The sequence below is a fragment of the Athene noctua genome, chromosome Z (genome assembly GCF_965140245.1).
Source record: "Athene noctua chromosome Z, bAthNoc1.hap1.1, whole genome shotgun sequence".
Taxonomy (NCBI): Eukaryota; Metazoa; Chordata; class Aves; order Strigiformes; family Strigidae; genus Athene; species Athene noctua.
The window spans coordinates 22,396,801-22,518,696 of NC_134077.1; the positions used below are offsets into that span (position 1 = coordinate 22,396,801).

Here is a 121,896-nt window from a genome sequence, read left to right on the forward strand (position 1 = left end):
AAGTCACAAGGCAACCTTAAGTGACGCAAACCTTATAAGTGAACATTCTTATTTTTGTCAGTTATGTTTTAAATACAGATCTCTTCCATTCAAAAATATTTCATTTTCCTTTAATTATTTTTTAATTTATTTTTTCTCTTAATAGTGGTTTCATTTTTAATTTTCTGCTGATACTAGAAGATTATGCTTTGTTGGCTGGAAAATGCATTCTATCAATTTGTGAGATTGGTCATACTTGGGCATAAATGTCTTGAGCATATTCCCTGAAAAACAGCAATTTTCATTTACTGTGAAACAAGGCATAGAAGTAAGTAATTTTGACAGCTGAATGTTAGAAATTGTTTCATTATTGATATTTGCACTCCATTTTAGTATATGGCTAATGAATGTAAAAGATACCACATGAAAGTAAATGAATATTTCTCAAATTTTCTCTGCAGATTGCCAAGTTTACTTGAACTGTTCTTATTCACGTCTGTTATACAAAAAAGTCAGTGAGCAATACCAGCTAAACCAGACACACCTGAAGATGCATTATTAATAAATTTCAGGGATTTTCCTGTGAAAGATGCATAACAAGAACCTTGAACTGTCAGGAAGATAAGTATCTTCAATTTGAGTGCACCTTTCCTATCTAGCTTCTTTCATGTCTTTTTCCAATATACATAGCCATTATATTTGTCATAATAAAAACGTATATAAAATTTAGCTAGGCACCTAACTGTGGAAATAGACAACTAATAGGTTTTTCAAAGGAAATGGGAGTATAAATACCCTATATTGTTTTAATCTTCAGATACCTTAATGTGCCCAAATGATAGCCTAAAATTTTATGTGTGTGCCCATGTTTAGGCACTTAAGTCATCCTTTAGTTCCTAGCTAAAGCCAAGTTTAGAAAACTTACCCAGCTGAAAAACTAAAACAACATGAAACATTAGTGAACAGAAACCCTTCTCCCTGAGCAGCTTTACATACCAGGCTCTCTTGTTTAACCATACATGGCACCATCTTGGCAGTCATCCCCACTCATAATAAAATTTCCTGGACAAAGTGTAGCTAAACTAAGAAATGCGAAGTCAGAGAACACAGACTGTACACAGTAACTCACAACTTCCCATTGCTCAAAGATCCTCATTCTCATTTTTGGTCAACAAAATCCATAGCTATGTTTTAGTGCAAATGTCATCCATTCTTTAAAAGTGTTGAAACTGGCAACTGAATTGCCTCCACTAGCCTGTGAGTCATCTTTGATTTTTAGCTTGCAATTAGTTTGAGACCATTTTTGTTTTCACTCCCTGCCTCTTCTAATTTTCTCATACTGAACTGGTAAAAAAAAAAAAAAAAAGAAAAGAAAAAACCCCAAAACGAACAAGCAAACAAATAAAGGCTTTCTTACATCAGGGTTATATTTAAAGGAGTTATTTCCTCTCAGCTTCATCATACCATACTTCTAGGCATTCTGCTTAAAGTCTGAATTCCTTTCTGCATTCTGGAAAATCTTACTCAGTTTCTTGTTTACTGACTGTTTTCTGAAAGTTTTCCCCATATCATTAACTTCTTACAGGCTAAGCATCCCTAGATTTCTTTATGCTATGTCTTTCATCTTCACAAACACTCTCATCCAGTTTTACTGTGCTGGATATTCTCTACTACCAGATTTAGACCATTACTTGCAAGATGCTTGCAAGTAATGCTTGTGGATCTCTCAGCAGCACCACGTTGAAGTTCTCACCTTTAGCTATTTACCACAATTGCTTGTACACAACCTTTAGAGACAGCATCAGAAGAAGCCCCCATGCACATACCTATAGCATGTTTACAACATAGGTACAACATACAGTGCTACTGTGTGTACTCACAGCAATCTCATTCTCTTCTCAGAAATAGACTGTTGCTCTCCTTTCTGGACCTACTGCTGTTTCAGTTGCATTTTATGGAACCTCAGAAACCACATTCAGTTCTCAGTCAACAGAAGAGTCACCTCTTTATGATCAAATCTCCATTATGCACTGTCAATTACTCTTTATCCCTGCTATATAGGATTTCCAAATACTGCCTAGCACATGGCCCTCACAAAAAGTCTGTTCTTCATTTTAAAGAGCTAACCTCATAGAGAATACATTTATTTCATTTTCTATCTTGTAGCATGAGGTCTTCAACCACTAGTAACATGACATACACTTTGTCTAGCTTTCACCTCACTCTTCAGCCTGTGGTGTGAGATCTAGCCGCCTTCAAGGCCAGGTTCCTGCATGAAATGAGGAAATTTACCAAGGATGTATTTCAGACATTTTGTATCAAGGAACAAGTTAGGGGTACAGTAACATCAAAACTTAAGTTGAAGCACCTAGGTAGTCCTTGTAAAGAAGGAGAAATTAGAGATGATTCTACCAAGCAAATTCTGTCAGTCCTTTTTTCTGTTCAGTCCATTTTAAGTATAGAAGGCAGTAGAAGAAAAAAAAAAAATTAGTCCTTGTCCTGGTTCAGCTAGGATAGGGTTAAGTTTCCCCAGCAGAGAAGGGGGAAGGGCTCTCCATCAGGGTTATTCATACCATGCTGGCGTCAGGTCCAGGCACAGGAGCACGGGAACTTTTTCCTTTGTGGCTTTGGTGAAGGGGAGCACGAGAGCGAGCTGTCTGTAACCATTGCGGTATTTCTCTGTATATCTTCTTTCTTGTTTACTGTTATTACTATTTATCGCTGTTATAATTGCTACTGCTGTTGTTCAGATTGTTTATCACACTGTTGCATTAAATTTCTTCTTCTTTTAACCCGGGGTTTGTGCCTCACTGCCAGCCCGACCGGCTGAGGGTGGGGGAGGGGCGAGGGGCAATGGCAACGGCAATGTGATCTCTGATCCCAGCAGGACTTAAACCAACACAGTCCTGAGAGCACTTGAGTGACTTCAGAAGCTTCTTCATACCAGGTGAAGAAATCATGCACAGATAAAAAAATGTATAGAATGCCCAGAATAGCACAGTCCCTGCCAAATCCTTTTTTTTATGAAGATGACTGCACTGAACACCAGTGCATTTATCAGGACCTTGAAGACCTTGAGCTCTTCTTTTGCCAGGCAGCAAAACCAATGTTTGACAATTTTGAGGACAAACTCTCAAGAGGAGTACCCACACCCCCCACTGAGACCTGAGTCTAACGCATTTAAATGCTATGAAGTTGTCTTACAAATAGTCACCCTTTTACAGAATCACAGAATTATCTAGGTTGAAAAAGACCTTGAAGATCACCCAGTCCAACCATTAACCTAACACTGACAGTTCCCAACTACACCATATGCCTCAGCGCTATGTCAGCCCAACTCTTAAACACCTCCAGGGATGGGGACTCCACCACCTCCCTGGGCAGCCCATTCCAACACCTAACAACCCCTTCTGGAAAGAAATGCTTCCTAATATCCAGCCTAAACCTTCCCTGGTGCCACTTGAGGCCATTACCTCTTGTCCTATCACTTGTTACTTGGTTCAAAGAGACTCATCCCCAGCTCTCTGCACCCTCCTTTCAGGGAGCTGTAGAGGGCGATGAGGTCTCCCCTCAGCCTCCTCTTCTCCAGACTAAACACCCCCAGTTCCCTCAGCCGCTCCCCGTACGACCTGTGCTCCAGACCCTGCACCAGCTCCGTTGCCCTTCTCTGGACACGCTCGAGTCATTCAATGTCCTTTTTGGAGTGAGTGGCCCAAAACTGAACACAGGAATCGAGGGGCGGCCTCCCCAGTGCCGAGTACAGGGGTCAGATCCCTTCCCTGTCCCTGCTGGCCACGCTATTGCTGACACAAGCCAGGATGCCATTGGCCTTCTTGGCCACCTGGGCACACTGCTGGCTCCTGTTCAGCCAACTGTCAATCAACACCCCCAGGTCCCTCTCTGACTGGCAGCTCTCCAGCCACTCCTCCCCAAGCCTGTAGCGCTGCTGGGGGTTGTTGTGGCCCAAGGGCAGCCCCCGGCATTTGCCCTTAGTGAAACTCCTCCAGTTGGCCTCAGCCCATGGCTCCAGCCTGTCCAGGTCTCTCTGCAGAGCCTCCCCACCCTCGAGCAGATCAACACTCCCACCCAACCTGGTGTCATCTGCAAACTGACTGAGGGTGCACTCGATCCCCTCGTCCAGATCATCAATGAAGATGTTAAACAGGAGTGGCCCCAAAACCGAGCCCTGGGGGACACCACTCGTGACTGGCCGCCAACCGGATTTAACTCCGTTCACCACAACTCTCTGGGCCTGGCCATCCAGCCAGTTTTTTACCCAGCAAAGCGTGTGCCCATCCAAGCCAGGAGCAGCCAGTTTTGCCCGGAGAATGCTGAGGGAAACGGTGTCAAAGGCCTCACTAAAGTCAAGGTAGACAACATCCACAGCCTTTCCCTCATCCCATAAGCAGGTCACCCTGTCATAGAAGGAGATCAGGTTTGTCAAGCAGGACCTGTCTTTCATAAACCCGCTGACTGGGCCTGATCATCTGGTTGTCCCTCATGTGCTGTGTGATGATACTCAGGATGAGCTGCTCCATCAGCTTCCCGGGCACCAAAGTCAAGCTGACAGGCCTGTAATTTCCCAGATCATCCTTCCAACCCTTCTTATATATGAGTGTCACATTGGCCAATTTCCAATCTGTCAGGACCTCCCAACAGATTTGTTGCAAACATTAGCACCAAGTAACCTGACAAACTATAACATCCATCTCAAACAAGTTTCCCTCAAGCCAAGGGCTCTTGTATTTTTCAGAAATATGCCATTAATAAAAAAAGGCAAATATGTTGTTCTCTCTGTGGCATATCTCTTTTACCCAAAGCATCAGCCTCAGTTAGTGAGAGAAAGAATGTCTCAGCTGGACCCTGGAGAAAAGAGGGAAACTGCCTAACTTTCTTGAAGTAGACAAGAATAAAATTGAAAAAAAAAAAAAAAAAAAAAAGAAAACCACAACCAGGATCAACATTGCTACCTGTAGCTGAAAATCTTTAAGATGCAGTTACACGTATTTACAAAATGTAGTACTGAGAATTAATTCACAAAGACACCCTGTATAAAAACTTAAAATTAGTTTCTGCCCTGATGGAATCTGCCACCCAAAGGAAAATGCTCCTTAATTCTCACTTCTGCCTGACCCTGTTTTCATTTCTACAGATGCTTTTGCTGTGAAATAAATGCCAGCTGAGATAGTTTCACCTTCAAGAGGACTCATAGGAAGCAATAAGAGTTGCACTGGAGCACAACACTACAGACCTCTTCACTGCATCCTGTGGGATGCAATACTTTAAAGTATTTATCCTTCTTCAAAGAATTTAATAAAAATAGTTTTAGGCCTACCTCTGGCACAGGCTAAAGAAGGATACTTTCCTGAATATGTAAAGTTTAGGACTGGAAGGGATGAGGGATGAAAAGGAAGAACGATTCCAATTATCATCACAGCCTGAATTGTGAGTGCCTGTTTAATAGTGTTATCCTAGTCAACCTGTTCAGAAAAATTACTTCATTATTCTCCTTCATCCCTGTCCAAATCTTATTAGGTGATGAGGTCAAGTTCTGATTTCCAATAAGGGAATAATTATTTGCAATTTGTCAAAAACCTCAAATATCTTTAAAATAAGGATTTTTAAGACTTTGTCAAACACCTTGACAAAAAATGCAAGGAAATAGTGGAGAGTGCAGCAGAGGACCAGTAAGATTGTGAATGGACTGGAGCATCCCACATAGAAAGAAAAGCTGAAAGAGGTGGGAATGTTCAGCCTGGAGAGCCTGTTCAGCTCTTCCCAGTGTTATCCAGTGACAGGAGAAGAGGCAATGGGCACAAACTGAAACACCAGTGGTTCCTTGTGAAGACTGTGCCGAGGGAAGTTGTGGAGTCTCCATCCTTGGACATACTCTGAAACCCTCAGGAAGTGGTCCTGAGCAACTTGCTCTAGGAGACCCTGCCTGAGCAGGGGGCGTTGCACAAGATGACCTCCAGAGGTCTCTGCCAGCCTCAACCTTTTTGTGATCCCTGGGGCTTTCCCAACAGAGACCACAGGTTAGTCCTCACATGACAGCCCTCAGAGAAGCAGAATCCAAGTGCTCCATTAGCAACGAGGATGTCACCAGGGTTCCCCACCTGCCCTGATGTACTGTCCCATTGCTGGGTCTGTGCACTTTCAGGCAGCAGCTTCTCACCATCGGACCTGACCTGAGGTTAAACCGTCCCCACAAGGCCATGACAAGATGGCCAACATCCTCTGAAGCACGGGTTTTCCTGCTTTGGGTCATCTGCCATCCTCACTTGGACAGCGGCGGGTAGGCAGCCCCAGAGAGCCCCGTGACACCTCTGGGGAGTGTCTGCAATGGCATCAACCTCACTGCTCTTGAGCAGCCACAGGCTCTGCCCTGCCACATTTGTCCCAGACCTCCGGCGGGTACGCACACACCGTGCACAATCTGTGACAGGGCTCTGGACCTACACTGCGAGTGCTGCTTTTAGGCAGAGCCTTGGCTGTCCAGGGCTGCCGAGTCCCACATGGTGGCTGTGGGTGCTAGGAGGGTGGCAGAACCATTGGCACCACTGATGTCCCCAGCCAGCTCTTGTGCCTTCCCTGACGGCCTCCTGCAGGTATCCTGTGCTAGCTCGAGTCATGTTGGCTCTCTGGGGAGGAGCAGAATGGCAGATGGGTGTGGAGGCAACCCTCACGGCTGGCTGGCCACTTTCCAGTCCGGAAGGAGACCCTCGGGGAGGCCCCTACCTCCCATTTCCAACCGCCCTCTCAGGCTTTGTTTGTTTTTGCGCTCCTGGCACCAGGAAAACTCAGGCACTTTGCACCTCTCTTTTGGTGGGACATGACGCTGGGTGCCAAGGAGGCTCGGGAGCAGAGCAGCTCTGCTGCCATGGCCAGCACAAGGCAGGGGCAGTGGGCAGGACAGTGGGAGGCAGCAGCAGGTGGCCCACGCCCCCTCTGCCTGGGCAAGGTGGACAACACAGCCTATGTCGACACCTGCTGCCACCACTTTTGCTTCATCTGCTTCTGGCAGTGGGGTGCCATGAGAGGTGCCTGCTCGCTCTGCAGGCAGCCTTTCCACCATGTCCTGTTCACAGTGAGGGTAGATGACAGCTACCGAGTACGTGGTTGGCTTGTCTGCCTGTCGGCAGGGGACGGCGGCCTGGGAGCAGATGTGCTGCAGATCCCCACAGCAGCACTACCCCCTGCACTGGGGGCCCACCAACACTGGCCCCACTGCTGGGAGGAGGAGACCTGCAGGGAGGGACCAAGCGGCACAGGGCGACGCAGCTCCAGGGCCCTGCAACACCTCCACCCGGCCGGCTGCACCACCTGTCCTCCACAGCAGCAGAGCGCATTGAGCGCACGGAGCGCTCCGAAAGGAGGCTCCAGGAAACCTCTGGACACCTTCAAGCACTGGCACAGGTCTGTCCAAGCCCTCTGACCATCAGCCAGACTGCGGCTCCTGGACACCCGCTAGTCCAGGTGCCAGGACAGCCCTGCCCTGTTGGGTCCTCCTGAGAAACCTGCTCGGCCTCACCCTGCCTGAGCAGGGGAGGGGAGCAAGAAGACCTCCAGAGGACCCTGCCAAGATACTCCATTCTGGGATTAGGGTTTTAAAGTAAAACTCTTTCCAGCTTGACAAAGCAGGTGCCAACGCTGGTCAGAAATACTTTATTTCAAAGAAGGAACATTTGATCAAGCTGTCCCCAAGAGGCAATAGGTTTCCAGACAAGACAGCACCTCTGTATACTTTGGGCTTCAGCTGAAAGGGATCACTGCGCCCTACGGCGATTTTACCAAGATGGAGAGAAGCAATCCCATCTATTCTCGCAACGGTACCACACTAAGCCTTCTGAGACAGGCTAGCAGGCAGAGAAGTGGTATTACCAAGCCCACTGCTTCCTTCCCCATCCAGTGGGACCCATCCCATTTTCCCCCACCATGGGGCCTTCTCTGAGACAGCCATGAGAGCCTCACATCTGTCCACAAGTCCCTAAACTGCATTCCCTCGCAACATTGGGGCACCCCCAGATGCTCTTGCCCCACATCCTGCAAGGACTCTCCCAGCCCTGCAGGCAGTGTCCCTGCGCAGTCAGCAAGACCCTCAGGCAGCGCTTTTGCAGGTGAGCCCTCTCAGCTCTGAAAAAAAAGGCCCTGGGCGTTCTGGAGGACACCCTCTCACTTGAACATGAGCCACTAACCTGCCCTTGCTGAAAGGAGGCTCATGGACTGGAGCACCCACTATAGGAGGAGGGCAGGCTGAGAGATCTGGGACTGCTCAGCCTGGAGAGGAGGTTCACGGGAGGATCTCATCTAGGTGTACAAATACATGAAGGGAGGATGCAGAGGGGATGCTATTCCCAGTGGTACCCAGTGGCAGAACAAGAGGCAATGGACACAATCTGAAACATGTGTGGTTCCTTCTGAGCATCAGAAAGCACTTCATTACTGTGACGATGATTGCACACAGGCACAGATGGCCCAGAGAGGTTGTGAAGGCTATTCTTCTGAGGAGAACATCAGCCATCTAAGCACGAAAGCAATCCTATTTGTTTATTGTGACAGCACTTCAGCAAGCCCTCTGAGACACTTTGGCAGTGGGAGAAGTATCACATAAAAAAAAAAAAAAAAATATCCTGCAAAATGTTCTGGCAAAATACAGCTGGGGCACGAGAGTGCCAAGAATTTATGGTTTAACTCATAAGCTTTGGAGGAGGCTACCTGATGATATGAGGCATTCCTGCAGGCCATTGATTTGCTCCAAACCACTGAGTTCTTTTCATGAAAAAGACATCTGGAAAGACCATGGTGCTCAGTAAAGGCTTTAATGTGATTTTCTTTTTTACTATAGAGCAGATTTTTACTATAGAGCAGATATAGATTCTAAATGCCTGTAACTTTTAATGTAATTACATAAAGAATTTTTTCATATATTTACATTACCTACTACTGTACAAGAGTTTTATTCTCATTCCTACTTTTAGATCCCTATTCTTTTGCATAGTCAAACATCTAGACAAAAGGTGCATTGAGATTAATCTGAAAGTTGGAAATGCCAACTTCTGTGCAATACACAAACATTCAATAAAGGAAGAAGAACGCAAGTAAAGAAGAAACTAGGGTAGGCAGTACTCACACTCCACCATAGGTAAACATCCAAGTATTTACCACTGCATTCTTCTCAATATGGCAATGTGTATTTTTATTATAGAAATACACATGAAGATCTGCAGGGCTTTTATTTTTTTGTCAACTAAAAGCAAGTGTGTTCCTTCTACAGGTACATGCCTTAATGAAAATAACCTTTAATCTGCAAACGGTTTGGGAATAAACGGTTATATGTTCTTTTCCTTTCCTGTTTGCTCCAGATTTTGCTGGGCCGAGTCAAGACCCCCTGTTAGTTGCTGTAATTCACCTTGTTTATTTTGTAGACATAACGCTGTTCTCAGGACAGTGTGTTTGTGTTAACTGTGTGAGCCCAGAGGCACTTCTGTTTTTTCAAATTTAGTTCTAAATGAATTTTCAAACTTTTGTGTTTTCACAGCCTGAGAGATTTTTGTGTTCCTTATGTGAAAGAGGGACAAGTATTTTAGGGGAAAATCATCTGGAAAAATATTTTTCCACCAAAAGTTTTCTATCCTGGGCAAACAGAGTACGACAGGCACTTTCACATGTTGCTTGACTTAAATGGTAGAAATATTTTGGTAATAGAAAAATAGTGAAAGAAACTAAATGAAATGTTCAGAAATACTACAGGAGCTACCTGACCAGACATGGTCCTGAGCACCCTACTCTAAGTGACCCTGCTTTGAGCAAGGGATTGGTCTAAATGAGCTCCAGAGTTGCCATCCAGCCTCATCTACTCTACTCTAGGTACAGAATATGATACATTTTTTCTCCAATTTTAAGTTGCACATACAACTTTATAATGTCATATGCACTGTTCAGTTGTTCAACAAAACAGACATTCTCTTAAGCAGCTGAACGAACTCTATGCACTTTAAAATATATATAGGATTTCAGCAGCTCTGGTGTACATTTCAACAGGAAGATTCATTCCTGAGTTGTCTTTGGAAAGGAGAGACTGGATCTATGGAACTATCTTTGTAAATCTGATTTAATTTAACCAGACTATCTACACAGTTTCCTTTGACCATCCACTTGGTATTGAAGCAGGAAATGGAAAGTATTATCTTGGATTTTTCTTAGTGTTTTTTTAACAGGACTAATTCAGATTTCAAACTAATGATACTTAACATTTACATAATTTATATAACACAATCATTTACATGCCATTTGCAGAACTGCCTTAAAAAATTTTCTGTGAAAAATTAAAGCCATAAAACTGAATTTAAAACTTCCGTTTCCTCTGTAAAGCTTGTGCAAAGCTTTTAAAAATGCTTTTCAATTCAAATGAGTTGGAAAAAAAAGGTTTTAGTTTACCTTGTCTAGCAAATGATAAAAACAACATTTACATTTAAAATAATAATAATTTGCTCTCTAAAACAGCTTTATATTGCAGGTAAAAATTTCTGGCTGTACAGAATCTGCCCTATACATATCAAAAACATATTTCCTAAGTAACAGAATAAAACCAGATGAATATGTAGCAGAGGGGAATGCTAAGCCTGATTTGGAAATCCTTTAGAAATTCAGGGTCCAGATGGTCAGCTGCATCTCCAGCAGGGCTAATGCTGGTATGTAGATATGCTTTGTCAGACAACAACAAACGTAGGCATGTTCTGGTTTAGGGGCAACTGTGTAAGCCAGCTCCCAGCTACAGGAGGAAGCAAGGCAGCAAATACTGCCACAGCTGCCATGGTTCATGGCTGTGAAGCTGGCCGTCATCTAGCCTAGCCCCATTGTGTCTTTGAGCAGCACCAGGAGCTCCCCTTCCCCACTGCTCTCTGAAGAGACCAACACCTGTCTCGTCATCATTACAGATACAACCACAAAGGGCTCCTGGGGTAAGGACTGCTAACCATCCTCCAGCAAACTCCTTTACTCTTCTTCTCACATTAACCTATTTTCAGCCGTTGATAAATTTTTCCAAACTTCATTTGTTTAGAGTGAAATTTCTCTTAACAGATGTTTACTTCAATCTGAATTTTTGGGACACAGGTTAGCCAGAGAGTGAATATGGAAAAGGCAATGAAATGAAAATTTGAAGAAATGAAGCACATCAGGAATGTGCTTTCAGCTATCCCTACAAATGCTCCTAAATAATAAAAACTCTGAGAGGAAGAGAAAAAAAAAAAAATCATCTGACACATGCACTACAGGGACCAAGTTCTGCAGCTGAGTTTTCTGAAGACTTGGATCAACTGGTTATATTCTGTCCTGTCTCAACTCCTGTAGGCATCACATCTCTGTTTTGCTTGAGTATGCAGAGACTGAAAAGGATAAACAGTTGCCATGTCTACAGCTGGAGAGTCATAGTGGACTGACATCCCAAATGCAGAGCAAGTATGGGTTCCCTTAACCTCCATGACTCTCCTCACTATTACAAGACTGATTTTGATTTTACATCAGGCTAATACTAAGGCATAAGCAAAGCAACCATGATAATATCATAGGGAGTGAAAGTATCTGCATAGAAAAGGAAAAGACTGAGACAGACAGTTTAACAGGTTGGGAAAAACAGAGGAAAGTAAGTAGGAACAGGAATCAACATGGCTAGTTAGCTAGGAAGGGGAAAAGCTACTACAGACTGACACAGGAGACGCTGCCAAAGGTCAGGACTGGATTGGTGTACAGGAAGGAAAGACATATGGAGAGACACAGAGACAACTATAACCACCAGATTATAATCATAGAATCTCAGAATGGTTTGGGTTGGAAGGGACCTTAACGATCATCTAGTTCCAACCCCTGCCCTGGGCAGGGACACCTTCCACTAGACCACGTTGCTCAAAGCCCCGTCCAGCCTGGCCTTGGACACCGCCAGGGAGGGGGCAGCCACAGCTGCTCTGGGCAGCCTGTTCCAGTGTCTCACCACCCTCACAGGAAAGTACTTATTCCTTAGATCTAAAAAATCTACCCTCTTTCAGTTTAAAAACATTGCTGTTTGTCCTGTCATTATAGGCTCTGGTAAAAAGTCTCTGTCTTCCTTTTAAGCCACCTTTTTATATTGAAAGGCCACAATAAGGTCTCCGCAGAGCCTTCTCTTCTCCAGGCTGAACAATAATCCCTCAGAAAACCTGAAAATTAACCCAGAATTCCAGTGTCCCTAAAAGGGGCTGCCCCGATGCAGTAAACACATCTGAAACTGCTGCCCACATGCATTCCGTTTCCCTTACTGAATCATCTGCACAGGAGTAACTGGCAGCACTAGTCCTAAAGTTTTGCTACAGTTTCATGTTTTCTATGACCTGCATTTTGAGATCCAAATCAAAATCTGTGGGGACCAGCTGCACAACGCTGATTTATATTTCTGCTTTCTTCAAATCTAGTGCCATGTAAAGTCTTGCCACAGAACTGGATCCATTTGAATTTATGGGTTTTAGAATTATGAAGGTAAAATGTAATTTCATGACTGGATTATTATAAATGCTTTTAGCACTGTGTTGTTTTAAAATAGGTTATTTGCAATACGATTATTTATATGGTCTTATATGTTATTTCACTGAATTTTATTAATAAAAGTGTAATGGAATTCCAAAATTACTGTTTGAGCTGATCACTTACAAATCTGAATTACGAGAAAATGAGTCTAAGTAGCAACCAGGGAAAAAACAGGAATAATAATAAAACCAATAAATTACTATAAATTGTCATTCCATGGTAATTACATGATTTGCCTCTCAATTTAGCTGTTCTTTAATTAAGTCATTAGTGAATATATGATCATCACAGAGTAGAGCACACTTTAAAATATTTAATGTGTGTGTGTCAGCAAGACTTTAAACACAAAGTGGCACCTGTAGATTTCAATTGTTCAGTAGTAGCTTTACAGTTAGATCCATTTCACCTGGTTATTTATCAAGGGGGGTTTGTGTGTGAATGTGTATTTATAGTTTCGCAGCCTGTCTGTTCGTGAATTAACACTCTCAAGCAAAAACATTTTTTCAGATTTCCTAAGGAATTGATCCAGATTTCAGAATCTTAATTTTATGTGCATATCAACCAGTTCCCTGAAGCAAGATTATTATTTTTTTTTTTTTCAGTGCAGGGAAGGATAACTTTAGTTTAACTTCTTGTATGCTTTAAAATGTTTTGTGCTGTTTCTTTGTCCTATCGTGGTATACTGTAATTGTAAACACATTGATGAGCTCAGATATAGCTTCTCATGGCAAAGCCTCAATTCAGTGTTTTTAACTCAAAGTTTTCTTAAAGTCATTTTGAACAAAACTCCCAGAGCACTTGCAAGCAAGGCAACTGAAGGAGGAAAGAGGGTTGTTCTGGAGCCACAGCCCTGGGGTCACTCAGGTTAGCTGTTGACTGTTCCCAAAGCCATTGCAGCCCATGCGTACATATCCCTGTATAAAGGACACAGATAGCGTCCCTGGCCGTATACATCCTGTGGGAGGTATAGCACAGACAGACCCTGCTCTGAGGGGAGGAATTCCTCTTACCTGTAGGGTTTTCTTCAGGGAGCTGCCCTTCACTAGGCAACCAGAGGGCCCTTGGCTGGGGAGGACCTGCCTTCCCGAGCAAGCAAAGAGCGGGTCAGGAAGCTCGTCAGCCCGTGTAGGAAGCAGCCTGAGAAGTTACCCAGATAAGAGACAATGCGGTAGCACAACGAGTAAACACAATGGATAGATCTGTACTCCTGAAAGCCAAACAAAACATGGCTGGGGTGCAAGCTTGAACCCTGGACCACTGATCCCCCACAGGAACTGTAAACATATTTCTTGGCACCGTACTGTCTGTGCCAGCTAGCATGTGGGAAAAATGTATGCTAGCTGGCACAGTCTTGAAGGGTAGCACATTATGAGGAATGTTACCAGTAGAAGAACAGACAAGGTTTCACTAGGATTGTCTCCCTTCACCTTCCACTGACCTAATCCAGCTTTTTATCTTTAAATACTCCCACCATGTCAGACTCTAGACCATACTGAATATATGACATTTCATACTATGAAAATTTCACCCGCAGGAAATTTTCTGCAAGAAAGTATAATTTCAACATCATTTTAGATATTTTCCAGCAGGGAGGTGGGGTTGAGGGGGGCAGAGAGATAAATAAATACATAAATGAAGCCTGAACTGGTTTAGAGCCATGGGACCCAGAGCTGCATAACATGGATGAGTACATAGCCTCAGGTTCATAATGAACATCATCCCTGCATTATTAAGGATTCCAACACTGCAGTCTTGCAAATGGCTACCAGTTTGGGAAAAAAAAAAATCACAACAACAGACTTTGCTTACAATCAGGCACGTACAGTTATAAATTTTAGCGGTCAACTTGCAGCAAATTGTGATCAGGAAAGATCAGGCCCCATTACACTGATGTAACTCTTTTCTAGTGTTATATTTTTGTGGATTTTAAATGCTATCTTTCATCATTCCTCTTGCACATAAAAATTACTAGAAGACTGCCATTTGATCAGTTCTTATTGCACTTTTTGGGGACCATAAGCATTGTGACTATCTCTTCCCATGGGTTATCCTATACATCAGTATTCCCACAGCTAGGTACATGACATAGCAATTCAATCTGAATGTTTGAATAAAGAGCCTCAGTGTTATTTCTGTGAGAAGGTTCAGGAAATGGCTGTAATGACTGGGATTTATGTTCTCAAACTTTGTTTTGTCATCAGGAGTAGCTGTCTTCATCCAAAATAAACTTGAACAGATTATTCAGAGCAACAGATGTTTTTCAAACAGAGAGATTTATGTTTAAATAGTAATTAAAAAAAATAAAAACAAAAACAAAACCCACATAACGTCAATTAGCAGGACATTAGATAGATGTTCCTATATCTTTTAATTAAATGCACAGCATATTGATAACTGGTCTTTTCAGGTCTAGCTAGTGGTTTCATTTATTTTATACACACATGCTGTGCTATATGTACTATATGGGAATCTATTATAAAAGTTAGCGATTAATAGCTTCCCCTGTCTTCATAATTAAATACTTGATAGGAAACATCCATACGGAGGTAACAGAGGCAAATTACAGATTTTATATCCCTGAATTCCAAGAGCAGCACACTGCTGGAAATTTAATATACCAAAAGGATGGAGGAAGGTCAGTGTTTTTAATGGTCAAAGATAGGTGGATGTACAAACACATTTGTGCCAGACACCATGTTGCACCACAAATGCCTGGGACATCACAGATCTTACCATCTGTTTAAATGGATGAGCCACAGATGTTCAAACCTCCGTATGAGCTGAGTCCAGAAGCTGCATACAGCTTTTGGATTTTGAAAAGTGCAAATCCAGCCCTTGATTTAATTTTTAGAGTGGTTTCAAGTATAATTTGCATTTTATAGCTTTTCTCTGTGTAAATGATAGTTCGTACTCATAAATATCTACTCACAATAGTAATTTTATTACTACATGTATCACTGTGTTTTCTACTTTCTTTACCCTCATTTTCATACAAATTTATCTTTTATATCATCTTACTCATGAGGCAGGAAAGAAGATACATAAAAGGAAATAATGCAGACTCCCTGAATATAAACTAATGAAACTACCATCCTTCACATCAATGCCCAAGTCTCAAAGAGATTAGGGAGGATGAGAGCCCTAGGTAATAAGGTAAAAAATAGACAGGCTACATTTCAAAATGTTTCAAACATTGTTAAATGTTGATTTTTTAAAAAAAATCAAAATGTTTTGATACAGATTGAATAAAATCTATTTAAGATTTTAAAACAGCAAGCAAAATAAGCATCACCAAAATTCAAGATTTAATTTTGCATGTAAATTTTTATACATGTACAAACACACACTCTGTTTTGGGGGTATATCATCATAAATATCACATGTAAAACACCTTTTATTTAATGCTGCAATAATAACTTAATGTCAAGTAAGGGCCTACAATTTCAAAATTCTGTGATAAAATGAGCAAAACTTTTTATTTTTAATTCCATCTGCAAAAAGGTTGGACCCTTGGGGAAATACTGTTATCACTGAAAATTGATTGAGTCACATATTGAAATTCATCCTAGCAAGATCAGCGGTATTCCTCTCCTCTACTGTGTCAGGCATTTATGTACTATGGTCAAGTGGAATATTTTTAACAGCAACCAAAAAGCTTAAGATGTAGGAGAGCTGTTTGGGATAACTACAACCACAGACAAACATAAATTTGATTAATTATGTTTCATGGCATGCACATCCTTTATGTTCTCAAAATTCTGGTTTTCCAGTGAAACTGAGTATAACACAGCTTTCAAGCTTTGCCAGCTCAGTTTACATAGCAAACAGAGTCCCTTTAGTCCATCTAGATCATTTTCTGTCACAGGCCATAAAGCCTTCACTTCACTTCCACTTCAGCTTGTAACTTGCCCTCAGACCACTTCCAAACACACATCAAGCACAAAGAAAATATTTGTTATCCACACCTTAAAAAAAAAAAAAAAAATGTACACACAACTAATTCCATACAGATAATACACAGAAAGCTGTTTCCCTCCCTTTACCATCTTTTCAAATCCACTACTGAACTGGAATAATTTCATTTCTTAGTTTGGCAACCTACAAGTTGTATACTTGCAGTCCATACTTGAGAGCCTCTGACCATGAAAATTCAAAAAGTTTTGGTCTACAGTAGACTGGCAGAACTGGAGAAATAAATGAGATCATCCTTAAGATATGACGTATCATGAAATCTAACAGACTATCCATGGGCTGTAATTCAGAATCCAGGCTACAGGAGGGCTGAGCTTTGCTACCTCTCAAAATCACTGTGACAAGTAAAACTTGCCGGCAAATTATTTAATGCAAAAGACACCATCATTTCTTATATGGAGAACAGCAAGTTCCAGCGAGCCCCTGAAAGAACAGCGTGTTCTCTGTACACCAGCCAGGAGCTATGTTACTGAAAAGTAAATACTTCAGTTTGGGTAACAGTACTTTCATTCAAGGAAAGCAAGATGGAACACAGGAACAGAGTATTACTTTCTCAGATGCACCAAATTCAAATCCTGACACAACAAAACAAAAGAAATTGCATCCTTGATCCTTAGAATGCAAATACATGCAAACAAGCATAGGTTTTTGCTTAAGGCCTTTTCCACATATATGCAAATGTAAATGCTTACCTGCTATGAATATCCACACATGCATCTTTGAAGTACGTTTTAGTATCAGCACAAACACTGCACAACTATTTACAAAAAGTGACTACAAAGACAAAATTACACTAGCAAGCCAAAAGCTGCTTCATTAACAATATGACATGGAGGGTTTCTTTCTTTTCTCCTCCAAGTCAAATTGCGCCATTCACTTTGTTTAAAAGCATAAATGAAACATTTTTGAACATTTTCAAGATTCTTTGAAGATATTAATTTTAACAGCTAATTCTAGCTTCAACATTCCCACTTGTTAGTTTGGTTCCCTCCTATCTCCAAATATGATTGGAACTCACTTGTTTTTTCTTCTAGATTTCTTTCTTCCCTCTCTACCTCTGCCTCCCCCACTCCACACCTTTCAATCTGATGAGTAATCTACCAGAACACAGATATCACAGATATATGTTTAAAGAAGATATAATACATTATTGTACTGATGTGATTACATTGATTTTACTTTTTACCAAGACTGTTTTAACTCTTAATGATCAGACAAGAAGAAAGGAATATTCCTCGCATTTAAAGAGAAAAGAAAAAAAATGTTGATCTTAACTTAGTTATTTATTTTTCAGGCTCTGGAATAACCATTATATAGTGCATAGTTAATTCAGAAATTTAATTGGCCACTTTAAACGAGAGAAGAAAAAGTTCACTATACCTTAGGCTAAACAAAATTCTTTTCCTTTTCTTGTGAAGTCTAAATTTCTGGTTATAAGTTCTATATTTTTTGTATAAAAGTTTGTACCATAACAATGCAGCCACATTGATACATTCTTCTGTTAAACCAAAGTATTTCAGATCTGTAAAACTGAGGTATATAGAAATATTTATTTCCGAGATAAGCAGTGCCACACTCAAAGTCACTTAATGTTATCATTCAAATAATATTACATAGCAACAGCAACAGAAGGTCCTGTCAGATCCTCTACTAATTTTGACCTGTACTTAATTCCCAAGGCTGCCATGAAATACTAGCAGAAGCAGAGGCACAGGCTAACTGCCCGACTGAGAAATGCTTGTGCCTTTCTGGGGTTTTGTAGGACCACTCCTGTCTGTTGTCTGCACAAAAAACCTGCCCGTTGTACAAGTTTAAGATGTGTCCAGTGACTAGAGTGTGCACAATTTTTTGTGGGTGTCCCCCACACTTCTTTTGTTAGTGTTTTGAGATGGGTTTTTTTCCACAAAATTGACATCTGGCACACAGTGACACCAATGAAAGAAATGTTTCTACCGACTGCAAATGGCTTACATTAACTTCCCATCATGCGACTGTAACACAGGTACAAAGCAGGACACACCTGTAGTCAGTACTCTGGTGCTGTACTAAGCAGACATAGTTTCAATATTTATGAGCAAAATGTTTACAAAAATATTTTCCAAATCATGTTGGAGTTTTTATGTAAATCATGTTGCAGATATTTGGGTTTAAAGGGAAGTTCTTTTTAAAACCTTTTCCAAATTACGTAAAGCATTTCTTCATATCAATATTACATTTAAGCAGACAAAGACACATGAATTTTACCTGCTTTGACCAAGCACCAATGCAAACAACTCAGTCAGTAGGACTCAAGGTAGGCACTATATAAAAGCTATAACTTGGGCTGTCTTCACTGAAAAGTTAAGCTCCCTTGCATTTATAGAGAAAAGCCATGTTTTAAACAAGGATACAAATCTGAGACTCTATACTAAAACACTGGGAAAACCTTTCCAAAGAGTTCTGAAAAAAACAGCTATCTAGACATTCTAAAGTGGATGTAAAATATTAGAACAGTTAATTCATGTAATAGGAGACAAAAAGTTTCTTTCAAGTAACATCAGTATAGTCAAGGAGGCACTGAACTATGAATTAGGATAGCATCTATACAAGAAGCAGTAAAATGTTCAGTGCAAGCTAATTCTGCCCTAATTAGACTTGGCACTATGTACCTATACTGCTTCTGGGATCAAACAGGTGTCCTAATGCGGATGTCCACTGCCCCAGCTCTTTCCTACAGGTATCTCTAATACATCATATTGCAGATATATTCCAGGATTTCATTCCTTCTTTGACTGCTGACCTGCTCTGACTTGCCCAAGGTTATGTTTAAATTGTGCATATTTCCATCCTGTGCCTACAATCTTGTTTAGTTTATAATCTCGTAAGGGCAGGGACTGCCTTTTACTACTTGTTTGAACAGCATCCAGCACAACAGGACTTTGATCCAGCCTGTAGGCACTGCTTGTGGTATGTTAGATTCCAAATATCACCTATAGAATTCTGTATCAATACAGTTTCAGTTCCTGGAAACATAGGATTAACAGTATTGAAACAGTACAGGTACTCAGCTACAGCACAGGACCAATTTTCCACGTTACTCCCCTTAATATCACAGCAAACACAGTGCCATAAGAAACTTAAACTTGCAAGGTTTTTTCCACAGTGTCCCTTGTTGAGCACAGGAAAAGTAAAGTGGCACTGTTCATAGCTAAACAGCCTGACTAGATTAAAAAATTTTCACAGCAGAGGTAATTTTCATTCAAATGAGACATGACATGTCACATGGCTGTTCAGACCGCAATACCATGTTCTCCAAGTTTAATGTCTAACTGGGTTATTTCCTTGTGCTTCACATATGTGAGAGAAACTATGCTGAAACAAACTTTTCATAACTAAGAGAACTACTCTGGATTTCTTATTTCAGAAATATTATAGAACCTAATAGTTTATATTATCATTTGCTACATCACTTAATGCATACCATCTCAGTCAAACTGATTTCACTGCAGTTTAACTTTCATATTACATGTATAATATTGTACCTATTTATTATACCTGACCACTAAAGTCAAGACAGCAAAAGTTACCTCACACGTTACCTGTGTGAGCACAACACTTTTTTAACTTCCTAAAGACATTTAGAGGAATTCAACAGTTTACTTTCTGGCCTACATCTAACGAAAATACTTTAGACAGTATCACTGTAGTATTGACTTTGTGATGGTCAGTTTAATTTTGCATAATTGTATGCATTACAACATAAGACATACAAGCAGCAATGTTGCTAAAATTACATTCTTATTTTCTATTACATGTTCAAAAATAATTTCTTTGCTAGCAAAAAAATATTTTTACAGAAGTTTTACAAGGGTAATTTACAACCCCAGAAGCTATAATATTAATTAGAAAGAGCAAGTCAGCTGTCTAAAGAACATTTATTATTTTAAAATTATTTACTCACACAAATCCGTCTGAAAAGCCAAGGTTTCAAGAAGGAAAGCTAATAAGAAACAGATAGGCTTATATCCTGCTAGCAAAATGTACTTCTTGGTATAACCCAGGATTTTTACCCACAAACGCTAGCTTTATTACACTACACAACGAAATGATGTTTCCAGTGGAAAAACAAGCAGTGTGGAAAGTTCTTTGCATGCACTAATAGATTTACACCAATGAATATGACCTTGTAGCATTTACTAGAGAGGTGTAGAGCACTAAGCACTAGCTTAGTAGCTTTCTAATTTCTGATTTCAATTTGCTGCTCTATTGTTTTAAACCTCAGTTGCGCAGAGGTAACACCCGACAATCTCAGGAAACCAACAAGGGAGTCACTGTGATAACTCCCTCTGATTAAACCACAGATCCTGAACAGCATTTCCCACTGGTTTCTAATTCACTGTGAGTAGAATTTGTTTTTAAACATGTGAACTCTAACATGCTGGCATTTTGCTTGCTACAAAAACAACCTCTACAAATTAAGGAAAGTATCGTAGCACCATAAAAAAAAAAAAAAACAAAAAAAAAACCACAAAAAAACCCCACAAAAAAAACACAACCACCCTGTGTGGGGTGTTAGTAAAGCTTTGCAGTTGTTTAAAATACTAGATGGTAACACTGTCTTGCTTTTTACTGGCATGTCTGTTATTTAAAGATGTGCAGGGGGAGAGTGTGAAAGGAGTGGGGGCTCTTTATTATACTGCAAGCTGAGAACTGTGTGCATTTTTTCAGTAGTTCTACCACAACTGCTAGTATAAAATGCTAGTATAAAATTATATGAAAATGTAAGACAAGCCACATGTCTTGATTAGGCACAGATGAGGTGTAATGCAGCATCACTATATTTTATTACAGAAGAACAAAAAATATAGGGATGAAACACAGCCCATTTCTGTCATGAATGATGCCCAAATTCACTGACCACATGCAACATCATGAAGCTACTTTAACCCTAGCAAGAGCAGAGCTACAAAGTTAACTGAACCTGGTCTCATACAGCATAGAATCTCAAATGTTAGCTGCTAGTGAACTACTTCCTAAACACAAGCATTCTTGTTTACGGTATGTAATTAACAGAGTAGAAAAAGTCAAAATTACTCACAGAGTCCTGAAGACGCAATAGCAAACTATCTAAGACAGGAAATTCCAGTGCAATATTATAAAACAAGTAGGAATAAACATGCATAAAGTCAGGAACTGACAGGCCTCTGGATTACTGCAACTGTAGGAATCATGCTTGTGCATGCTGGGGTATAATTTATGAAACGGAGCCCAGGAAACAACCAATCGCTTAGCTCCTCCTAACAAGTCCAACTGGCTATGAAAAGCTGGAAGTGCTGCACAGAACAATAAAGAGGAGCTATCCCACATATTAATCTACTTATCTAGGATTGCCCTCTGTGTAGAGAAAGGGAAGCATGTCACAAGGAGAGAAAAAAACAGAAAGAAAAATCAGAGCTTCACTGCTGAAACAGAATAAATTTCAATCAACAGCCAAATCTTCCATTGTAGTCATATGGTTTGTACTATAGTCAAACATTCATAGCATCAGCTAAAACGTTTCAGAAGACTGCCATCCTCCTCAGTAGTGATTTTTTTTTTCACATTATTGACAGAAAGCTATGCAAACTGGATTTATTTTCCTGTTCAATTGTTTCAGTGCTCTCCCACTCTTAATTTAAATATAAGGTTCCTGCTTAATGTGAAACATCCTTCCGTAAAATCTGACTAGAGTAAGATTAATTCTTTTTCAGATCACAGGTTGTTGTTCGGTGCATTAATGAGCAGTCCTTCCTGGAAAGCCATCTGCATGGTCCTAAGGTTTAAGATTTAAAAGACCATTGTTTACCACAGAGATAAGAAGAAGAACTAGAAAGTGTGTCTTCAAGTAACAAGCAAAAAAAGGAACACTTTAAACTATCTGGAACAGACCAGGATTTACACACTAGACCACATGGAGTTAAAGTTGTCCTTCCTGGGAAATTCCATGGTTCCAAAACATGGGTTTGACCAATTTGAAACTAACACCACCTTGATATTTTCTAGTAAATAACTTTTTAGAAGTGCTTCAGACTAACAGAAAACACTTTATTCTCAGTTCTGGTTTATTTTATTAAAAATTATAGAATAACATTTATTGTTTCATTTAGTGAAAAATACCTAGAATCTGGCAAGGTAAGAAATTTTGACCTTATGGAACTATCTTCCTGTAAACATGCCCACTTAATTATCCATGTTGATAAATTTCTATTTACTCAAAAAAGAAGCAAGAAACAAATTTTAACATATTAAAAAGATACAGTTTTTGAAAAGAGCTGTTAGGCTGTTTATACAGAAATCCTAATAATATTGAATGTAAACAGATATCTTGAAGTGAGTTAGCGTGAATTTTACATGAATGGAAATCACACAGGTTTGATTACTTTGTCTTACAATCCTTTTTACATATGGTTATTCTTCACATTCCTTCCCTTTTCTCCTTCCTCTTATAATCCATGCCTTAGTAATTTTTGGAAATCTCCTTGGCAAAATGTTTTTTATAAAACCTGTTGAAGTATTTGCTGTCATGACACCCATATTCAACATATTCTACAGATATTTTGCAGCTTTAGATACTTTCCCAAAAGACAGTTAGTAGCTGCAGATGACCATCTGCACCACCTTGTCCTGCTGAGCATCATTACTTGAATTAGAGAAAGAGAAGCCTTTAATCTCGAATCAGGTCTTTTTGCATACTTAAGTAGTCTCCTCCCTAGGTCTCCAGTCTGTCACTACATGTAGTAATCATGAGCTATTTCAGTGTTGCATCGTTTTAAATGGCTCTTGATGAACATTTACTGTGCAAAAAGAAAAAAAAAAAAAAAAAAAGAAAAAAAAAAGCGTGCTGAAAATCATCTGTTTATACGAGATACTCAGAGTTATTTTCAGTTACCTTGTTTTCATTAATAGAAAGAAATTCTCAAAGTCACACAAATTTCTGAGCAACAGATAAAAGGAATAACTTTACTCAAAGATTCTACAATTCCACAATGACCAAAGAGCAGTCACTGCCAAAGAAAAGCATTTGCTAACCAAAGGGGCAAAAGGAAGTGATAGCTTACATAAAAATAAAACATAAAATTACCCTTTTTAAAGGGTAATATTATACAGTTTAACTTAGAAATTTGAAAATATTCTAGTCATTCGTATGGGATGCACACGAAATCCTCAGTTATCTATATCCACTGGCAACTTTATCATCAGCTCATATTCTACTTGACAAATACTAGAAAGAAACACAGTCTTCAGACTTGGAACTAGAGTTCATTAACTTTGCAAGTCACACCTCCAACCTGAAAAAGGAAACCCTATATATTTCAATTTCAGTTTCCCTCTGTCATAACATAATGAAAAAAAAAGTAATCACCAGCAGATTTCTTTCCATGATGCCTGAGGAATAGCCTCCTCTAAATAGCATTTGCTAATGAAAGGGATAAATGAATATATGTACACACATGCTAAGGTAGGATTTTTCAGACTAGTTCAAGTAGGATGCTGCCTTTCCCCCCAAAATAGGCTTCATATTCTTCCTTCGCACACCACCATCCATTAAGACTATTACAGGCTCTACAGATACAAGGGAGAATGCTTCCCCTGATACAAGGAAATGATCACCTGCTTTGCAACTTATTTACTTATAGCAACTTATAATGATTTCTGAATATTGCTCAATAATCCTGCTTGCCCTGACTGTTCTGTGGAAGGTTACCAAAGCTACTGCTACTGTTTTCATCAAAACATAGCAGTTTTCTATGGAAACTTACCAAGAACTATGTTTGGCACAAATGTTTCTTGTCCTTGGAAAGCAGATGTGTTCTAGCAAGTTTATGGATAGATAGTTATATATGGGCAGTAGAAATGAATATACTGGTGCTTTTAGATAAGATAGAGGTGGAAAACCAGTAGGAACCACTCTTGTTATTCAAGAAATTGGCTAAGAGAATCTGTGCGTGCTTTGAGGAAAAGTACAAGGTGAGAAAGACTGTGAGCCTTCCTCCCAAAGACCCCTGAAGACAACCACCAGGAGGCAATGCGCAGGTGCAAAGAGAACATAAACTGCTGACACCAGCCTCTAGAGCTAACCCAGCCTTACTCATGCAGATGTATGTTTGTGTTATGTAATCCAGTGAATATGGATATCCACACTCTATAGGTTTTTGGTAAAATGTGCTGTTGGTGTGCAAGCATTGTGGAGAGATCCCCTTGCACCCCGGTTCAGGAGTAAACATACCTGCTTTATAACTCTATGCGAGTTGCAGAGTCTGTTTTCTGCGTCACCCCCATCTCCCTGACAAAAGCATTCTTTTTACGCCTTTTGCTTCTTACGACTTTCCCAATTAAAATGTGAAGGTGTTAGCTCTAGTCCTCTCAATAAAGAAACCTTACCACAACTCTCAGCTCCACCCTCAAAAAGTGGTAGTCTGTGCTTTTCTTTCTCAAGATCACAAAGAGCATTAGCTCCTACCATTTCTATCAGTGCAGGAGATATACATAGCCTGACACCCACATTCAGTGTTTTGAAAACAAAATCCCCTGCAGTACCATAGGAAATTGGTACCATTCCCTTATTTGCTGTATGTCTCTGGGCAGTGTCATATTGCCAGTTTAGTGTAGGTAAATTTAAAATCAAATAATTTACTGAAACAAAATCTGCCATTAATAAAAGCCTTCACTGAATAACGAATGTCTGAGGTAAAGCAATACACTTAATCCTTCAGTACTAAAGATATCATATCCTTGGCATTTCCTTTTTTTCTATCTTGTTAAATTATTCATCTCCATAATAGGACTTTTCTGCATGTAATTCATTCTTTCTGTTGCAGGCTCTCTTTCAGGGAACTCCCTGATTTATTGTGTTTCTGTGTCTGCCATACTGTTATCAACTTCACATCTACTAATAAAGTCAGCAGCCTTAAAAGCAGTACATTCCTCTGCCAGTTACTTTTTTTTTTTTGTTTAAATGGTTCACCCACAAATTATTTCTCTTTGTCAATATTTGAAATACTTTAGCTGAGAACTTTTTAAACACTAAAAGGAAACACCTTAAAAGGAAAACATATTGAACAGGAACTTCAGCACTTATCTGCCTGGAGGTTAGTCTTTCTGGCAGACTGATGGAGAATCTCATTTTCATACATGAAAGTGCCTGGACATAGTAGACTCTGAACGTTTAACTGATTGAAAGAGGCAGGCACAGCCTAGGTATTAGCAAGGTCACTTGGAATTTGCAGCTGGCTCTATATTAAAGTGCTAATGGCGGGCACTTCCTTCCTCATCTCTGCTTAGCTAAGTTGGGACCTGTGAAAAAAGAGATACTCCTGTCAATGGCTATTAGGTTGTGAATTATGCTACTCATCCCTTAGGTTTAACATTCCTTTATTTATGCAGTTACAAGAGTGTCTTACAGATGACCAGATATATGAGCTGCAATATCTGCAGATTTACTTGTTCCTGCAGAACATATTTGTGCTTAGTTTTCCTAGGATCACTTCCAATCCATTATGTTCAGACAGAGGTGACAGTCACCAATTTCTCTGTATAGACTAACTGTATATCTACAAAATATCTACAAAATCACTCCTTGCAATGCACACACAAAAATTATATGGAAAGAAGGGTATATTGCTATCACCCAGCTCTAAAAACAGCAGGGAAATTCTACACACTAGAACAGCATTGAAAATAGCAGACTCGAACAATGTAGGAGGCTACAAGAGAAACTCTGACTGTTTACTCATCTGATTAATCAGCAGATATAATCTGCTAGTGAATGTTACATGAAGAATATGGTTTCTCTGATAATATTAGAAAACAAGCACTGTGTGTTGAATGACTTGAGGTATAAACAAACATACAATAGTTTAATAAACAATTTGTTCATGTCTCCAGATGCTGATTTTCTTTAATACAGCTGCAACACCAACAAATACAAGATCATAAAAGATAATTGTACTCTGTGTGATAGTTTTCTGAAGGAAATATTTTGAACAGTGCACAAAGAAACACGGAAAATATGCAAGGAATGGAACATATGATCCATGAATACACGCCCTACGTCAGAAGCAAAAAGCTCTCTTCCATCATTGTAACTATATGATGATTTAGCAAAACAATATGTAAAAAATTGTGAGAATCCTGCTTACAGTAAACAAGAACAACCTCTAGTTCAGGTTACATTATGTGGCTACAAAATTCATGCTGAAAAAACAGTATATGCATAGCAGATTTTTTTTTGGAAAAAAAAAATTCATTTAGGAACCCAAGGATTCATTATTACTGATTCAGATGCACATGAACAAGCTCAGCCAGTGCTAAACTTGCTACTAGATGCACGGTTAGATGATGACTTCAATACAAAAGCAATACAAGCAATCTTCACTTCTTCATGGAGGCAGAACAGCATTGTACAGACTGGCTGTATTACTTGCACACCTTAGTATGAAAGCCTGAAAAAAAATTATGCTGTATTATATGCATATGCTTGTATTGTGCTCAGGATAGAGGTGCTTCAAGACTCCAAAGAACTTCTAAGTCAACTTGATATTTAGTAAATCTTATTATTTTGGTAACTAGAATAACTATCTACTATGGATTTTCTTAATATAACAATTGTACTAAGTCAGACTGAAAATTAATTCAGCCCAGTATGGCAAATTTGAGCTATATGGGATGCTTAGGGAAAGGCATGCCTACCACCACCAAAACAAAAACAAAACAAAAAAGGAGAAAAAGAAAAAAAAAAAGAAAAAAAAAAAAAGAGCAGGGAGGGAGACAAAGAGAGAAAAAGTAGGCTTTATTATTAGCATGTTTGCCTTTTAATAAAGCCTGAAGGGTTTGACTGAGATGTAGAACTCATTTCACATACAAAGAAAGAAAAAACCTACACTTTGTACAGCACTTATTAAAAAATATGGGAGCGTAGAATTCCTCAGTTTAACACATGCAAAGGGAGACATAATATTAAGCAACTTTTCCCATGATCACTGACTCTGAAATGGAATCCAGTCTTCCAAGTCTTAGTCCAGGATTTGAGGCACAAGATACCCATCTCCATCCCCTTCCTGCAGCGAGTTACAGCTCATAAACTACCTGTGAGGCAGTGAGGTTATATAAACTGCTACTGTATGACTGAGCAACCTGAACATATAGAATCGATTTTATGCTGTCAAAGTTGTATTACCTGTATCCCAGACCAGCAATGATGAAAGACTGTTAAATCTCACTGGTCCTCTGGAAAGCAGAGTAGCATTTAGACTAAGGAGAGATTGAAGCCAAGGGAAAACAGTCCACCCACGCTGGCTGGTCCATGCAGGGAGAATGATAAAAGAATTATTTCAGAAACTGAAGATGATATGGGGACATCCTTAGGAGTTGCAGTATCTGGAGATCTATAGAAGAATTTATAGACTCACAGATATTCAGGAAGCTTGATCCAAGGGAGAAGATCATAGCAGACATATACAAAAAATGCTTTCATCTGCACATATTTTCTCTCCTACAGAGGTAAGAAATTCAGATGAAGAGATGGGAGAGAAACTCCATGGTCTAAAGAAGTAATTTTCATAAGAAAGGATTCCTTTTCTCCATAGTAACTACCAACATCTGGTCAGGAATAATGAAACTGTCTCCAAAAGCCTAAGACAACATGCCTTTAAAAGAATTATAAAACTTATGCTGAGACACATGCCAGATAAGCTTAAGAAAGCAACCAACCGAAATTCAGCACCTCCACAGACCCAATGTCTTTGCAACCCTGTTGATAAGTAAGTACCCAGCTGGGAAAGCCCTATAAAGCTTCCATTTCTCTCCCAGAAAAGTGTGACTGTATTAGAAGAACTTGTTTGCGCTGAGAACCTAAGCCCTAGAAAGTTTAAAAGTGACAGCTCCACAGCTGCATACAAAATTGATGCATTCAGTCCCAGCAGTAAGAAAGTCTGGAGTAATTTGAGAATAGATAGCAACTGTGTTAGAAGCTAGCTATAAAACTATAAAACCTAGCATTTCCAACTTCTGAATGCTAGATTTCAGAAACAGTGTAATATTTTGCACAGGATTTGCAGGGGAGGCTTTTTCTGGGGGAAGAAATGGTGATATGTATGTAGCTTCCTAGGTTTATACTGAGAATAAGAGTATACATTATTATCTGCCACTTTAAACCTTTAGCGATGGTTGAGAGGAGCTGATAGTCAATAGCCCACAGCAGATTAAGCACTGAAGCATACAGTTACCATTTAAAGACATTACTGAAGGGCCAGGAACTTGGTAGCCTGCTGGTGTGGATGGATCACTCCGGCCAATCACTGACTCTCGAGGAGTGAGAATGAGTACTGAAGAATGAACTCTCACATTATCTCTCTCTCCCTATCCTAACCTGGAAACATCAGGCTTTTCTTTCATTGCTCCCAGGTGGGAAAAGCAGAAATATTCAAACTATTTGTTGCATCTTGGTCTCCTATAAATAGAACCAGGTACAAAATAGAGTGGGGAAGATTAAACCAGCATGTTCCTGCCTAGTGCATTTCCCAGAGGTACCATGAGTCAGGAGATGCATGCAGAGTGATATTAACAACAGAAAAAAACCCTTGCCCTTTCTGAGACCCCCAACAAGTCACTGAGAGAGGGAAGGGAGAAGCGCAAGGCTGTCAGGAAGAAATTAAAGTTACAATGTCAAGGGAAAAGAGGAAAACAAACAACTTACACTTTAACTTCGATGGGGGAGACCCACAAAGTTCAGTGGTAGTGATGGATCTGTCCAGGGCTGGAGTCTTGCCCCAATCTTCCCTGTCACCCCCTCTGGCAGTCTCAGATGCTCTTAGTGAAGCAGCAGATGTCACTCTGGCAGCAATAGTGTGAGCCCAGCTGAGTTCATACTGCAGTTACTTTAGCATACTGCCATTTTCTTTCTTCTCAGAAAAAAATGGCAATTTAATCCTTTGGATAGCTCAGCTGAACGTGGATAGGATTTGACTGGGTAGAGGAAAAAAAAAAAAAAAAAGCCCTAAACAAAACAGTTCTTTCAGTCCTGGTATTCTTTTTCTCAAACCACAGTTGTGAACAAGGGGAAAAGAAATTTAAGAGGAAGAGTTTTCTTTCTGGTGGGAAATATTAAGCAATCAAGTAATAAGCAGAGCAGGTCACATTTCTAGTTGCAAAATGCCAACTGAAATTGTCTGAAGATGAAAAAAATTTTTAAGAACTGTCAGTGCCATCTCTAGACCACAATCAAATTGCATAAGTCTGTGACAGAGAAAACCATGCTGGCTCTTGCTTTCACCCCCTCTGTTGCTCAACTCATAGCAAGCAATAGTCTAGAAGCTGAGCCATGGTTTAACTCACACTTCTGCCCAATTCATCCTTCTCTAAAGCCACAGTCTATCCACTGTCTAGACATAGATCATCCACAGCTTTTTCTGGTCAAAGGTTTTCCACTCTATACAAAATATGCAAAGATTGGAGAGGACACTTGAACATCCTGTGTCCTTTTACCTTTATTCCAAAGAGAGACCATATCTTTCTGTCTTCATAAATAAGTTTTAATAAATTCATAAATATCATCACCTTGAGTACTGTGTGCAGTTCTGGGCCCCAGGATTTAAGAAGGATGTGAAGGTGTTCGAATGCATCCAGAGGAGGGCAACAAAGCTGATGAAAAGGCTGGAAGACATGTCCTATGTGGAACAGCTGAGGACTTTGAGCTTGTCTAGTTTGGAGAAAAGGAGGCTGAGGGATGACCCCATCGCTCTCTACAGCTTACTGAGGAGGGGAAGGGGAGAGAGAGGTCCTGGTCCCTTCTCTCGGGTATTCAGTCTCAAGATGCATGGGAACAGTTCAAAGCTGCACCAGGAGAGGTTTAGACTGCACATTAGGAAGCATTTCTTTACTGAGAGCATGGTCAAACACTGGAACAGGCTTTCTAGAGAGGTGGTCGATGTCCCAAGACTGACAGTGTTGCATTTGGAGAATGCTCATAATAATATGGCATAATAACTTTTGGTCAGGCAGTTGGACTAGATGATTGTTGTAGGTCCCTTCCAACTGAAATAGTCTAGTCTATTCTAGACTAGAGAAGGTAAGAGCTCTGAAATTGCACTGCACTGAAACATCACTAACAATGGACATCCATGTAGTAAGAATGGCCACACCTCAGACCTAATGTTCATAGAGTTTGGGATCCTCTCTCACACTGTCAAGAAAACAGTGCCAATGAAAGAGTAAACATGTAAAAAATACCTCTCCAGAGTGCACTTGCAAATTTCAGAAAGCTATGGATCAGCAATGCACTGAGCCAAAGTTGGTATTATGACTTAAAATAACTCCTGATTAATTATTTTCTTCCATTAATTTATCCAGCCACATTTTGAACACACATAAGCCTTCGGCATTTATAGGAACTTGTTAGAAGGAAGTCCACAGCTTAACTACCCAGCCTATAAAACCCACATCCTTTAATTCCAAACATGATACCTCCCTCTAGGTTCACTGGATGATTCCCAGTTTTTGTGTTTGAAAATGCAACAAAATAATTTTTCTCTATTCTTCTCTCTCTCTCTCATATCATAGACATCAATTTTACCCCTCCATCATCTTTTCTCCAGGCTGAAGATTGCTGGTCTGTTTATTCATTTCTCAGTTGGAAACCTTTCCAATATTCTCTATATGGCTACACCAACAACTTTTACAATGGCATAACAATATTCTTTTGATAGCAAATTGTTATATATCCTATACTCACAGCAAGTGTCCTACCTGTCAAACAACTGTCATGTCTTATACTTGGGCTCTATGAAGAACTGAAAGAGGTTCCTGGCATTGTCCCTTCTGATTCTCTTCATTCTTATCTCAGAGGGAGTCATTTTCCACCTTCTTTAGTAATGAAATAACAGAAAAGCCTCTTACTGCACTGTGTGTCTCAGAATTTTCGGTGTGTACTAGAAAATGAGAAATATAAATCAGACACAAGGACTTCTTTGCAACTGAGGTCACTTTCAGTAATTCCATTTATTTCCATTTTTAAGATTGGATTAAGTAATTTAATAGCTACATAATTATTCTTAATATTATTGCTGAATCTGATCTTTTAGTAATTATTATTAATTTTCAGTACTTTTATTATTTTTTCCTGTTAACATAAGTTGCTTTGGCAGGCAAGGCAGCAGGCTTAATAGTTGTCCTCCTTGTGCTATCACTTTTTTCAACCATCCATGTGAACAGCTTTGTTTTTAAAGATTATTAAATTCATCAAAGGTTATGTTTCTGGATTCATTATTGTTCAATTTTAGGGATAGTACACTTGCTAAACTCCTGGAAAAGGGTTACATTCTCTGAGATTTACTTGTGTCATTGTTGAAACTGAAATCTGTTCATCCCATTTGAGAGACAGAATAATGACTACTTTTGTTTTATTGTCACATACAATGAGAACCTGACCTTTGCATTTGAGCACAGGTTGAGTGGGAAAAATTATTCTTCAGGACATCTGTGTAATCAGGCCCTAAATGGAATCTGAACCTTTAGTAGTAAGAGAGACCATTGTCTAAGACTGGTGCTAAACCTTTAACCCCATTTCACAACCAAATGCATGATAAGCTACTTGGCAGCAGACACTGAAAGAGCAGGCACAAGTTTGACCTTTATAGGGTAGGATGAGTGAAAGCATTACTAGTTCAGACTCTGTTATTGGAAGTTTAAAAGTAAACAAGTTGAGATACATGATGAAAACCTTTTCAATTTCACATAATTAATGCAAGGCATTCAACTCAATTTAAGACTATAAATTCAAAGACATTCATATAAAAAATCTAAGCTGTTGATTAAGAACTAACTACCACTTAAAATAATTATTTGTTCTTTAAGACCATATATCCTGCTGACATGTTTAAGATGGCTTCTCCATTGCAATTTCTCTCTTCTAAGTAAATATATGTAAATAGTTTTTCTTTCTCAAAAACTTCATGACATGCTCGGAATTGTTACCATTTCCTTATGCACATCTTCTAGCTTCATGTGATAAAAGTGCCTGAGACAAATTCCTGTGAAATTGGTGCTCATTGTGCTATGCTGGATCTCTGAAGCAAAGATCAAACATTCTAGAAGACAAAGTATACATTCTAATTTAGTAGTGGTTTGTTTCCTTAAAATATTGTTACAGCTCGAGAAGAGGAAGAAATCTTTATATACATAAGTTATCACAATACCAATAAAATTTGAAGGGTATTTTTTTAAAAATCATTCCACAATGAGACATTCCTCTCAATCCACTACTTATCTAAAGAACTGAGAATCGTGCAGCCAATAAATATTGTATTGGCAAAGTAAAATGATCAGACCTCCAGGCCGAAAATATATTTCAGTCAAATCAAGTGCCCAAGATTTAAAAGCAGTTCAACAGAATTCTGCAGCTGTCATTCATATATAAATATTTAGTCAGTGAATGGGGAAGATCAATAGTCTAAAACTCAGACCCTGTGTAAAGCTGTAAACAACCTAAAGCCTTAAAGTGGACTTATAGGTGACCTAAAGTTTCTGGGTGTATTGGGTCTGTGTGGCAAGGAAGATGCTAGAAGCTTCCCCAATGTCTGACAGCCAGCCAGCAATAAGACAGACCCATCACTGGCCAAGGCTGAGCCCATCAGCAACGGTGGTAGCACCTCTGTGATAACGTATTAAAGAAGGGGAAAAACTGCTGCACAACGGCAACCAGAGAGAGGAGTCAGAATATGTGAGAGAAACAACTCTGCAGACACCAAGGTCAGTGAAGAAGGAGGGTGAGGAGTTGCTCCAGGCACCAGAGCAGAGACCCCCCTGCAGCCCCCGGTGCAGCCCCCGGTGAGGCAGGCTGTGCCCCTGCAGCCCATGGAGGTCCACGGTGGAGCAGATCTCCACCTGCAGCCCCTGGGGGACCCCACTCAGAGCAGGTGGATGCCTGAAGGAGGCTGTGACCCTATAGCAAGGGAAGAGAGCAAGGAGGAAGGAGTGGCAGACAAATGTGATGAACTGACCACAACCCCCATTCCCTGTTCCCCTGCACCCCTGAGGGGGAGGAGGTAGAGAAATCAGGAGTGAAATTGAGCCTGGGAAGAAGGGAGAGGTAGAGGAAATGTTTTTTAAGGTTTGGTTTTGTTTCTCATTATCCTACGCTGCTGTGATTGGTAATAAATTAATTTCCACGAGTCAAGTCTGTTTTGCCTGTGACGGTGATTGGTGAGTGATCTCTCCCTGTCCTTATCTCGACCCATGAGCCCTTCATTATATTTTCTTTTCCCTGCCCAACTGACGAGGGGGAGTGATAGATCAGCTTTGGTGGCACCTGGCATCCAGCCAGGGTCAACCCACTACACTGGAGAACTATATAAAGCAACAGAGAGTAACATATGAAGATTATGTACATAAGCTGATCAGCAGCCATATGGCCTTGTTGCCAAAAGACTGGTTCCTTATCTTTCCTTCTAACAGAGGAAACTTTGTGCTACATACACACAGACACAGAAATAATATGGGATACTCTAATTTCTATAGTCTTAATATGAGGACAAATGTCCATACTATTCTATGAATGTTAATTATCTTACACTACACAAACATTCATTTCAGTAATCACTGAAATGCTCAACCATCTTTCTGTGGCCTGTTTTGTACAGTAGCGAGAGAAAAAAATAATATTATTTCTATAGCTTCATTAAAAATAAATGGTTACAGTAAGCAGAATGCTACTCAACTACCCTTAGGCAGTGCCTCAAGCACTTCAGCTACAATACCCACGGTACCTGTGGGACTACACAAAAAGAGTCCTTACTAACCTGACAGCTGAAAACGAAAATTTCACTTAAATGTAGAATTTATAATACTTTTTAATCCACTATCTGCCACAATGAAAACTACTGAAATTTGGAACGTGTTCAGAAGTATAGTCAATACATCCTTCCTGTCTTCAGCCAGTTGTATTTTTTGTTCTAAAAAATCAAACTGTTTCAAATCACTCCTAAGAAATGCCTTAGATTTCTATCATCTGCTAATTGTTTCTTCAGTTTTCTTTCTATTAAACTGCAAACATTATTACAGAAAATAGCCAGATAATTATTTAGGTTGACTAGACATGTCATGTTGTATATAGTAGTAGACTGTAGCTTTTCAAGCATTTTAGTTATGTCACTAAAAAAAGGTTTCTAGATCCTGAGGATGAGGGGCAGTGGAGAGAGATGCAGTGGAAGAGTATAAAAGAAGGGTCAGGTTATAAAAAACATATAGCAAAGAAATCTACAGAAAAGAAATCTAGAGAAATCATAAAAACTGTATGATTTAGATTTTTAAACAGATTCACGTCACATATATTTGTTTGATTAGTCAAGAAGTGACAAATGTACAGTCTTGGGCAACCATTTTGAAATACACTGTTGCCAAAAAAAATAAATTTAATCACTGTTCTATGTTACTAAGGACGCTAAATTTACTGAGCGAATTCTGATAAATACTGCTGAACCAGGTTAAGTTTTGTGATAGTTTGTGAAAAGTATCCAAGTTATCTAACTGATTAATTTCATATTAGAGCTCACAGTGGTTGATGGTTCACTAGGAACCACATTTCCCATATTACAAGCAACAGGTAAGGGCTTGCAAAGCATCCACAAGGACCTCCCAGTGTATTCTCCCTGCAAGGAAAGTAACCAGATCATCTCATCCCAATGGAGAACAGTATGTTACTGTGCCAACTGCATTCTGTGAGCTCAGCCAGCCATGAGCCAGAAGGAGCTCGTGATCACATCTATATATCCTAAAAAGCTAACATTGTGGCAACTTAGTAAAATAATTGGCACAAAATGTGTAAGCTTCCAAGTGTAAGGAAGAATGCCAAGTTGATTTTAGAGAAGAACAGAAAGTTATAGTACCACTTTATTTTCTCACCTCTTCAATTCTGGTCACTCAGTATCCAAGAATATACAGCATAAATGAGAAATAGAAAAGGACTATCAAAGTGTTTAGAGTTGCTGAGAACCCTACATATAAAAAGCAATTGAGAGAAATAATGAAATAAACTCTCTCTGGAAAACAGAAAACATATTTGTCTCAAAAAACCCTAGAACCAGTGGAAGTATACTGAATCTAAAAGGCAACAAACTGACAAAAAGTTGTTTTGTGATTTGCAATTACATATTCAAAGTAAGTACTTCAAGATGCATAAATATCAATAAAGTTATCATATGTCCAATGTTAAAGTTTGCTAGACTTTCCATTTTTCATATTCAAGAAAATAGCCCTTCAAGCTACATCCAGGTAAAGGATTGCCTTTACAAATATACCACAATGTAATGAATAGGATTGGGAGTCCCTCTGGAAATATCTCATTTCTGGTACAGAATACTAGCTTTTTTTCATTGGCATTACTTGTTCTCTTTAAAAAAAACCTATGCAAGATCAGCTGTGTTAATGTTCTTTTGAGTGCTTATATGAGACGAATACTGCAACCTTTTTAGGTGTTGCAATGAAACAGCACTAAATCTTTTTCTCTTTTAAAAAAAATATTTCAAGTCGCTTGTGTTGCAGACGAAAGTATTGACATGGTAATGATTTAGTAAGAAATCTAGATTTATTAATAAATAACAGCAATTTATCAATACAAAATAATTCAGAAATGCTGAGAAAAAGAAAAGAGACATTCACAGATTCTAAAATAAAAAGATTCACTCTAACTTACTTAACGGTACCTTAATTTATACATATATACATGTGCATACACAAAACAGACATATACATACAGAAATAAAGGTGTTTGGATTCAGTAGAATGAACACAAAAGAGACAAACACACAGAAACAAGGGTATGTACCCACCCACCCACACCAATAAACAGGGAAAGAACGGGTGAAAGAGAAGCTAGCTCAAAGAAAATTTCCCTTTCGAGTTTAGAGCAAATACTCCCAATGCCCTGGCATTCCTCAACAGGCGATAATTGAGAGTCGACCGAGTGGACTTCGCCCTGGCCTTCCGTCTGGAGCAGACAACACCTTAAGGTTTTTGGTACCTGAGAGGCGTCCCAGCTCAGGGGAGATGCTGGTCACAGGCCGCTGCAGCCCAGGAGAGCTCAAAGGGTCTCTTTTGTGGTCGCAGTTTATAGGGTCCAGGATAACTGACTTTTGTCAAATACCTTCTGGTGCCTTCCGGCAGTTGCACAAGAATTTGAATAACACGCAAACCTGTTATTGTTCCATCTGACCACATCCCGGGCACAGGTGTGCCAGGCCATCAGGAGATGATGGGACATTATAAACATTTCTGAGCAATAGTCAGGGGAAGAAGCCAGGCTCATTAACGTTATCAGTCCTTATCTCCACAGATTGGTGTATAGTGTGTGTGTGTGGATATGGATGGAATCACACCTAGCACCAAGCAGCCCAACAAGGAGGGGCAGGGAGGGGTAAGAATTGCACCACCACAGCTTGACAACAAAAATGTTAGACAGTCTGTATTCCAGCCAACTGACCTTTAAAATGCATTTCACTATCAAGTACTTTTAAAAAGTATGGATTTGGCACTAGACACATTCTTGCATAATTCTCATTTCCATAATACATATGATGCTGAGCTATTAAAGAAAAGAGAGCATTCAGGAGCTATTAAAGAAAAAAAAATCTTACAAAGTATCCTTTGTCAATAACTGAGCCATAGCTTTCCAGTTACTGAGTTTCCTGCATCCCACCTTAATGCCTGCAAACATCAGCACAAAGGAGTCCTTCATTCTCCCAGGCCAATAATGAACAGGAGAAGGTACCACTTTTTTGAACCTACTGTCTTTTCCCTCAAAAGGGTTTAACAGCTCAAACTTACCTTGCCCTGTTAAGCCAGTGTGAGCATATATTGGAGACAGAGTTTGGGAGATCAATAGCATCTAAGTGATTAATATTGTATGTGGTCTAAATAAAGAAATATTTACAATTATTTTTGCCTATAAATAAAAAAAATATTCTATGAAAATTACCTACAAACTTCATAGACAACATTTAAATGCTTTTATTGAGTATATTGGTCAACATATTGATCATTGCAGAATCTATAAAGATCCAACATGAGAGACTTCTAATATTGAATCTTACTGATGGGCCATGCAATAGGAGGGGGAAAAGACTTATGTTTCATTAGAGTAAGGAGCCTAGCTAGTCCAATATAGAAGGCAATACTAACATAAGTAAAACAATTCTTATTTTAATTAAGGAGTATAGCTGACTACCTCCTGAACACAAAAAAGTAAAATAAGTTTCTGGAAGGAAGACTAAAAATTTATAGATATTTCAAATATTACTCCATACTGATTTTAAGGTTCTGACTGAAAATCCACTGCAACATCTTTGTAGGCATTTTTAATAGTTAACTTTTTCTACTAGTATAATAAATATGTACCTCCTAATTTCTAATCCACATTTGTCTAAATTCAGTTTCTAGTTTCTTTAGCCTGTTATGTTTCATCTCATAGACAATGAGACTCCTATTACTACAATTTCTCTCTTCATAATGATGAAGTCATCTCTTAAAATACTTTGAATGTTATACAGATCTCTTGTAAGGGACATCATTACAAACCATAGCAGTAAATTAAAAAGACATGTCCTGTAGGAAGCCATGACATTTAAACATAGTAGATGAAAATTCTCAACATAAGACAAGCTTTCTTTGAAGCTTCAACTCAAAGAACACACACTTAAACTTTTTGGACAAGCTAACCAGGTTGAAGTCAAAGAATCTGTAACTGTGTAAGCATGACAGCCCTTACCTATGACAGTTTGTTGGGATTCCTAAGTCTGCCTACCAAGAAAGGAGTTAAATAAGGCAACAATACAGAAACAGTTATAACAAAATAGAGTCACTAAAGACAAAAGCGTTCACAGGAAAACAGGAAGGGTGAAATAATTAAAGAGATTGCAGAGAAGCAAAGATTGTTTTGGCTTTTAAGATGTGAGAGGCAAAGAAGCCACGGGGTAGCAGTAGATCTGTCACAAGGAGAGGTGTGTGGCACACTAAGGTTGGTGCTGAATAGGTGTCACTGATAAAAGTTTTGATGCCTTGACATTAGTCTGGAAGAAGTATGGATCTCACTGGTTTAAGGCTCTGGGCAAAAGCTTACCCATTAACTGAAAGAAATGCAGTTGGAAACAGAACCTGGAAATATGTTCTTGTGCTTTTTAAGAGGTGTGATGCAAACTTGGCACATACTGCAGGGTTGGCAGCCCTACAAAGGCAGTTACAGCATCTTGCATGGTGCCAGTTCAGTGAGATTCACATGCAACTGCTCCAAGCAAAGGAAAACCAATGTCCCAGTGAAAACGTGAAGGATGATTAATGTGAGGCATTTCAAGAATTACTAGCAGTGTGTGTGCAAGATAAAAACCCATTATGCTTCTTTACCATCTAAGGCAATGCCTTTGAAGAACTTCCTGCAGTGTCAGGACAGTCTGTGGTGCAGCAAAATTATTTTCTAGCCCTATATCCAAGTGCCAGGCCCGAAAGGTACAGTGAACCTCTAGAAGGGGCATAATATTTTCAGTGCTGCCCTAAAGGAAGAAGATACAACAAAACAGAACTGCACTAAATATCAGAAGCTTTCTAGGATCTTCCCAAAGCAATGAAATAGGCTCACTGGTAGAAGCATCATCAAGGTCTGAGATGAAAAGAGAAGGTGTAATAAGGTGTGTAAAAAAAAGAAAAAAAGTCCACAATACTAACAGATTGTACTAGCTTTAGCAATAATATATCATGTTTTAAAGAATGACCTAAAGCACTAAAGCATATGGACAAATCCTGTGCAGTTTATTATTCATAAACAGATAGTTCTAGTGATATTTTTTCTTTAAAACTGAAACAAAAAATACTGTAATATAGTTTGAACTCCTACCTGTAATAAAACATCCTTGCACATTTGCTGCAGAAGAATGGCCATGAGAAGCTAGATTGATCTTTGTTTACAAGAGTTTGTAATCACCAGTTATAATTACAGGTCTCAAAACCTTACAGCTTTTTGAACAAAGAATATAACGCCCCCGTTACAATTCCAGAAGCACATCTTGGATTATCTACAAGATAGTATATCTATTCTCCATACTTTTTTTGAGCCAGCTATGGAATAACAACAAAACATGCCCACATGTTCACACCAGACACTAATAGACAACTACAAAAAATAAATGGTAACAAAGTTCCTAATTTAACCTACCAGTTTGTACCTCGCAATAACACAATAAAAAAAATGGCTTCATGAAACCAAGATTACAATTAGCACCTGTTAAACTCTTAAGGCACTCTGAGGAAATATCAGTCCTGCTACTCTGAAGAGTCCTAAGATGGGGTCCAAAACAGATGAGTATCTCTGCTCATGAAGGCAATGCAGATGCAGAAGCTTGCCCATCAATCTCTTTCTTGAAACCTACAGCAGGGAACCACAATTTAAACTACAGCACAATATTGTGAAGCAAGCATCCTCCACAGAAAATGTTATCTGCAATATATACAAAGGGAAGTACTAACAAGACTAAAAGCATTCTTGCTGATAACTTATTATTTCAATTTTGCTTGTGTTGTTTAGATAGGGAAATGCATGTGAAACTGGCGAGACCATAGCTAGTTTGCAACAGTGGAGACATGCCTCTCATCCTGAAAGGTAATAGAGAACCATTCCCCCTGATCTGGAAGACAGGGACAGGGAGCAGAATGAAGCCCCCATAACCCAAGCGGAATTGGTCAGTGCCCTGCTACACCACTGAGACACACAGAGGCCTACGGGGCTGGATGGGATCCACCCAAGGGTACTGAGGGAGCTGGTGAAGTGCTCACCAAGCCACTTTCCATCCCTTATCAGCAGTCCTGGCTAACCAGGGAGGTCCCAGTTGGCTGGAGGTTAGCAAATGTGCTGCCCATCTACAAGAAGGGCTGTAAGGAGGATCTGGGCAACCACAGGCCTGTCAGCTGGACCTTGGTGCCGGGGAAGATTATGGAGCAGATCACCTTGAGTGACGTCATGTGCACAGGACAACAAGGTGACCAGGCCCAGCCAGCATGGGTTTATGAAAGGCAGGTCCTGCTTGACAAACCTGATCTCCTTCTGTGGCAAGGTGACCTGCTTAGTGGGTGAGGGAAAGGCTGTGGATGTTGTTACTTGGACTTTGACACTGTTTCCCACAGCATTCTCCTGGAGAAACTGGCTGATCATGGCTTAGATGGGCATACACTTCCCTGGGTGAAAAACTGGCTACATGGCCAGATCCTGAGTGGTGGTGAATGGAGTTAAATCCAATGGGTGACCAGTCACAAACAGTGTTCCACAGGGCTCGGTGCTAGGGCCAGTTCTGTTTAATATCTTCATCAGTGATCTGGATGAGGACATTGAGTGCACCCTCGGTATGTTTGCAGACAACACGAAGTTGGGTAGGAGTGTTGATCTGCTTGAGGGTAGAAAGGCTCTACAGAGGGATCCGGACAGGTTGGAGAGATGGTCCGAGGCCAAGTATATGAGGTTCTACAAGGCTAAGTGCCGGATCCTGCACCTGGGTCACAACAACCCCACGCAATGCTACAGGCTTGGGGAAGAGTGGCTGAAAATCTGCCTGGAGGGAAAGGACCTGGGGGTGTTGGTCCACAGCTGGCTGAATATGAGGCAGCAGTGTGCCCAGGTGGCCAAGAAGGCCAACAGCATCCTGGCTTGTGTCAGAAATAGTGTGGCCAGCAGGACTAGATAAGTGATTGTCCCCCTCTACTCAGCACTGGTGAGGCTGCACCTCAAATACTGTGTTCAGTTTTGGGGCCCTCACTACAAGATAGACGTTGAAATGCTGGAGCGCGTCCAAAGAAGGGCAATGAAGCTGGTGACGGGTCTAGAGAACAAGTCTTATGAGGAGTAGCTGAGGAAACTGGAGTTGTTTAGTCTGGAAAAAAGAGGCTGAGGGGAGACCTTATTGCTCTCTACAACTACCTGAAAGGAGGTTGTGGTGGTATGGGTGTTGCTCTCTTCCCCAAATAACAAGTGATAAGACAAGAGGAAACAGCCTCAAGTTGCATCAGGGGAGGTTTAGTTTGGATATTAGGAAAATATTTCTTCACTGAAAGGGTTGCCAAGCATTGAAACAGGCTGCTCATGGAAGTGGTTGAGTGACCATCCCTGGAGGTATTGAAAAGATGTGTAGATGTGGCGCTTAGGGACATGGTTTAGTGGTGGACTTCATAGTGTTAGGTTAACAGTCAGACTCGATGATTTTAAAGGTCTTTTCCAACCTAAGTGATTCTATGATTTTTGTACTTTCAGCTTTGCTCCTGAAGGCACTTAGTGTTTTTTCTATTTCTTCAAGTAAACTTGCAAGATGTCTTCTGAATACAGAACACTACATGATTCTATTATTGTTTATTGCAGATTAACAATCCTTTAAAAAAAAGATCCTTTCCTGCCTCCTAAGCACACATTAGCTTTCAGCATTTGTTCACAGAGAACCATTGGACACCTTTTCACTCCCACAGTTTTATATTTCATTTTGGCAAAGACAGAAACAAGTCCTCAGTAGAAAACAACTCAATCAACTGCAAGCCTTCAAAACTATCAATGGGAAAAAGAAGATCACGACAGGCTTTCCTCCTCCCTGGTGAACTCCTAGCTACCCACATGTAGCCACATCTACTTTCCAAGTCTCTCTTAGTTACATTTCCATTAAGTAAAGACAATGTCAGACTCAGCCAGTCTTGTTACAGAATCTTTTTGATTACCCTCTTGTGCATTATTTTAATTTCTGTTGTGCATATGCTAACATATAAAGTTGAATGAAACCATATTAAGTGCTGTACATTTCCCACATGGTTACAACAGGCATCTTGCCATCTCCTTCCAATAACATTACTCCATTGATTTTGTCCAGATATCTACTCTCATGGCTAATCTTTGTCCACACACTTGTTTTTGCCCCATTTTCTTTTTGTATTACCCTCAACATTTAACTTATTCTGCCAAACTGTAAAAGGGACTTGTGCAGTGTTTCAAGATAACATTAAAAGGTCTTGTTAGTCTCAGAGACAATCAAGTGCAATCATGGTCATACTTTGAGTACAGTCTTCGTGAGAATCAAGCTTGGAGCTAGAATTATAGAGATCATATACAGAACTTGGTCCTTACTTTAGTAACAGAGAATGTCTAAGTATTTGATATATCAGCATCAGAAAAAATTGTGAGAAAAAATAAGTGTCTGCATATACTACATTTAGGCAATTACCAACAAAGCGATAACCATGGTGGGACAAAGAGTAAACATATGGGAAGCTGAAGATATCAACTTACTTAATGCTTTCAGTGGCTTAAAAATTTTTTTTGTATAGGTTTTTATTAATAATGGCTGCTCTTCCCTGAGCAAAGACAGTTACATACATTGAAAAAACTTTCACACCAAAAGCAAACACCTTGGAGGATAAGTGTTTAAAAAAAATTTTTTTTCATGAAGTGGGATGATTCACAGTTTGTATCTTTCTCCTCAATCTGGAGCAATGTGGATAGCACTCAGCCTTGTTTGTTCAACACTTGTCTCGAGACAGCTTCTACTCTGAGCTAAGCCTTTACACCCATATCGGTAGTGTTGCTTAAGCATACTTCTATCCAGCCATTGAGGCAACCTACCTGTACGAACAGGGGTGACCACTCTCCCCTGCTATACCCATGACATGCTCTGGCATCATTCTCAAGATATCTCACCCCACAAGCATTAATGCAATTTTTTTGTCCAGGCTGGATGGCAGCAGACAATATTCTTTTTTACTGTTTGAAATTAAAAATTAAGTATTACCAAAATCCTTCAAATATCACACCAGAAATAATACAAAAAAAGATGTCCACATGTTCTCTGTGTTTAGCAATCAGTGACATCAGACGTGTTCATCTTATGCAAACACTCTACAGAGTGCCCTCAAGCAGCATCACACCACTCTTTGCTACTCTTAGATGTCAGTAAAGCACCCTGTGACCCAAAGCATCAGGGCAAAATTTTAATTGTATGCTGTGAATCATTATTTGTACAGTTTTCATTTTCTTATTGATTTTTTGTCCATGCAGGGAAAGAAAATTAAAGTTCTTACCATGTCACTGTCCTCTGCTTTGATCTTCAGTTTGTCAGGAATAAGCTGGAAAAAAAAAAAAAAGAAAAAAAAGAAAAAAAAATTTCCTCTGTATGTTAGATTTAGCATCCAAAAACTTTTCAGGGTAATGTCCCTCCTGCCTCATTGACTGCTTAATGTCTACTATTTAATCAGTTAGAGATTTTATATAAATATTTACACTTTCTTTTTTTTTTTTTTTGTACTTCAGTTATTTCATGGCTGGGTACTCCTCTTATCATGATTCCTGTGTCAAGTTGCTTCTCCTCTATCTTGAAGAAAATATCTTTATATGTCACAGCACTTCTTTTATAGATAAATAATGAGAACCAGAGAAAATGTCAGAATATAAAAATTCTTTTCAAGTCTTTCATTTTTGCTAGATACATTTCTAAAGTTACTACTCATCATAACATTCTTTAAGAGGTGGTAGAATCTTTCTTCATCTATCTCACAAATCATGTAGGATTATCAATTCCTTTCTTTAAATATATGTTTACTACTTACTATCTGTTTAAACAGTTCAGTTTTACTAACAGTTTTGCAATACAAGCAACCTCATCAAAACTTTATACAAGACAATACTCAGTAAACCTGTATTTGGATTAATATTTTCTTCAAAAATTTCTGGTCAGGTAGCCTCTAAAAATCTCCTTTTTCCCAAATACATATTTAATATACCTACAATGAGGACACAGCCATAGTTTTAAACTAACCTAGCACTAATAACAGTCCTAGCAAAGGTCATGAGAGCAAGGGCTTCTAAATAAGCCAGAAACCTGAGTACACCTCCATGGCTCCTGGCAGGCTTGCAGGCTGTATTGAAAGCTATGTTTCTTCACTGTTATCCCCCATGTTACCACATCAAACTGTATTTATCATATTATAGAGTGCTGCAGTCTTACCTACATTTGGCTTCATAAACATGAAAAAAAATACTAGGCTGATTTTTTTTTTTTTTGGATAATAAAGTTTATCTACACTTTTGTTACATCAACAGAGCAATACAGGCACTTTCTGAAAACAATTTATCTCAGAAGGCACTGGACAAATAGCCCCCTGAAAATGACAATAAAAAGGGATTCAGTTGGGATTTAGCTTTTACATGGCTGAAGTTGCATGTAACAAATCACACCTTAAATAAGAATAATGAGCCTGCCAAGGCTCAATCATTTTGCCTCCAAATTTAAATTTAATTTTCATGGTTTCAGGCAATAGTTTTCCTCATTAACAAGAATCTGAAAAATTAACAAAACTGGGTGAAAAGTACAAGGTAGATTGCAATATTTGGTAGTGAATTTGCTCTGATAATGCAAGCTTGACTTCCAACTGAATTTAAAGGTATGGAAAAAGAAAAAACATGTTTTATGCCAATATTACAAAACTGATACTGCATCTGAGAATATTTTACTCCAACCTGGATTCAAGCATCTGAACAAAGGTGTATTCTTCATGTTAACAAGCATATTTCAAAGTTGCTGTGTTTTGAAAATAAAATTGGAATAAATTTGATCAAATAAAACTTTCTAGATGGGTAAAGGTTTATTCAGATGTTATAAACCAAGTCTATTCTTGTCTTTACTTACATGTTTGGCATTGGAATTGTATATAACTTTCTTTTTTCTTTGATTCTATTTTCTAACAGGAAGCAAACCCTACCAAAAAATTCATTTATGCTTTTAGATACCTTCAAAATGAGCAAACAAGTTGTCTAGAATAATTCATTAGTTATTTTATATCAGTTAACATTTTGCAGATATTTACACTATATTCAGACACAATAACGATATGCAGAATAGTTTGGGGAATGAGGCAGTAAAACAGGATGCCCAGCACAAACCTGAACTCCCTTTGTTTTCTTTCCTACATGTAAGAAAATAAGCACTATCATGGTAATCACAAACATTACTATTCCACACTCAGATAATCTGCACAACAGAGTAGTAGATGAACCAGGCTACAGAAGAACACCACCTATTATTATTGAAAAGAAAGTTATAAGAAGAAGTTAACAAAGGAAAATTTGAGCCTATTTGACCTTAAGCAAGAAAAAATTCTTTTAACATTCTGCCTTGTAAGAAGACTAGCTTGAGGTAAAGAAACTAAGACAGGTGTTTCCCAGATGAACCTAAACAAAGACTTCACAGATGAGCCTGTAGCCTCAGGAATTCAAACCTGATTTGTACAGTCCACTACATATTCCTAGTTTGTTAAAAAAATGAGAACCATTATAAAATTTAAAGTGTGCACTGGTTGCACATCATAGGATGTCCTGTTCTCCAAATCCGAGCTGTCTGAGTATGCAGTGTTCCTCGTTTAGGTGCATATGGTGCGGCTTTTCTGTGCGGGTTTGCACAATAACTTTCGTATTTTCTCAAGTTATGTAACCTCTTGTATTGGGTTTCCATGGCAAGGTTTTGGTAGCAGGGGGGCTACAGGGGTGGCTTCTGTGAGAAGCTGCTAGAAGCTTCCCCTATGTTCAACAGAGCCAATGCCAGCTGGCTCTAAGATAGACCCATCACTGGCCAAAGCCGAGCCCATCAGCAATAGTGGTAGTACCTATGTGATAATTTAGATTTTTTATTTAAGAATTTAAGAAGGGGAAAAAAACTGCCCTGTGAAACTGCAGACAGAAGAGAGGCATGAGAATATGTGAGAGGAACAATTCTGCAGACACCAAGGCCAGTGAAGAAGGAGGGTGAGGAGTTGCTCCAGGCACGAGAGCAGAGACCCCCCTGCAGCCCCCGGTGCAGCCCCCGGTGAGGCAGGCTGTGCCCCTGCAGCCCATGGAGGTCCACGGTGGAGCAGATCTCCACCTGCAGCCCCTGGGGGACCCCACTCAGAGCAGGTGGATGCCTGAAGGAGGCTGTGACCCTGCGGGAAGCCCACACTGGAGCAGGCTCCTGGCAGGACCAGTGGCCCCGTGGAGAGAGGAGCCCACGCTGGAGCAGGTTTGCTGACAGGACTTGTGACCCCATGGGGGACCCAGGCTGGAGCAGCCTGTTCCTGAAGGACTGCAGCCTGTGGAAGGGACCCACGCTGGAACAGTTCGTGAAGAACTGCAGCCTGTGAGATGGACTTACAATAGAGAAGTTTGTGGAAGACTGTCTGCTGTGGGAGGGACCCCACACTGGAGCAGGGGAAGAGTGTGAGGAGTCCTCCCCCTGAGGAGGAAGGAGCGGCAGAGACAACGGGTGATGAACTGACCACAAACCCCATCCCCTGCCCTCTGCAACAATTGTGAGGAGGAGGTAGAGAATTCAGGAGTAAAGTTAAACCCAAGAAGAAGGGAGGGGTGGGGGAAGACGCTTAAGATTTCCTTTTTTTTTTTCTCATGACCCTACACTGATCTGATTGGTGATAAAATAAATTAATTTCTCCAAGTTGAGTCTGTTTTGCCCATGATGGTAATTGGTGAGTGATCTCTCCCTGTCCTTATCTTGACCCACGAACCTTCCATTGTATTTTCTCTCCTCTGTCCAGCTGAGAGGTGATAGAGCAGCCTTGGTGGGCAGTTGGCATCCAGCCAGGGTCAACACACCACACCTCTCCTAACCCCAAACTGGGAAAAAAGTAGTTTTTACCAGAATTTGTTGTTTTCTTATAGCTATATTGTTTATCTGTCCCATAATCTACCATGTTCATCTTGAAATGACAGAAATAGGCTGATGTTGTTTCTATTTCATCCACATGTGCAGAAATTCAGGAGTAACACATGCTGGGTAAAAGCATTTAGATCTTTTGAAGGCTTAGGACAAGCTTTGTAGACAGCATCCCAGAAGAACCGAGGCAGTGCTGAGTATTTCCATTCACCTGAATTACTTGTTTGAGGTAAGTATGTGGATGAGGTGAGTTACACACCCTTTATGGATGCAGATGTCTAAACTCTGAAGAGGTTATAAGCTGAGGCTTACATACCCAATGTGACACCTTAAGAAGCTGACTTCTTTGTAAAAACCAGAACAGGCATTTCTGCACTGTGTTCTCAAAAGGAAGTGTGGTGGGGAGCACAGTGCAAACATCCCAGTGATTTTTCTGCTTAGATAGTCTAAGTTCAGTTGGGTTTATTAGTTCCAGTACACCTGGACCCAAGCTGATTCTATTCAGAGCCTATGCCTCTACACCTACTTTTGTTTCTCTTTGTTAAAGGACAGCTTATGAAATTGAAGATTTGATCACAAATCTGCGGTTTCTATATTATAGCTGAAGTGCTGGGCAAAAGCCATTACGCTAAAGACAAAACATGCTTTTGAATAAGAGATTTTCAAGAGAGCAGAGTCAAGTACTCAAGATCTAGAAAATACCATAAAGTGATAGTTACTCATGCAACATTCATTCACAATATATTTTCTTTTGCATAGCCATTATGTTAGGGCCTAATTACATAAGCACATACTATTAAGGCCACAGGATGCCCAAAGCATTCAACACTGATTTCATTTCAGTTGGGAGTGAGTGGACAGGAACAAGAACAACGTACACTATTGTTAATTAACATTAAATAGGGTTCTCTGTCTTAATACCTTGGCTTTCCTATACTCCAGCCAATAATAAACATTTAGTGTCCTCAATAACATATTCAAAAAGAACGTGTTACAGTATTGTGGTCGCAGCACAGTAATAAATGCTTCCATCTCAGGGAAAGCTTCCATTTGAGCAAAGTTCTTATTTTCTCTAATTGGAGAACATTTCTGTAGGATAATGCTCTGTCTGGCAGGTTTTTGAGTGGTTTGTAACCACCTTTTGCAAAACATAAACATAGTAGCTGCTGTTGCTCCAAGCTGATTTTTTTTAGGAAAAAAAACAAGGGGGGGGGGGGGGGGGGGGGGGAAAGGAGCGTTTTAAAAGAAAAGCAAGTATTAAAAAGCACAGTCTCTATTCCTGAGGCTGATTTTTATTTGCAGCCTTGCTGCTGTGAGATACACAGAACATGTTTTTATTAGCTACTCCAAAATGTCAGAATATGGTTCTCATCACAGTGTGTTTTTAATGTCTGAAAAACAACTTCAGAATATACAAAAAAAAGTAGTAACAATAAAGGAGTAACACATCATTGCAAAGTTGAGAAGACAAACTGGCTGAATGAAAAAGGCAACATGTTTTCCCAGTTCCCATTGTGATGCTCAAGTCATTTAAGCATGTTTTATTGCAGACAACTCAGCTGCAGCCTTGACAATGCTGTTACTGCGTATTCAGTTCTACTGTCTAACTGTATAAAACTACTTCGGAGCCAGCTCAAGATACATAGAAAATTGTGTTCAGGCAGAGCAATTACATCAGCCACTGTTGAGTTTGCCATTGAAACTGAATTTATAAACCAGATAGTTGGACAATTTAAGGCAGGACTGCCACTATTCCTGATGAGGATTATAATCGAAATTATCAACTTTATATATGATTAGACCCTTATTAGCATCAAAGAAACCAACACTGATCATTCTAGCATTATGACCCAACATAGGAATAGCAATTTTTCATTGTGAATAAATAAATTGTGCTTCTGAGCTGCTGTAGGGGATGAATATTGATTTCCCTCCATTTCACAACTTTCGGTTTTTTTAGGCATCACAAAGGAAAAAAATGTTCTTTTATGGAAAGGTAAGAACACTTTTTATTCTCAGACTCTTATGAAGAAGTGACAAAATGCTTGCCTATTCTTCCCACCTTCCTCCCCACTTTTTCTTGCCCTACCCCAGTCATTACTGTTACACAGACACACTACTTCAGGACATCATTGTGAACCTGAAGCATTCAGCCTTCAAATGATAGCTCCATATGTTCCCTCCTGATGTTGTTTCACTGAACTGCACAACCAACTCTGGAAATACAACACTTACCTAATCAAATCAGTAAGCGGGTATTTAAGTATACCAATGAGGCTAATATTTGAGACATTTTGTAACAATTTTACAAAACAATAAATATTCCAATTACATAAAGAGATGTTACACTGAGATATTTAAACCACACATCTAGCTACAACACAGTAATATCACACCAACTCTAATTTTCAGGAATGTATTTTATAAAACAAAGTTCCAAAGGCTTTTATAATCAGAACTTTGTAGTCCTTTTCTTTGAGCCTATGTTCTGAAAAATGTCACAAGGCTGACCTCTGCTGGGTCATAAATTACAAAGTATCTAGAATGATACACAAAACATTAAATAATTGTCAAGGAGGAGAAAAGGAAGGAATTTTTCATAGGATCCCAAAATATTTTGCATAGATTTCAACATCAAAAAGACATTATTCTTCACACAGGTCTCTTGCAACAAGTGAATATACTGCAAGTCATTATAACAAACAGGGAACAAACGATCCCACTACTCATTCTCTCAGCAGTATTTGAATAAAAAATTAGCTACAAGGCTCAGAACTACTGGTTTTTATGAGATTAAAAGGTAGCACTGCATATAAACTTTGAAATCACATAGCAAATCTTAGTCATGCACAAGGCCAGATCCTCTCATGAATAAGCACTCAGATTAAACAAGGAAACAAAAGAAAGATTTTCAAACATGTGCCTTTTATCCATCTTTGGAGTCTGTGTAGAAGTACCAAGGTCAGTTCATCCTCTCTTCAGCAAGCAAGCTCAGAAATCATTGCCAGAAGCTTCTCTCTGTCACTGCTACAGTTTCAGAAAACATTGCAGTGATTTCAGATAGAAATATAGAGAATGTATAAAAAATTCACGGGAAGAAGTAGCTATAGACAGCCTTAAATTAGTGCTAAACCAAGAGATATTTCAGTCTGCTTTGGATGTTCAAGAGTTGTCTCTCCTAGATATGATCAGTTCAGACCATATAATCCCAGGTCAAAAAGAAAACAAGACTAAGACATACATTCTAAAATACTACTTAGATCATAAAGCAACAATGATTGTATTACTATAATTCATACCAGCTAGCAGATCATGTTTCTATGTATCTTATTTTCTCTCTCAATCCCAAGGCAAACCAACAGCAGCACACCAGAGATATATCCTCCCTGATCAGAGTGCTGGGCAGAGCAGAACTGATTTTCATTATCCCCGAAGCAGCTGTGCCCTGGCAACTCAAAAGGTGACCCTATTTACCTATATTCACTGAGGTTTAGCTGAAGAACAGAAGTAACAAATGCTGCTTTCATTAGTTGCCTCAAAAACCAAGAGAGGAATGACAAATCAGCTGTTTCACATCACCTCCTGAATATCATCACTGACTGAAGCTAATGAATTTGAACAGATGTGTGACTCACATGTGAAAATCCAGAGAGTGCAAAGACTGAGGAGCCCTGAGATTTTGTCCAGTCTTCCACACATCGTGAGTCATTACAATTCCCCTCTGTTCACCCTGTCCTGAGCTAGCAACTTGGGTTTCAGTAAATATCCACCAGAGAGATCCTGGACACCAGACTCCCAACATTCAGTACCCTCAACATTAAAAAATCATATCCAGCTCCATCTTCTATCCACTATTACTTCCTGCCCAACTCAAGTCTTTGCTGCTTACCAATCTAAGTACTTCTTCTTGTAAATGTACTCCACAAAATAATCAAGTGACCTCCTGTTCTTGTTTCTCATAAGTGGGAAAAGACTGATGTAATGCAAACTCTTAGTTTAAGGAAATCATTCCAAATAGTCACCTTGCATCATCTACAGTTTTATAAAAGCTGCAAAACCTGCAGGGTTTCAGTGTCAGTCAGTCAGTACTGAGTGTAGAGGTCACACAAGATGAGTCAGCTGATTTTATGTAACAACCTCCAATCTAGTCCTTTAAGAACCACATTAGCCTTTGCTTCAGCATAATATTGGAAAGCCTTGTTCACTGTGGGAGAAGCCTTTTACAGAGCTGTAGTTTTCCAGAATACAGACTTTCCTCCTCTTTTTTTCCTTTTACATGACCTACATATCTTGTTCTCAGACATACAACTTCGAAGTGACCACATTTGAATTGATTTTCGACCTGCAGTGTTCCCATATTAATGCCTTTAGGATTACTGAACAGTCTGAAAACACTAATGAGATTAGCTAATGATGCTAACAGTGATTTTTATATTTATTTTCACATCCTCAAGGGAAACAATGGCTGATAGAAAAATCTAGTACCAATTTCCTGCAAAAAAACATAAAGAATATCTCCATCATGATTCCCTCGTAACTATTCTTAGTTCTTAATCACTTAACCATTTACTGACATCATCCAGGGATAACTTTATCAAATATTACTAAATGAAATACCATAAAAAGCCTATTGTACCCACAGTTTTCAGCCATATCCATGGCCCCATCAGTACTTCCAAGGAATCCATAAAAAAAAAAGAAGGGCTAAGTTTATTGTCAGTGTACCTAAATCTGCTATATAAATATCCCACCCTCACTGAAAAATTTTCAGCAGTCAAAAACTGACACACATTTTAAAACAAATTTGCAATCTCCATCACTAACAAAAGCAAGTTTACCATGTAAGACAGTATACTTTCTACAAAGAATTAAAACAATGCACTGACTAAGCTTTAGCTCTATTACTGTGCTTTAGGTTTTCTCACTAAAATTCTGTATCAGTTTTCCACCATATTACCCAGGTTTGCCATCAGATTCATTCACTATTGGCTATTTACATTATTATCAATTATCCTCTTGAATAATGGTGTATTTGATACTGTTCTAGTATTTTTCTGCTTTTGCCAGGACAATTAAGGTATTTTTTCAGGCAGCTTTAGATACACAAAGTTCAAAAAAAGCAATGAAATTGAAAGTTACTGTCCCTAAACAATACTGTTTTAATATTCTTCTTCTTTCAATTACTTTTAGCAAGGACTTCACAAACATGTATCAACTTCCTGCTTTTTAAACACAGACATGAACATCTCATCTATGTTATTTATCTTGGTAAAATTAAGTGAGAGTTCAGCATCCGAACAGAAACTTGTGAAGAGGGACTTACTTCACCTAATTTTATATGTTACACTTAGTAAATTTGTCAACTCCTTTTACAGACAGTAAATACAATGCTCACTTCTCAAACACAATCTATATAGAAATAGGAAAGAGTGTCCTGTATGCATAACTATTCTATAATCTCGGGTTCTGGGGAGAAAAAAAACAAAAACAAAAACAAAAAAAACCCCAAAACAGAAAACCCAACAGAACTAACATCTAACACAGGAAGATATGTTCATAAATAAATATCATACAGCAGATACTTGAAAACAGAGTTAAAAACTTGTACAAATTCTAATCCCATTTTACAGCCTTTGTTTTCCAGAAAAGTTTGTCACTTTGTATTTTTGTTTCAAGCCTAATGAACTGATGAAAATAGTAATGTTAATGCACTACAGCTGGTATAAAGTACACCAGTTGTTCCAAGTTAATAAAATTACTTCAAGAGCACTTATACACTTACAGAATGGTATCTACAAGTTTGCAGATTTAAAAATCTAAGAAGTATGAGCTTACCTAGAACTACAATAACTAAAATCATAAGATCTGAGGCAGCAGGAGACTTAAACTGTGATCAAGAAATAAAGCAAATCATTTGAGTTAACACAGTCTCTGTGAAAGAAAAAGATTCTGTTACACTGTAAAACAGCTCTCTAGAAAAGGGGAAAAAAGCTCTGGCACATCACAGCACCAGCTTAAAAACCATGGTATGTTAACATGCTACCTTATTCACTTTAGTTCTTGTTTCCACTTAGAATAAGAAGATGAAATAATCCAGATTTTTCCTAAAATTCCTCTGATATGAAGTAACATCTGAAAACAGTTTCAGAAAATAATATTAGTCATCACTCTCTGTAGTCATAAGTGTAAACAGCTGATACCACAATCCTGGCAAATTAGGTGAGTTAAATAGACTACTTACAAAATATAAGCAATTAACTAATCTTTATGTATTAGTAACTAACAATGGAAGCTATTACTCAAAGAACATCAGGGGGGTAAAGAAGAAACAGAGACATGTGAACCAAAAGGTTTTCCAGATTGCTGTTTAGGAGTTGGAGCAAGCTATGTTTGCGTAAGTAAAGATAGCAATGCAACAATCAGCAAGAGTGAGCAGGTCCCTTCCCAAGAGAAGAAGATAAATAGTGTTCTTCCATCTTCCAGGAAATGCTGGAGCAAAGCTCACAGTTATGTTACTAGGAACCAATAGGTCAGGAGAGAGGTTATGCTCAAGATGGGCTGTGGGGTGAGGGAGAAGAGATTGCTCTGCCAGGGGCAAAGAACTTTGCAAAGCAAAAAAACCCCTAAGAGCCAAACAAAAAACCCCACTGAAAAAAAACAATCAGAAACAGCCACACAATAGAAGTTTCTACTCAAAGATCTTGTCCAAAAAGCCTAATGCATGTAAGCATACACAGAATTCTATGACACATCTAAATGGTTATGTCACCCTTGAAGACTGAGTACAAAAGGTAAAAAGTGGTCTCAGATTACTTTTAATATTAATTTTAATATTTTCTTATTATTTGAAATGTGTACCCTTTTGTATCAATTTTGCTTAAGAAAAAGATAAAGAAAAATATATTTAAGAAAAAGATATGAAGTCCAAGTGTAACAGATGTGTGAAAACAGATGATGAAAACATGTAATGTTCAAAATCACATTGACCAAGAAATATTCCAACCTATTAAACCTACAACCTTGTAAAGTACATCTTAAAGCTCACTGAAATACTGTCAAAGTTGCATTACAGGATAGTCACCGTATTGCTTACTAAAATGTCATATAAACATTTGTTGAGATGTCAGCTACCTTCTCTCCTGCATAGCCTACTCTGACATTCAATAAAGTATGAAATGTTGCTCTTTAAATCTCTAATGGATAATGTGAAATCACCACTCTAAGTAAATATGGGAAAATGGTAATGCTTTAGTAGTTCAAAAGTGCTGTCAGAGTCAAGTATGCTATATGCACAGTCAAGTTATAGGTACAGTAAATTTCATAATGCAAACCAAATTAAATCATTAAAGGCATGTATGGTTCAATGTCACTTCAATATTTGAATTCTATTTCCAGAGGAAATGCAGGTTTCAGATTTTTCTGATAAAATATGTTCTATCATCAAGCATCCAATTTTTTATGGCAATATTTAGTAAGAGCATATGGGAAAAGACTTAAAAGACTGGTTTGCTTAAAAGAAAGGGTCAGCACTACAGAAGGCAGCTGTAATGCATCATATGAATCCAAAAATTAAGAATTTTTACAGTTTTCCAAAGTAAATCTTTACATATCAGGAACACCAGGGTGTACAACAGCAAAACAAAATCCAGTGTTTCATACTTATTTAAGCATGTACAGTAAATTAATTCATCAAGCTATGTATGAACAAGTACAGCCTAATTTATGCAAGACTCATTTTCAGGAGAACAAAATCTATTGACTAGTTACCAAAAATACATTACATACAAATATATTAAGACCTTGAAATAATGGTCAAATCAAACTACAGCAAGTGTACTTTATCATCCATTTAGATTAATCACCTTGAGTTCGTTAGGTTTTTTTATTTTTTTAAATTAACAGACATTTAAAAAAATAATTATTTACAAAAATACTGATAATGGTTCACATTTCTACCACCTCAATACTTTCTTCTTTTTCTGATCTTTTCCACCATCTCAGCAATATCTCTGGTAGTTTTTCGGAGTAACTACATGCTGCTCAGGCTCCTTTTGCATAAGATCCATTGACAATACGCTCTTACTGTGTTCACATATTTCAGACCATTTACATCCTAAAGCTTCTGGTTCTGTGAAATGGTTGAAAAGGCTTTTTTAAGGCCCACATCAGTATCGGTGGTTTCCGTTTATTTCTTTCTGGAAATAGCACCGCTTCAGTTTCAGGGGTAGGAAATCGTACTCTATACACTTCAGGGTAAGATTTCTGAAACTAGAAAAATATATCAATTTAAATAAAGAATTCACTCAAACTTATAACATAAAAAACTATTAAAGTGCAACCTCCACCTCTGGAGCAGAAAAATTATTATTTCTCTAAAGGACTTTCTGTACCTCTATATAGAGAATTAGGTGATATTTTCTAATATGTCTTCATGCATCATAGTACTCCTATTCCAAATTCTTTAAAAGTTTGAAAACCCCAAGAGTATCTACTATATTAAATGTCGGTATTTTTCTAGAGGACTACATGTCTAAGACTTGATAAAGACTTTTAAGTTTAAATTAAAGACTGTAGAGGAATTTTTATTTACTTGCTTGAGCTTCTTCTTCTTATCCTTCACAGATATTTCTTTATTCATTGCAATTTCTTCCAGTAAGGCTGCCAGTGGTTCTTGAGAGCCATTTGCCCTTTGGTATTCAAATTCATCTGTACTGATTTGGTGACAAAATGATGGAGGAGGAAACGTCACATCAGTATCAGCCCCAGCATATTTTATCTGAAGAAAGAGTAGAAAATGAGCAGCTATGTTTTCTGCAATAAATCTGCAAAAAAATGGCACAATTAAATTGACCACCTAAAATCATGAAGTAAAGAAGATATGGAATAAAGACCCTAAACTGTATCTCCTATCTCCTGCACTAACTGGGTTCTAGTAAGTCAAAAAACATGACACAAAGAAAGTCTATTTAACTCTTGGAGTAAGTCAAAAGTTACTTTTTCAATAGAAATTCAAGAAAGAAGAACTAAAAAGCAGCTTTGAACAGAACAAAATACAGTATCAGGAAACAGAGAGTTATGAAAAAGCTGAACAAGTAAGAATGGCTCTAGAAGAAAATCAGAACATTAATGAAAATACTTTTTAACTATTCATAGTTTTCCTCACTACCAGAAACATAATTTTCTCATTCCATGGAGAAGACAGTGCTGACTAACAGGAAAACATATTTTAGAGTTCTTGTCTCTAAACCATTGAAGATCTACTCAGTTTCATTTAAATAAATGGTCATGGTTGAATATCAGCAGTGAAAATTAATTAGCTCTTCATAAGCAAGCAGAGACAGAAGAAAGTCTTTAAGAGCTGAGAAACTTTGGGAGCAGAAAGGATAAATTAGATCAGAAGCGGAGACTTAAGAGGCTTCTTTCACTAGACACCTACTTGGACTCTCTGGAGCTGTACAACATGTTCCTCTATGGAAGATTTTAAGGCAGAAGGAACACTTAAGATCTCTTGATAATTGTCCATGAGAAAAGATACTAGTTTAGCAGCAAGCAGTTCATCCAAGTCCATTTCATCCTTTGAGCAGAGAATACAACGGGAAAATGCCTGAACCATCTGAGACAAAAGAGATCATTATTGTATATTTTTATGTTTGGGTGTGGGGGATGGGGAATCAGACTGTATTTAAAAAGTGATCTTTTAGAAAAAAGATTTTAACAGCACAATACTTACCACACTTCCAACACATCAATATATTAAAAAAAAAATATTCTGTACAGTAACATTACCTGAGTGGTCTGAAAAGGTCTTTTGCCTCATATACATAATCTAACCCTGACATTAGACTTAGAATGGTTGAATTCCATTTTATTCTCAGGACTTTAGTCAAATAGACACTTCACATGGCTTTTCCAGTTAAACAGGGCACAAATATTTCAGAGATTTTAAAAATAACACAGGAATTAATAGAAGCACCAGAGGGAAAACTTAATACCATTATTTTGAAATCATCGAAGAAAATAGCAGGTCCAGCTTTCTTCATATAGTCTCACGCTCAAGCATTCAGTTACAAGAGTTTTCTGTCTGTGCACCAGTCACTTTTAACATTAAAAGCACAGAAGACAATCAAGGTTTTCCGTCATGTACCACAGACCATACTGCTGAAATAACACTTAGTACAAAATACTTGGGACTGTAAGGGATTCACTTCTAAAAATAGCATTTAGATTATAACATAATTATTTTAATCAAAGACCACTTCCAGTTAATTAAATTATAATCTTATTAGTAAAAAATTTAATTATTTTAATCAAATACTATTCATAGGTATTTAAAAACGTAATTGCTAGGGAACAAATTTGGATTTATGCATGCTACTACAGATTTTTATGGAGTTGCTCTACACCTGAGTTTTCTGTTGCCCTTCTTGTAAAAGACTTGAAAATTAACTGAAAGAAATACATATTCTTAGCCAGTCAGAACTGCTAAGTTATGGCTAATAACTGTAATAACATGTTGTTACAAACATCAATGATAACTCTACAAGCAATCCTACAGAAAGAGCATTAGCAAAACTAGGGCTTTGTCAAAATCTAATTAAAATTATTTTCAGAGATTTCTGTAGTTAAGTGATTAAAAAAAACTTAACACTGAAATAAACTGGTAAGATTTTTTTTTAATGGCTGAGAACTGGTTAAAGCATTCAGCTACATATTTCTAACTATGATTGAAAGAGGCAGTCTGTTTTTCTCACATCGTCTGCAACAATAAAGAATAGTAGAGACTTCTACTGTATTTTTTTTTTTTCCTACTCAGTGGTGAAATCAGTGGTGATTTAATTTTGAAAGATAAGGAAACCTACAAATTCTGAGCAAATTCTTCATTTGCTCACAACTTACTAAGAAATCTGTATTGATTCAAATTCAGAGTAGATTTCCACATAGCTAGAACAGTCAAACTATTCTTGTTCTTCAAACAAGTAAACTGTAGTTCATGTACACAATCCAGTAAGAATCTTTTATCTGTGCTACTCCAAAAGCCTTGTCTAGACCTTTTGCTTTACACTATACATACCAAGGTTCTGGTCCTCACTGATTCAGAAAGAGGTGGCAAATCCTTGTTAAGGCTAATTCTTGCCATCATCCTCACCAACAGCTGCAGTCTTTTCCGATTTTCTGGTGGCAGCAGGAGACAAGATATCTGAAGAGCTTCTATGGCCTTGCTGTGTTTTTGCAGCAGACCTGGTTTATATGATTGGAAGATTGAGCAACATTTCTCAATTATATATTTCCATAACATTTAATATAACATTTCTACGTCTATCTCTCCAAATTCCTTTCCTACTCATTCAGGACTGCCTTAGAACTTCACTCCCCAAAGAGGATGGGAAGATATTCCTAGACCTAGACTACTAGAACTAAGCACCTTGTTTTAATATTTACAGGATTTCCTTTTGAGGTATCAGGAGATATTAATAAACACAACCAACAACTCTAGATATTAGTAGACATGAAAAGCTATAATGTTTTGGTTTATCCTTTAGTCTTGCATAACCCTCAGCTCTAACCACAACCGAGATGTATGCACAAATGTAGCAACCACATAAAAATTCTGTGGAAACAATATAAACAAAAGATGTGCTTATGCATCAGTGATAGCTATGACATGTCTCTCACTCCTATAGAAGTTAAATATATGACTAATCCTACTTACAAACTCTTGAGAAAACACAGAATGTGAGAATGGTAGAGATATTTGAAGATTAGACAGACACATTAGAATCTGATAGTAGTTTAGGTACCTGTAAAAAGGTCTCACCACCAAAATGTCATCATCTTGTTTCTAAGGCTCAGTGAAGGGAGCATCTACTACACATCTGCCTAAACAGCACTAGCATCATAACAAAGCAGAAGTCAGGAACAAAATCTGCATGACTGAAGTTAACAGTAATTTCTCTTTAAAAATGAACAACAAATAAAACAAAGAGATACACTTCTTCTTTTCCATAGGATTATAGAGGTTGGAATGGATCTCTGGAGATTATCTAGACCTCTTCCCCTACCCAAAGTCAGGTCATCTACAGCAAGCCCAGGAATATGTCCAGTCAGGTTTTGAATATCTCCAAAGATGGAGATTCCACAGCCTCTCTGGACAACATCTGCCAGTGATTGATCACCTTCCAATTAAAAAAGCTATTTTCCTATGTATAAATGAAGTTTCCTGCATTTTTGTTCATGCCCATTGCCTCTTGTCCTGTTACTGGGTATCACTGAGAGAAGTCTGGCTTCCTCTTCTTTACTCCTCCGACATCAGTCTTTTGTACACATTAAGATGATCCACCCTGAGCCTTCTCTCCAGGCTCAACAGTCCCTGCACTCAGCCTCTCCCCATATGATATATGGTCCAAGCCCTAAACAATTTCTGTGGTCCTCCACTGGAGTCACTGACCAGCGCTGAGGAAAGGTCTCCCTCAAACTGCTGGCAATGTTCTTAATGCAGCTAAGGATGCTGCTGGTCACCTTTGCAACAAGGACACACTGTTGGCTCATGGTCACACTGATGCCCACCAGGACTGCCAAGTCCTTCCCAATAAAGCTGCTTTCAAATCAGACAATCCCAGCACAAACTAGTACACGGGGTTATTCATCCCCAGCAAAGGACTTGGCATTTCCCTTCGTTGCACATTATGGGATTCCTGTTTGCCCTTTTCTCCAGCCTGTTGATGTCCCTCTGCATGGCAGCACAACCCTCTACTGCATAAACCGCTCTTCCACATTTTGTATTATCTGCACACTTGTTTAGGGCACTCTGTCCTTGTTTACGACAGTGTCCCACCATCCAGGTAATTAATGAATTATTAACCACTATTGGTCCCATTACCAGCTCTGGGGTACTCCCTACTGATTGACCCCCAGCTGGACTTTGTGCCACTGATCACAACCTTCTGAGACCAGCAATTCAACTGGTTTTAAGTCTACCTCACTACCCACCTATCTAGCCTGTAATTGCTCAGTTTGCCTATAAAGATGTGATAAAGTTTGCCTACAAGGATGTGATGCCTGTAAGGACAGTGTTGAAAGTTTTACTACAGTCAGCTCCACTGCTGCCAACTCATCCACCATGTCAGTCAGTTCCACACTGTGCAAAAATAGAAGCTGTTATTAAAAAGAGAACAGAAGTGTGCAGTAGTAAGCAGGACAGCTAAAACAGTAGCTCAAGAAAAGAGTGGTAAAGCATTGTAGTTAATTTCATTTTCAAAGCAAAGCTTCTTCTAATTTCAAAGGAAGATTTGGCAAGCACACTAGTGCATATGTTTAGAAGAGGCCCTGAGAAATAATTAACCTTAATGAGGTTTGCACAGAAAGAAACATTTTAAACTGTGCCAAGAATAAGTTTAATCTTACCAAGTCAGTAAAATATCTGATGATCACTGGTACTTTAGCCTTATTTTCTTGGCCATTCTGAAAACTAATTTCAGCCAGCCTCTTGGAAGAGAAGTGCTCTGGACAGTCTTCATTTGAAAACAGAAGTAAATGAGGCATCTTAATATGGTTACATAAGATACCTATGATTTCCGAAAATATTTCTCAGGTTTTAAGATGGAGCTTGTAGACATGTACAAATCACATTATGGCTGCCTCAAATGACTAAAGATATCATCTGATAAAACTTTCTTTGCTATTTCCTGAAATCTTCCACTAAACAGAAAAATTATACACAGAAGGAGGAAAGAAGTCCTATAATCCCTGTGAAAAGGTTGTAATTCCCTGAGGGTAGCAACATGAAAAGTCAAAGACTCAAAGATGGAAATATTGGGTTTAAGTCTTAAGATTGAGAATTATTGACAATTTAACAAGCCATACACCATTAAAAAACACAGTAATGCAACTGCAGACACAGATCTGTTTTTCCATGTTTTGTGAATGCACAACTTGCTAAGCAATTACTGCTTCACAAGCAGCATTCAGTACTAGCATTGATACTTACTATAAAATAGTATTCTGCGGAGTGTGCATTATCCTCTACAGTAACTTACAGCTTCATAAGCCTGGTCTGTACATTAGCCTCATTGTTAACTACATATTTTAATTACATATTGAGCAGAAACCAAAACTTTCCCCTTTCTCTCTCAGCTGAATCCACCAAAAAGCCCTTTCTCCTCCCACTCCCTCTCTCTCACGCCCAAGAAGCACAGATCAAATCTCAGAAGAGAGTCTAAGTGGTTAGAGAAGACTTTGCTATGGAAACTATAGATTGGACATCTCTGTTTCATATTTATTTGTTTATTTTCTTACTGCTGGTTCTAAGTAGTTTTGAGTACAAAAGGGGGAGTTAAGGTTCACCACAGGTATGTTGAATTGTCTTCTTGAGCTCCTTCCACTGGCTAGATAGGGATGGTAGTCTTGAATTATTAAAAAAGTGGAAAAGACACCTGGGGATCATCCGGCCCAACACCATCCCTGTCAGTGAGGGTGACTAACTCAGGTATCCCAAAGCATCCCACTAAGGCCAAAGTCAGCTTTTTAGCCATTCAGATACCTCTGTTAGGTGTCTGAAAGAGGCTGTTAGGCAAGACTTCTAGAGAAATTTGACATTTCCAAAGAAGGGCAACAAAGCTGCTGAAGGTTGTGGAGCACAGGTCTTATGAGGAGCAGCTGAGGGAACTGGGGGTGTATAGCCTGGAGAAGCAGAAGCTGAGGGGAGACCTCATCGCCCTCTACAGCTCCCTGAAAGGAGGATGCAGAGAGCTGGGGATGAGCCTCTTTAACCAAGTAACAAGCGATAAGACAAGAGGGAATGGCCTCAAGTTGCACCAGGGAACATTTAGACTAGATGTTAGGAAGCATTTCTTTCCAGAAGGGGTTGTTAGGTGTTGGAATGGGCTGCCCAGGGAGGTGGTGGAGTCCCCATCCCTGGTGGTGTTTAAGAGTCAGGCTGACATAGCACTGAGGGATATGGTGTATTTGAGAACTGTCAGTGTTAGGTTAATGGTTGGACTAGATGATCTTCAAGGTCTTTTCCAACCTAGATAATTCTGTGATTCTGTGATATACTGCTAGTATTTTAAAGGAAATTGTTTAGGTATGAAGATGGAAAACAAACTAGGCAGTTTTGAAAGCCTGTATCTTCATGATTTCTTTGTGCAAATCTGTTTTTGTTAGTAAGGAAGGATTCTGTATTAACACCTCATTTTAATTGTGAAAGAGACCACAAAATGATTTTTTGACTTTTTGAAACAGTGCATGATTTCCTTTCATTTTCACATAAACACTGGCATGAATTCTTTCTTCTCATTTTTACATCTGTGAAGTACTGCGAAATAAAACTCTTAAAACCTGAAAGATATGAAATACCATGGAAACGCAAACAGAAAGAGAATATGCAAGGAAAGGAAGAATTTTTTTAAATATTATCAAGACTATCAGTTATCTAAGAAAAAGAAGCAGAAAAGGAACTATATTCATTTTGAAGCAAGATTATCAACAAAAAAGGTATAAAAATTTTAAATTCCAGAAATAAGTGTTATTCTGAATTGCTTTTTCATATCCATAATTTATTAAAAGCAATGTTGTTCCCATTTAAAGAAGCTCAGAAAAGTGAAGTTCTACAAAGCATGCTTACTTTTCAATTCAGTTATTCTTTTCTGAAACACAGCCATAAAATGTAATCAAATATTTTCACATTTATTGTCTTTCAGTAGGCCATCTATAGCTACAAGATAGGTGAATTTGACATAGTGTGAACCCTTAAAAAGTTATAGTTAGTAACTAAACTATTGTTTCTTTAAAGCACTAGTCAATGTCTTTTCTAAGTTCAAGCAATGAAGGATTTTAATTTCCTTCAGATGTCATATTGCCAGGGTTAAAAAACGTCCTTACAGCCCTAATTCTTTTTAATCTAGACTTCAGTCAAGCAATTTCTAAAAGCTTATGTGAGTTTTTAAGATGCGTGGACATTTGTAAAAAAAAAAGAAAAATCTGTTAAATTTCATTGGGTGAGGCAGTATTAAGCAATGAACAGACGACTTTAAAAATTATAAAGACAACCAATGGAAGACTTTTGAACTAATGTGATCAAAAAGACACAAGAATAAAACTGCCCTGTGATATCAAATAAATTTAAATATTAAACTGTTCTGTATGTAGAATGCACAGGACAGGTCCTAAAGAAATAAGATGTGATAGATAGTATTTGGGTATGATAAGTTAATTTCAGAAAATTCATTCAGAAAAATAATTTTTTCATTAAATCCCACACTACTTACCTAACACACTAACAAAAACATCAAAAAAATGAAATGTGAGAAGAGGTTCTTTTGTCTGGCCAAAGTAGTCCACTATAGTTTTGAAGACATCTCTTTCAAATCCTGAGTATGTAGGCTGCTTCAAATCTGAGCAGCTGGGCCCTACAACGAAAAAAAAAAAAAGAAAATTGATTTGCAGTCACCAACCAGATCACTATTTTCTACTCCAGTCAATAAAAATGCAATGTCAAGTAGAAAAAAAAACCCACACATATTTAGACTCATTCTTCAAAATATTAAGTGAAACTGTACTGATCTGTTGAACTCATCTATTTCCAATAGGCCTAGTGAAAACACATAGTAGAGGCAAAATACGAACAGAATAGTTAAACCTTTATATATTTCATTGAAATAAACTGCACTGGCAGTAGAATATATGCTGGCTGATCTTTCCCAACTTTGCTTAAGGCAATGATCAAAAAAAATATTGACTGTGAATATAAACAGGATTTGATAAAGTGGTAAAGGCACATTTAGTTCAATTGATTTTTATGGGCGTTGTTTTTTTTCCCCACCTCCTGAATTTACTTACAATTTGCTAGACACTTCATTGCTGATAATATCCAGTGAGGTAGTTCCTCTGCATGTAGGAGAAACAGATAAAAATTAAAAGGAGAAAAAAAAATGAGAAAAATGTTAAACTGAAAGATAGAAGTGAAGCTGAAAATTCTTTAAGTTCCTCCTATATAGTAGATTAACTGATTGCAAAGGCAGGCTGTGCCTTAATGTAGGATCTAGCTTGAATTACATCTATACTACCTCCAGTACTCAGTATCAACTAGTTATGCCCACTGGTTTTCCAACTCAAATCAACAAAATGGATCATACAGCAATTGCTTAACCTGCCCTGCAAAAATCATCCAATCTATTATAATTCAAGATACACCTTCACTAGTTCATTACAGTGAAACATTCACTCTGCACTGAAGATGATGTAAAGCACTCATACATTCAGTTCTGTCATTTCTGCAAGGAGGAAGTTAATATCTTAAGGTGCTCAAACTGTCTTTAAAATGAACATGTGTCCGCTCTGGAGAGAAGGTTTCGTTCACAAACCAAACCAGGTTCCAATCTCGTATTTCACTTCTCTACAAATCTTGCAGAAAACATGGTGGCAACAATATTGTAAGTGACATATCACAGTAACAAAGTTGGTTTACTTCCTCCCTGATGTGCAAAGCAGTTTTAAACTTGGCACTAGTTTCAAAATACACTGACTGAAAGCTCAAAACTGAGAAAATTTAAGCATCAATCTGTGTACAGCTTGATTTTTCCTCAATTTTTAATGCACATTTCGTTCATGTAAACTCTCCAGTTCAAGCAATTAAGGGCTGAGCTGACAAAGCCAGCTTGAAGTGAATAATATCCCTGTCTTTATAAATTAAAAGTTGCTGCTCTTTTACCTTCATCTATCAACTCCGCTGAAGCAGGAATATGTTTAAGAGAGTAAATGTGGAATAAACATTGATTCTTGCTATTGGAATGTCAGAGGACAACAATGGCATACTTTGTAAAAACTCTAGTATAGATGTGGTCATATGAGTATAAAGAAAGTACATTTTAGTATGTGTTAGAATTAATACCTTTTTGTATACTAGTAAACTACAATATAAAAAAGTTAAATGAAAACTTCTAAAATACTCACTTGATTTGTCTTCTAAAGTGACAATGCCTTGTTTATTGACATTGTATGCATTTTGGACTATATGATTTGAATTCACAAGTTTTGTATCTAACACTTCATCCAGAGAGTCCAAACCCAAAACCTTTTGTAATCTGAAAAAATACATAAACACATAGTTCATACATCATCTAATCTGAAAAAGGTAAACAAGTAGTATTAGGACAGATACAATTCTGAAAGAAAGACTTCTCCGTTTCATAGAATCACAGAATGTCAAGTTGGAAGGGACCCATAAGGATCATTAAGTCAAAATCACTGCTCGCAGGACTACCTAAAACTAAACCACATGACTAAGAATGTCATTCAGATGCTCCTTGAATTCTGACAGGCTTAATGCTGTGACCACTTCACTGGGGAGCCTGTTCCAGTGACTGACCACCCCTTCAGTGAAGAACTCATGTCCAGTATGAACTTTCCCTGACACAGCTTCACTCCATTTCCTCAGGTCCTATAGCTGGTCACCAAAGAGAGATCAGCACCTTTCCATATAACATAGTATCATCAGCAAACTTACTCAATACACATGAGATTCCTGCATCCAGATCATTTGAGCCCTGGGGAACCCCACTAGTGACTGTTGTGCCTGATGTAACCCCATTTATTACAATCCTTTGAGTCCAACCCATCAGCCAATTGCTCACTCAATGTCTTACAGGCTTGTCTAGCTGTGTGCTGGACAGTTCATCTAGGATACTGTGAGAGACACTATCAGGAGCTTTGCTAAAATCCAAAACCCCCACATCTACTGGCTTCCCTTGGTCAACTAGATAGGTGACCTTGTCATAAAAGGAAATTAAGCTGGTTAAGCAAAACTCTTCCCTTGTGAATCCATGCTGGCTATGAGAGACAATGCAGTCATTCATTGGTCAAGTGTTTTTCAATAACTCCCAGAATACGTTCTCCATAATTTTACCAGGCACTGAAGCAAAACAGACAGGCCTGTAATTACCAGGGTCTTCCTTTTTACCCTTCTTGAAAATTGGGACAACATTTGCCAACTTCCAGTCAACTGGGACCTCTCCAGACCACCAGGACTGTAGAAAAAAAAAAAAAAAAAATGTAGAGGTCCCATGATGACATCAGCCAGCTTTTTCAGTACGCTGGGATGAATCATTAGGCCCCATAGATTTAGCACATGCAGCTGGAGTGGCAAGTGTCAAACAAGTTCAGGGTCAGCTGAGAGTTTATCATCCTCTCAGTCATTGTCTTCTAACACAGAGCTCCAAGAGTTCCATAGCCCATCATCAGTGTTGAATACAGAGGTGTAGAAGGCATTAAATGTCTCCACGTTGTCTACATCCCTATTTCTGAGGTGACTGACTTTATCAAGACCAACGTTATCTCAGATTCTCTCCTTGCTATTAACATATTTTTAAAAGCCCATTTTGTTCTCCTTCACAGTGCTGGCCAGCTTGAAATCTTAACAAGCTCTACTGCATTAGTTTTCTCCCTAAAGTGGTGAACAGCCTCTCTGTAGTCATCCTGTGTCACCTGTCCTTGCTTCCATGGTCCATATGCTTTCTTCTTCTGCCTAAATTCTAGAAGATCTCTACTCAGCCAAGCCACTCTTCTGCCCCACTTGTTTGACTTTGGAATTGCCTGCTTCTGTGCTCTTAAGAGATGGCTGTTAAAAAGTGACCAGCATTCACGGACCCCAATACCTTCAAAAGCAGATTCCCAGAAGACCTTACAAGCTAGCTCCTTCAGCAGCCTGAAGTGTGCTCTCCCCAAATCCAGGGTTGATGTCTTGCTGGCAATTTTTCTCCTGTTGCCAATGATTTCAAACTCAACTATTTCATGTTCACTGTGACCAAGACAGTCACCAATCACCACTTAGTCCACAAGTCCCTCTCTGTTTACAAATAAAAAAATCTAGGAGGGCACCTTTCCTTGTCAGCTGCCTTACTACCTGCACCAAGAAGTAAACTTCAACATGCTTCAGAAATTTCCTGGACCTGTTTATCTGCTGTATATGCCATTGATGTCTGGGCATTTAAAATCACTCGTAAGGACAAGGGCAGTTCATCTAGATATACCCTCTAATTCCTTGTAGGATAATTCATCGATTTCATCATCCTGGCTGGGTGATCAATAGTAGACTCCCACAACAACATCCACTTTATTTGCTTTCCCATTCATCCTTACCCAGAGGCTCTCAATCGTGTTGTAACCAACTGTAAATGCCATACAATCCAACACCTCCTTTACATACAGTGCCACTCCACTGCCTTGCCTGCCCTGTCTATCCCTCTTGAAGACCCTATAAATATCCACCATGGCACCCCAGTCACAGGACTCATCCCACCAGGTTTCACTTCTGCAATGTCATCATAGCTTTGGGACTGTGCCAAAGCTTCTAACTCCTCTTGCTTATTCCTCAAGCTGTGCACACTAGTATAAAGACATTTTAAAGGCACTCCAGTGTACTCAGCACATCATGAAGCAGACTGAAGGACCTTGTTAGCACACCATCCTTCAAACATCAGTATGCTGCCCCCAGGCTTATCTCTACAAGCCTGGTTTTATCCCTTTCCACCTTCAAATCTAGTTTAAAACTCCTTATATGAACCCTGCTAACTCTTGCACAAAGGTCCTTTTCCCTCTGACACAGGTGTACCCCATCTGTCACCAGAAGGCCTGGTGTTGTGTAGACCGACCTGTGATCAAAAAGCCAACATTCTGCTGGTGATACCAGTCTTGGAGCCAGATATTCATCTGCTGAGTCTTCTTGTTTCTTCCCTCATCATTCCCTGCAACTGGAAGGACACAGAACACTACCTGTCCTTTGCATCCCTTAACCAGTCATCTCAAGGCCCTGAAGTCTATCTTTATTGCCCTTGGACTTGTTACTGGAACTTCACTGCTGCCTAAATGAAAAATCAATTACAGATAATAATCCAGCTGTACCAGGGTAGGAAGTTTTCTCTTCGCATCTTTAACTCAGTCCCCAGGGAGGCAGCAGATTTCTCTAAGTAGTAGGTCTGATCTGCATATTGGGCCTTCTGTTCCACTCAGAAGAGAGTCTCCTATGACAATGCCCCATCTTTTTTTCTTTATGGAGTGGTTTTGATGCAGGGTGTAGGCCTACTTAACCTTAACTTTGGTGATACCTCTGACCTAGATGAGCCATTGTTTGGTCCCACTTGCAGAGCGCCATAACTATTATGCAAGGGCACCTTTGAAGGTGGAGTAGTCACAGAGGAGATAGATATGTCTGTTGCTCCAGGCAGGAACTTGTCATCATTGTCCTCTGTCTCTTCAGTCACCACGTTCAGTCAGGCAGGGAAAGGATAGGAAATCCTTCATACCCCGTGTCCTGTCTGCCTTCCAGGCCTGTCCCAGAGAACATAAGATGTGGTTCCATTAATCTATCTCTCTCTCCAACTCCCTGATACTCCTCAGTCTACTCACCTCCTCCTGGAGCTCTGTCACTAAGCAGAGGAGTTCTACCTGGGCGCACCTCCCACAGGCGTGCTTGCTACTGCTGTCCAGTACTGGACTAAAAGCAGGGCCCACCCTGCTGTCTGGCACCTAGGTGGCAGCATGTTCCCACTGGAGCTCTGTCTGGGCAGCCACATTAGTTGTGGTGGATGCAGAGTTTAGAGAGAACATATGTTTTTGCTGTGCAGATACCGTTGCTCCCTGGTTGAGATGGCAGACCTACACTGCCCTCCCTGTGCACCCTTCCATCCAAACTGCTGCACCATGCCTTGTTTGCCTGCCCTGGTTGCTAGCACTCTGTAGGGACTTCTTTTAAACTGGTCAGGAGTGGACAGGGGTTGGCCACCATTGCTCCTGGCCCTACTCAAGTCTTGTCAGCCTCTGTTGTATGAGCTGTGGGCTCCCGCCAGGTCTCTTGGCTCCTCTGACATTTCCCCAGTTAAGGAAACCCCACTGTTCAGTGCTAGATCACTCTGCTGCAGACCATGCCAGCACTGGAGCTGCTTGCTGCAGCATCAAGTTTATTACATAATGTGCTAGGTTTAGAAAGTAACATAACACACATTTTTAAAAAGGGAAATAAAGAGAACCTGGGGAACTATAGACCAGTTAGCCTCACCTCTGTGCCCAAAAAGATCATTAAGCAAATCCTCCTGGAAGTGATACTAGGGCACATGAAAAATAAGCAGGTGATTGGCATGGCTTCACTAAGGGCAAGTCATGCCTGACAAATTTGGTGGCCTTCTATAACAGGGTTACACCGTTGGTGGATAAGGCAAGAGCAACTGATGTCATCTACCTGGACTTGTGCAAAGCATTTGACACTGTCCTGCATGACACCCTTGTCTCTGAATTGGAGACACATGGATTTGACATATGGACAACTCGGTGCATAAGGAATTGGCTGGATGGTCGCACTCAAAGAGTTGCAGTCAACAGCTTGATGTCCAGGTGAAGAGCAGTGACATGACAAGTGGCATTCCTCAGGGGTCAGCGTTGGCACCAGTGCTGTTTAACATCTTTGTTGGTGACATGGACAATGGGATCGAGCGCACCCTCAGCAGTTTGCTGATGGCACCAAGCTGTGTGGTGCAGTCAACACGCTGGAGGGAAGGGATGGTATCCAGAGGGACCTGGACAGGCTGGAGAAGTGGGCCCGTGCAAACCTCATGAAGTTCAACAAGGCCAAGTACAAGGTCCTGCACATGGGTTGGGGAAATCCCAAGCACAAATACAGGCTGGGTGATGAGTGGATTGAGAGCAGTAAAGAAGGATGTGAAGAGTAGTAGTGGATGGAAAAACTGACTATGAGCCAGCAATGTGCACTCACAGTCCAGAAAGCCAACTGTATCCTGGGCTGCATCAAAAGAAGTTGGGCCAGCAGGACAAAGGAGGTGATTGTGCCCCTCTACTCTGTTCTTGTGCCTGCAGTACTGTATTTGCCTCTGGGGCCTCCACAATAAGAAGGACATAGACCTGCTCAAGCGAGTCTAGAGGGCCACAAAGATAACGGGGGTCTGAAGCACCTTCCTTATGAGGACAGGCTGAGAAGGTTGGTGTTGTTCAGCCTGGAGAAGGCTCTGGGGAGACCTTACATTGGTCTTCTAGTACTTAAAGGGGGCTACAGGAAAGATGGGGAGGGACTGTTTGTCAAGTGTAGTGATAGGATAAGGAGTAATGGTTTTGAACTGAAAAAGGGTAGATTTAGATTTGGATTAGATATGAGGAAGAAATTTTTTACTGTGAGGGTGGTGAGACACTGGAACAGGCTGCCCAGAGCAGCTGTGGCTGCCCCCTCCCTGGCAGTGTCCAAGGCCAGGCCGGACGGGGCTTTGAGCAACCTGGGCTAGTGGAAGGTGTCCCTGCCCATGGCAGGGGGTTGGAACTAGATGGTCTTTAAGGTCCCTTCCAACCCAAACCATTCTATGCTTCATAAGGCCTCAACTGTACTGTAAAAATATCTCTTTTTTTTTTTTTCCTCCTGCATAAACAGGCTAAAGCAATGCCTTTAACTTTGTATAGGATATTCCTTTTGGAAATAGTAAAGAATATCTGAATCTCAGAGCCTTCAGCACTCAATTAGCTACTGCATTTCTTATCTCCTGCAAAGTACTGTACTTGTCATTGAAAGGTTTATGGTATCACACTTCTACAAAAGTGCTTCTATTTCATAGCTACGGCAGTTTGCTCCCTTCCCCAGCCCTGCTTAAGCTATAACCACCAGTGGCTATTGTAATGGCCACATCCAGCTTACTCTGGACTTTGGGTGGAGGATAGCAATATAATAGCCAAGAGCTGTCTGGAATGGTGAGCCAGATGTAGTTATACTTGCATGCCAGCAAGACAAGTCAATCATCATACTTCATAAATGCTGGACAGCCCAGGGCCCTTTGAGCTCTCCTGCACAGCAGTGGGCTGGACGTCAGCATCTCCGCTTGAGGAGGGACACCTCTTAAGGTTACAAGTCCTTGCTGCAACAGATTCTCAATAAGTGATTAATAACATGTTAAACTTTGAAATTGTAACTAAGTGATATAAAGGATTGATTGTGCATTTGACCTTTGACCAAGTCTGGGACTAGGAGTGGATCCAGCTGTGCCTAGATTCCTCTCTGAGGAGGAGTTTAGGAAGCAAGGGGGTCCTTTCTGAACTTCATAACTCAACGGAAGGGTCTCCCTGACAGTTTTGTCTGACCCTGTCCTCTATGCTATAAATAATCTAGTGTACCTTGTCATCTAATCTTGTTAAATCACTGTCATGTTTACCGTTGAACTTTGTTAACTCACTACTTTATATAGATAAAACACAGTTGCTTCTCTCTTACAAGTGAAGTGTACGACTCCATCTTTGACCACAGCAACAAGAAAAAAAGAGAATGAGGAAAAAAAGTGATTAAACAAGACAATGCCCACACAATAAAAGGACTTGTCTAACACAACAGGAAAAAGTCAAAAGGTATTAAACATAGTAAAGTTTCTTTGTAAACTTTATTTGTTGAATTCTTAGTTTAATAACAAGCAGTATAGTTAGTCTAGCCACTACAGCTTTTATGGCAATGATTAAAAGTGAGCAGGTGAAATTAGAAGCATTACCAGAGAAGACAGACAAAGCTATTACTGACTACACAGTTTTATAATAGCAACAAATGACTCACAAGTATACTCACCGTGACAAAGTCATGGATTTCCATATCTCTTCTATATTTCTTTGTGTTAGCTCTCTGCGGAACACAAGTTTGCATGCTGGTACTTCCCCTATAGCTATACTGTGCCTCTTGTACCACATCTCAGAGTTCTGAAATCAGAAAAAACACTCCTCGTTAACCGGTGACTTTGCAAGTATTAAATAGTATAATACATTTATAGCACAGCATGCTCGTTATTGCAAATATTTGAAATATTCTTAAATTCCAGCAAAGTTTCCAAAATACAAACGATTGTTTAGGTTTCACAGACAATGCAGCATCTTTTGTCAGTTATGTAACTTGTTCAAAGCTGAAAAGTTATGTGTGTCAGAAGAACCATTACAGATCAGGAGTCAGTGACCTCCAGCCATAAGTTCAGATCTTCTCCATGATTAAAATTAGTTCAACTCACTTGTTTTCAGCTACCATTCTAAGATTAATCATCTGCTTATGGAAAAATTATTGGATAATTATTAGATATCAAAGACCTTCATCTTTGTTCAGCATATACTGATCATAACAGTAAGTTCACTAGCAGGTTCTATACATGAAGAAAGTAAAAGCTGAAAACAACCATCAGATCTAGTTCACTATTATAACAAAAGAAAGCAGAGAATGCAAGAGACTATCCTTTACTCAACTTTCACATCCAAGCTTGATGCTTGAAGATTATCATCAACGTGTCGATGGATAGACATAAAATACAGTCTGTCAGCAGTGTACTTTTCAAGGCAAAACTCCTAATCATTCCCAGTTCTTTGATTTACATCACAGAGCAGACCTAAAACACTTTAACAGTATTCCTTGTGATCACAACCAAACCACAAAATGCACTCCAGGAATACACTTAGTTACTCCAAATACTAATCATCTGTCATTCCATGACACTAGACTAGAGCTAGTTTGAAATAAACAGCACCCTCTAAAATTAGTATCTGGTCTTCCACAACAGTATTTCCCTACATATTTCACTACACAGAACCTTGCCAATCAATCCACTCACAGCCAGGAAGTCTTCTGATGCTGAAGCAATTTAAGGTGCCCACATTTTCAGCTACCTGTGTACTTCATAATTTCAGTGGAAGATACACCTTTCTATAAAGGAGCCAGCAGAAAGAAGCTTATTCCTTTGCCTCAGTTACTTCAATTTACAGTCCACTGTATTTACCAAAACTGCCAATGCAAGAGATTTTGAGCTATGCCAGACTGTATGCTGTTGCATCTGAGTCAGTTAGAAAAGGACTGCCTATATACATCTGACCAAGGCTAGTGTCCTGCAATGATGAGTATTAATAAAAAGGCAAAAACTATCAAAGAAGTCCCAAGAGCTCACAAAATATGAGAACACTCACATACCAGATGTGCTGGAGGAAGGGGTTAGAATATGAATAACTTCAGAAGCCTAGACTTTTAAGATGTCCAGGTGGCAAGGGTTGATACAATTTTGGTTTACTAATAAAAGCAACAAGTTTTTTCAACAACGTTACAAGAGTTGGATCAATACAGGTAAGTATGGGGCAGGAGGCTTATCTAAACTTACAGTGGGTAACAATGAAACCAAGACCACTTCTTCTTAGCCACAATATATTCCTTAAGAAAAAGGAAACTGAATTGCTAACAACCTCATAGTATCTAGGAAGGAAGGAATACTGTATATATTCTGCTACATGAAGTGTCTGAATAAGAGTTACAGTGTAAGTGACAGTAAAGTAACTATTTTGTCTTGCATAATGCCTTGTTGGAATTTGAGCAAACTGCAATGAAATCATACCAGCAAATACAGACATGCTGAATTTAGGATGCTTGGAACATCATAATTTGCAGCAGAAAGAACACGCGAAGCCAACATCCCCAGCAAATCATTAAGAACTTTACTTCATGTAAGTTTAAAATAAAAGCATTTTGCATTTAACAACCAAGTATTTTGTGTTAGTTCAGTTTTGCTTTCCAAATATGCTTATGTCTGGGGAAATGAAAACTGGATATCTTACCATCATGACTGATTTCACTGGGATGTGTTCTTGGGAAGTGCCAGCCTTTGGTTCATTCCAGTCTGGAAATTTAATGACTTCTTTTCCACATGAAGGTTTCTTTGGATATGACTTCAGTGGTGAGGAAGGAGGAAATCTACAATTAGAGAATATTTTTAATGTCTCTGAACTCCAGCCTATTCCATATTTACCAGTGCGAAACTGTAGCAGGCTTTCACATGCAAAAATACAAATTAGACATTCACAGTGCGACTTAGTTGAAGACTGGTGTTGAGTGACACATAAAGCATCCTAAGGTGCCTTGTTTGGCCTCCAACTGCTGTTCCAGAAGAAGTTCAGGTCCTTTGTACCTCCCATGACATAGCTGAGCCCTGGGTGAATGTCTGATATCCCAGTGCATCTCAGATAGCACCAGCTGCCTATGCATAGACAACTGACTCAGATCTTCATTTGAATATGTTGATTCTACTGAAAAAGCTGTGGGTAGATTTTTCCCATGTCAAGTGCACTCCTAGCATGCATCTCTGAAAGCAAAGCTACATAACTAAGTCGCATGACTAACGTTTAGATTTAATTAGTGTGCATGCAAAGTGTCTACACAGAGTTTTGTCCACATTACCATGTTATTCTGTGTTTATATGCTTTCTATGCAAAGACCATACCCTGCAGTTCTTTTCTGGAGTGTTTTTCCAGCTGGTTGTGCAGGAAATTCACTCACTTTTTAAGGCATTTCAAGAAGTGCCTTGAAGAAACTACCAGAAATAAACCCTAAGCTAGCCCTTGCAGAAAACAAGAAAAACAAACTATCCCACATCACATTCATCTCAGTCACATCTCCAGCTTGACCAGAATTAAATTACTGTGAAACCTAGGTCAGAGCATGTGCAAAGGAATTAATGGCAGCACATCAGAAAGACAAATCAGTTTGATGGCAACATATCATCAGACTAGCCCAGGTAAGATCTTGTTTAACTGCATTCCTAGGTTTTAGTTGCTGAGATTCCTGATGCTTTAAGAAATGGCTTCAGCCTCACTCTTTTAATCAGAATGTAAAAGACAGTTATGTCTGTGACCATGCAACAGGGGCTTGTACACCACTGGATAGCATGCATTTATATCTTACTAGAAAGATTCTCATGCTCAATAAGTCTTCAAGTTTTCTCTAAAATTTCACCCCATCCTATCAAGGGCGTTCCACCATTTAATTAGTTTTAAAATTAGTTTTGTATTGTAGTTTTAGTAGTCCAGTAGTGTTATACTGCATAGATTAAACACGTTATGGTTTTTACCATGCACACTGAGCCTATTTGGCATATTCCACAATGTTCAACAGATTACCTGCAACACAGGGAGACACCACTTCCTTTGGACAAAACCTGAAGGGAAGTAAAACACCTTGAACTAATCCTCAAGATCTATTGTGCCTTTTAAAAGTAAATCAGATTACATTGCAGTTGTTCAGCTGTTGAGTGTTCTCTATTTTTTAGCTATGTTATTTCTTAATGTTATAAGATCTGCAGCCTTTTTTTTTTACTTTGTCTTGCAGTATTCTCAACAGTTCCCCATTTTCCTTTCCGTTCTTCACAATTTTTAGCTTTATGTAATTTGCTCCCCTGATTCTCAAACAACTGGTGAATGGATGAGTTCCTGCAAGCAGAAAAAGGAAGTACATTCCTCTTTTTCAGATATCATTACAGCAAGATCTAGATAGAATCAAATTTTTGGATGAACAATAAAAAGCCTCTGATTTTATGATGGACAGAGTAATGTTACCTAAACCTAGCAACTGAGGAGCATTCTAGGGTTGACAGATCAAGATTAGCATCATTTACAGACATAAACACTAGTTTTAGGAGTTTACACAAGGAAGAAACAGTTTGTGTCCAGGGCAATGGATAGAGAACAGGGTCAACTAACATTGGTATCAATGGTATAACAAGTACCACTGCTGAATTCCTGATTTACTGGCACTGGAAGAACACTAACCCTTTAGCTTTTAGTACAATTGCTTAGATTTCAAAAACTGTAAAGCCTAACAGCTTCCAAAACTGTAACTTCTCGTTTATTATTATACACTACATTGAGCCAGTAAGTCAGGACAGAGACAGTCTTTGCTGTTTTTAGAAGCCACACTAGTTCTCACCTTCACAGCTAATACTTGCCCAATACTCTCAGGCAAATCAACATTTGGCAACATCTCTTTTGCATATTCTGTGAACAACACTTACAAGCAAAGTTAATGAATGACACAACTGTGGATCACAGCGTACTGTTACAGTAAATTAACACATGAATTTATAGAAAAGGTATAAAGCATATCAATGTTTCCAGAGTAAGCAGTGACAGTGGAATTCTACTGCTACCCGTTATCAACAAGGTGAGAAACGTATTTACGACGTAACATTAGGAAAGTCCACCAGAGGGAGCTGCCAGGACATTAAATACATGAACAAAAGAAAGCTGGAAAATTGACATTTGGCTCCATAAACAGAAGAGCATATTTTAATGCTTAAAGCCAAACACCAAAACCATGAGTAGCATACATTGTTTACTTATGCACCAAGCCCAGTGAGAGAAAGCTGGGTTGAATTCAAGGTGCATGAAAGGTATGCAGTTTTAGTAAAAAAAAAAAAAAAAAAAAAAAAAAAAATTCAATTAGTAACTTCTCTTTTGAATAGAAGGTAGAGAAAGAACACCACTGAGACAGCTACAGCAAAAGAGCTCTCTTATCCAGTAAGAGATCATTAGGCAGTGCACATCTAAAAAGAAAAGCACAGAAATATTTCACCCAACCAACTTTCACAGCCTGCTGCTTCCCACAGCCTGCAGCTCAGGAAAGTCATGGCTGAAAATACAAAAGAGAAAAGAACAAACTAATCTGAATGTGTCACGATGCCAGTGCAAAACAAACAAACAAGCAAACCAAACACAACAACACAAACACAACAAACCCGGACAAAGAGATTAGCATAATACCAGCAGTTACTAAAACCCATATTCAACCTCCTGACAGAGTCAATACCCAGAAAGAATGGAGATAAAATACTTAACATCTATGGCACCTGTGAAAAAAATGTACAAGTAGTACTGTCCTAAGAACAAAGTGGGATTGGGCTAGGAACATACCAAACCAATAACACACCTACCACCATGTGCTGTACAGCACCTAACTGCTGTTCTAATTCTGTTTAAACAAGTGAAAAGACCACCCCACACCACTCCTTTACACTTAACCTTCTCTAGGCTGAAGTCAAGATGTAAGTTCCCTGCAGCAATTCTTGCCTTCCATGCCTGTTTTCCAACCTTAACTAATCAATGACTATCACAGTATCCTGTCCTTCTACAGCAGCCATAAGCAGATGGCCAGAGAACAATGTAAGAACAGGACAAGCATACATGATACTTCCTTAGCATCATTTCCCAGCCTTTGGTCATGTTCAGCGTTCAGACTGCAGAACAACATAGTGTTTTGAGATACTTAGCAACAGAGCTTCTTGAGTGAGCTTTTCAAAGTATCTTCAGATACAAGTCCTTTGATACAGTGGGTCCTTCAAATTTGAGTCCCAAATTCTAAAATTTCAGATTTTCCTTTATTAATTGTTACATTGAATTTCCTCTACAGAGCTACATTGGAAAAAAAAATATTATTTTTTTTTATTCCCCCCGAAGTTGTTAAAATTTCTTCCGTTAAAGTTGATTGAAATTGGTTTGAATATTTAACTTATCTGGCAGGGAAGCTGTAGCATTCTGTGTTGCTTCCTTCAGAGGCAGACTAAAAACCAGCAGTATCATAAAGAACAAGTTGAATCAGTGCTAATTTATTACTGGAATTAAACACAAATCTGATCCAATCTGACTGCAAATCAACTGAAATGTAGGAGAACAAATTTAACATAAATCACAGTTCTTTTATAAGAAAGTATCTTGGCCTTAGTTTGTTTACAACAAAATAAAAGAATTACATCATACATTCCTCTTTTAAAGTATTCCAAGTTAATAAATAAAATTAGGAAAGTAATGAACAACTGCTCTTACAGCATAGGCATACAGACTAGACAACAAAAAAGCTTAGTCACACTCTACAAAGTAGTTAAGAACATAGGGCAAAATGAAAAACTGACTTCATCCACATCAAGTGGAAATTCAGTATTACATATATTTTCCCAAAGACAATATTAAAAATTCATTACAAAAAAATCAATACATAAAACTTCTTTATAGTTACAATAACTAGAAACATTATCATGACTTATTTTCCCTGTTGCTCTGCATGAAGATAGCTGTAATTTCCTCAGAAGACTTGCCATTATCAAAGTTACAAACCCAGACTTAAGGTAATGGCAATTTTTACACTACTTTTTCACTGAACAGGACACTACAAGATGGTACAAATTCAAAACCTTCAACTTCTGCACACCTAAACCTTAACTGAGGTCATGAGAGACAGAGAACCCACTCCAGTAATGCTAAGCTTTCATTACAAAGTAACTTCTTTTCCTCTGTTCACAAGCCACCAGCTGAGAGGCTAAATAGGGCTAAGTAAGCAAGCGTCCTTGAGGACAAGGAAACCAAACTTTGTCTCTTTTAAGACAATTTCAATCCACAACCTAATGAGCATAGAAAAAGGTTATATATCATGACGGACTTCTAAATTCAGAAGGCCTTTCTCGTCTCCCAGGAGTAGAAACAGCATCAAAAATAGTCAGGGGGTTAGTCAAGAGGGAGGACAACTAGAGCTGGATGCTCAATGGCATCCTCACTTCCATCCATGTCTTCCTGACATACACTCTTCCAACACTGACAAACCTGATGTCTACCAACAGCAAACAAAACTTGCTACCTTGTAAAAGTTGCAAAAGCATTTGTTACTATTCATAAAAAGTAATCAAGTGCCCTTCAAAAATCTTTAAAAACAAGCAAAAAAACACAAACAAACAAACAAATCAAGCCAAACATTAAATCATGACAGTTGCCTATCACTAAAGAAAATAAAACCTTTAAAAGAAAGGAGGGGAAGATATATTAACACCTTTTCAAACGCATTCCACAAAAATATTTGTAAAGACCAATGCACAAAGGTATTACCCCCCATTTCCAAACCCGAAAATTTTTCAGTCACTATGTAGGTTTACCTATATAAATGGCCATCATCTTGAAAGTCTTCTTTGCCCCATCTTCCTTTAACATCTTCTATAACATGATTTTTCAGGAATTTTTTAAGAAGCTTAACTGTTTGATTTCGAGTCACTTCTGGGCCAAAGTTTTGATTAGAGCCAAGCAGTTCATGTAAACAGTCCACTGCCTCCGAGGCTTTGAAGCAACGCTCGTAGCTTTTGAAGCGACACCGATGCTTTCGTAAAGGCATCCCAGCACGAAAAAGTTCTATTATCTCGTTCCACTAGGGAAGAAGCACAAAGTAAACCGTTAGGGGAGCTCTTCTCCTAGAAGCAATTCAGTTGTACAAAGCGAGGTCAGCATGCAGCCAGATCTGAATGCAGAACTACTTATTTTTTTTAATCATCTGCGTTTATGAGCACACTGAAAACTAAAACTATGATTTAAACAGATTGAGATCTGAGAATAAACACCAAGACTTAGTAAGCTGAAAGATTTAGAGCCCCATGCTACCCACGGCTCTGCAGATACAACTTTAACCTCTCCTTGTCTTTTAACTTGACAAAAGGCTGGACTAAAGCTCCGCTCTGCCGGGCTCCACCGCTGCTCCAGTCACACGGGGTGCACGGCTCCAGCCGCCCCACACAAACTCATCGCGGGGAGCATCGAACGACGGTTCGAGACCGCCCCGCCGGGTCCCGACCGGGGACCTGCTGCCCGGACCACAGGCCGCAGAGTACAGGCCAGTGGGGCAGGCCCAGGCGGCCAGACTGCCTCAAGGCGGCCGGCCGGTACCCAGGAGACTCCAGAGTCGCCGTCGGGCACGGAGCGCACACGCCCACCCCCCCACCCCCACGGACGAGGTAGGTCTACAGAAGGGACAAAGGCGGGGACGGGGCACCCCAGCCCGGGGGCGACTCACCAGGCGGGTGGCGCGGTAGGGCCCGGGGCCGACGAGCCTCGGCTCCATGGGCGCGGCCGGGCCTCGCCGTCTCCACGGAAACGGGCGGCTGCACGCGCCGCGCCCGCCGATCGTTTGAATCCGGGCCCGGGAGGCGCCGCCCTCACCTATTGGGTGGCGGCGGCGGCACGTGACGAGGCCGCACCGCCCTTGATTGGCGGGGGGGGGTGGGTGCGCGGGCCCCTCCCCCCGTGCCCCCGGCCCCGCCCCCCCGCCCGCCCCGGGGTCGGCCGCCCCTGCCCCGCGCGCCGTGCCGCCGGCAGGCCTCCGCGCGAGCCCGCGCTCCTGGGCCGCCAGGGCGGGGACGGGAAGGGAGCAAGGGGCCGCTGGGAGGAGCGCGGCGGAGAAACGCGCCTCCTCCCCAGCAGGCAGGGCGGCAGCGGCTCCTTCGGGGCGGCCCACTGCAGGGGCACGTTCTGGCTTCCCAGAAGACGACATCGCTTGACTTTTAGAACGCGTGGTTGTTGGTACTTACTCGGTAAGTGGCTCGGGACAGGGGCCCAGGCATATGTTTGGAAAACAGTAAAACCACCTCAATGAAATATTGAGGGGGCAATTGCCACCTTGATAAAGAGAATACAGCCTTTTCATTAATTTACAAAGGGAAGGGAAGGGGAAGGGGAAATAAAAGATCACACCAATTTCTTAGGAGACAAATAGGTAGTAATACTCGTGTTTCTCCTCCATCAAATCTAAGGAAATCAAAACTTCAATGCCATTCCCCTCATCATCAGTGAACATTCACTCTATTTGCTGTTACACTCCTCTTTCTAGCATAACTTCAGATGTATAATACACCTCAGCATGTAAAATGCACAGTTTTGAGGTAGAAAAAACCCCTGTGATTCTCTCAGGTTGCAACGTTGTACGTAGAAAGACAGAGTTTAGTAACATGGAACCTCTTAGGATACATCCATACAAGTTGCTGAAACAATGAATTCTTTCTCCAAATGCTTCGTAACTTACAGAAAATTAAACGAGTGTGCAAGAAATGATGCAGTAGGAGTCTGAAATGGCACTTACCAACAGCCCACTGGATGATTAGCATCTCCAGTTTCTGCTCTTGATTATTAATTCTTAATCTCAAACTCACTCTGGAGGCAGTTGGCTACTGTACAACGGCTGGACATTCAGGTTTTTCCTGCCTCCTTTCTGTTCAGCACCTGCCCACATGCTGAGCTGCTTAGTTTTGAACGTGTATTGTCTCAGCTCCTACTTAAACCCAAGTGAGTTTAAAGAATCGGTTGCAGATCTGGGTCTCAAATCAACAAACAAGTATCTGGCCCCTCACATCCAGCTGCAGGATGCATTCCTCCATGCATGTTTATGGGGCAGGGACAGGGGCGTAATTGCAAAATTGGAGACCAGAACTAGGACCTTCACTACCAGCACAGGAGCCACCTGCAAGACTAGAGTAATGCCCACTTCCCTCCAGAAGAAGCAGAGTAGCATCATCCACTCTATACTACCAACTAGCTGTTACAGCTTTTCCCCAAAAGGCCTGCATTTCCCAAAGAGATTTGAATCTGCAGGCTCAAGAAGGCCTAAATGAACCAAATTGCCCCACTTTCTTCGTCAGTACTTAATAAATTATTATATAAAAAATAGGCACTATTCAAGATTTAAAAATAAATCAGAGGCTAATCCTTTATAGCTGTTCAAAAAAACAGCAACGCGTTTCTGTCTTTAGGAGATGACTCCCTCCTTTGGAAGCCAGGGGCATACACACAGAGGCTGGAGACTAAGACTTAAATCAGTGATTGCCTTTCCCACCGACGAAAATCTGTGTGGCCCCTGACAAGCACCCCAGCTGTACTGGATTCTGCACTAAAGCACCTCTCCATATGCAGTGCCAGGGAGCTGAATCTCAGCACTGAGGATTCTAGGATCCAGGATCTAAAATTCAGGAGTTATAATATATATCTCAAGCAAACCAAATCCTTTCTGTAATCTATTTTCTATCTGCCAGGGCAGTTGAAAGCTAAAGGGATTAAGTAGTGGAAAGATAAAATATAGGGGTTTTTAAAAATTTCTTTTATAAAGACCACCTGTATATAATCTCATTTGCAAAGAAGTAATTTGCAACTCATGTTCAAGATAATGTTTAAATTTTTTTAGCATTAACAATGCATCATAAATGTGAGTATTCCCATGAAAGTATCCAGGTAACAAAACTTACTTTCTTGGAATTGTACAACAGGGAAGCAATTTAAAAGCTGTCCCAAAGTTTTGGGTATTTGAAAATCCCACAGATCAGATCAAGCACAAAACAAGTATCACAAGCTGCTTCTCTGTTAGCAGTGAATATAACAGAAAACAGTACTTTTAAAGGTAACTAATCTGAACACCTTCAGCTCCTCATTTAGACATCTGTTGCATGCACCAATTCCTTAATAAACTCATACAGCACGAATGTAACTTGTGTACAAATAGCTAGGTCCTTTGATTTCTATACATGTGTGACCCTAATGATCTGCCTAACCATGGAAAAGAACATACTGGAAAACTACATGGACGGGAGTCTTGCCCAGTCACCACTGCCTGCCCCACTCAACAGCTCAAAATGGTACATATATTTTTGCTTAGTTCAGGACAAGGTAAGTGGTGCTATTAATGGAGAAACTTTAACCTTGAGTTGTTGAAAACAATAATAATAATAATAATGAAAAAAAACAACAGAAAATCTTTCTAGCCATGTATTTCAGTAGATAATGGAAACGGAAGAAAATACAGTACAATCATGCTAGGTGACAGGCTTCAATCAAAAATATTTTTTTTTAAACCTGAGGACTAAGAATTTGACTATTAAATTACAAGATTTTTTTTTTTCCTTCCTAAACAGCCTAGGCTACCAATATCAAAATATAACCATAGATACATTGAATAATAAGTATATTAGGCTACAGCCATTTTGATCATTATGCTACAAGAGAGTTAAGATTATCCCCAAATCAGTAGGTTACTGACATTTAGAATAATGTTCAAGTGAGTAGAGCATGAAATGAATTAAGTTATCTTAGTAAAAGTATATCCAAAAATCTGTGATCTTTGATGAAACACCATACCTTGACAGATTAACATACATTCCTTTCTTTAAAGTAATATAGTTTGTAAACACATGTAATAATGTTTCTGTATTAACTATATTAATAAGTTTTAGATTCCATAAACAGTACTTACTGAAGATTCATTCTTTCAATAAAATGCAACTGACAGTCTCAACAACTTACAACATTTAAGGTGAAGTAATTTTTTCCCCCTCGGTGTTCAGACTACTCACTACTCATCATACACATTTTCCCAGTGAGTATCTTTATTTTCATGCATCTTCTAGAGATCATCTATCCCTTGACTTCTTATAGGACAGACATGAACAAGTTGTTGAAAAAATGCCTTTTTTTTTTTTAAATCACTGATCCATGCTGCTTCCTTGCTCCCCCAAATTCTGACTCTCAAATAACTTATGCTAAAAATACAAATTCTGTTTTGGAAGAAAACATACAAAATACACATCATGTAGTGTGTGCACCTAAATATCTTGATTGCCAAGTAGTGCAAGTTTTCACTTTGACATATACATTTTTTTGGTTTTAGAGACAAGAATTTTTTTCACTGATCTTTGCTGATCCCATTTCTTGCCATCTTTGGTAGTCTTTGTCCCTTTGTGTAAGCGTGGTACCAGAAGTGGAGGAACAAGACTAAAAACATAGAGCCATATAGCCAAATAATAAACATGAAAATTGGATACTGGTACGGACAATCATCCATGATGTAGATTTGTCCTATATGGCCTGTAATCATAATAAACTGGACCTGGAGAAAAAAAGGTGAAGAAAAGAAATACTTTTTAAATAAATGACAAACTGACCACAGGAGTTTAGAAAGATTCAGCATAACTTGTATATAGAAAAACAGAAGGGAGGGGTCTTTTTAAAATGACAGAGATGCACCTTTTTAATGCTCCTCACCCAAAACCTTACTCTACTGAAAAACATGTTCACAGAGTAAAGAAAGGAAAGTCCTGGGATGAACTGAATTACAAGCAGCACTTGAGAATCCCATACTAGGAGAATGGGAGTCTGCTCTGGCCAGTTCAGAGAAGAAAGAAGGAGGCAGACAGTGTTTGACCAGTGACAAATGAGAGGCTCCTTTAGAAAAATTAGATACAAAAAAACCCAAAAAACTAACCATTACATGGTTGGTGAATATGAATTCCCACCTTCACTGCATACTAGCATGTGACAGAAAGGCCAGCAGGTCCCCCCCAAAAAATTTAATGGAAGATTTTAAAAAATTTCCACATGAACTCCAAGTTAATAATCCACTGCTAGTGCCTCCAAGACAAAAGGCTTTAAGTAAGTTACAAATATTCAAGCTAATTTGTTTAGAATTACACATGGTTTTGTGAACTATTCTATTAATGCCAAACCTAGTGCAAGCAGACAGCCATGGCTGCTTCTCCCTGCTCCTTTCCATCTTTCATCAGCATACTTGCTCAGGCCAAGCTAATTGTTTAGCCAGAAGCTGAATTTTGAAAATTAGGCTATGAAAAAAACTGGGCATGAAAAGCACCCGGAGCACCAACCTTTTGAAAGTGATCTAAGGTTGATAAAATACTTAATGTAATTACTGCAAGAGTGGTTTTTAATGCTCTGAGTTAGAGAGGTGAAATCTCTAAACATAAACATTTCCTGTGAAAGAACACACATGAAATTCTAAAGCAGGACTTTATTTCCTTTCCTCAGTACTAGTCCCATGTGTATTCTGTACAATAATTATGTTTTCTTGGTGCAAACTTACATTCTAATCATTTTTACACAGGCAATGAGTTTTGTAAATATATTTATCAAGTACTGCAATAACTGTAAAGATCATGTGTCTGAATCTGTGATTGTAGTGAATGCTGAAGTCAGCAGATTAAATATGGAACTGAGGGGAGCTCATGACTTTTGTTTTACTCAATTAAAACATGAGTAAACTTTGTACCAACTGTAAGCTACACACATGAACATAATTAAAAGTACAAATGTACTGCATTTACAGTTAGCCACAATTAGCTTTGAAAGGTTTTTATGTCAAAAAGAAAGTTACTCACAAGTTGTATAGTTGTCATGTATTTTTTCCACCATAAATATTTATGATAGGCTGGTCCCAAAGAACAGATTCCATAATAAGTGTACATGACAACATGGACGATACAGTTCAGCAAAGCATGAAATGTTCCTAAACCACCTGTAGAAAACCAAAACATAGTAGTAGTATTATTGTATCAGGTATTTAAAAAGCCATCTCAGGTCCTAGTACTTTGTTCTGAGTCAGGGTAGAAAAAAAAAAAAAGAAAAAACCAACACAAAACCTACAGACCACCAATTCTGAGGGATTGTATCAGTTTTCTTTCTCAGAAAAGGCTTATCTAAGCATTTCCAAAACAGCTATAAAGCTTAGCTGATCTAATAATCTGTAAAAGGTTTTAAATGAATTTTCTGTTCTTTGATTCATTTTTTAGTATTTTTAATTCCAATATATAAATGATGAAGATGCAGATAATTAGTAGGAACAGTATTTCTCCTGTTTTACACCTCTTTTCTAGACATAATGCTGAACTTTGTGATGTTCTGGAGGATAAATAATAATTGTCTCCCCAACACAGATTTCCAGATTCCCAGGGAAAGATCCACCGTTTTGGACAGTAAGTTTTTGGAATCATGAGTGATGAGTGTCTCACAAATCCATTGTCCATCTCAAAAGCATTCTTACAGTGAGAAGGAAATTTAAGGCCAAATAGCCTCATGTGGGGCAAAATCATGACTTAAGCTAGTAAAATAGGAACATTTCACAAACCAAGTAAGGAAATACTTCCTTTTCCATTGGATCAACTGTGGACTTAGATGATGAAGTCATTTTAATGAACACAAGTAATTATAGGTAAAGTGATCCAAGAAGTGGCAGACAGCAAAGTATTTTTAAGAGAAATATAAACATGAAAATACTGAGCATCAGGAAGAAAATAAAATTACATAAAAGCAGACATTTAGTGAGGGGGAAAAAGCTAATTTTCCATTAAGACTTAATCAAGTTAAATACAAAATATATTTTGTGACTTTAGTAGCTCACACTAATCTTCCAGCTTGATAGATCATAACACCTCCAACTGTGATTGCAAACTTTCTTTGAAACTTAGCTATTTGTATTTTTAAAAATAATTTGAGTGTTCTTACAGTTCAAACATACATACTTTTTTTTGGCTTGTACAGTGAATATTCAGAAGAAAAAATAAATACTTAAAGCAGAGAAAAAAACCTAATCGACAAAACTACACTCCAAAAAGCAACAACATACATAAGCACCATTTCCCTGTTTATAACAGAAAGAGAAGAATCAGCCTCTCCATTCAAACCCATTGGTTTTTTTACAAACAGGTTGAAGACTTGATCAATGTCACTCTTCAGAAGGACAAACAGTGATGAAACTGAATAGAAGGTAATCAGCAGCAGGACTGAAGTGCTCAAAAAAAATATGAAGCTATCACACAGAACAATATTTGGAAAGATTAGTATAAAGATAAGCAATAGAGTTGTAGGAATACACACAGCTCTGCATGAGTATGAGGAACTATTATTAGCAGAGGACAAACCAGTTCTTGCACACTTTGCTGAAAGCATTTGTAAAATTATCACATGGAAAATTTGAATCTGATGCAAAAATCAGAAGCCTGTAGCTGGTATACTGATCTGAAGTCCAGATAAAATGCAGAAAGTTAATCACCTATAAATGGAAACTTTTCAAGGTTGAAAAGGAGGGACTGTTAGTTGCTGGTTTTTGGTTTGATTTTTTTTTTTTTTGCAGATCTATAAACACACTGAAATGTATGCTGAGAAAGCTATTCACAATTTCATCGTTAACTTAAAATACCAGTTACTCAGGAACATTGGAGAAAGACAATTAAGGAACCAGCTTCCTAGTAACAGAAACTCAACAAATACAGCAGAATTATATCCTTTTATACACTAGGAATATCTGCACACTGGACATGTTCAAAATATCCCATTTATAAATTTTCTGGCCTGCTTTGTATTCATAAACAGATATTAACAGATCAGATTTAATAAGCAGTGGTTCTCTTCACCTATTCATCACTGAGTTTCTGGGAGAAAAAAAACATGCCAGAGAACATGAGCAAAGAAACATGGGCAAACCCCCCTATTGTTCAGTAGAAAAAAACCCACATACCTCCTAGAGATGGACTACTAAAAGACTTAATTTCTCCACTCTGTGTTTACCAGACTATTCTCATGGCAAGCTATATATATTAGTGGCGCACACTAATAATGTATCATAGGAAGATGCATGTATAGACACATAGAACAGGAAAGGAGAAAGTGAAGGTAAGCTATAAGTGGACAAAGACTTTCAATTCAGTACAATTCAAATAAGTTTCTGTAATAAGTAAGGTCCAGAAAAATATTTCTGTCATCTTGTGAAAGCCAAAGTGTTAAATGTAAATAAACCCCAATTATGCTACCTAAAGCCAGTAAAGAAACCTGCATCAAAGCCTGAATAATTTCTTAAACAGATGAGAAAAAAAGAGAACACAGTCCTCCCATCCAACTCACTTCTTACATTTCAGGGGGACAAATGGCTTTGAAGTAGTTTCAACAGTTATCTGCCTCATACGTCTCTCCTAGCATTTCTGACTTTGCAGTCACATTTCTTTTTCATGTAATAATGCTCTGCTTATATACAGCTCTCTCCTCTGCACCTTCCCACGCCATGAGAAACCAACACTGCATGAAATGCTGTTAAATAGGAAAGATGAGTACTCCCCACCCATTTAAATAATTATGATCTCAGATGTTCCATGAAATACTGCAGACATCTAAATTTAAAAACATTGATGTTTGCAAGGTTTTTAATTCTGGTCTTTAAATATTTCTGTCTAGCATAATTAACTTCTACTACCAGAAGACAGGTACAACTTAAACTCTCTCCCCACTACCTGCAGCAAATTTGACTCCAAACCACCAGGTCCATGGCATGATGGAATGATGAAAGACATGCAGGAATGTAACTTGGTTGTTTTTCTTACGCAGCACAAAAAATATCTGAAACAGATTTTTAATGAACAGAATGTTACAGGAGATAATTAAGCCCAGCATACTTACAGAAAACTGTATGCATCAGTTTTCTCACTGGTTGCTCACTACTATACGTTTAAAGATTTTTCACAGTTGCAGTCTTGGGAGAAGCAAAACACGCTCTGGATATGCAGGCTAGTTTAAAAAAAAAAAAAATTAAGCCAGGATGCAAAATCCACCTGTAGAGTCTGAAAAGCCAGGGCAAGCTCTGAAAGCAGATGTCCAAGGTTGAGCCATCACCTGCATGTGTAACAGACAGCATAAAATGGACTTGCTTGGATTGAGAAGTATCTAGAAGCATCAGATTTTAAGTTCCCTGAACTACTAATGCAAGACCATTTGAGAAAATGAACCAAAAGATGAGCAACAGATAGAGACAGTAGAAAATAGTAAGTTACATAAATAGCACTTTACACACACACACACACACATATATATATATCTCACTGACTTAGCATTCTCTGAAAAAGGCAGAATTGGACAAAATATATGTACGTATTCTTAATCAATACTGACAAACCACATTTTAAAGGACAGATATCAAGGGTACTGTTAAGGGAAGTCTTAAGAGCAAGAAAACTCTGTAAGGAGAAGTAAGGTCATGCAAAGGGTAGTATCAAATGGTGAGCAAATGAACACAGAAGAAAAGAAGTCTGATGTGCCAGGGAAAACATTTGGCAACAGTTTACTTAAAGACAGTTAAATTACTTCTGCAATAAAACCAAAAAGCTGCTGAGAAACAGGTACCTGATTGGGCAGATTCAAACAAACCTTTTTTTTTTTTCTTTTTAATTTTTCAGGCCCAGGACTAATTAAAAATGAGCGGACTAACCAGTGGATAGTGAAGGTAAATAGAGGACTAAACTTGTCAGGCTTTTCCAGTTTTAGCATTCCTGGCCCTTCCATTACCATTCCATTTGGCTCAGTCAGTAAGATCTTCCAGTGCTGAATCATAGGCATTTGGAGATGAAAGTCAGATGGCTAACTTTGCTCGCAGGGTGTAGAACATCCTAACTGCTCATGAGTCAGATCCTGAATTATCACTATAGTGCTCCATATAACAGGGCAAATGATATTGCAGCTGGTTCCAACACTCAGAAGCTGGTATGAAAATAGCTAAATCAATCCTACTAGGTGTCAGTCTCAGGAAGAAGGTAAAGGCAGATGGCTGCTGGTGGTGAGTAAGGTCTGCACTCTGCTTCAGTGCATTGCTGCTCAGACTTTCTTTGAAACAGGTTAGAGTGACAGCCTGATATCAAGCACATCTAAAGTTATGATCCTCAAAACATACACAGGAATTTAGAGCAGGTAGGTATAGCAAGTTACGCTGTATTCAGAGCTGCTGATGCAAATGTTGTGAATGTGGAAAATAAAATCTGAAGACGATTTGGAAAAAATTCAGCATGATCAACACTGTTTATCATCTGTAGTGTTGAGACAATATTGCCATAGCACAACAGGGTAGGGTATTCAGCTGTTAAAGAGACAAGTTATCAGGGCTTCCTAAATCTTTAAAGGTGTGTTCCCTCATTTAAAATTTTCCTGATAACCAAGGAACAACAGTGTAATAAAACAATAAGATGAGCAGAGATAATAAGAGTAAACACCTTGATGGTATTTCAATAATGGAAGGCAGGAGAACTAAATAAAAAGCAATTTATGTCCCCAGTCCCCAACAGCACCAGTTCCTCTATAGTGAAAAGGAAATATCTCTACTTCTTTTATTAGGCTACAAATACTTACAGTGTCTAATAATTCAATGAACTTGGAAAAGTAGTAAAGCCAACAAGTTCGTACCATCTGCAAGAGCAAAAAACGAAAAATTGTCTAATCATAATAGTCATAAATAAGACAAGTAGCTGCAGGAAAAATATGTGACTAAATAAAGGAAAGTATTAGGACAAGTAAGTTGTGTCATAAAGTTGGCAGAAATATTTAAATGTATAGTCTGTTTGGTTTTTCTTTAAAAACAAACACCAATTTTTAATCCTGAAGGAATTTTAAAACCAAGAAGAACAAGCTAACAAATACGTTGCCTCTTCCTTTCTCCCAAACCACCAACCAGCTAACTCATGCGCTACATTATGAAAGAGGGCATTTCCATTTAGTGCATTCCACTCTACAACAGTGCATTTGGTTGTTCAAAAAGCATTTCTAAGAATAAAGTCAGTGTGGCATAACAATTCAGCTTTGTGCTTGGCAACTTACTCTTAGAGCTGTAGGTGACCTCGAGTAGTCAACAATATCGCACCGGAATGAGTACCCTGTGGCCCAACCTGACATAAGAAACTGAAGCAAAGAAAAGGGAAAGGGCAAACACTTACTTCATGTCTTTTGAAAAATTCATTAATTTCGGATTACTATTGCAATCACTAAGCAGGAAGGGGAAACAATATTAAAAACTTGTTAAATCAGCAACCTTGTCAATCATGTGGTCTAGCTACCATGAAATCATTTGCTATTGCAGATTAATGAATTTCTAATTCCAGGACTACACCTATAGATAGGAACTTTCTTCTTACAACTATTATTGCAGCATTAGTAACCGAAGAGGAGAAACAGCTGCATCTCAAAACCAGAACTTAAAAGGCATTTTACTGAGTAAATCACACCATAAAAACAAACATTCTGAAATTTTAAAAGTTGCTATCATAGCCAACGACCTTAATACTGAAAAGAAACCAGCACAGCATCTTAATACTGAAAGAAAACCAGCACAACAGAAACATATGGCTTAATATCATTGAAGACAAGGAACAAATCTATATGAACTGTATTTTCAGCTATCATCGTTTCTAAAATTTTGCTTAAACTGCATGGTTGAATTAGTCTTTCACTGATACCAGCATGAGAAGCTAGGGTTTTACAATTGAGAGCACATATATCACCGAAGAACTGCATGTAACAAATATAATTTAATTTTTCTCTTTGAATACATTAAAGCTTGAACAAGAGCAACATTGTTAATATACTTGTCTCATTTCCCTGCCAGCTACTAGGACTACTGTATCTTATGTCTGTTTATAAAGTGCTTCTCATCCACTGATCATCATCAACTCATGCACAATAGGAGGTTCAGTTCTCATAACAGATGGAGGGGTTTAGTCCATTTAACTTCCTAAAAGAATCAGTTGCTTAAATAAAACAAGATTTGAAACAACACCAAGACAGCACAATACTAAAACACCCACCAAATGGCTTGGTCCCAAAGAAGAAAAGAATCAGCTTTTTGCTGACCAACAGACAATAGCAGAAATTCAATCTGTTACACTCTATCCATGCATTCTTTCACAACATTGTAACATGGAATTCTTGACAGCAGGTTAACTGAATACTGTGTTAGTGTCAGACACTAATAAAAGTTTAATATTGTTTTTGTTTCTGAGGGTTATAACCAAAACCAAACTTGGCACCAAATCACAAAAGGAAGTTTGGTGATTTTTCAAAACAAAGTCTAAATAGCAAATGCGTTCATCTTGTCCACCACTTTCCACACAACAGTCATGACAAAATAGCTGGTCTGCCTTTAGAGCGCTGTTAGAAATGACAAGCAGTTCACTATCTCGTGATGAAATTTATGCAAATTGAGCTAACAGAAAGGTATCCTGACAATTTGGCACAATAATCTGATAACTTTTCATTAGCAGTTTGCCAAATCTGAAATAGCCACATAGACAGATTTAGCACAAAGAGGGTCAGTGCTAGCATAGTGGGCTTCACCAAGCAAATGTATAAGGCTATCTGTCACACATTACTATTGTTAAATGGCTACACTTTAAAAAACAATGAACCAAAAAAACCCCAACAACCAACCAAAAAAAGAAAAGAAAACTCAGACATTAGCTATCTTAAGGTTTAAGGTTCTAAATTAAAGCTTCTACATAGTCTACACCACTACAGACTGTTAAGGTTTTTAGGTCATTCAACCTATAACACTATAAAAATCAGGTCTTCCAGCCTTAAAGTCTAACATTAGCTACAAACTACAGCAAAATCTTAACATACCTTTTGAGAGAAAGAGTATTTGCTATTTTGGGGTTGGGGGGGAAAAAAAAAAAAATCAGCACTAAAGATTTTCATAGTTTGGGTTTTGGGTGGGGTTTTTTGTTAGGTTTTTCACTGGTTTTGTTTTGGGTTTTTTTAGAGGATGACGATCTCCAATGTAGATTTTGTTAACTTCTGTCATTTAAAAGGCAGGTCTAACTGAAGATTTTTCCATAGTAAACACACTCTATACAGCGTTTGAAACATCAGTGTTGATTATCACATAGTAGGACAGAAACAATTACAACAGACTAAGAAAAAACATGTAGTCTGCTTTACCTGCTACAGACCAAGGAAATTAAATATTATAAGAATTGTTAATTATTTAAATTATATATAATGACACAAAATAATTTACATTTTTCTAGGTATGACATTCTCTTTTTTCAAGTATCAGCTCAATTATTTCAGCATATTGCTTGGAGGAATATCATTACAACAATCAGAACAATAGTTTGAGAATTTCAGAGTAAGGATTATATTAATAAATTTATTAAAAGTTAGTAGACACATTATATAAATACATTACAAATAAAAGTAGTACTTACTTCATAAGTCATATATAAAGAGAGGGCTACCACACTAAAATTATAAAATGCCATTATCTGCCTAAGTTCAAAAGGTTTTTTATTTTCCATGAGTTTGGGTCCCAAGGACGTGACAAAATAAATGTAGGTTCCAATGATAAAGGTTGTTGGAAAAGGGGAAGACATGAGTGGCCAGCCTTCCAGTCTTGGATCTAGAGGAGGGGGGGAAAAAAAAAAAAAAAAAGAAATCAGATCTTTCCAGTTCTTACTAAATCCTGAAATAGTTACAGAAAGATACATAATTTTTAATGGTTTAGGTTTTGCTGTCACTGATGATGTTCCAGAGTCTATTCACCTCAAATCCATACTGACTGAGTAACAGGATTTAGCACCTGGAGGATTCAGTGCTTCTTTCTGCATCAATTCTTCACACATAATGAAGAGGAGACACAGAATCGAGTGACACGATTTTCTGTTTAGAGCTCTCCTTCATGAAAAGTCTGTGTTTTCACAAATGAATGGGGTTCAGAGGGCAGCATAGGACGGCAATGCACAAAGCAGATCACCCAGGCTATATCACCACATAAGACTTCATTCTTCTGGAAAAGCATGAACCTTATATCACAAGTTCAAGTCACAGAAGTGGAGTTGCCCCATTTTCAAGATCCTTGAGCTTTATAAGCAGTACAGCGTTAGACTTAGTAAGTACAGGAATTTTCAAGTCTGTCCCATCAGTTGGTATTCATAGCTTAGTACCTGAAGCCTGTGCCTATTCAGTGCAGATACATCACCACTTTCCCAGCACTACAAAACACACACTTCACATTACAAGCCTCCAAACTGTAAAAATGTTGCCAGTTGCTCTCCAGTTATTCTGGAAGTATTGATGAGAGTCCTCCTCCTATGCATGCCCCACTCCCTTTTCCCCTAGCTGAGTCTGGCAGGTGCTCTCTGAGCTTCACCATGATTCCACTGCACCCTTCTGTAGTTCACCAAAGACTTTCACATATCTCCATAAGCAGAACTGATAAGAACTTCATGTTTTGGTTTGATTTTTTTTTTTTTTTTTTTTGGTAAACTGACTTTTGGAAGATTCATTTCTGAATGACCCCAAACTTAATTGACTCAAACTGCTGCTTTCACGGTTTGCTGCTGTATTTTGGGGATGAAATTAGACCACTGCAATTTTTGTTAAGTCTGTAATTCATGGATATATGTCTTACGTTAGAGATTTTAAACCCACAGCATTCAAGCAACCTATCACCCGTGAGACCCTCTGATGTTGTTTACAGCCACTGGAAGTTTTAAAACAGACAGAGAAGGAAAGCACATTGTAATGCTGCTCAGTCTGTAACGTGCCCAGTGCTGCTGCCCACAGACCAGCAAGAGTTGTGAACCACAGCATTAGGCATTTGTATGTGTTGCTCCAGCAAGAAGAGAATCACCAGCTCTTCACAATCAACTGCGTTTTCTGCATTCACCCCTTGCACTGGTACTACCAAAACTTTCTCATTGGTCTTCCAAATTTAGTCCTGAGGAAACCATGTCCTGCCACTAACAGCATGCTACGAGATGCCAAATACAAGCATTGGTAGGCAGGGAGATGAGGAACTCAAATTCTGAAGTCGTGGACACTGCAGCAGAAACACTCCCTCAGCCAGCTCTGTCCCAATCCACTTCACTCTGCAAATCATGCTGATAAAAATCCCTTCTCAGTTACATGCTGTGGTTCTACAGAACAAGATAAATTGTTCTCAGCTGTACTGGAAAAGATAAACTAGTAATTTTAGTGATCAAACCTTAACCTCTTCTTAAATTGTCTCCAGGAGTTAGCTAATCCCTGTCACTATGTGCCTACCACAGTGAGGAACACTCAGGAATGCCACTGTGACAGATGGGTCCTAACCTCAAACTTGAAATGTTCCGTCATTTTTTGGTAGGCATGTACAACTACAGAACAACATTAAAGCAAAGTGTGTTTAATATCCTCATACCAGTTGCAACAAGAGACTAACATGCCTTTTCAAAATAGAACTGTCACAGTTAATTAACCGGAGGATTAATTTCAAGATACTGTAATTTAACAAGTTCTTTATTTCTTTCACTCTGCAAAAGCAAAATGCAGTAACAACATGCAGCTAGCTCAATAAACTGCTAAAATACCATTGTTCAGTACCTAAAAGGAGTTCAAGCTTTCTGTTCAGCAGCACAGGAGAAACAAACTATGTATTCAGGCAAGCCAAAAGCTCTTACAGAAGAATCACTGTCTGCACTTTTAGTCTGAGGTTATACCTGTAAACTAGCTGAATTTTGCTTTTTTACTTTTTTAAAATACAGAAACTAGTCTGTTCTTTATAGTTAAAAGTGTCAATAGGTAACCTGGCAAATCTCAGAAACGTTTACAGGAAGACAAAGCTACTTTAAGTTGATAAACAGTACACCTAAAATAGCTACACATAGCTATCCAAAATGATTGAAAATTAGTAGATTTCAGATTTAAATGACTCACCGGCATCTTTAATCCATTCATCATACAGTAGTACAGCCTTTGATGTCAGATTGCTAATGGCCATTTTCACTTGATTAAGATTTTATGATTCTGCCTGCAGGAAAACAAACCAAAACAGAAACATGGATTTTTGAAATAAAGGTCAGTAAAATGTTTTGGAAAAGATTTTCAAGCAACAGAATGGAAAAAAGATAGAGAGGGCTAACAGAGCACATGTGAAATACAGATCAGGTAGTGTTAGCTGACCACATAGCCCTATGCTTTGGGCTAATTTATAGCTGAGTTTTTATGCACAACAATATGATTTCGTAACCTCTATATACCAAACAAGATGCTTCCATGCCATAAAGCATTATCTCAACAAACCATGCTGTGGTTAACCATTACAGTTAAGAGGAAAATATCAATAAAGAGCAGCTGTTCAAATTCATTTTTATTAACATCTCCACCTAAAGTCCAAGTTACTCATATGTGAAGAAGTTCAGCTTTGCAAAATGTACTGTTGAAAATTTTAATTTTTGAGTAAGTATTTCTAAGGTAGGTGTGAGGGAAGAAAGTTGCCAATATGTCTGCATACTCCTTTTAAATACAATAATTAGCTATGTTATAATTAGAACAAATCACACTCTGATGAATCAACTGTTTCCACACCTGGATCGTGAAGTGTCACAGCACCACTGGTAATACCATTAACTCACGAAAATTATCCGGTACATCTAATTTGCATGCAGCACCACCTATATATGTAAAACTTTTCAAAGAAGTATGCTTATATGAATAATAATTTTTGCTCCAAAATCAAGTACTCACCAGCCCTTCTCTTGCCTCATTCCCCCTAGAAAACACTTTGTAAAAATCACAACACATTTGAAGGGTGTCTCTCCTATTCCCACTCAGTGTCTCACTTTGCCATACGACTTCTCTCCATACCCCTGTGCAATCACCTTTGTTAGTCCAGGCTGTAGCACACCTTGAAAACTAGCTCCTTTTCTCTGGCTGCCCTCCTGCATCTCCTCCAGGCTAAGCCAAGCTGCAGCTTTGGAGAGATAGTTCTGCCCTCATGATGGTAATGCATCTCTCTCCTCAGATCTCCCCACTCCCACCTTCTCATTTGTCCTCACCTTAACACTCCTGAAAAATAATTTCACCCTTATCTCCACTTCTACAAGTACCTCCTTTTCACTGCCATCTCACTGGAGTTTTTAGGCACTTCAGAGTACACTACACCCACCCTTCATCACAAGATGCAACACAGACAAGCTTGCCTTCATCTACCCCTTCCCAATTCTCATTCTAGTACCCACTTGTTTTCCTGCTTGCACTTCTGTCCTGTCTCTGAATATCTGAACTTACCATCAATTTTGTGTTCAGAAAATATTCTCTCTGCAAAACTCTTTGAAGGCCACATTTTCCAGCATCAGCATTTCCCAGATCAATGTCAGTGCCTTTATGCTGACCATTTCTGCATGCCCTATGTTATATTACAGTGTGTGCTGGTTTTGGCTGGGATAGAGTTAATTTTCTTTATAGTAGATAGCATGGTGCTATGATTTGGATTTGTGCTGGAAACTTGATAACACAGGGATGTTTTAATTATTGCTGTGCAGTGATTACTCAGAGTCAAGACCTTTTCTGCTTATCTCTCAACCCCATCAGCAACTAGGCTGGGGGTGCATGGAAAGTCAGGAGGGGACACAGCTGGGACAGCTGACCGCAGGGATATCCCAGACCATATGATGTCATGCTGAGCACATAAAGTTGGGGGAAGAAGGAAGGGGCAAAAATTTGCAGTTAGGACATCTGTCTTCCCAAGTTACTGCTACATGCAATGGAGCCCTGCTTTCCTGGAGATGGCTGAACATCTGCCTGCCGATGGGAAGTACTGAATCAGTTCCTTGTTTCGCTTTGCTTGTGTGCATGGCCTTTGCTTTACCCTGTCTTTATCTCAACCCACCTGTTTTCTCACATTTACTCTTCTGATTCTCTCCACCATCTTGCCAAGGGTGAATGAGCGAGTGCTGAGTGGGGCTTAGTTGCTAGCTGTTGTTACACAACAACACAATGTTTGCTACAAAGCTCTATATTTATAAAGGTGCTGGCAAAATCAGATGCAGGGGACAGACATCCTCTTCCTTTTCTAATGGAAATATGAGTGACCCTCTTCCTTTTGGCACTATCAATCACACAAGACAAAAGATTTTATGGGTAGAGACAAATTATAAATATCCCTGCCATCTTGCTTCATGAGCCAAAATATGGATCATAATCAAACATATGAAACCCAACCCTGTCCTCAACACCAGGTACTTCAGACTGCCTGACTATGACAGCCAGGCAACTCAGCTGTAAGTAACTGGTGCTGTGGGGAAGTGTTAAAAATCTGTATTTTATAAATAACTATTTTATTTTATTAGATTGATTACAGTAAGTTATCCTTAAAATCCAATATTCTTTCCATTTTGGACTCAAGAGAACAGTCTATCAAGAGGCAAGGCATGGCAAACAAGGTACCTTGTTCAGTGGTTATAATGATATTCTACCAAAGCCTACAGACACTTTGTGCACAGTATGGCTCAATATTTCAATAAACATATTCACTGTATACAAATCACATCATATTTAATCAGTTCTTCAATGAGAAAAATAGTTTACCGATGTAACTGCCAATCACTTTTCCTGCTCTCATTCTGATGAAGATGGTACTGGAACTTGGACTGGCTAGCTCGACATGCTGACCAAAACCTAAACATGCAACCTAACATAAACCCAATCATGTACATTAAACATGTAACCTACTGCTTCAAAACATGCTCTCAAGAAAATCCAGAAAATTCTGTGCAGATGATGGCTCAAAATGAATTGCCATTTATTATGGGCTTGGGGGTGCTGATAGACTTCTCCCTCTTACAATGCAAACCTCTCATTCTGACAACTGCAACCTCACAAACAGACAATTCTTTACATTTATCCACTTAACTTGTCAACAACCTTAATTTTGTGTTAGGACCCAAACATGCTGCTGGTGTTTAAATAGCAACTCTTATGTCTGTTAGGCACTAGGACCAAAAGAAAGCTTATTTGGAACCAGACTATTTCCAATAGATTGTTTCTGCTCATATTAGAAAGGCAGCAGATGGAAATAATGAATCTTCACATTTCCCACCCCCTGCCATAATGACAGAGAGACATTTGTCCCACCTCTACTGACCCCAGCACTCACAGCTCTTCTCCCTTTATTTCACAAGAGCTAAAGACAGTACAGGCTCTTAGCCTTCAACATTTATTTTCTGTTCATAACACCAAGCAAGATACAACTCCCCAGCAGCTGCTAAATTTACTCTGAAAAGTTTTCACCATTGAGTTACTGTCCTGAGAAAAGGAAATACCAGAGAGCAGCACAGCCTCGCCACCATACTGACTGATCAATTACTCTGAATCTGAAGGTAAGCAAAGTACAATAAGTTAAAACTAATTTTAAGGGCAGCAGTAATGTGTGCAAGAAAGACAGTGCTGTTCAGAACTTTTCTACAGTTAAGATTTATTCAAAATCAACTTATATATATATAACACCACTGCTTTACAATTCTACTTATTTTCTTAACTTAGCTAGCTACCTAGTTTTCCTTTGTAAGTTCATTTCTATGAACAATTGTTTGCATTAATGTCAGGTTTTCAGGATTTTTTTGTTTGTTAACTACCTACAAGTAGGGCTAATGGCAGCATGGAAGGTATTTAGTCTTCTACTGTTACACTTACTTCACACACAAATTCATATATACTGGAAAATAATACGACCCCCAAACCTTGGGTTGTTTTTTTTTTTTTAAAAAAAAAAAAAATAGAAGAGTAAAAAACCCCCCCCACAAGATAAACAACTTGTGCTTCAGAAAAAAAAAAAAAAAAAACACCCAAAACACCAATCCAAAAAACAAAAACATTTTTGAAAGACTACTTTTTTACAGTATAACCATGCTCTTAACAAGTAACCTGATAACGCTTTGACCATAATACAATCTTCCATAACTTCTGGCAGTTTTGAAGTCTACAGAACTTACACTCTAAATGTGAGACTGAAAATATTTGGCCTGAAAGGACAAAGACTTAGGGGCAGAGAAGGCTATTTGTTAAATATACAGCTTTTTGTTAAATATACAGCTTTAGTTCTTCATGCTGTAAATTAATCTGCAACATTAAGCATTTTTATAGCTACAGTTCATCAGGAAAATATGCATTTAGTTTACATACCTACTAATCTACTTAAGGAATCAGCACATCTGCACTTTTATTTCTAATGTTCCACTTTCTGCTTGTAACAAAATTTAAAACTGAAACTAAAATGCACTAACAATAGGGAGATTTATTTTTCAAATGCAGTGTCATCTCCCAAAATTAGAGAAGTCACACTAGCAGACTCATTTTCAAAATTGGATTATTTTAAATGACATATTGGAAACAATTTACATAAACTTAAAATGCAGTCATGTAAGTTCAGTCTGCCCAGCTTAAAAAATACTAAAGAACATAGAGGCAGTCCTCTCAAGCACACACATCTGGGAAATAAGAACTGAAATTACCTCAAACACATATGCAAGGTACTCAGCTCTTAGAAAGAAATAAGCCCCATTTTCTGGTTTGTTTGTTGTTTGTTTGTTTTTTTTAATTTAAAAATGTTAATGGAAGTAATATTGTGCACCTAGGTTCAAGTCAGCTGCACAAATACAACTTCTGGAGACATCTTTAAACATACGTGTCTTCACCATTATAAAAATACAAAGTGTAAGTGAGGCAAATGAGGGAAAGGGCTGTGTTAAAAGAGCAAGGTAATTTGCTGGCCTCTGGTCCCCTGCAGCCCAACACACAGTTGAAAGAGGCCGCTAACTGGTGCTAAGGCATACAGCTTGGCAGAACCAATTTCAAGTTGGACCATTACTTTTACTGGAGAGGCAAGGGTAGGTAAGATTATTTATACCAGCCAAAAATGCCACAAATACCACAGCAAACCGTATGAGAATGCCTCATGATGACAAGTAGTAGGCAATAAGTTGTTGGAAGTACTCAAGTTTGGTTAGCACATAAAACTATTAATGATTCTTGGAATGGGAATTACTGGTATGCCTCAAACATTCCTTATTTTTAAATGAGAACAAGAAGTTTCTCACATTCCTTTGCTTAACCCACAAGATATTTGCCATTCTTGATGCTTATTTATTCCCCCACATAGTTTTTAAATACTACAGCAGATATCAAAATCTGCTTTGAAATAGTAATTTTACAAGTGTTACACTGATGGCTACTGAACAAAACAAGCAAACAAACTAACTTGACAGAAAACTAAGCAAAATTAAACAATCTAATTTAAGCGTCATCACTTCAGAAAAATAATTCTAAAACTCAGTGGGAACTTAAAACACTCAAGCTACTTATTAGAAAGACAGACAAGCTACTTTTACAGGGAACCCTTAGTAAAAGACTAGAGAATATGACAATAGAGTACAGTCTCCAGTGGGATAATTTCTGCCCAAGACAGATCCCAAAAGCAAAGGTTCTGGAGCATTACCCCCTGGCCTAACAAGCAGGTAATGACAGGGGGACCCCCTCCACCCCACAGAGCCCACTGGAAGATGGGGAAAGCCTGCAGAAAGCAATGGTCCATTGCAGATCTCATTTCAAAACGACAGCTTAAGAAGTGACAGTAATATTGACTCACATATTGAGGCACAATTATGAAACTTTCATGTTTCAGAATCACTACTATTCTTAATACTGCTCTTGAAGTTCAGAAGGCAATTAAATCAAAATGTTTCACAGATGGTATCTTGAGCTTTACCTGGGAAATACTGGCTCTGCCCTCCCTATTTCCCAAGGCTGCGTGCTTACATAATTGCAGTTATTTTAACTACATTACTCCCTTATGCCACATGGCAAACGTACAAACTGCCTATTACATTTGATGGATTACTCACCTATATTCTGCAACAAAGCTTTAAAATTTAGCTGGGTGTCACCTGTTGTTATGAATTTCCATGGGAGAAGTTTCCATCATCTTCCCCATCCTTAACACCTTCTCTCAATCACCCAGCCCATTTTTTGAAAGATTCATCTCACAGTCAATTTGGCTACATCCTGCTTAGCATCAGGTGACCTTTTCTTTTTTGATAATATTGCTTTTAAACACTGTTCCTGTTAGATGACAGTTCTGGCCAAGTGAGTGACAGAAAGAAGGCAGGCAAGGCAACTCTACACAATTGAGGTACTTTAAGAAATTTCCAAGTTTTGTGAGATCTATTAGTCATTACCTTGACTAAGTGTCAAACTTTGTCTTTGAAGCCAGTCCACTTTAAAACAAAAATCTTGACTCCTTAGAGTACACCAACAATATCTGCATGTATATTATAGAGTAGATATTAGGAAGAGAATACAAAATTTCAAAATAAATAAAAATTCTTTTTAAAAAAGTGGAGATTCCAAAAACAGATTGAAGAAGTTTAGAAACTATTAAAAGAATATCTACGTGTAAAATTCCCCATTGGAAGTATTCAATAAGAGATCTAATACACTCATCCCTTACTGAATTATTTACACAGTACCTCTTTATTTAATGCTTTGCTTTTCAAATTAGCATCAAATCTGTCATTCACCAATGCGAATAAAGTAGTCTGTAAACAGCAGAACTAGTGAAAACACATTTTATTTCAATCACACTTCAGATTGGTTTTCTGCCAGACTAATGGATTTCCCATTCTGATGTTGGGTAAAATCAAGATCAATTTGTATTTCCTTCCACACCTGCCTATAAATTGTTAAAAAACCTGATACAGCAGACATCACAACAAAGCTAAACACTGGCAATAGGCATAGAAAAGACCATTCCTGTGAGAATTATTTCAAGGGTACAGCCCCATTGTGTACCCAACTCCAAGACAGAATCATATGGGCTTTCTCCTGGCCCACATAGACTGCAATCACCAGCAACAGACAGCTGAACAGAGAAGTGTACAGTCCCACAGCATCACTGCCAAAGGGTCTGGTCCTCAGGCAGCTGCAGGATAAATCACAGCAGCTCACTGACCCAACTGAAAGCTTAGTCTTTTGAGAAAAGATATTTTTCAGTCAAAAATACTGAAAGTCCTAAAAGGCTGAACGGGATTGTGCAAAGGAAACATTGAGACACATGAAATGGGATGTTGCAGGCAAGAAGAAAGTTGGGAGGAGCAGCCCTATCGTAGATTCCTTTAAACTGGTAGTGAAATGACGTAGGGTGGACACAGGATCATCATGTCCAGTTCTGCATAATCATAGACAGTCATGTACTAGGTCCATAGTCAGGCAGTTCACACACTACACCCCAGCAAGTCATCACTGTCCATCAAAAGCCACAAGGGACACTCTACAATATGAAAGCCAAAGCCACAAAAATTACATTGTGCTACAGTAAGGTAGGAAAAGATCTGGCATCACCAGTACCTTAAATGCATCACCTGGGGTTGCAGTGATGCGTGTGAAATCTTAGGGACTAATGTCCTACTTGACATAGAAAGACACATCAAGTCCGAACAATCCCTGCAATCAGAGCCTGGAAGGAAGTTTCCTTACAAGTTTGAACCCAGTTATCAGTTTAATTCAAGTATGAGAAAGTCTTTGTGTTGGCCCCTGAAGAGACTCCCACTTTCACTTGTGAACACCATGGACATCAGTGTATCTTCCCCAGGTTTCTCTTACCATATTCCCAATAACATAAACATAAGCGGGGGGAAAAGCTCCTAGAATTTTAACTTATCAGCACCCCCCCTGCCTTTACCAAAAACTCTTCATTTGAGCATGTGCATGTCAGCCATCTTGCAGTCAACTAGTCTCAGCTGCCTGCTCTGCTGTGGTGAGTAGCTCCTGTACCCAGCTTAGGACAGAAGCTCTTCTCATTGGTCCTCCAGTGCATGACATGCTTTTGGTTCTTTTAAGATTCTGACTCAGTGATGCCAGCTCACCCAGCCCTGCCTACATGGTGAGCCCTGTGACACATATCGCATGACAACTTTCACCTGAAAGTGAAATAAGGCTCACCTATGATGTAATTCTCACTTCCATTATGATATATCATTAACCTTATCAAAGATTTTTGTCAAAGTATTGATTTGGTAATTGGACCATATCTAACTCATGTTAATCTCCTCCTTACCCAAAGGACTTAACAGATTCTCATTTTTCCCCCTTGCTTGCTATGTAACTGGAAAACTTTCAAGACCAGATCAGCTAAACTTTGGGGCAGTTTAAACAGGCTTTCACAAAATAAAAACCAGGGGCTAGAGAGCAGTAACACAATCTAGTATTTTCAGCTCTGCCACACAAACACACTAACTCATATACCCAGCACTTCTACTCACTCCTCCAGAGCCAACATTTCTGTAATATGCTGAGCCTTTACCCACTCTGGGTTTTTTTCCTCTACAGTAAAGACAAAATATATATAAGAATTATTTACAGGTGTGGTGTTTTTAAAGTGCATACACATCATTAGTAACCAAGCAAACCAGAAAATAAAATTCTGTACTGAACTAAAGGGGTAAGGAGTGGTATCCACCTGCACTGCAAAAATAGCAGAGTCTGGGGTTTTTAACCTGCATAGGAAGTACATTATTTTTAAGATGCAATTTATAGGTAAGTTCTAAAAAGGTAGAAGGAGTATGAGCGCTAACTAAATACTTTGAATGAAAGGGCTCAAAGATGTCTGACGACATCAAAAGTCTGCATTTTATAAACCTAAAAATGAAGAGCCTTTGTGGACGCATCCACAAAATAGGACTAGGGACATTTAATTTCTTCTCACTGTAGCGATGACAATTGCTTCTTCCGAGTACACACTGTAGTTATTTGAATGCTTTGGTAAGACTCTTCAGCTTTCTACTGGGCACCCCTTTAAAGGTGAAGCGTATGGAATGCGAGTAAGAGCATCCTCGTATCAGTTATATCAATAGCTTCCCAACATACCTGACAAAGGGCAGGCCACAGCAAAACAGATTCAGCTAATATTGCCAAGATCTGTGATCTGTCTAAAGCTCTCCCTACTTTTCCTCTGTGATACCATTACCTGAGCTCTGTATCATTCTTGAATCTCCAGGTAAGATGGCTTAGATTTTACTATAGTTATGAGTACTATCGCTTGTATCTACCCGTCTGATTAAAGTTTCTCATGTCAAACTATGAGAAGGGATGTGAGACCATCCTCTTCCTTCTGCAGCAAGCTGAGTCGCAATTGGCTCCCTCATGTCATCTATCATCATTAACAGTTAAGAGTTAACGCATTATCTCATACATCGAATTCATCACAACAGAAGCAGTTTGCTACTGATAACCAGTCAAGAACTTAGTCTGTGTTCACCCATCGCTTAATAGAACAATGACATAAATTGTCATTAAATAATCACAGTGGAGGGCACTCCACTCCATGGAAGCTAAATAGGGAGAGAAATGCAGAGCTAGACTTCAGCTCCCAGTGAAAACTCCTTAAAACAAATGGAAACAAGACTTGTTGCACAGGTAACATCCTGCTAATCTAGCCAACACCAACGGGTAAAAAGCAGACAAGGCCTCTTACTTCCAAAAACATCCTGTAACTATGTAATCACTGGCAATGTACCTGTAGCTATTCAGTACTGAAGAAAAATAAATACAGAAAGATTAGACCATAAATTTCATCTGTGGTAGACAAAGACAGGGATACAGCGCTGTCTTATAACATAAAAGTACAGCAGAAAGGAGTTTCATAGGAAGGGGAGATAAAAAGATATATGTAATTACCTTAAGAACACAATATTCACCTTAAGAGAGAAGAGATGAGCAAGTGAAAAGTCATCATTATCATAGGAAGAAGTACTTTTTACAGTCACATCTTGCCTAGCATACACTCAACTCAGCTACTGCCACTGTAGTTGCTGTAGCAAAATGACATTGCAAAGTCAATGCCATTTTATGGGAACTATTGCACCAGATGTAATCTTGCTGGGAGTTGCAACATATTATTTTGTTCACTCTTCAGTGCAGCAACTTGGAAAAGCTGAACTGCTCCCACACCACTCTCTCATGCTGAGGTTGGCTAATTTCCTTTACCATTGTTTCCCACTGCCTTGCACTTGCCCAACTTACTCATCCTCTAGGTCCTAGGTGGTTATCCTAGGCAGCAAAATAATGCACTCCTGCTCCAATTTTGCTTGCATTGCATTAGGCAGACATAAATTCTAAAGGCAGCTGACCTAGAACTGACACTTGCCACCCTTTTTTAAGCTACAATGCAGCATAGCAGACAAACTGTTGAGCACTGTAAACATCACCAACTGCATCCTGCCTAGGAGGTTCTTTCAAAAGAAAGCCAGAACCAGCTGTGCCCACACATTCTGCAATGATTCACACAGACCACCCGTGAACTTCAGCAAGTGCGACGCAGGCAATGGCTGCATAGCAAGAGGTGATGGCAGAGCTTTAGGGAGACAAAAGCCATGTTAAAGGAAATCTGTGCTAAATGTTTTTAAACTAAAGTCCAGAACACTCTCCCTACCCACATAAGCATGCTGACAGTATCATAAAAAAAGCTGCTGCTCCCAAATTCAGTCTTGGCACATCAACTACTGTTGTGAATTGACTTTCTGGAGTGCTCTAGGAAGCTACTACACTGCCACATCCTAAATCTTCCCAGTCTGGAGCTGGCAATTTGTACAGCTGCAGTTGGAGGTTCCAAATCACAGAGGGATATGCAATGAGATATAAAGGCCTTGGGGTTTTGCTTTTTTAGCTGTTGTAATCAACATTCTTCAGCATGATGAAAGGTCTAGTTAATCACTACAAAACATACTCAAGAATATTAGTGTCAGGCAACCTGTGAAGGCACATTATACCATTGTTTGGAGACTCAGGCCTCTCAGCCAGAACAACTAAACAGAGCAGTAAGAACATGAACAGACTTCTTATTTCTCCCAACACTCCTGTTTTTTCTCCTGCATCCCAAAGAAGATCTCCACTTAAAAAAAAAGAAATAATTAGTTTACACTTGACCAGTTACTGTGGAAGTGAAATACAGTTTCAGAAATGGAGATGAAGCGGAAAAGCCATGTGTTTTCCCAGTAAGTGCCTGTTGAACTCTGTACTTAAGGGAGGAATCACAGAGGGATGGAGAACAAATGGCAAAGAGACATCTGAATGTTAGGGGCAGCTGGAGGAAATGACCCTGCAGACTCATCCTGCAGTCAAAGCCACTTGTCAAGGTTGCATTGTGCTTATATTTTGAGTCCAGCGATAAATGCATAGAAATTAATATACTTTAAAACCCCATTTGATTTTGAGTAAGCTTTTGGGTACTACTCAAGCCATCTTGAATGCTCTTTACTTTATGGTTGATAACTTTCCACAGCATCCTTCCCTTTTGAGGTGTCTGCACCCCTTAGAGGGTGATCCAGTTTAACAGAGGTTGGGCACACGGTGTGAACACAAGAATGGGAGAAGCTTTGCTTCGACTTGGTACTAACAGCAGTTCCAGAAACATTTTTCCACTTGCTGTGCAGGTACTCTCCTAAGGGCTACAGAAGTGCTGGACTTCCAAAGGGTTCCCATGAAAGCCCTGGGTGTCAGGACAGTGTTGAATAGGAACATTCATAGCTGCCTACAAGTGTTAGAGAGAGGAAACATACAGTCAAGGCGACTCAGAGCAGTTAAAGGCCTATGGAGACAAAAGAAAAAGGTTGCTCCAAGGGCAAAGCAATGCTGCATGGGACAGTACCCAGATGACAACTTAAGCTCAAAAGCTTACATGAAAACAAAACTCTTCATCACCTGAAAACACTGAGTTGATTAGCAAAATTGTCTTACAACATTTTTTAAACCAGATCCTTTTATAAAAATCCAATTTTAAAAAGATCAGTTCCTTGTTCAACTTCCAAACAATCAACATGCAGGAGTTTGCATATCACAGAATGCAAAGTAGACACTGATGTTATGTGCAAAATATATTAATGACATGACACAGCTGTGAAGGTTTACTTCTGCTCCAGGTCTAGTTAGCTAGACCTTAGTTCCTTTGCTAAGCAGACTTTTTAAGTCTTTACTATTTTGCGCTTTCAGGAAGCTCAAGAAGAGTGTATAAAGCAGCACTTACAGGCTGTGAATTTGTAACAGCTAGGCTTTTTAAAATCAGCTTAAAACACAAAATAACTTCACAGAACAACACAATGAAACACCTCATTAAAGCACAGGTTTAATCACAGATATGGTGTAAGGATTTTCGGTCTTCTATCAGTATTTTCCACTACTACAGTAGAGTGTAGTTTTTATCATCTTTCCAAGCATTCAGAGACCAGCCAGGACCACAAGACAACTCTGCAGTTTAAAACAAACCAGCTCAGCCAGACAGCAGGTAGGGATGAACCAGCTACATCTGGACAAGTCAGCTGCACTATTTTTTTCCCCCTCTTTACAATTCTGAAAGATCGCCAAATACAAATAGCTCAAGAAAAATGTATCACATCAACAAAGTCCATTAGGCAATGTATGCACCACATCAGAATAACATAGGAGACAATACCACTTTCAGTGCAGACGCTTGGCAAGCAGCAGAGTACTTAGTCCAATACTAATGTTCCTGTAAACACTAGTATACAAGCAACAGACAAGTGTCTAATAGTCTACTCAGCATGCAACAGCAGTAAAAGGGAAGAAAACTGGACTGTCTCCAGTACAAAGAAAGATTAGGTTTATATATAACTATGCATTTAAGTTATCAAAAAAAAGTCTTAGATAGCATTTTTTACATACAGGTTTCAGTGCTTCGCAGAAGAGGTCAGCATGTTTGGTTGACTCTTTGTATGGAGCACTCGGTCACCAGAGAAAAAGGAGCACCTTTTCCATCAGTGAGCACAGCAAAGCTGTGAACAAAACCAGTGTTGGGTGCCAGTTCAGTATTCCAGTTACTATGCAAAACTACCAGGCCACACACTACTTTCCAAACCTAAAGCAACAACACAGCCCTCAATCACTCAAGCAGGTTTTTAAGCACAGTGGTTTGTCTCCACTCTTTTACCTCGCTTCAGGATGATTTTATTGTTCACATTCAAACCAAGGAATTTGCTTTCACCCATACTCACCGTCTTCCATATACAATATATAGCTGCAAGTTCATCCAGCTGACTATATCCAAAAAACATGGTGCTTTCCCACTGACTGGAATGGAGGACTAGACCTCTTCCCACTGCTGTTGTCTCAACAAGTGAGCCAAGGTCATATAATTTCACCATCTGTTAAAGCAGCTCTCTTGCTTATCACAGAAGTCCTTCTAGATTTAGTTAAGTTTTGTCTGATGCTCCAGCACCTTGGATGAAAGCAACCAATGGCATGCAACCACACTTGACAAAATTATGTGTAAAATCTCTACAGGATAAAAACAAGTACACCGAACTGCACAACTTCCACAGCTACAGAAGCAATTTTCCATCCCATCCTTTTAAACGTAGTTCAAATGAGGTATCTAAGCTGTTCAGTTTTAAAATACTGAATAGCAACCTCATTTCAACAGATTGGAAAAAAAGTTCAGACCAAATTAGAGCTCGGCATGGTCCAGCCCATGTTCAGGAATCTTTTTTCTGCAACTTTCAGATAAGCTTCCCTAATTGATCAAGTGGACCACTTCAGTTTATGAGAAGCAGTTTCAGAATAACCTTGAAATTCAGCAGGAGGGTTTTTCACCCTGTAAGATTTCAAACACTCATTAAAGTACTTCCTGAAGGAAGGCACAGAGAGCTCTGTGTTTTGCACTGTTTTGCTCTTATGTTTTACACACCCTCCTCCAAAATGTAAGAGTGGTGTTCATGGTTAGAAGTGAAAATTAATGTATTTCCTGAACACCAGAGCTATGCATCAAGTTACTTAGAGCCTCGCCTTACAGTTTTATCACTTTGTGTAAAACCAAACTCAAGAAGACTCTTCTTTAACAACCTAACTTGGTACAGAACAAAAGTGCTACAGAAACAACGTTGTTGGCGCAACAGTAGTAATGCAAGCGACCAAAGGAACTGATACCTGTAACAAAGCTTCTGAGTAATACAGCTCACATTAAACCTTTGCAAAAGGTTTAATTTCGAAGTGGACAGTGAACACTGAGCTTAACTCCATCAGCCTCTTGGCTTTTTGGACACTGTCTTCTACACATCTCAGTCACAAAAGAGCATGGACAAGGCACTTCCAAAGCACATTACAATAACTTCATTAAGCTTGACAGACCCTTTCTGTAGAGTTAAGGTTTCAAAAGTCAATCTTTTATTTCAGTAAAGACAAGCCACAGGACCCCACTACAAAAGTGATTAAAGAATGTATTTAATCCAGATATTTCCAACTGTACATCTAAACAAACAAAAAGGGGATTGTAGTGGATGTTATAAAAGCAAATACTGTAAAATACACCAAAGTATTCACTTGCAACATACCTGATTCTAAGTAATTTTCACCTGTACAGGAAAAGCCCACATTACCAGTTACTACTTCGCCGACCAGACTATAGACATTTTCATGCTGCACACCCCCATCTATTCATAATCACAGAATGGTTTGAGTCAAAAGGGACCTTAAAGATCATCTAGTTCCAACCCCCCTGCCATGGGCAGGGACACCTTCCACTAGCCCAGGTTGCTCAAAGCCCCGTCCAGCCTGGCCTTGGACACTGCCAGGGAGGGGGCAGCCACAGCTGCTCTGGGCAACCTGCTCCAGGGTCTCACCACCCTCACAGGAAAGAATTTCTTCCTCAGATCTAATCTAAGTCTACCTTCTTTCAGTTTAAAATCATTACCCCTCGTCCTATCACTACGCTCCCTGATAAAGGCTTCCTGCAGGCCCCCTTTATGCCACATGTTAAACAAATACTGCAGTATTTACTTAACAGAATAAATTAGCACATCTGATACACCCTGATACTCTTGATGATTCAGCCATTATCTTTCGTTAAAAGCAATACAAAAAAACCATTTTACCAAAAGAAAAAAACTGAAAATATTGGCTGTGAAGTTTTTTCAAAAATATCAGATACATTTGACAAATACAGTAATTTCAAACCTTAACTGAACATAGGCAACTTCACACACACAGAGAAAAAAAGTTATCTTTCCTCCTTCACCAGTGACAACACTTCTAAAGAAAGATGTTTCTCCTTCCCAGTTGCCTTGCACTCTGCACGTGTACACATCAAAAAAAAAAAAAAAAAAATCAGCTTCAACTACTGGTAACAATTTCCAGGCACTTTACTTTTTAACAGATCAGGCAAAAAACAATTTTAAAAAATCCCTCTACTTGTCACCCCAAATAACTTTCCTGAAAGAAAGTGCACAGTACCAACATGAACCATACCCATAGTCTAAAAGCATACAGAGAAGTACTGAGTCAGGTTTTCGTGACTTTGTTTTAAGCCATTTCAGGACTGAAGATACAATGCAAATTTTTTTCCAAATCAACAAACAGATCTTTGTGTTTCAGATTCCAGCAAGAGTTGTCCCCTTCTTTTGTTAGAAAACAAAGAATAAAAGGAATAGAGTTATTCTTAGTAAGCTATATTTTTATCTCAGACATACCCATAAACCCAGAATGCTGTCACTGGGATAGGAACATTCTTTTGAATTCTAGTCCAGGAGATGCCTGTAGAAACTTAATAACTTTTCACACTGTACATACCATTCCTTTGTACAGCATTTTGCAGTGCACCAGTTACACTCATTCACACACATTTGGTGAGGTACTGCTTTAAATAAAGAAACAACTTTGAATAGAGACTCCAGGTACAGGGTCCAATGTGCAAGGCAGCATATCAATATGTAAGATAATACAAACTACAAAGAATTCACAATACAACTAAACGCATGCATGCAGCGTGTAGGAATTCACAAAACTGCTACAAGCAGTTTCTTGAGCATAGCCTGCTCAAGTAGAGCAAGTCTGACTGTTTACAGGGTAAGTTTGCAATTATATGAGCACTTTTAATGGTAGCAATGTAATTTTAATCAACTTCTCCCTTCTTGTAATCATACCTGCTCCTATGTTACCTTTGACTTGTGCTGGAACAACCACTTTTCTGGCTGCATAATAAAATAGATGGGAAAAAGACCCAGGGCAGAGGAGACAGCCTCACAAAAAAGGAAAGGGTATTTTTAACCCAGACCAGTTCCTCAGTGCTTTTCAGCACCAGCCTTCACCAAGGGCTATATCAGCACAACAGAAAGGTGACACAAGGGCAAAAGCACTCAGGATAAAAGAAATGCTGGTGAAACTACAACACCAGCCTCAGTTGGTATCATCAGCAGACTGGAGATAAGAGTCTGTGTTCACTGCTTTTACCGTGATGAGTAATATAGCCCTGACACAGTTAAGGGGGGGCAATCTGAATACCATTGCTCCTGGATTCATAGTTTATTGATATGTATTTTTGTCCTCCTTGTGACATCTGTGCCACTCTGCAGGCGGAACCCAAAGCTTGCTTTACAAGTAGTTTTTAAGGGATTAGTTTTGTGTGCTAGCTCAGGATTTCAAAATTAAAAATGCTTCTGAAATTCAGTTCCTCAGATTGTCATCCAGAACCAAGATAAACAATGAAGACACTTTTAAACCTGTGCTGCTCTAAACTCTGTATTCTTCCCACACTACACAATTTATGAGCTACTTACAGCTCTCTTCTAGTCAACTTCTTCAGTGATAAAAGGTTTTGTGTAGCCATCATAAACAAACAGAACATAAATAGCAGAATAAAAAAAGTGAAAATCAAGACATACATCAGCAGATATACGGAAAGCATTTTACTACATGAATTTAGAAAGAGGAGACAAAAAACCCCCAACCTATTCAACATTTCCAGTTCAACGGTCAGCATTAAACACTGAAATCAAAGACAGGTAGAGAAAAGAGACACCTGAGTTGCTCTAGTGTCTACCGGCAGCAAAAACTTATATAATTAATTTCAGCTGAAATGGTTGAAATTTTAAAAAGTAAAAATTAAAGTATTAGAAGGATAGAAAAAAATTCTTTGGCATACCTTGCAACTTTGCAAAACTTCTTGTAAGTTGAACACGTCACAACAGGCTACAGAAAATAAAACTATTGTATGACCCTTTACCTTTCATTTTCTTCCCTTTTAAAGGAACTATATTTTTAAAAGTACAGTCAGGCTTACAACATGAATTATTTATTTTGTTAATGCTATGGTTTTGTTCTAGTGATGTGATATTTTCAAGGAGCAAAAGGTTTACTTTTTACCATTTAGACTGCACTTGCCCTCTAGATGCAGCACTGGGTACCAGAGGGAGGCCCCCGGGGAAGCACATGGGACCTGCTCCCTAGCACTGTCCAACAATGCAGGGTAACTACCCACCTTTCAAATAACAAAGTAAAGCGATTTTAAGTGAGCAGAAAGATCCTAAAATCAAACCCGAAACAGCAGTGAAGCGTTTGCGACATGCTTTAAATCTATTTTATGGCAAATTCTTAATTTTGGAACAGCTTCTGTTCGTTTCCCAGTGTTTAGCTCCCATCCCTTTCCACCTCGGAGGCAGCTTCCAAGCACAGACCAGCTTTCTCCTAAATACTCAGAAAGGCCTACCAAAACTGCTGTTTGAAGCATTCATAAATTGCAATAGAGAAAAACCTAATAAAATCTGTCAGTTCTCAAACTTAATACATATTTGGGCAATGAGGAAACTGATAAGAACACTGCACCTATGTGTGTCACCTGCTGTGGCTTCAGGAAAGAAAACCAGAAAAGTGAAGAGCTGCAGAGAGGGACAGAGGAATAGTGAGAGGAATAGAGTATTTCTTCCTTTTCAGCTACCCAGGCTTTGGGACGTACTTAAAACTTTACAGATCCACTAGCCTGAAGTCAGTATGAGCATTGGGCTATAAAATTATTTTTATAAAGTCATGCTGTGCCACTGAAGATGGCACCACCCCATCCATTCATCCTTGCCTACGTGCCGTATTTTACAAATACATACATCCTTGCCTACTACCCATATTTTACAAATGCTCCTTAATTCACTTCACACAAAGCAAGTCAGATTAGTTTAACCCATAGTCAGGAGCTAAACGATCTCATTTTGGTTAGGGCAGACCAGAGAGATCACACCAGCTTTCACCAGAATTACAGGGCGACAGGCTCTGACAGCCATGCTGAGGCAGAGGCGCATCAGGGAGAGCGAGATGCCACCTGAAGTCTGCCAAGTTAGGTCCAGATTACAACCAACTTCGCAAGCAGCTAATGAAGATCCAGGAAGGGATCCTGGCTTCCCTCCATCTCCTGCACGTGAACGCAATAGAATAGAGACTTCCCTGACCGCACATGCGGTGCCTCCCAAGTCCACCCCATGCGCTGCTCATCCCTCTGTCTTACTCCTCATCTGCCCACCCCTCCATTCAGAAATCTGTGGGTTAAGTGCCCGGACAGGAGCAGGCCAGAGGAGGAGATAAGTATTAAACCAGAAGCACTGGGCAGAAGCAGATTCAAGAGGAAGAGCAGGAGTTCAAGGTAGGAAAAAAATGTTTATTGCAGTGGAAAAAAACAAAGCCAGGAAGGGCACAGCATGGCAAAGGGAGCACATGCAGCAAAGGTCATCAAGTCATGTAAGGATACAGAAACGTACCTGATTAATTCTTTTACTGGTATGTAATTAGTTGATAGGTATTTCATGGTATTTGGCAAGCTTCAAAACTAGTTAAATCCTATTTGGCATGTATTACTTGACTAATACCATGGCAGCTTTCCCAACACATTCCACAAATATTGCTTCCTGTATCATAACCTGCCTCACTCTACCAGTAAAAAAATACTATTTAACAGAAAGTTGACTGATACAGCGTAATGAAATACCATAAAGTTGCGTTATTCCTCACTCTTGCCACAGAGGTTCTGCCTAGGAAAAAATTAACCCTAGCTTCACTAGGTTTTCACACCCTAGGTCTTTGTACTTTTTATTCAAGCAAACGCGTAAGTGCTCCCATTCCTCAGTGAAGCATTTTCAGGGTATGTCCACACTGCCTAACGCCGTGTCGATAAACAAGGATGCTACCTCTCCCCGAGGCAGCTCCAAGGCAGCCTGAAAGCTTCCTGGGCAGCAACCCAGATGCTGAGCAGCACAGTAAGTCAGGCAGCACACAGTTCCCAGGCTGCTCCCAACAACCAGAAAAACTCGTTCAAGCTTCTCCCACATGGCAATGTTCAGTACAGACCTACACACTGATCTGGAAAGGACCGAGTTACAACAAAGTAAGAGGGTATCCATACACAGCTGTAAGGTTTCTGTTTGTTCGAACAGCTTTAGTTCACTTGACTTCCTACACAAGCAAGCAAAGAAATCAGTAAGAGTTGGTCTGCAGCGTCACTATGACTTTTCAAGCATTAAACAATTCTGTCTTAGTGATAGCCAACACCCAAAATGCAAAGTACCAACGTACTTAAAACATCTTCACAAATTAAGTATCAACGTCCTTACAACACCCAAACAACATACATAACATCTACAGTTGCAAGGAGCAAGTTCGAGACACTGGCCTAACGCAGCCTTGTCAGCCACGCGAGCCGGCACCCACACGCTTCCTCAGATCACGCTGCTGCTGCCAGTCCTTAAGGAAAGGCCCACCACACACGGCAGCAAAAGAGACCTGTCTCTGAGGGGGAGGAAGATAGCAAGCCGGACAGATGCCCCTTCAACCTATCAGACAATTCCTGACTAGACACCATCCCTCCAGCCCTACATTTGAATATCTTTACCCCAAGTATATGGGCCACACCTCTCTCCCCTGGCTGCCTCCAACCTTTGCCCCTGCAGAGAAAGAAGCATCCATTTCTTGATGCCTGGGACCACTCTTCTCTCTGGGGGGTGAGTGGGGGAAAAGACCTTTTTCAAGAATGAAGTCGCTGATGCAGCCTCCTGCACAAGGTGGAGGCCATCCGCACAGCTCATCCTTGGCGTGACTTGTTCTTCAGGACCGGAGGGTGAGCTCAGCGCAGCCGGGGCATAGCCAGAGGGCTTGGAGGGGCAGGCACCACGGGGCGCGGGGCACGGCCAGGAGGTTTGGGGGCCAGGTGTGAGGTACAGCCAGGGGGCGTAGGAACAGGCACCGCGGGGCACAGCCTGAAGGTCTGGGGGTAAAGCACATCGGGGTGCGGAGAGGGACAGGGACCGGGGAGGCTGGTGCAGCCACAGGACGAAGGGACTGGGGGGGGGTTAAGGGGGGGGGGGGGGGGGGCGGAAGGCACAGCGCGGGACAGCCGCGGGTTCGCGGGTAAGGTGCGGGGGACGTGGGCGCAACCATGGAGTTCTGGCGGCAGGAGGGCAGGAAGCCCCCCGGGGCCCATCCCCACCCTCCTCCTCCTCCGCCTCCCCCCGCCCAGCCCTGCGCGCCAGAGCGCGGGAGAGACCCCGCGGAAGGACGCCGGCGGCTCCCCGTCCCAACACCACTCCGCGGCCGCGGAGGCCAGCGGGCAGGGAAGCACCGAGCCCCCGCCGCCCCCCGCTCCCGCCGGGACCACTCACCGGCACCGGCGCGGCCCCTCCTGTCCCTGCAGCCGCTGGGCAGCAACTGCGCGGCGGGGCGGCTGCGCCGGCGGGAAGGCGCTGAGGTGGGGCGGCCACGCCCCGCGACCGCTCGCCACGCCCGCTCGCCGCGCCCGCTCCCGCTCGCCGCGCCCGCTCGCCGCGGCCCTCCGCGCTCCGGACCGCGACCGGGGTCGCGCCGCAGGCGCCGCGTCCCCGGCCGCGGCGCTCCCCTCCCGACGGGTCGGGGGCGCGGTTCGTGGCCCGGCCGCGGGGTGCCGGGGCCGAGAAGGGAGAACACCGCTGGCTTTGGAGCTGTTGCGGCACCCTCCGCCGCGGGGCTGGGGGGTTTTCTGCAGACGCCCCCCCATCGCCCGGCCCCAGCGCTTGCTGCCAGCACGGAGAAGCGCGGGGCGCAGCGCGGCTTCCGACGCCGCTCCGGGATCGGTGGCAACACGAAGGAGACGTAATATTTATTTGTTTTAAGAACCAAAGCACAACCGGTCAGCTTTAGCTCCATGCTTTAGGGCACCCCCTCACCCCGGAAAGCCGGCAGTACTCCTCTCTCGGAAGCTGAGGTGAAGATAACACTTCCCAGCGCCTCCCATCCAGAGAAGTGTGGGGCACAAAGGTGATGGGGAATTCCTAGTGTATAAATTGGAGCTCCGTTTATAGTTTGTCACTTTAGTTGACGCAAAGATAGAAACCGCAGCTTTCTGAGATGGTTAGCATGGAGATGGTACCTTGAGTCAAAAGAAGAAGCAAAAACAAGGAGCAGGCAGAGGGTATGAATGCAAATTGAGGAAAAGAGGCAAACTTCTTTCACGATGTGCAGAAAAGTGCAAGATGAAGGAACTGTGAGCTGATGCCATGAAAAGAATACATAGTCAATGTGTAAGTGCAGAAGGGTCCTCTGAGTTGGAAGACAGCAAGAAGCTCAAACAAGAAGTCGGAGACCACAACAGGCAGAATCAGCACAGAAAGCTTGCTAGGAGTGTGGAAATAATAGAGGATGAAAAACAGGTAATGGAACGGGGACAAAGAAACACAGCTTGTAACAGAGATCCTGCAGAAACTCCACATCGCTAAGTGATTGATTAGGCTGGAAATCAGGAGGAGGACTTTGACTTCTTGGATTTGCTTCATGATCCTATTGGAATTGTCAGGATTACGACAGCTGAAGAAATCCTGGGGCTTTTGAAACAACATCTTAATAAGGCCAAAAAGCATATGTAGAAATATGATAATCCATTGAGCAATACTGTATGTCTCACCTAGGAGCGGAAAGTAATGAAACAAAATTAAAACATCCCAGTTCCACACCTCCTTAATTTTCAGCAGCTGGAATCTTTCATTTGATTTCTTGGTTCAAAACCATTTTTTCTAAGCCATCAGCCAAGAATAACTACAAACAGACCTTAAAAACCAGCATATCCCTGCTTAGACAGAGCCCTTGGGAGCCTTAAGACTAATAAGTCTTGACTTGTCCAGAGGGATGCGGCTATGTGGCTCAGCAAGCATCTAATATTCCTCTTGTGTTGTAATATCTGTTTTGCCATGCCTGATAGGACTGCCTTGGCTGACACAAAATGGGACACTGGGGTGCATAACAATAAAAAGTAAGTAGGTCACCTGTAGACTTCAAAATGCGAGACTGTTTTCATTAATAGAAATAAACAACAATTAGTTGCAAGCTAACAGCTCTAACACATTTGATGCCAACAGTGTAAGCAACAGGTCCTCTCTCTCTGGAGCCCCATAAAGAGAGTAAGCGGCCTCACCTTCCATGCAACTTCAGGAGCAAAGATAATTTGAATCATCAAGCAAGTCTGTGAGGGTTGGGAGAGGACAGAAATAATGGCTGGCCTGCTCATGGCGGGTAAATGATTAACATGCAGCAGGTGAAAGGCAGCATGAAGGAGACAGCTGTACCCTGCACACAAAGGAGAGATGCACAGGAAGTCAGAGGCATTTACATTGTAAAAGAGGGAGCCAGCAGGATCCAGGTTTTCCTAATGCTTAGTGCATGAAGGCTGCACATGAGATTTATTGTAAATTTAAGGAATCTTTTAAGTTCCCTGCATTCACCATCTGAGAACAGGGCAAGAGGGAAACGAATGTAAGACACTGGAGGCAGCTCTCCAGATTTTGTAAGACACAAGATTTAACTCCTGGTCTACACTGAATGAAGAACTGTGCTTGCTGTGAATACTGCTAACCAACACTTTTCCTTATTTTGTTGCCTTACTAGAATGAAGATAGCTCAGATGCTACTTTTCTACCGACTAAAGACTCTCATTCTGCCGCTGAGATTGTGTTTTAAGAGTCTTTTAGAGATGTGTACTCTTTCGGACTGTATTTGAAGCCTGAAGGGCTGACCAGGAAAACCACAGGAGTGGCTCTCTAGTGCACCAACAGTGTTGGTCACTTTTGCTGAAGTGGTAACAGTTGTAACCAAGCAAGGTAGTCATCTAAAGAACACCAACAGTTATCTGCATACCAGTCTTGAGGAGATGCAAAGGTTACCCAAATCTTGTTTGCAAGCTTTGCTTTCCTGGAGAACATCTGGGTTGCCTGTGCACCTGTACGGGTGTTCTGAGTCACAGCTGCCAAACCTGTCCCAGACAAGCTCTGTCGCAAATGGCCTGTATCCCACAGCTGTAAGAGCACAGAGTGTTGCTGTGTTTGGAAGCTGGACTGGTTACAAAAGGGCTCTTGTGGCCTTTCTCATTTTTCAGTTGGCATTACTTTCAGACTTCTCTTAACTGCTTATTGCATGAAAAAAATTGCTTTCTCTGTCTAATCCTCTGATCCGGACAGTGTCCTTTGTGTGGCTCAGGCATTACTGAACATTCCTCTGCCTAGCTCTGTTCCAGAGAGCCATGCATGGGTTCTTGTGTAATGCTGGTGGTGACCTTCCAGGAGCAGTTTCCAAATATTAGAGAAATTCCTCCTCTGACATGTATCATCACTTTCGCTGTGGCACAAGGTAAGAGGATGACACAGTCCTGCTCATCTGTGCGTGGATGAGCTGAGTTGTTCAAGGAGGTTTCCCCCTCTCTCTATGGACATATACTGCAGGTGACTGCACAGCAGTGAGTAGCTCCTTTTACATGGGTTCTTGACACCATGAACCCACTGCAAACTACTCCAGTATTGTCAAGTCATCTCTGTTTCAACAGTTACAAGTTTACCTACATGTCAAGCTCCAGTTTTGCCATTTGAGCAATAGTGAATTTGATAAATTCTTGGAAATGTGACAAGGCTATTCAGATAGGGAACTTTCCATATAAAGCCACCTATCTTGAGTAACAGTGTTAAAATCATTAGGTCCTTACAATAAAAAATTGGTTTACTATCATGCAGCAGAGACTGGCACTAGGCAGGAGTGAAGGCAGGTGCTCCAAGAGTAGGGTGGAAAATGGCTATTTCAAAGGTGGAAGCAATAATAGCGTATGAAAAATGTCTTTAAAGGGGATGTTTAACAGAATTAGTGTCATGGTGTCATATATTTATAGATGATATATATATATGTGATATATATACATTTTATTACACACTATACATATGTGATATACACACATTTTATTATGTATATATTTTAAAGTTTATGTGTGTATAGTACGTACACATTATATACAAATATACATAAATATAATATACCATACATATAATTATAATACATGCACAAATACACTATATAATACAGTTTATGATATACACACTGTGCTTCTGAAATGAAAACTGGTAGTGACACATCTCTTTAAAGAGTATTGCTTAAATACAGGCTGACTGCAACTCAATCTATACCAGAAAGAAGTAAATCACCTGCAAAAAATGTGTTACTGTCAGCCAAAGCAGCCTTACTGAACATGAGAAAACCAAAGCCAACATACTTGTCCAGCCTATTCCCAAAAATCATAACCTTGCATGACCAGATTTTTCATTTTCATTTTTCCCATCTCTGGAAATAAGAAAAAAAGAGCCACTCGCTAACATTGTGAATATAATCTCCAATTTAAAAACATATAAATGTGAAAATGTAAATGCTTGTTGCACAGTGTGGATAAGCATTGAATGGACACTCCAGTCAGGCTCCATGTACTGCAGGCAGTGGCTGTTCTGGAGCTCACAACCTCTTACAGCTTTTCACAGCTGAGAACTCTAGTTCAGATGCCATCTACAAACTGGTTTGTTATACCAAATTTATATCTGAATCTTTCATATGTCAAATTTTAACTGTATGTGTTATTGACACTGATGGGAGCAAATGTTTTATTCTGCAGGATCTCATTTAGATGAAGCTAAAGGAAGTACTAATCTCTTCAGGATGCTGGAGGTTTGTGGGGCCTGTTTGTTGTACCTGGGTCACAACATTATGCTGTAATCACAGCCTTATCCATGAGCTGGGTGCATAAAAATGTCTGGAAAAATAAGTTCCTTTTAGAGGCCAGCGCTCCACAACTGTAAAAGTATTCTACCATGTATAACTTAAATAAATAAATAAATAAATAAATAATGTCAACAAAGACATGAATGTTATCTCTGCAGAATACCTGCGCTGTGGTCAATAGTCTTTAACTGTCCAAACTGGCAGGTGCAGGAATGTTATGGTGCAATATGCCAGAAGGGTGCAGAGCTCTAGGAAGGTCAATAAGCTGTTAGTACAAACTACACCACTTCTAAATCAGAGTAATCAACAAGAATATTCACGTGACTTAAAGTTTGCTTTGTGCTGTTAGAAGCGAGTTAATTAGGCAAGCTGAAGGTAAACCAGTATAGCCTAGGGAGACTCTTTGGTTCTAGCGAAGACTTAGCTGTGCATGTCATCGCAGCATGCCATGTCCTGCACAACATCTGCAAGGATAAGTGTAAGATCTTTCTCAGGTGTGGGCTTGAGTAGCTGCTGATTTGCATTTTTCCGAACACAAAAGGGACAGCTTCTTTATCCAAGCAGCATGTAACAACAGGGAGATGTGCAAACAACTATATCTCATATCATTTTCCTGTTCCCTTCCTAGTGAAAAGACCACATTCTGGGAGTTTGTGGGCTGCCATGTTCCCTGAGTAGGAGAGACAGGGATGCCTGTTAAAGAATGCTCTCTCTATCACATTCACTGTCTATGCAAAAACTCCAGCTAATTTTGATAGTTTCCAGACATTTTGCTGTGAGAATGCATTACAAAGATGGTACACCTGGGTTAAGGAGTGAAAAGACACCTTCAAACCAGAGCCCTTGAGTTCTTTAATTTATTTCACACTCAGACAACCATGCTCAGGAGATAACTTATCAGCCAACTGAGTATCACAGTGAGAAATGAACATCCACAAAACTTTTGAAGAAGACACCGAAAGCCCACTTCCCCTTCTTCAAAACCCAACTGTCTATTTTTCTTTTCCAGTCTCTTCTCATGTTTCTCATGCTGACATCCATAATAATTCCCATTAATCTTACTAAACTGCAGAGCCTTTCTAACAGAAAACCAGATTCTCTTTCCTTTCTCTATCAAGCTCTGAGATATGAGCAAAACCAAAGGACCAGAAAAGGGAGTTTTACCATTAATTACCATAAATTCACAGTCTATTCTGCCTTGACAGATACACCAGTATTCATAGGATGCAAACCTACATTCAAATCTTATCACTCCATGTAGTTAACAATGCACTATGGAAACCTAAGCCTTTCATGGATTTTTTTCTTTTTTTGACTTTATAAAACTTTCTCCAGACAGGATTGGGAAGAAGAACAGGAAAATAAAAGGAAAGAAATAGATAAGCAAAGGAGAAAGAGGTATTCAGCACCATTTCTGTGAATACATTACAGCTTCCCCTGGTTGGGTTTCCCATCTGATTTCAGACAAAACATGCTATCTTTGTCCCCATTCCCCCCATAACACTATGTGTTTTGTACACAGGCTACAGATTAATAAATTACTTTGCAAGTGAAGATACCCTCCCATGCTCAAGGAAAGATAAACCATGGAAAAATGAACTTGTGGTAGACATGCTTTTCAAGACACTCACAGAAGGACCTGTAGATGAGATAGGTTTCAAATGGGTTAAAATAAGTACTGTCACTTTTCTAATAAGGTCTTCAATAAATTCAGAAGAAACCAACTGATCAGGTGTAAGAACTTGATAATTTAGATTAATTTTTAGATAAGATATTAAGAAGAATAGGCTGGGAATTTCAACACATTTTGGATCTTGCAGCATGATGGAGGAGTCTTTGTAGTTTGTACTGT

At 39.5% G+C, this 121,896-nt stretch overlaps 3 protein-coding genes across 6 annotated transcripts in view; all 3 read right to left on the reverse strand.

The window, feature by feature from the left end:
- PDE4D (phosphodiesterase 4D) overlaps positions 1-21,780 on the reverse strand; it is a 633,293-nt gene extending 611,513 nt beyond the window's left edge. The window contains exon 1 of the mRNA XM_074932337.1: positions 21,587-21,780. The gene's annotated coding sequence lies outside the window, so the exon portion shown is untranslated. The remainder of the gene's footprint in view (positions 1-21,586) is intronic.
- A 33,314-nt stretch (positions 21,781-55,094) lies between these two features.
- DEPDC1B (DEP domain containing 1B) lies at positions 55,095-79,911 on the reverse strand. 2 transcript variants are annotated; one of them, XM_074932253.1, is made up of 11 exons: positions 79,864-79,911; positions 78,959-79,224; positions 73,827-73,962; positions 71,818-71,945; positions 65,172-65,302; positions 64,059-64,106; positions 63,488-63,628; positions 58,297-58,463; positions 56,662-56,838; positions 55,816-56,001; positions 55,095-55,493 (listed from the first exon to the last, which is right to left on the reverse strand). In XM_074932253.1, exons 1-11 carry the CDS (start codon positions 79,909-79,911, stop codon positions 55,332-55,334), a joined length of 1,590 nt encoding a protein of 529 aa, XP_074788354.1. In that variant the 3' UTR covers positions 55,095-55,331. The 2 variants fall into 2 exon arrangements, with proteins under 2 accessions (XP_074788354.1, XP_074788355.1); XM_074932254.1 differs by lacking the exon at positions 55,816-56,001.
- Positions 79,912-82,614: 2,703 nt separating this feature from the next.
- ELOVL7 (ELOVL fatty acid elongase 7) lies at positions 82,615-115,729 on the reverse strand. Of its 3 annotated transcripts, XM_074932098.1 has the most exons (8): positions 115,652-115,729; positions 95,118-95,211; positions 92,630-92,820; positions 90,246-90,326; positions 89,781-89,837; positions 87,899-88,004; positions 84,998-85,134; positions 82,615-83,715 (listed from the first exon to the last, which is right to left on the reverse strand). In XM_074932098.1, exons 2-8 carry the CDS (start codon positions 95,179-95,181, stop codon positions 83,512-83,514), a joined length of 840 nt encoding a protein of 279 aa, XP_074788199.1. In that variant the 5' UTR covers positions 95,182-95,211; positions 115,652-115,729; the 3' UTR covers positions 82,615-83,511. The 3 variants fall into 3 exon arrangements, with proteins under 3 accessions (XP_074788199.1, XP_074788200.1, XP_074788201.1); XM_074932099.1 differs by lacking the exon at positions 90,246-90,326; XM_074932100.1 differs by lacking the exons at positions 92,630-92,820; positions 115,652-115,729.
- Positions 115,730-121,896: the final 6,167 nt, after the last annotated feature.

Excerpts from the sequence above, each read along its gene's own strand:
- ELOVL7 (XM_074932098.1), bottom strand. The coding sequence starts at position 95,181 with ATGGCCATTAGCAATCTGACATCAAAGGCTGTACTACTGTATGATGAA. Across the intron at positions 88,005-89,780 it reads TCATTGAATTATTAGACACT|ATATTTTTTGTGCTGCGTAA; the intron begins GTAAGTATTTGT and ends AATCTGTTTCAG. Across the intron at positions 85,135-87,898 it reads TGGAGTCAAATTTGCTGCAG|GTGGTTTAGGAACATTTCAT; the intron begins GTAGTGGGGAGA and ends GGTTTTCTACAG.
- DEPDC1B (XM_074932253.1), bottom strand. The coding sequence starts at position 79,911 with ATGGAGCCGAGGCTCGTCGGCCCCGGGCCCTACCGCGCCACCCGCCTG. Across the intron at positions 65,303-71,817 it reads AAATCCATGACTTTGTCACG|ATTACAAAAGGTTTTGGGTT; the intron begins GTGAGTATACTT and ends GTATTTTTTCAG. Across the intron at positions 56,002-56,661 it reads TACAGCTCCAGAGAGTCCAA|ATAAAATATGCTGGGGCTGA; the intron begins GTAGGTGTCTAG and ends CTCTTTCTTCAG.